The sequence below is a fragment of the Pinus tabuliformis genome, chromosome 7, assembly GCF_031772625.1.
Source record: "Pinus tabuliformis cultivar Carrire ecotype Pingquan chromosome 7, CPIR1, whole genome shotgun sequence".
Classification (NCBI taxonomy): Eukaryota; Viridiplantae; Streptophyta; class Pinopsida; order Pinales; family Pinaceae; genus Pinus; species Pinus tabuliformis.
In genome coordinates, this window is record NC_142293.1 from 715,678,208 (window position 1) to 715,822,386 (window position 144,179).

Here is a 144,179-nt window from a genome sequence, read left to right on the forward strand (position 1 = left end):
AGGGGAGGTCAGACACTCGTGGGAGGGAAGGGGACCAACTAGGCTACCTATGCTGGGAAACTTTCTCACCCCACTTACTTCATTGGTCAGGTTTTTGTTTCATTTCCTTCGTTCTTCCATATTATTAGTCGTTGCCTTCAGCATAGCAGGGACTATAGCGATCGATAGGTGCTGACGTAGTATTAAGTGACTTTCACCCAGTTATACATTCCATGCTTTAACCAATGTTTACAAAAAATACTCTGTCAAACTAACTTTTATCCAAACTTTCAGTTTGTACCTCTTATTGCCAAGGAGATAGTATAATTTTGATAAAACTTAGGATAACGAGTTTGAAATTTAAAAAATGCATTACTTTCGAAGCCTTATTGTGAGGTTGTCAACTTTCCACACCCAAAACTAACTTTTATCCATAGTATGAAAAATCACATGTACCTATTTTTCCCTTTTTATCCAAAGTTCCTTCGGCATAGCAGGGACTATAGCGATCGATAGGTGTTGACGTAGTATTAAATGAGTTTCATCCAGTTATACATTCCATGCTTTAACCAATGTTTAAAAAAAATACTCTGCCAAACTAACTTTTATCCAAACTTTTAGTTTGTACCTCTTATTGCCGGGGAGATAGTATAATTTTGATAAAACTTAGGATAACGAGTTTGAAATTTAAAAAATGCATTACTTTCGAAGCCTTATTGTGAGGTTGTCAACTTTCCACACCCAAAATGAACTTTTATCCAAAGTATGAAAAATCGCATGTACCTTTTTTTCCCTTTTTTATCCAAAGTTTGAAAATTTTGAAACTGCAACATACAAATACACTGAAAAAACTTTTATGGGAAGTTTGAAAAGTTCGAAAAAACTAGATTCACCTTTTACCCAAAGTATGAAAAGGCATACATATACATTGAAATAACTATACCACTTGTGCCATTTGTGTCTGACATAACTATACCAATTTTTTCCACTTGCCACCATTATAGGCCACCGCTTCACTTTTGTCCACCTGCCATGGCTATAGACCATCACTTCACCACCTCTCTTGATAGCTTATTATCTAGGCCACCACTTCACTTTTGTCCACCTGCCACGGCTATAGACCATCACTTCACTGCCTCTCTCGACCGCTTACATAATAATTACAGTCGCATCATAATTTTCGATGAGATTTGGACTGTGTTAGAGAGAATGAGGGAATAAATCAATGGCACTAAGAAAAATATATGCATACAAACATTTAAACATCTATACTAAAGAGATGTTCTCAGCAATTAAGGGTACTTTTTGGAGTTTGGAAGATTATATAATTCTCTGGAAATTAAGATTGTGAGGGCACGAAGAGATATTGAGATAATGGAGGGACAAGTTGTTGAAGCTATAAGATTTGTATGGTGGAAGCCTCGAAAAATACAAAAGCATTTGGAATCACAAGGAATAAGAAGCCCTCCCTACAAACCATTCCTTGGAAATGCCAAAGAGATGGTGAAAATGGCACATGAAGCGAGTTTTGAAAATATGGGCTTATCTCACGATATTCTCGCTCGAGTTCTCCCATTCTACCATCATTGGACGAAGTCCTACGGTGAAGTATTGTTGCTTCATATATTGCTTATTTTCTAATATATTAGAAGATTGAAATTATAGTTGGGAAGGGTCATCTTTAGTGGGTTTTTATTGTTTTTGTATATATAGGTAGCACTTTTCTTATCTGGTTTGGCCCTACAACAAGACCACTATTGCATAATAGACACAATATTACTTTTACTTTTCCTAGCTCGGGCTTTTTATCATGGTTTTAGTTTTTCAAGCTTTTTGTTATGTTGGAATCCATTTCAATATTAAAGCAATACAGACCGAGAAAGGGAAAAATGGGTGCAGGCATATTAATCTAGCTGATGTAAAGCTTGGAACATTGTATATAGAGAATTCCTGAACTATAGTGCATACTTATTGTATGTTTTAAAATGACGTAGTTTCCCTACAGATAAAATCTTTACCTGCAAGTTAGGGCATGGGTTCAACTTTCTAGCCCATATATGGCCAATTTGAAACCAAAACCAACTCTTGATTTGGTTTCTTCGGCTTCTTTGACAATGCTTCTTTGTCATAGCTAAAACCCAATATTGCTTGGATTTGTGTATCTATAACATACACCATTTTTGGTTTTCAAAAAATTGAAATTCAGAACTATCTGGATGGAATTTGACCTTGGGTATCAAAAGAATTGAAATTCATAACTATCTGAATGGAATTTGAAAATATAACAATATTTCTATTAAGGTGTAATGCATTTTACCTTCAGCAAAGCCAATGAGTACATATATCAGTAAATTAGTACATGAATTAGAGTCACCTTCACTGGAAGATTATGACAATTGCTCTTATTTGTTGAATCATTACTCTGCAACTTCATGTTGTGGTTGGTTAATCAAGTTTATCATATTTGATTGATAAGATATATTGCTAAATTGAATCAAAGTTTTCCAAATCTTGAAAATTCTCAAAGAAAATACTTAAAGTGCCTTCGACCCTTGCTTAAACCTACCTTCCTGATATCGCCCAACTTACAGCTTCAACCCTTGCTTAAACCTACCTTCTTGATATCGCCCAACTTACAGCTTCAACCCTTGCTTAAACCTACCTTCCTGATATCGCCCAACTTACAGCTTCAACCCTTGCCACCTGCCTGATATCGCCTTGCTGACTACTTTGATCTCTCTTGTTGCCTTCAAATTGATATCTACTAGGTTCTGGCAGGGATTGTTGTAGATTGATTCCTCGAGTCGGCGAGTCCCTGGATCACTTGAGTTGCATCCCAGTAGTTTGTCCGCCCAGGGATAGGAGGACATAACCAAATAATGAGTGTTAGATGCACTCAGTTAGGAAGGAGACCATCTGGCTATCCGTTATTTTAAGGGATGGCGCAACAAAACATAAATAGAAATAGAGGTGGGTTGGCTGGTCTGAAGATCTTATGCTTGAGAGAGTGATTTTATCAAGTGATAAGAGTGAGAGACTCAGTGACTGAAAGAGAATGAGAGATTGCAGCAAGGAGAGGGCCAAGAGTATCTTCTGGAGAAGCGTCTCAAGAGGCCGAGATAGCCTCAGCCTAGTGCGTGAAGGAGGCGGATTTACCAGCCATAAGACAACCTCAGTGCGTGAAGGAGGCGGTTGTACCAACCATAAGACAACCTCAAGCGTTAGGTGATATCATAGTGCGATTCGTCTCAAGCATTAGGTGATATCATAGTGCGATTTGTGTAGTGACGATTTTGCCCAAGATCATACTCATAACCTAACTTATATGCATAACCCTTCATGCACAGAGGATCCAACAATCGATAAGAGAGGGCACATTTGCAGAGGGGGCACGTGGGCTTCATGCAAGCCCCACATGCTTACCCAACATGTTTTTGGTTGATTGACGCCACATGTTTATTTTAATATTTTAGGTAAGTTAAGTGGTTAAATATTTAACTATGAACTTTACACTCTGTTAGGGCCTTGACGTGCAGGTTCAAGTGGATTGCCAATGTATTTGTCTTTGGTTGCGTGCATATGAGTGTATTTTAACTGCATCCATTACTCTGCAATTCAAATCAATATATGATCACAATGGGGAAGGATGATTGTTCTTTAGATTCTCGGCGCAATATTTATTTATGAGAGAAAACATAGAACAGGACAAGATCGATCATAATTGGATATTCTTTCGAAAATAAAACATCACCTCCCTTTCTGTGAAAAATAACACAAATTGCTCAGACAACAATATAAAAACGATGGAGTTGGCATTGAGATATTCACTGCGCATGCCAGAAACAACTAAAGGCACAAATCTTGTCTACTTAAACTCTTCAGACATGGGTTTACATATATTTTTTCTTCTGAAATTCGTACAGTAATTTTAAAAATGATGACTTCAAAAGCTGTTAAAGTGAGTTAATTTGAATCTCTGATTACAATGTATACACATCATACAAATTTGTCTATTCGAGCATCATCACTCAGAGCCAAAGTCAAATCAGCACTCTGTCTGTCATGAACTTATTACTATTGTAGATTTTGGGATATGACAGAAATTGACCTTTCTACTATGTATCGGATTTTGAGAATGTCCTTTTGCCTGAGTTGGGGAGGAGCACTCGAAATCTGAAGTGGCTAACATAGATAAAACCTGGTGTAAGTCTTGAAAATGACCAAACCCTACAGTTTTGTCATTATTTCTACATGTTGTATGATAAACTGGTCATGTGTACGAAGTAACAATTTCCCTATAGATTATTGCAATAATATACTACAAAAGAATATGCAAATTGTTGATTTGGGGTAGCATTAGATGTGCTCTAGCCACGAAATTTGGTGGAGAGGTTGGGGCACATGAGATCTCCAATACCCAAAAATGGTTTGGGCAGATTCTAAACAGTTCAGGAGATATTAAAATAATTAATATTTTTAATGGAGTCCCTAAGTCTAAACTTAGGGAAAATAAAATATTAATGGGAATTAATATGAAACTGTGTTGGAATGGTCCAAAAGACATGGATCAAGCCAGATCTAATCTTAGCCGTTGATTATGCACTTAATCTCGACCATTGATATGTCAACAGGAAAAGTATAAGAGGAGGCTTGAGGGTCACTTGGAGAACACACCAGTGTGATCAATCATTCTATTCTCTAAGAGAGATAGAATTAGTGATCGAGAGTTGTAGCTGAGGGGCATTGAGTACAGAGAGACAGAGAGGCAGATATAATGTCGAGAGAGAAGCACAGTAGCCGGGGAGAGTGACGCAAAGCCATCCAAGGGCCACACAGAGGCAGTTAGGAACTGCACAGAGCCTCAGAGACGCCAGTGTTGCTGACACAGAGGGCCAGAGGGTTGACACAGGGCCTCCTAACACTGACGCAGACCATCCGGGGTGACGCAGGGCCAACGTTGGGTAGAGTGGGGCTGACGTAGTCCAGAGAGAGGCTGACGATGGGGTTTCTAGGGCAGATTGGTGTTGAGGAGCTGCCAGAAGGATTATCCAGGGTTTCAGCCAGGAGATTTGTCAGAAACTGAGAGTTATTACTGCCAAGGAAATTCTTTATTGGGTAGGCCAGTTTCGGCACCCAGATTGTACTCTAATATTGCTTAATAAGAAAACCCTCAGATAGCTGCACTAGTTTTCCCACATTGGGTTTTTCCGAGGACATTGGTCCAAAAATAATGGTGTCATATGGTGTGATTGTTTCTGTTTCCTTTAGTTGTTGATCTGTAATATGTTGAGCATGCACTAGTGTTTATTTTCAGTATTTACATTGTAAATAACTTGTTAAGTAAAATAACAAGTAGGTAAGAATAAATAAGATAAAGTGCATGGAGGGTTTCTACGTGTCAAACTTAGAAATTCCAACATGGTATCGGAACGTGATTGCAAATCACAGGAGGACTATGGACATCAGTTGAGTGGAGCAATAGCAGTAGAAAACAACTGTCCCAAGGTGACAGAAGCTGTTTCTAACAGAGCAACAATAATGGAAGGGTGATGCAGTGCTTGCGTCATCAAGGGTGAGCCGGGAAGAGGCAGCGCAGAGGCTAAGGAAGGCAAAGGGAGCCTCATGCAGAGCCACGCAGAAGCTAGGAGGGCTGACGCAGTTGGCTGAGGAGGTCGGGTTGCTGGTGCCGGGATTGCGCAGAGCCTAGGAGCTCTCACCTTCAGGTTGTTGGGGTTTAGAAGGTTGTGGGAATATTGCAGAGTGGAGCTGGTGAGGTACTGTAGTCAGAACAGTACCTGACAGAGCAAGGCCAAGAGGAGGGAGTTGCTACTGAGGGTTTCTAGCCAAGGAACCCAGATCAGTGGTGCGGTTGCACAAGACGATCAGAGTAGGGGGCATCTCGACAGCGGCAGAAGGATTTCCAGGAGGGAAATTGGGACTCAGAGGGAGTTTAGAAGAGAACTTCTAGGCGGGAAGTAGAGACTCAGAGGAGTCGAACATAAAACTTCCAGGAGGAAAGTAGAAGAGCATCATGGCACTACACGGAGTAAGAGACCAGGATAGACTGGACGGAGCGTCGAAGTTCGCAGTCTGGAAGGCCAAAATCTTATCCGTACTTTACATAAATCGTGTTAAGAACTTTGCCTTGAAGGTTATAGCTATCCTAGTCGACCCCAATGATAACGACAAGTACAAGGAGGCAATGGCGAGGGCCAAGAGAATCATCCTTGACGAGGTCAAGGACCATGTAGTACCACACATTGCCGAGAAGGAAACGACATATGAGATGTGGGAGGACCTCAAGAAATTGTACCAGCATACTTCTGTGTAGAGAAGAATGTTACTTGAGAATCAATTGAGGTCGTATTAGATGAAGAAGGGAGAACCAATTGACACCTTCCTCGGAGGACTGAACGAGATTCGAGATCAGTTGACTGCTATAAAAGCCACGCCGGATCAAGAATTGATGGTGAGGACGACCCTGAATGCAGTCTCAGAAGATTGGGAGGTATTTGTCCAAAGTATATTGGGCAGAGGGACACTTCCACCGTGGGATGAGATGTGGGCTCCTCTTCGCAAAGAAGAGATTAGACGACAATCAAAGACGGGTAGCAATAACAAGTGGATCAAAGTCAAGCGGGAGGAGGAAGATGTTGCCCTAGCATCTGAGGGAAAGCAGGAAAAGTGGAAGAAGAAGGATCTCTCTAAGATCAAGTGCTTCCAATGTGGGGAATTGGGTCATTAGGCGACCCATTGTCCAAGGAAGAAGAGTAAGGGAGAGTCTTCCAAGACTAAGGCAGCGCCAGCAAAGGCAGAGAAGGAAGTTTTGACAGACGATGACTGTGCCATGAGTGCACACTCAACACTTGAGCGGAAGTGGGGAGACATCGAGTTGTATTCAGGAGGACTATAGGCGATGAGGGGTAGGATCCTCGAGGTACACAGCCTCTTGGATTAGACCTTGCTACGGGAGCCCCGAAGAGGAGTAGTAAGACTAGATGATGTGGGTAGAGATGGATGCGGATGGAGCGGCAGAGAGAGCTACAGTGCAGGAGTCCCGAGACAATGCGAGGCTAGCAGGCTACAGTAGTGCAAGAGGCACAAGAGTGTTGCACCAATGCAGGATGGAAAAGAGAGGTGTGCAATGGTGCGAGATGCAGGGAGTTGTTGCAGCAACACATAGGTCAGAGAGGGAGCACTTGTCAGCGGCAGAGGGAGCTTCAACATCAGTGGGTGTCTCTAGCCTAATAGGGAGGTTAGATTGGGAGATCAGTTACTTACTTGTCAGTAACTGAGTTGCAGTGCAGCAGTGGGCAACATGATGCAGCATGATGAGAAAAGGTGTAGTGCTGGGAGAAAGGACCAGCATCAACACAGATGCAGAGGGAGCTGTCGTACAGATGCAGCAGTGGCAGTGGCAGAACCATGGGCAGCAGTACAAGATGTAGCAATTCAGAGGATGTTGGGCAAGAAGGCCTAGCATCAGCACAAGTGCTGATGCCGGATGATTAGAGTAATACCCAGTGAGGAGTATTGCTAGAACACAGTCCTCGCTAAGAGGGAGTGTTGATTTGGGGTAGCATCGAATGTGCTCTAGCCTCGAAATTTGGTGGAGAGGTTGGGGCACATGAGATCTCCAATACCCAGAAAGGGTTTGGGTGGATTCTAAACAGTTCAAGAGATATTAAAATAATTAATATTTTTAATGGAGTCCCTAAGTCTAAACTTAGGGAAAATAAAATATTAATGGGAATTAATATGAAACTATGTTATAATGGTCCACAAGACATGGATTAAGTAAGATCTAATCTTAGCCGTTGATTAGGGACTTAATCTTTGTTGTTGATATGTCAACAGGAAAAGTATAAGAGGAGGCTTGAGGGTCACTTGGAGAACACACCAGAGTGATTAGTCATTCTATTCTCTAGAGTGGGGTTCGCTAAGAGAGATAGAATTAGTGATCGGGAGTTGCAGCTGAGGGGCATTGAGTATAGAGAGACAAAGAGGTAGAGATAGTGTCGAGAGAGCAACGCAGTAGCTGGGGAGAGTGACGTAGAGCCAGCTAGGGCTCACACAGGGCCACGCAGAGGTAGCCGGGAGCTGCGCAGAGCCTCAGAGAGGCCAGCGTTGCTGACGCAGAGGGCTAGAGGGCTGACACAGGGCCTCCTAAGGCTGACGCAGACCCATCCGGGGTGACGTAGGGCCAATGTTGGGTAGAGAAGGGTTGACGCAGTCCAGAGAGAGGCTAACACTTGGGTTTCTAGGGCAGATTGGTGTTGAGGAGCTACCAGAAGGATTATCCAGGGTTTCAACCAAGAGATTTGTCAGAAACTGAGAGGTATTACTGCCAAGGAAATTCTCTATTGGGTAGGCCAGTTTCGGCGCCTATATTGTACTATGATATTGCTTAATAAGAAAACCTTCAGATAGCTACACTAGTTTTCCCACATTGGGTTTTTTCGGGGACATTGGTCCAAAAATAATGGTGTCATATGGTGTGATTGTTTCTGTTTCCTTTAGTTGTTGATCTATAATATGTTAAGCATGCACTAGTGTTTATTTTCAATATTTACATTATAAATAACTTGTTAAGTAAAATAACAAGTAGGTAGGAATAAATCAGATAAAGTGCACGGAGGGTTTCTAATGTGTCAGACTTAGAAATTCCAACACAAATATGTGAAGTGACATGAAAGATTACTTGCAAAAGGAAACATCGCTTCTCTCTGTGCTCTGGTCCCTATGAAAAAGAGCTGCGAGCGCATTGTGCAAATCATATTGTCTACTTGAAGCTTTGAAGAGGTGGATCTACTAGTCCTTCTCCAATCGCGATGATGTCTCATACACTGAATCTGATTGTTTTTTCTTTTCAAAGTTGTGGCAAAATGATAACAATAGATTTTAAAAGAACTAAAGTTGATATCAGGTTGGTTCTATTATCTAAGTCTGAATTTGTTTCAACGATTAACTGATTAACATGGAATTTAATCTTCATCATCATTGAATCAAATTTTGTGAATTATTTTAATGTATCAATATTCTTGGAATTAAAAAAAAAAAAACAAACAAACACACAATAAAATATAAAATATTCATGGGTGGAAAGAAGAAATTTTCTCTCGATTATTGCAATCATCTACTGAAATAGAATATGGCAAACATGTGAAATGACATCCACTAAATACATATTCTCTCTTGGGGTATTCACATAGAGAAAAATTGTCAGTATTTGTGTGCTTTAATCCATGTTAAAAGCAACACCTGGGGCAGTATGTACTCAAAGTGTCTAGTTAGAGCTTCGCAGATGTGGATCTACTCATCCTTCTCCAATGGCAATGATGTGTCATCGGTTGTATGGGAAACTCTTGTATTTTCAGAATTCCCTTGTTAACTTTAGAACGATAACGATAATTTTGAAAACAATAAAATTGATACCCGGTTGGTTTTGTTATCTCACTCTGAATTTGATTTAATTTGAAATTTAGTTCTTCTTGCCACATGGATTTAAATATTATGATGGCAAAAAAATACACTCTAAATCTAATTTAAGAATATACCCATATCACACAAATTTAACGGCAAGGTTTCTCCTTTAACATGGCCGGCAGGGACTACCATTGCCTCTGAAACTTGTTAATATATGCCACAAACCAATTTAAATTGTTAGAACGACACAATGGAGCGACTGTCAATGGATCCAACTAGTCTTCATTCTGATAGTTTATACCTTTTATGAGTATGAAGGGGATTAAAACCTTGGGAATTATTTGGGAATAACTACTTGAGTAAGGCAATCGAATGTCAATGTAATTTCGAGAAACATTGTCACAGATTGAGGTATGGACACAATGAAATTAAGGATGAATATTAACCATCGATGGAATCTTTTTTATGCAATTCATGAATTTTTGTATTTCGTTCTTGAGAGATTGTATTTCTTCCTTGTTTCCCTCAATCTTTTGTTCCATACTTTACTAATCCTTGCACTTGTGATAGCCAACTTTCCAACTTGGATACTTGATATTGAACATCTTCTATTTCTTCATGAGTCATGGATGAGCTTCCTAAAGGTTGGAGGTTTAAGTGATGAAGTAACTTTTGAAGAACACTTAGGAACCACATGTGTAAATAAGAATACTCCTCTTTTTCCTCTTTACCACAAATTTTGAATCACTATAAATAGATCTTCCAATCAAAAGTTATGCCCATTGTAGGTTATACACCTTTCAAAACCCTAATTTGTAGATTATTTAGATGACTATATTTAGATGACTAACCTTTGACTTGGTTTTTCTTTGAAATTTGAGCCCTTCTAAATCTAAAATTTTGTACCATAATACTTTGATATGTCCTCTTAGTAATTATATAGGTTTGACCAAAATTTGGTTTTTCGAGTGAAAGCTATGGGAGCTTTCCCAAAACTTTTTGATTTTTTGCCTCTTCCCAAAAACAAACTTGTATAACATGCTATGTGTATAATTTTTTAAATATGATTTTGAAATTTTTATTTGAGATGCCTTAGTATGTCTTCTTATATCAATATAAATTTCATTATCTAATTTTTTTTGGGAGAAAGTTATAGTAAAAATTCGAAGATCACTCATTTGAAACTGATTTCAAGACTATTCACAAACTTTAACTTCCAGAGGGCATGTCTCCAAAATTGTAATGAACCAAAATCTAAATTTTCTACCAAAGATACCCCAATATATCTTCTCTCTATGTTAAAAATTTCATGGTTTCCCAGAATATGTATATCCAAGATGACTCATTTAAAATGGGTTTCAAGGCCATTCACAAATCCTAACTTCCATATTATGGTATTGTTGAAAAATGTGCAACAAGAAATGCTAAATTTAGAATGTGCTAAAAATAGAAGTCCTAAAAATAGCATGTCTAAAAATAACAGTTTGGCCAGGGAGGTCATTGGCCACCTTGGGTGAGAGGTGAAACTGCTAAAAATAGAAAGTTCTAAAAATAGCATTTATGGGTCCCTTCCTATTTTTAGCAGTCCCTGGTCTAACTATAGGAAGTAAAAACGAATTTGGTCTTACAAACAGTTTAAAATATTAATTAATTAATCTCCATGAGTTAATTAGTTAAGGAAAAACAAACTTGAAGTCTATGTGAGGACATACAACAATTTATCTATTAATTGATGAATTTATCCATCAGTCAAAGAGATGAGGATGAGTTGTAATTAGTTGGTTCAGTTAACTGAGTCAAGTCCAGTTAGATTAATTTAACAAGTTGTTAAATTAATGAGATTCAGTTTGTTAATGCTTGCATGCATGTAACAACTGGTATTTTCAGATAACTGAATATTATGGCTTAAATAACTCATGCATGTCAGTTCAGACAGAGACCCAGTTGAGATCAGAGAAGGGACAATGTACTATCAATTGGATGAATATTTTTCCTATAAAGGAAGCTCATCCATGATGAGGATTTATCTCCTTCAGGTTTGTGCAGTTATTTCAGAGGTCAGTGTTGTGTGTGAGGTGAGAATCACAAAGGTTGCAGCTGGAGGACCCAGGAAAAACTGTGCATAGAAATAGGAGGCTTGGAGGGCATCGGAGAAGGTTTTTGAGAAGCCTTTGACTGTCTATGAGCAGTAGAGGGATTGTACTGAGAGATGGATAGCTTCTGAGCTAAGGCTTTGTGTAATATGGACTATATTTCCACTTGTATGATAATACAGAGATGGGGTTTTAGGCAGGTGCTTTCCCCGGGTAAATTCTTCTGTGTTATGTATCAGTTATATTTGTTCTTATTGATGTTGCTCATGGTTGATTAAGCTTCCGCTAAATTGTTTGTAGAAGTAGATCAAGTGTTTTGCTTTAGTACATTGCATTACCAGGTTGAGTGGGAAATTTCTACATGGTATTAGAGCTAGCTGATTTGTAGAAAAAGTTCTACATGGTATTAGAGCTAGCTGATTTGTAGAAAAATTCTATAAAATTCTATAGGTATATCTTCGAAAATATAGCTAACTAGAATATACAAATTTTACTTGATGTACTTCGAGACCTCTTCTCAATTATCCCAAAATTTCACTATATGAATTTTCCCAAAAACATTTATAGCAAAAATGGTACAATAACTTGTTTGATGTAGCAAAACCATAGGTTTGTATGCTATGATACCAAATATTATGAACTATGTGCCTAAAAAATGATAGGAAGCTAATAATTACAATCCACTTCAAGGGGAAACCTCTTTTTCCAATGAATATAGTGTATAAGACAAGATGATATGATCCTAAGACTAGGTCTCCCTAGTAAATATATAGGAGACAAAGGGTACAATTATAATGAAAACTATATTTTTTTTGTCAATTTTGTTCGAAATCTAGTAAAATTTTGTTGTAATCGCAAGTTTAAGTTATGGTGTGTTGCTCAAAATGAAGGAGATGTTGATTCCTTCCCTACTTGGCATGAAGTTGTTATAAGATGTGTGTGTGTGTGTTGTGTGTCTGTATAGTTGTGTTGCTCAAATGAAGAAGATGTGTAATTCCTTCCATGCTAAATGTGAAATTGAGACAGTGTGTATGTGCAAATCTTTTCTCAAAATTTTCATTTTAAAAGAGGTTTACACCTCAAGAAATTCGACCCCTCTTGACCCTTGATGAATATGGGTTTAAGATAAATCTACACTGGCCTTAAAGACAACCTCCTCCTCTGAAATAACAATTAGACCACCTCCATTTATCAATATTACCACCACCACTCTTAATACCTAAAACCTAACCTCCTCACAATCAGCGACATAATTAATAAAAATACCTTCTTATATTCGCATACTCACCATCTATCTAACCTCTATATGCCTATTTGGATAATTGAATTTAGGATATCTGAAATTTGTAATTAAATATATGATGTGCTGTCCCATGTAAACGTACCACTGCAATGATACCATCTAAAAATACCCCAATGTTCCAAAACCAGGGAATCACTCTATGGCCCATAATTTGCATTAAGTTATAAAGCTATACGTTTGTGAAAGTAGTTGACCCCACACTGAAGGAAATTTATCCTGTGGAGTATCGTGAAATGGAGTTGGCTCCACATGGGAAGTAAAGATATCCAATGGATTATAGTTTATCTTGTCTGCCCACATCACTATTGCGGCACTCCTACGCGGATCACGTGATTAACAGGCGTCCGTCTCTATTAAACAGTGTTGTTCTTTCGTTTTCATTCCTCCGATAGTCGTTAGTTGTATCTGAGAATTCGGAATTCAGGATGTCGAATTCGATGAGGGCTACGGATCTCCCTGTGGTGGTAGTGGGATCTGCCAATGCAGACATATATGTTGAAATTGACAGGGTTCCCAAGGAAGGCGAGACGATCGCTGCGAGGGGAGGTCAGACACTCGCGGGAGGGAAGGGGGCCAACCAGGCTGCCTGTGCTGGAAAACTTTCTCACCCCACTTACTTCATTGGTCAGGTATTCGTTTCCTTTCATTTCCTTCGTTCTTCCATATTATTGATATGTTCCACAGACCAGTTTAAATTGTTAGAACGGCACAATGGTGTAACAGTCAACGAACCCAACTAGTCTTGATTCTGATAGTTTATACTTTTTACGAGTATGAAGGGGCTTGAAACCTTGGGAATCTTTTGGAAATAACTATTCGAGTAAAGCATCAGAAGGTCCATGTACTTCGAGTTTTCGAGAAACATTGTCACAGAATGAAGTGTGTACAGAATGGAATTAAGGACGAATATTAACCAGCGATTTAGCATTGTAAAATGAAGTATATTAACTCAATTAAGGATGCATATTAACCAGCGATTGAGGATTGTAAAATGAAGTCTATCAAGTTACTAACATCCATCTTAATCCCCGGTTCCTTTTCATCAAGTTGATAGGGACTCGAAAAATGAGTTGTTAGGAAAAAAACAAAAAAGAAAGAAAGACCAGCGATTGAGGATTGTAAAATGAAGTCTATCAAGTTACTAACATCCATCTTAATCCCTGGTTCCTTTTCATCAAGTTGATAGGGACTCGAAAAATGAGTTGTTAGGAAAAAAACAAAAAAGAAAGAACGAAAATTATTCTAACGTTGACGAGGCTAAAATAGTCTATGGGATGGATTGTTTCTTCATTTGATTGATGTATTTGGCCCTTTTCCTATGAAGCCTCACAATAAACGCTCTTAGCTTCTCGACAAACCCCTCGCTAAATAGATTATCCCAAGAGCTAGCTGCCAGAGTATTTGCATAACTTTCCCTGTTGTTTTTGAAGGCCTCACATTCTAAAATGAAATGCTTTTCTGTTTCCACTTTCCTGAAAGAACAAAAAATACATACTCTTTCTTCCCACGCTTCTTTTGGCCTTTTCTAGCGCCCTGTTTTACAACGGAGTTGATGAGAATTAGTCCTTAACTGAGCAATAAGAATTTTGGCTCTCCAAGAAATATTGGCCTCTATGTACGCTTTTTGTTGATGACTATGAGTGGGATTAAACACTTCAATATAGTACTTTTTCTTTCTCTGTAGCTCCTTATCCCAAGTACGCTTGTGAAACTTATCCATAACAAGGACTTTTATCTCTTTACTGTTTATGGGACATGCGTTCAAGCAAATACCCCATTTACTAAACCATTTGTTATTTTGCTGCATCCAAGTCTTTTTACTTTTGCACAATATGTCATTAAAGACAATCTTAGGCCATCTGCCCTCTTCCATTCAATCATTAAAGTCAATGATTGAATTTGTAAGAAGAAAAAACATGTGTGACATTTTTTTATCTCTATAAAAGATTCAACTAATAGTTTTTTTTTTTTTTAACTGATTAGCCAAGTATGTTACACTGACATCTCTCCCCCACCCTGGCTGTAAAGCACCACCCTGGCTGTAAAGCACCTAACTTCTTGATTGTTTGGAACCCCATAGCAAATTGCTGGTGGCTAGGGTGTGAGACTTAGTTGTGGGCTAGCTTTGGGAATGGATTCCGCAAACTATGAAGGGCTCCGAACGATTGGATATTAACTTTTTTATGCTTGTTCGAGGCTGATTCAAGGTACAAGTTTGCCATCCCAGAAGATAAACATTGTTTTAGTAGATTTATACGTGATTTTTCTTTATTCTATCGATTCTTAGAACATTCCGACTGCCCATCCCACTGAGATTGGAGGAGGAATAAGTAAATAGCAATTCCACCTTAACGGTACCTAAAAATTTAAGAGAAAATGTAAAGCAACTTTGTGATAGTAAAATGGAGTTCATGGTGCAGAGTGGAAGCCCACATGGAGCACTCAATAAGGATGGGAAGTTGAGAATACAAATATAAATACACTGTCGAATAAAATCATAATTAATAATCAGTTCTGAATTTCTTCAGGGGAAGGTTTAGATGGGCTTGTTGGAGGACAATTCTCCCAAATTGTTTTGTATAACCTCAAGGAAAGTCATGGGAACAAATCAAACTTTCCTCATAGATTTTGCTCCAAGCACCAAGTGACAAGATTTGAAGCCATTCTATTTTTTTTAAAGCCTCTATGGATTAAATCTTCCGTCTTTGAGGAATTTCATGGCCACATTTGCACGATTTCCATATGCTCAGAAGATTGGCCCAAACACATTATCTGTCGTAGACCTAGCTTCGAAATTACTACATGAGCACAAATTATGTGTCAATTTGAATAACTATACATTTGTATTGATAGAAGGATAAAGCGTGGTTAACGTTTTGGCGAAGGACAGCGTTCAAGTGGATGAAAAGAAGTCATTGTCGTGAAATGGCCCATAAGACAACAAACTCCGCAAAACCTCAATCCAGTTTGGGAATCGGGACTAGCCTCTTACCCTACAACTTTATCATAATGTATTGCCTTTTACTAAAAAAAATTAAAATTGAACGATCTTGTTAAGGAAAATGCCTTGGCCCTTTATACAGAGTAAAAGAGCATGACAAAACATTCATTGAAAGAGGTACTCCCAGCCCCATGGATTTTGATAGTTCCATATCATATAGTTCTTTTGTGATTGTTATGGATGTTAGCAATATGAGGTTGTGGTCACTTTCATGCATGATGAGAAATGAGAAAATAATTATTTAGAACGGTAACAAGTTTAGTGATGGACAAAGGAGCTAATATATTTATGATAAGGAATTTTCATACATATTGTTAAAAAGTGGTGACTACTTTTCTAGGAGCCTGTCAATTGTCTAGAAAAGTCACGAGAGTGCAGTATTATATAGTTTGAATTTTTAGTTTTATATCATATACTCCATTATCTCTACTTATATGAACACCACTCACTCATTTGCAACACCTCTCTTATTTTTCACTACTCCTTGATGATGGGTGAAGTGTTCATTTGAAACACATTGCAACAAAAGAATTCATTACAACAAATCGTAGGAGCCTCTACTGTATAATGAATGTAAAGACATTGGATGTTATGCAAAGGTGATATGTGCAAATGTTGTTGGGATATGATATATTAAAGACATTGGATGTTATGCAAAGGTGATACGTGCAAATGTTGTTGGGATATGATATATTCATAGACCATATTGAAGAGAAAACCAGTAAGGTACTAAATGTGCTCTCGTTTTTCATGTGCAATTAGATACAAAAGGGGTATGATGGAGACAAGAAAATTAAGTGGCTGTTGTTGGCCATGCAAATTGACATCAACAATTTTTAGTTCAGTTGTTAACTTGTTGCTTGGAACCAATTCTCCATCTACTGCAGTGAGTTTGCAAGAGAGTGTTTAGCTTGTGTTGGAGAGAGGGCACATGCGTGGGATAAAGTCTTAATGAGGGCGAGTTTATCTTATTGGTCTCTTCAAATGTTTTTTGGCACTTAGGGTTACATTGGACTATGAGGGTGCACTACTTCATTGTTAGCATAGAGAAGCTTGCTAGGCATGTAGAGAAGTGTGCTTGGCATGTGCCTACTTATTCTTGGCACGTGCGGTGCACTACTTGAGTAGTTGCAAATAGAAGCATGCTAGGCATGTGGAGGAGTGTGCTTGGCATGTGCTTACCTATTCTCAGCAAGTGGGGCTTAGTACTTGAGTACTTAGTTCCGTGGAGTGTTCTTGGCACTAGTTGACATGTATCTATCTATTCTTAGCATGTGATGGGTGCACTATTTAGGGAGATTCTCCTACACACGAGGAACATTAATTACAGGTGGTTACTCTTCATATGAGGTGCATTCTCTTAGGTTTAGGGTTTGACCTTGTCAAGGTGGAGCACTCCACTCTAGAGGCTAGGCTTTTAACGTTCATTTGTAAATCTCCCTTTTTCTTATTCTATAAAAGGGAAGGAGGTGCATTGCTGAACATGATACTGGGGTAGATGTGATAGCTAGTGTGTTCTAGTTAGAGTGCTTTGCAGTGTGAGCTTGTGAGAAGCTGTGTAGATCCATGTAATATGATAGCTAGTTTGCTCTAGTTGGAGTGCTTTTCAGTGTGAGCTTGTGAGAATAGGATCTTGGAACATGAACTACAGGTAAACTGTCATTCGATTAAGCAGTGGGACAGATATGTCCACATCGTTTAGCACAACTACAATAGGTAGTTGCATGGCTCTATGGATTATTCACCTTCCAAGGTTTGCTATTCAACCCCTTGGTCCTATATGAGCTTCTCAGTCACCCTTCTGCTCTTTCCACCTCCCATGAGCTAAAGGAACAGGATAATTTCATTACTTTTGTACAACATTTAGCACACATGTAGGCCTAGTTAATACTCCTTTGATTCTCTAGCAAAATATAAAACTCTAAAAAATAAAAATAGGATTTAGTGTCAACTTTGGGTGGGGGACAATGCTTACTACAGATAAACAGATTTAAAACCCAACAATACCACGATTCAAACCCATTCGATATTGTCGTCACCCCATTTTTGCAAGCCATTGGACCAAATGCCTGTTCATCTTGACCTTCTAGCCCATCCAGTCATTCATCATGTAGTTAGTCTCAACGACCTAAAAAATCTATGAGCCACCAAATTTAGAGGAGAGAGTGCAAGATGTACACCCAAAATAAATCTTTCTAGATTTCCAGCCTCTGCTGCACATTAATAGACCCTTTGGTAAGAACTGCCAGCTACAAGTAGACAACCACATACGTGGTCAGCAAAATAGTGAGGTTTCCTTCACAAGTGAAGTGGATATCCCAGTCCACTTTTAAGCAGCAGTTTCTCGATCTAAAGTAAAATCGGGGAAGATTTTATCTTGAGCAGGGAGGAATTGATTAACACTTTCATGTTATATATTTAGTCATGTTTATCAGGTGTATATCACTATTGTATCATACGAAATTGTGTGCTCTTTGTTGCTGTTGTACTCTCTATGAATGTTCTTTTCTAGCACTTGGTTCAAAGGTCAGTAACAATATTCTATGTAACTGACTTGAAGATATAATATAAATGTTGTAAGTGTTAAATGTTCCTTTGCAGTTTTGTAAGGTGGCATTCAGCTATGATCAGTCCATTCTCTATAAAGGACATATTAATCCTTTTATACACCTTTAATCTTGTAATACTAGCTGAATCCTTTTCTGATAAGGCTCCTGTATTTTGTCCTAGTTGGGTCTCTTCTGTTACATAAACCTTCCCCCATTTGAACTGTATTAATATACTAGCTAGTGAACGGTGTTAATATAGCCCTATCGATTGTGCAATGACTTGAGCACATTTCATAGAAGCACCAAAAACAAAGAAATATGTGTTATTAACTTACTTCCTAGAGATTACAAATTTGAATAAAGAATACTGGTGTCTTTTTATTTTGGTAATGTGCTGATTAAATTTATTAGTAGTACAACATGTTACAAGGCGTTGAAGTAATCTGGAAATACTTTAAGGACCAAGAATGCACGATTTTAACAATTTTCAGCAAAATGGATGACAAAGAAATGCCTAAACACACAGAGCATTAGCGAAGTAAAAGTTGAAACAAAAAAGTATAGGACTAGATTACAATTTCTAGCCTTGATTGTCTAAGAACGAAACAAGTATGATGGTGCAACTGTAGATTATGAAAAAACTTTGTTGACCGGTGAGAAAAGTCCAAAGAAACAAGAAAATGATTAAAGAGAAAATGCCAATGCAGTTGAAGTGAGTTACTGTAATTCTATTTTTAATTAACATGTTGGTTGTGCTGTGAAATGGTAGGTATACTTGTTAAAATTTCAATTCATGGTAACTGGACCTGCAAACTAAAACTCTCAAAACTGCTACAAACAATAAAATGACTAAAAATCGAATGCCAATGCTGTGAAATGAGCTTTGGTAATTCCAATTTTAATTGACATGTTAGATGTGCTATGAAATAGTGGGCATGTTTGGTTAAAATTTCAATTTATGGTAATCAGACCTGCAAACTAAAACCCTAGATAGCTAAAAACTTAAACAACTCTTAAAACCGATGTGGCTATGCTAGATCTACCAAGTTCAAGCACATCGCTAACTGGAAATTGTAACAGCAGGTATAATAAGAATCAGCAGCCTCAAATCACATCTGTTTTCCTTATTAACTGAAAAAGAAACCTAAAACAATCACCACAAACTCACTGTGTCATTCAAAACTGGGATGAATGCTAACACCCCTTCCCTGCATTTCTGTATAGATGAGAGCCTGTGGTCAAGATAGACTTAACCAACCTAAAAATGAGTTTATAAAATGAGCAGGCGAGCAGCAGTTCATTCAGATGAGGAGAGTTGAGGTTATGAGACAGTGGAGAGTGGAGCCTATGAGGTGATTGGGAGTTAAGGAGATGAAGTGATGGGGAGTTGAGCCCATGAAACAATGCAGTGTAAGGCATTGATGGAAGTTTCGGAAGCATGGAGCTATGGTAATGTATTTGTTAAAATTGGAAATCTAGGGCCAAATTCCACTTTGGACAGCTCATTTGATGGAGATAATTATTGCATTGAATTCCTCTTTTTGAGAGGACCAAAATCGACCTGAAGATCACCCAAATCGGACAAGGAGAAATGTGTTTTTGAAGTGAACCCCACACGTGTAAATTGTCAATGTCAGCGATACCATCATGTAGGTTCATGAAGCCCAAGCGACATGTCTCTTGACTCTCAACGACTTGTATAAATAAGGATGACCTCAAACCTCATTTGGCACCTCATCAACTCACATATTCTTCTCTCATCATCTGATTGGTTCGTACACCTCATTGGGCAGCTGATCTTCTCACATGTGTGGCAGAAAGGAGGACGAATTTCAGATCTGTTGCAGGGTTTGACCAACGTTGACCAAGGGCTGTTTGACCTCATTTGAGTGCGATTTTTGTGCGAGAATCTCTGTTTCAGCAGGCTGCATTTATTGGCAAAGAAATCAAGATTTTTTGGGCTGTTTGACCTGCGTTGACTGCATGCCTGTTTGACTGTAGGGTAGACTTTAGGTTGACTGAGTTTGACTGCTGATTTATTGACTGTTTTGGGCTGACTTTGACCAGCAAGAGAGGCCAAGTTTCTCTCTCCTTTGATCAAGCTCTTTTGGAGAAGTTTGACCAGACTTTGACTATTGTTGACTTTCTGGTTAGGGCTGATTTGACTGCTGTTGACTGAGGGCAGAATTGTAGATTTGACAGGGCTGTTTTGGACAGTGATTTGGCAAGTCAATTTTGACTTTATTGTACTCTCTCTCTCTGCTGAACATTTGATATAATAATAAGAAGAATTGACCAAAAGGGTTTACCCCATCTTGGGGTTTTTCCCTGGCATTCGCCAAATTCTAGTGTTCTCTTTGTCTTGGCTTGTCTTCTGCCTTTATTGTTTATGTTCTATCTACAATTACTGTCAATGTGATTAATGGTTTATGTAATTGCTATTGGAAATTAATTGAAAATTGTCATTGGGCCGATAAAAGGACATTGAAGTAATTGTTGCAACCATAGAACATACCATTGTTATCTAAAATTAACATGGTATTAGAGCTCAGGTGAAGACAAAGCCCAAGCAAGAGAGAAAAGCAATCACTAAGAGATCTGTTGGACAAAGATTATTGGACAAGTCTCAATGACCTCTACATTTTATTTCAAGACTGAGGACAGGCTCAATGATAAATCTAACTATAATGCATGGAAGATGACTTTGGACTTGACTTTGGAGGAGCATGAAGTACTGGACTACGTGCAGGGAAAAGTGGTGGAGCCTCCTTCAAATGCACCGGCCGCTGCTAAGACAAAGTATAGAAAATGTGAAGTCAAAGCAAAGAAAATTTTGATTGACTCCATTCAAAAGCATTTGGGTGTCTATATTTTTGATTTGTGAACTTCTAAGGAAATATATGATAAGTTGGTTGGGATGTGCAGAGTGAACAATGAAAATCAAATCCTCTTTCTCAAAAACAAGTTGAAGGATATCAAAATGGATAAAGGGGAGTCTAGCCAATCCTACTTCATGAGAATAACACAAATCAAGAATGACCTACTATCTATTGGAGAATTTATTGTTGACAGGGAGCTCACTCTCATTGCACTTAGAGGTCTTTCAAAACCATGGGATGTATTTACCACCACCATTCTCAACAAAGACAAAATACCTGGTTTCGATGAGTTATTGGCTAGATGCACTCAAGAGGAGACTAGGATGATGGAGACAGATAAGTCCTCAAATGGAAATGAACCTACTGCCTTCTTCGCTCATGCAAAAAGGAAGAATAATGTTGGTCCAAGGAGACAGGGTCAAGGATCCAAGAAAGGATTCAAAGGAGGAAAAAAAGGAAGGTGCTACAATTGCAACAGGTTCGGCTACTATGCTAGAGAGTGTCCTCAAAAGAAGAATCCTCCAAGGGACGACGACAACAACAACAACAATTTCAAAGGCAATGGCAATCAAAGGAACAACAAGTTCAGCAACAAAGGAAAGAGAAATGCTCTAATTGCTCGAAATGGAAGTGGCTAACCTCCGAAAATGACAAGAAATTCCAGGTCTGATGAAAGTAATGTTGTAGAAAAATAAGATGAGCTTTATCTTATTTCTGCTCTATCCACTGTCTCTCCTTCGGATACTTTGGATCATTGGTTGATTGATAGTGGAACCTTAAGGCACTTCACTGGATACAAGGAGGCCCTCCCAAATTTGGTTGAGAAGAAAACTAATCTAAAGATTATACTTGGAGATAATGCCACCTACCCTGTGAAAGGGATAGGAACTATCACTCTTCACTTGAATCAAGGTCAAACCATACATCTACAAGAAGTATTGTATGTGCTCGATTTGAAGAAGAAGCTGGTGCCTATTTCTGTTGGAAGATAAAGGCTTCAAGGTAGCATTCATTGATGGAAAGGTACATATTTGACATAGAAACCCTAAAGATGCATTTACTTTTGGATTTAGGGTTGATGGTCTCTATCAAGTTGGTGGCAGTCCTTTGAAAGCTTTGGCGAGTGATACTTTTCTTCAATGTGAATTATGGCACCAGAGATTTGTCCACTTACATTACAAAGCCTTACCTGGGGGTAAGAAAGATGGTCACAGGTATGCCGGAGTTTAACATGAATCATGAAGGAGTTTGTTAGGGTTGTGTAGCTGGGAAACATACAAAGGGACCATTCCCTTCTAGTGAAAGCAAGACTACCATTATTCTTCAATTGGTCCATTTTGACCTGTCTGGTATCTTGCCTGTAACGTCATTAGGAGGATACTCAGATTATGCAATCTTTGTGGATCACTGTGCATGCAAAACATGGATCTATTTCTTGAAGAGGAAGGATGAAGTGTTCAAGTGGTTCCATTCTTTGAAAGCATTGGTGGAGAATCAAACAGGTAAGAAGATCAAGACGTTGAGGACTGACAATGGAATCGAATATGAATTAAATAAACTCAATGAGTTTTGTAGAGAGGTTGGCATTAAGAGGGAGACAACTGTTCCATACGCTCATGAGCAGAATGACGTTGCTGAAAGGAAGAATCAAACCATTATGGAAGCCACCTGTGCCATGATCTATGATCAAGGTCTATCGAAGTCCTTATGGGGAGAAGCTGCCAACATTGTCGTATATGTTCAAAATAGGAGCCCACATCAAGCTTTGGGTTTCAAGACACTCGAGCAAGTCTTCATTGGTAAGAAACCTGATGTTTCTCATTTTAGAATATTTGGCTGTTTGGTATACTTTCATGTGCCTAAATAGAAAAGGAATAAATTGGAAGCTTTTGGAAGAAAGGTATATTTGTCAGCTACAACGAAATTTCAAAGGCATATAGGATCTATGTACTTGGTCAAAGAGATGTAGAAGTAAGCCGTGATGTTACCTTTGATGAAGACACTACCCTTGGGAAAGCCAGAGATCTCCCTATTCCAAGGAAGGACGATGATGATGCTGCCGAAAAACAAGATGAACCTCCGATGGATGAGCCTATGCCCGATGTTGATGGTCCGATGGATCCTATTGATCCACCTTCGAGTGATCCCTCTACCTCAAGGAAAAAGACCACTACGGCTCAAAGATACTCTCGAAGATGCTAAAAGACATGTTGCTTCAAGAGGGACATTTCGTGAAAGTAAGAAGCTTAACAGGTATCAAGGGTACTTGGCTGCCATGAGTACTATTGTTTAAGCTGAACCATGCATGTTCGAAGAAACTGTAAAACACTAGGTATGGAAATATGCGATGAATGAGGAATATGAATCGATCATGAAGAATGATGTTTGGGACGTGGTGCTTAGACCTAAGGACAAGTCCGTGGTCACCTCAAAATGGCTTTACAAAATTAAACATGGAGCTGATGGAAGTGCTAAAAAATACAAGGCCAGGTTCATTGCTCATGGCTTCTCTCAAAAGGAAGGAGTGGACTATGATGAAATATTTGCACCAGTTGTTCAATAGACCACTATCCGATTTGTTATTGCTCTCCCTGCCAATCAAGGATGGAGCCTACATCAAATTTACGTCAAGACTGCTTTCCTGCATGGCTCACTTAAGGAGGAAGTCTACTTGGAACAACCTCAGGGGTTTGAAGTACAAGATCGAAGGACACATGTATGCAGGTTGAAGAAATCCCTCTATGGGTTGAAGCAAGCCCCTAGGGCTTGGTACGAAAGGATTGACAGTTATCTTATGAAGCTGGGATTTACAAGGAGCTATGCTGATCCTAACCTATACTTCAAGGTTGAAAAGGACATGCCTCTTATTTTGGTCCTTTATGTTGATGATCTCTTTCTGACTAGTGCAGACCCTCTCATTTATCAATGCAAGAGGGAGTTGACTTCCGAATTCGAGATGAAGGACCTAGGTCTGATGCATTACTTCCTAGGCCTGGAGGTCTAGCAAAAGCCAGGCGAGATTTTCCTTTCTCAAGGAAAATACATTGTGAAGCTATTAGAAAGATGTGGGATGGTGGAATACAAGTCCGTGTCTACTCCGATGGAACTCAACTTTAAAAAGCTATGTGGAAGTGCTGCTGGGCCCGAATTGTCAAACCCTTCTGAATATAGACAACTTGTGGGGGCCCTGATGTTCTTGGTAAACTCCCAATCGGACATATGCTTCATTGTAAATAATTTGAGTCAATTTATGGTTGAGCCTCATCACATACATTGTATTGCTGCTAAGAATCTCTTGAGATATCTTCGTGGCATAATCAATTATGGGCTGAGATACACTACCGAAAATTTGAGGCTACATGGATATTCTGATGCTGACTGGGCTGGAAGTGTGGTGGATTGAAAGAGCACGCCAGGAGGTTGCTTCTCGTTGGGATCTGATTCGATTTCTTGGATGACCGAGAAGTAGAAATCAGTTGCACTAAGCACTGCCGAGGCCAAATATATTGCAACTAGTATGGCTTGTTGTGAAGCTATTTGGTTGAGGAAGCTTTTCAGTGAGCTTTTTGAGCATGTGCTGGATACCACTATTATCTATTGCGATAACCAGAGTGGGATTTTCCTTTCAGAGAATCCCGTGTTCCACGACCGCTCTAAGCACATTGATATCAAGTACCACTTTATCCGAGATATGATACAACGGGGAGCAATAAGGATCTAACACATCAGGATTGATGAGAAGTTTGCCGACATCCTCACGAAGCCCTTGGGGAAGTTCAAGTTCTTAACCTTCCGAGAGAGACTTGAAGTCGTGGAAGGACCCTCCCAAGAAGGTCCCGCTTGAGTTGGACATTGAGCTCTGGGAGCTCCTGAGGGCTTGGTGTACTTCTTGGAGCTATGTGAGACCATAGGGTGAGTGGTTCACCTTCCCCTATAGGTACGCTGTGTATAGGGTGAGTGGTTCAGCTTCCTCTATGATACCCCATGATGATATATGAGAGCATAGGGTTAGTGGTTCACCTTCCCCTATAGTTGATGATATATGCATAGGATGAGTGGTTGACCTTCTCCTATGGCATATGAGCAGGATGAGTGGTTCGCCTCTTGCGGATGCCCCAACATACATTCTACCCCTGTAGTCCGGGACTCTTGGGAAGTACCTTTCATCTGGCCAATGAGTTGGGAAAAGAGGATAGGGACCATAACACTATAGATGGACGCATCATGTACTGTCGTTCTCCCTATGTCTAGGATGCATGATGTTCAGATTGGGGTTCTACCCCTGGTTATGTGGACTGACTTTAGTATGTGGAGAGTGGCAAGGTCTTGTGACTCACTCTCGATCAATTCTTCTTCATTATCTATATCAGTGCTTAGCAAAGTTGAGACGAGATGCAAAGATGGTACATGATGACAAGATGGTATGATGATCGATGGTCAGATATTGGCAGTGGAATTCTCCCTAGTTGAGAGGGGGTGTTAAAATTGGCAACTAAGGCCAAATTCCACTTTGGAAAACTCATTTGATGGAGATAATTATTGCATTGAATTCCTCTTTTTGAGAGGACCAAAATTGACCTAAAGATCATCCAAATCGGACAAGGAGAAATGTGTTTTTGAAGTGAAGCCCACACATGTGCAAATTGTCAAGGTCGGCCACACCATCATGTAGGCTCATGAAGCCCAAGCGACATGTCTCTTGACCCTCAACGACTTGTATAAATAAGGATGACCTCAAACCTCATTTGGCACCTCATCAACTCACACATTCTTCTCTCTCCTCATCTGATTGGTTCGTACACCTCATTGGGCAGCTGATCTTCTCACACGTGTGGCAGAAAGGAGGACAAATTTCAGGAGGTCGAATTTAAGATCTGTTGCAGGGTTTGACCAATGTTGACCAAGGGATGTTTGACCTCATTTGATTGTGATTTTTGTGGGAGAATCTTTGTTTCAGCAAGCCGCATTTATTGGCACATAAATTGTGATTTTCTGCGCTGTTTGACCTACGTTGACTGCAGGGTAGACTTTAGGTTGACTGAGTTTGATTTTTGATTTATTGACTGTTTTGGGTTGACTTTGACCAACAAGAGAGGCCAAGTTTCTCTCTCCTTTGATCAAACTCTTTTGGATAAGTTTGACCATACTTTGACTACTGTTGACTTTCTGGTTAGGGTTGATTTGACTACTGTTGACTGAGGGCAAAATTGCAGATTTGACAAGGCTGTTTTGGACAGTGATTTGGCAAGTCAATTTTGACTTTATTATACTCTCTCTACTGAACATTTGATATAATAATAATAAGAATTGATCAAAGGGTTTCCCCCATCTTGGGGTTTTCCCAGACATTCGCCAAATTTTGGTGTTCCCTTGTCTTGGCTTGTCTTCTGCATTTATTGTTTATGTTCTATCTACAGTTACTGTCAATGTGATTAATGGTTTATGTGATTGTTATTGGAAATTAATTGGAAATCGTCATTGGGCTGATAAAAGGACATTGAAGTAATTGTTGCAAGCATAGAACATACCATTGTTATCTGAAATTAACAGTATAGATTGGAGATGGGAGCTCTAGTTGAATGGTGGAGATTTATTCTGGTGTCTATGACTTTGGAGAAAGGAAGCGAAGACCACTTTGAGAGTATAACTGGGTCAGATAACTTAAGGAGGAATATGGCTGAGTTAGATAACTTATTCCGACACTACCTGCGGAGCCGACACTACCTGCGGAGGAGGACTGCGGCAAAAATAGGAGTGGCAGTGTCGGAGTGGTCCCCATAAAAGGGACCACAATATCCAAAAGGAGTCATTTTTGCATATGCTAGGGAGTGGCGTGCAAATCTTTGTGAAGGAGGAGGAGGAGCATAGCACAACATTCCATTGTAGAGGACACAGGTTATAATCTTGATAGTCCACTTGAGTGCCAAAGTAGTTACTACTTGCAGGAAAATGATCAATCCTCTATTTTGGATGTTGAATTGTTCGGGTTGTAGAAAGATGAGGTTAATTCATTAAAAGGAAAGGCTTTTAGAAACAATGGAGATAGGAGAAGGGCTGAGTGGCTCAGGACGAGCCACAAATGTGTGTTCGAACTTGGGGGTTCGTTGGAGGCAAAGCTTTGGAGTTTTGGTTGCGCGCACGGACAACGGAGACAAAATCAGTGTGCGGGAGGTTTGCGCAGACATGACAGAGCATGCAACAACAATGCATAAGCAAAGGATTATGCAGTTGGCAACAACATGATCGTGGAGTAGTGAGGAAGGAAAACACTAGATTTAAACAAAATATCTTGTCGGTTTTGAAAAAATGTCTTTTGCCCACAATTGTGGGTCTTGGTAAATTTTGGTAATTCGGGATTTTAATGGGCTGTGGCCCATGTTAAATGCATGAATGTGAATTATGTATACAACTGATAGAAGCTGATTGGGTAAGGATAGTAGTAGTTGTTGGTGGTTATTGTGATTCGGCTGAGGACTGTTGGTAGGGTTTTTGGTAGGGTTCTTGTTGTTTTCCAACCTAAGTCATGGTAGAGGCATTACTTTGTACCTCAGAAGGTCTGTAAATCTATAAATTTGTATGCCTGATAGGCTGGTGAGTCGAGGAAGCCTTTTTGTTAAGCAGTGATGTACTGTGCGAGGCATTTTTCTTAATAATGGAAAGGAAAGGGAGAAGTTTTGCACATTCTGTTTGTTCTTACATATATCCGATGTTTCCCTTTTAATAGCTATGGTTATCTGGGTTGTGTATGGATGAATATGATAAGAATCTCGTATGAATAGTTGGTGCATCCTTTCTTTTTAATTTTCTGTTGATGATAATGTGTTGGAATTACCTCCATTTCCATGAATGTGTTTAACGTATAATTGGGAGGTTTAAGTATTGAGGAAAATGGCGCAGATTGAATTCCCATCCCCTTCCCAGCTGCAGAAACCTGGTTCTCGCAACCCCCCTTAGTTGCCTCAGGTGAGACCTTGCCTGCCCCATAGGTGTTGCCGCAAGGGCCAATACCAACAAGGATTTTGTTCGACGTACCACACACAACAACCCAGGTCAGAAACCAATACTAGTACCTAACAAGTACAAGCACACAAAAAGATGTAAAAAAACTAGAGAGTTGAAAGAAGTGGGCAACCAATGCTAAAATTGGTATTGATTGAGAGGAGATGATTGATTTTTCTACAATAAACACATTAGAAACCAATTTTTTGATTTGATAATTACTTATAATGATCCTCTATTAATTCTTCTTATGCCACTAATACCATTAAACAATTATACACAAAAAATCTCAACAATAATGCAACGAAAACGATAAAAACAAATAAGATCATAAAGAGACAACCATGCACAATAGAGACAACAAAACAACTCTTCTTCTAGGAGAAATTCTTCTTCAGTAAGGTTTATAATAAAATGTTTAGAAATCTATGCCAAAAACCAAGTCCAAACTTTAGCCATTTCATCTTTTTTTCTACTCCCACGAGTGTCTTCTATATAAGAGAGATGATGGGTGAGTGAGTCAAATGAAGTGTTATATCATGTGTATATATAAAAGTCGAATGGGTGCATTTACCCCAAGGGGCACACCCTTTCATGGTGGGGCTGACTTGTCCCTTTAAGCCTACATGAAATCCATAAATAAAATTTATTGTATTTTAATTTCCATAATTTTTTTAGGCCATCTTAGGAGGCCTCTTGGCATGCGGGAATACCTCTCAATGCTACATAAAATTCAACAATGATGTCACTAAGCATTGTGAGCCCATTGTTAAGGACAAGTGGAAGCCCATCTCACCTTCAAAACAATGTTATTGGAACCAAACTGGTGATTGAATAGAAAAACCCTCTAAATTGGAAATTGATAGGAATCAAACGAAACCGGTAAAAAGGCTGGACCAAAAAACCGGTTGACCAAAAACACAAAATATTCAAATTTTAAAGAAAAACATATATATTCATTTGCATCCATATGCATAGGGAAACTTCAAAGTAAGAAGTGATCCACCTAAAAGTCTTCGATTGCGGTGGGGTGTAGAGTCCCCGAGATCTATTCCTAAGTACTTATTTCAATTAGAGAGGAAGGAAATATTGATTAGGGTAGCGAAAGAAGGTGCAAAGAGAGCCTTCCTGAGTTTTAGAATAAGTAGTTAAATGTCCTGTGTACCTTATAGTAGTGGGGCATTGGAAGATAAAATGATCCTTTGTCTTTGGCTCTAGTAGGTGACAAAGTTGGTTGATCCTATTTGATTGCAGGATGTGGTGGTTGTCCTCAAAACTTGATTTGGAGTCTGTGAGAACCCATGGTCAGTCTTGATCCAGAGTCTATGAGAACTGAGTTGGCATTGCCCGAGGGGGACCCATAGGGCTTACATCTAGTGTCTACATGTATACTAAGGTCGGATGATCAAGCCCTCTCTCATCTTTAACTATTGAGCTTAAAAGGCAGGATGGAAGAAAAACCAACTTTTGCTCTAGTACAAACTATGGTATTGATCGATTAATTATTTGAAATAGTAACAAAGTCAACCACTAAAACAACTCGTTAGGAAGTGCCAGTAAAAGTAGCTTTATGCATGCTAGCACTAAATCTGTCCAAATGTGCGTGAAGTCTAGCTGGGCTCCTTTATCGATTGGATCTGTGACAACCCCAACCCAAGTTCCCTCATGAAAATGCAATGTGAATATTTTCACATGATGTATTAAAAATTGGTTGAGTCAAGGGACATAGATTCCAGAGATGAGGAGGTTGCTTGCTTGGGACAATCAAGGTTTCCTTGTGCAGGAAGTTTGAACTGTTTTGACATTCATTAAAGGTTGGTTGGTGTGCCTTAATGAATTGTTTTCTTGAAGTTAATGGGACTGCAAGAGAAGTATGCAAACCACGCTGCCTTGGAGAACACTAACAAGGCAGGGAGGACAAAAATTAATGGGATTGACTGCGCTCGTAGCTAGGATAGTGACAGTCAAATCTTGCGCATGAGAAGGAGAAGAAGGTAGTTCAACCTCATTGGGGGGGGCTTCACTTAGACACTCATTCATTCAGGCATAGGGGGATCCTAACATCCATGCGATCATTCATACAACACCAGAGCAAGGGAGAAGGGGAGTTGGTCTCTCACGCGGAAGATCAGGATGGGAAATCCGAAAAAGGATTGATTGATTCATTCATTGTCTTCAACAATGGAGGAGTAGATTTCTTTCTGGTTGGTAGGGGTCTGGAAGAAAACACTTTAGGTGAAGAGGATTTGCCTCTCGAGCCCCCATGATCCAGAGGGTGGACATGGTTTTTCTCAGAAATTCTTGAGGACTGGGGTGGAGGAAATACTCCTGGTGGATTTCCTTGAAGTTTTCTGAAGGACCACCGCTGCTTATTGATTGGTTTTGGGTTCTGGAGTTCCTATATTGTGGGTGGAACCTCAGTGTTTATGTGCACTAATTGTGCTACAACTTGGTTGTGGAGAGAGGTGACAGAATCTTTGGTTCCTGGTTCATCTGTGAGCTGTGTTTGCTTCCCAAGCAACACCCCCTCAGGCTCTGGAATCTGGCTCGGGGGTGACAGCTGCAAGTGAGCTTCGTTGTAATTGTCTATGGTTGGGTGGAGAGTCCTTGTCCCAGACTCAGTTGCCCAAGATAATAAGATAAGTTTTCTCGTTTTATATCTGTTATATTAATGAATGTGCATGTGTGTGCTCTAACTGATAAAACTAAATCTGCATGGGTTGCTTGAATAATGCATGGTTTACTGTTATAGACTAAAGAGAATAAGATTCTATTAACTAGTCTTTGAGACTGTGATTTTGCTTAAAAGGCCTGTATGCAGGGATCTCTCTCTCTCTCTCTCTCTCTCTATATATATATATATTGTCAACAATGCTGTAAGGCACTGAGTGTTTATAACCATGTAAGCAGTGCGAGTAAAGCACCGGTAAAGGCATCACAATCCTCGTGACTTGATTAAAACACTTAAGCCATTGTTAAACTGAGATGATGGAGGCATTGACTGCAGTGGGTCTATGGGAGAACAACTTGTATAATTTTGCTGAAACTAGTCCTTCTGCATTCATATTGCTTTGGTCTTGAGTTTATATCTATATCTATATCTATATATATATATATATACAAGTCTTATGGTGGTGGGGTGCTGTGAGCATATATATTTATATATATGTATTTATATATGCACATTATATTGGCGAGACTGGGATGGCATGTCCCGGAGAATTAGTCACCGGAAGCCAGAGAAACGCATGCTATAGGAGCGCTGTGAATGATGGGGCCGGGATGACATGTCCCGGAGGTCCCACCCTGGAGGCACAAAGGGGAATAAGTGTGGAAGTGTTGAGGTGACGTGGAATGTTGCCATGGCACGGTGGAGTCAATAGGGAGGGCCCTGTGTGTCGATCAATAGTGAGGGATTATTGTCGAATATCGATGTTGTGCGCACCCCCCCGGGCTGACGTTAGTGGGGAGGGGACCCCCTGTGCACACCGTTGATCTAGCTATTGGGATCAATGTCGAGATCTTGGCGGAACACCCCCTCCCCCCTTGTGATGTCAGCAAAGCGGGGCAGCACGGCCAAATTCTATTGGCGCCAGAGACTAGTGGACAGTGGGACCGTTGAGGCGCCAAAGCGGAGCAATGTGGCCGACTTCTATTGGACAAGGGAGGAGGTTGGGAGAATGGGCCCCATTTTTGTCTTTATGCATCACTAGAGGTTTCACCAGAATTGGAAACCTCTTCCAGTGGGTACCTATGGCGGATTTGGGAAAAGGGGCTTGACTTGTCGGAATAATTGTGAGTTGTTGATTTGGCGATCAACAATTTCCTCTTACTGCCATTCCGGGGGGTGACCTCCCTCGTAAACTTCTCGCGCGTTACATTGCCGGAATCAACGTGCCATGGCTCCATTGTTGAATGTGTGGGGATCTGCCCAAAAACTTGCACGCATTTTACGTGAGCAAGTGGTGTGGCATACAGTTTTTTTTGTAAGCTTGGTAGGACTACATCTTCATCATGTCCAAATTTTCACCTCGATGGGGGGGGGAATAGCACAAGATTTGAACCCAAGACTTCCGGTTTGGTGAGACTTCATTTCCACGGCCATTGCCAATTGAGCTACCCCAAGCGAACGACGTGGCATACAGTTATAGACGCGAGGTAATTAATTAATTGTGGGGCCTAGCCCATGTGGGCAACATAGCATGGGATAGGTCAATTTAACGTAGGTATTCAATAACCTAATTATACGGAGAGGTAACGTGCCGAAACCAGGGTAGGGGGTCAACGAGCATTATATGTGTGTGTGTGTGTGTGAGTGCAAAAAGGGGGAAGCCAAGGCTTAAGTTATAATTCAAACCCATTGAAGAGTAATCGGTAAGGAAATATGGTCATAAGTAAAAATAGACAAAATACAAAATTATAGTAAATCCCATTCTTTTGATAGTACAAGAGGAGTTGGATTAATAGTAGCTATCACCCCCATGGGGTAAATTAGGTGTGTTTGTTACAGGTGGTATCAGAATATCGAGGTTCAACACTTGGACTGGATGGGCTCTATCATGGGCAAGTAGCAGCAGGTTCCTGAGTAAGGGGGGTTTCATAACGATTTTTAGAAAATTAATAAAACAAATGTTTAGGTGTTAAAAAAGCCAATTGTAAATGATTATGGCATGCATGATTGATGCATTTACATGGTACCCTAGTTATGTGGCATGGTTGAGTATATGATTGCTTTAGTGTATCATCATTGTTGGTCATATGGCGAGCCTTTGCATGCTTGGGAGAATATGTGTGTGACTATTAAGATGATGCAAGGAAGCTTGGGGAAAACTCCCTGTGTTGCTTGCATTATGTATATTTATGAAAATTATGTATTTATGTGTATGCTAGCTGATTGGGATGTGGGAATTCCATGGCCTAGTTGGCATATGGCAAGGACCCTGGTGGAGGTTGACTTTTTCTATATGATGAAATAGTTATTATGTTATTTAGGGGTGTTTGGTCATCAGGGGTTAATGCCTTTCTTGTCATACTGGAGCTGGATGAACTCAAAGGTAGAGGTCTTGTGTGGACCTTGTGGATGCATGATCTGTAGTTTGCTAGAGAGTGATGTGCTTGATGATTGTCTGCTTATGTTGGTTGCTTACTTGTGCAAGTGAATGCAAGGTGTAACATTATGATGTATGGATTATGTGAATGCTTGCATGATCCTGTGATTGCTTGTGTTGCATAGCATGGTTGCTAGTATTGACTTTATATATATGCTAATTGGATGTGAACATCCAATGGCCCGTATATGACATAATGCCTCAAGAGATTAGAGGTATGGTGTTGCACAACTTTTAGGGAGTCAAGTGATTGATACATACTTGGGTGCAGGTATTTGTGATAACAACAAAGATCATGGTTAGTTATTAAATAGTTGCAGGAGCAGAGTGCATGCTGATTGGGACAACATTACAAAATGTGCTAACTTGAGTTGTATGCAGGCCCTATAATGCATCTGTGTGAATATGATAATATAAGTATGATAAGTGTTAAGATAACATGAGATTTTTCTCACTGACCCTTTGAAGTTGCAGATGCCATGGCTGTTGTTGACCTTGATAAGAGGGCCGAATTCTTCTTGTTTCCAAAAAGTTGATGAAAACAGTAGGGTGGCCTCAGAAGAGAGGATGATATTAAATAGTGTTGTTAGTATGGGTTAAAGATTGAACTTTAACTTTTGCTTTGGCATGATGATGATTGTGAATAATATTAATACACATGCATTGCTAAATTTTGAAAACAAGCACATGTATGTGATTGTTGGTGCCCTAGTTTATGATACGTGGTTGATGATGATCTTACATATGTGCGACAGTTGTAGGATTACATATTTGGCCTAACATGGTAAAGATGACAACTGGCATATGTGTTGTTTATTTATTCTATGAACTAATCGCTGAGTGTATGTGGCAGCACATAGCAAGACTCGGTGGCAGTGAAAGGAAACTATCGTGGTATTGTGCAACAAGATATAGACAAAGTTCATCAAGAACGAGAAAGAGGGATATCCCTCCAAAGGAAAAGGACCTTCAGGTATTTGGATGTTGAGCTCAAAGTCTTAGAGGATGAGCTAAAGATCTGCAGAGCAGAATTTAGAAAGCTCACCAAGAGAGAGTGACAATTAGTTGAATGGCATGATGAGCTGCAAAAGCAATTACAGGAGATGACATACCAAGCTAAATCCTCAAAAAGGAAGAATTTCAGTGGCAGGAAGAGGCCTCGTGAGGCTAAAACGGAGAAGGGGATAATCTCCTGTTGGTGCTGTGGAGAAGAGCATTAGAAAATGGGCTGTCCCCACAGAAAGAAAAAGAAAGCAGATAGCCCCTACGAGCCACAGGGACATGCAACAACAATGCAAGATGCCAAGAAGGAGGAGGGAACACTCCCTCAAGCTCCTTGACACACACACATATATGCGTTGAAAGATCCTTGGTGAACTTTTGAGGTGCATAAAACTTCAAGGTTGCTGCTAACCTTGTAAAGAATCCTTGAATTGATTTATAATTGTGCATATACACGCTTTTATGATGGCTGAAAGTGCCATGAATGCTAGACTCATGGAGATTGAGTTGATTTTTGGGTATTGTTTATTCAATATTGTATGCTTATGTGTTGTGGCTTTAATTTATTGGCTTCATGGATTGATATCATTTTGGTTTTAGACTTGTCATGTTGGTTTTTGATTTTGGTTATCATGTTGTTTTTGGTCTTGTTTACGATGCTATTTTATTGCGGATTTATGTATGTCTGTTGTTGTGACTTTCATGTCCTTTTGCAATGCTTGCCCTTGATCTTCCTCTTGCATTGGCCTTCGATTTTGAATTTCGAATTGCATGATTAAATAATAAAACAGCCTAATGGGATGGTTGAGTCCATAAGAATAATGGACAGAGATATGCGGAGCCAGGAAAATGGCAAGAAGGGAGTTCTCTTAACCCTTGACTATACTTGCATGTGTATTTATATATTGCACATATGATTATGCTGATGAGTACTTATATCTTACACACATGATTATGTTGACGGATATTGTATGATGCATCCATGATTATGCTAATGGACGGTGGTATATTGCATGCATGATCATGCTGATTGATGTATATGTTTATACCTATGAGAATGGCATTTTGTCTGATAGGATTTTCTCAGGTACTCTTCTTGTGGAAGAGGGACTATTTAAACTTATTTAATGTGAACATGGATGGCACAAAAAGATTCCCGTTGTGATGAGGAATTTATTGGGCAGAAAAGAAATTCTGCTAAGTTATAATTATGTGAACATGACTCTTACATTGTGCCCGTGTGAAGCTTAAGAACACGGGAAAGACAAATGAGGCAATATGGCCCAGTTCACCTGCATTGAGACAAGGTGGCCTCTGGATTAATGGCAACATGGTGATATGTCATGAGAGACAAGGTGGTCTCTAGAATTATTGTGATATTGTGTAACGTGACTTGTTATGTGTGTACGTGTTTTTGTTGTACATGTGCATGGGAATAGGGTAAAGCTGTATTACGTGTGTTGTGCCGTACCATGTGTATAAGTGTGTGTTGTGCAAAGTGTTCAAGACAGACATGTATGGGACTGTCTAGGCCTGTGTGTTGTGTATGTGTAAAGTGTTTATGTGTGGGCCGATGTAGCGTTGTGTTTGGGCCAAGCAGATATGGGACTGTTTGTGCCTGTTTAGGTGGAAAGGAACCTATGAATGGTAATGAGTACACCTCTTGTTGATAGGATACTACCTGGATGGTAGTGCCCGTATTCACAAGGTAGTGAAAGGGCTTATCTATATATATATATATATATATATCCCATGTCCACCTTGGAGTGGAAATCAAAGAGAAGTGAAGAGAAGGCATTGGGTGCTTGCTAGATTGGCAACCAATCCGGTGTGTGTACATGGTTAAAGTGAAGAGAAGGCACTGGGTGCTTGCCAGATTGGCAACCACTCTGGTGTGTGTACGAGGTCAAAGTGAAGAGAAGGCACTGGGTGCTTACGAGATTAGCAACCAATCTGGTGTGTGTACGTGGTCAAAGTGAAAAGAAGGCACTGGGTGCTTGCCAGATTGGCAACCAATTTGGTGTGTGTATGTGGTCAAAGCAAAGAGAAGGCATTGGGTGCTAGCCAGATGGGTTACCGATCCAGTATGTGTAAAGGAAGTAGCAAGGGCCAAATCAAGATAAGTATCAATATTTCATGGATTTTGAAATTTTTGCTTTATAAATCTAAATTCAATATTCTAATTTATGATGGCTTGGGTTATGAGCTAACCTGGTTTGGCTATGATAGGAATTAAAGGAGAATTCCAATCCACCTCATGAATAAGGTGCTATTCAGGAAGGTATGATATTGCCCAGTTTGTGTGGATGGACTTAGACGCAAAGATAAATAATTGCAGTTGAAAGATATTAGAGTGTGCAATGGCACTTTGATTAAATATTTCAAGAATGGGGCCATTGTGATACACTAACACGAATGATGTCAATTGATTACCATGAAGCATGCTATGAACCGTATAATTGTGAAAACGTGAGACTGCCTTGGTTGTGGACTCTTCCACTGTGAGGAAGCCTTGCCAAAGGATGGATCACCCGAGGGACTGAGAAGCAAAGAAGGGGATGCCTGAACTTGGAAGGTGAGTGACTGCATGGAGAGGGGGTAACCGGATTGCTTGGGGGACTGAGAAGCAGAGAAGGGAAGGCCAGAAAATAAATTGGGTTTCCCGGTCATGAGAATAGCTAATTGGAATTAGAAGCACATTTGGATTGTATTGGGAAGCAATGAGCTGGGAACTGTTCGCTGATGGAACAGGAGTGCAAGGAAAAGTAGTGCTGGACATTGGAGGCATACTTCCCTCTAGAACCAAGGAAAGGATCCAAGCTAGATTTGGTGCAATAAGACACGGGGCAATTGCAAAAGAGCCACATGATCTAATTAAAACTTCTCTCTTAAAATTGTTGAGTTGCTGGGCAAGCAACTGTGAATGTGTGACATGGAAATAAATGTAAATACTGTATGGAGCTCTACATATAAAGCTCCATGAAAACAATATGTGTTTATTTTGTTTATTGTGGTTTCATATGAGTAGAAGAACACCGAGGGCGGTGTTCCCTCAAGGGGGAGGGGTTCGCAACAACCCCAACCCGAGTTCCTCAAGAAAATGCAATGTGAATATTTTCACATGAAGTATTAAAAATGGGCTGAGTCAAGGGACACAAATTCTAGAGCTGAGGAGGTTGCTTGCTTGGGACAATCAAGGTTTCCTTGTGCAGGAAGTTTGAACTGTTTTGACAGTCACTAAAGGCTGGTTGGTGTGCCTTAATGGACTGGTTTCCTGAAGTTAATGGGACTGCAAGAGAAGCATGCAGACCATGTTACCTTGGAGAACACTCACAAGGCAGGGAGGATAGAAATTAATGGGATTGGCTGCATTGACAGCTATGACAGTGGCAGTCAAACCTTGCATAGGAGAAGGAGAAGAAGGCAGTTCGACCTCATTGGGGGGGGGGGACTTCACTTAGACACTCATTCATTCAACCATAGGGGATCCTAACATTCATGCTATCATTTATACAACACTAGAGCAAGGGAGAAGGAGAGTTGGTCTCTCACGCAGAAGATCAGGATGGGAAAAGGATTGGTTCATTCATTCATTGTCTTCAGCAATAGAGGAGTGGATTTCTTTCTGGTTGGAAGGGGTCTGGAAGAAAACACTTCAGGGGAGGAGGATTTTCCTCTCGAGCCCCCATGATCCAGAGGGTGGAGATGGTTTTTATTAGAAATTTCTGAGGACTGTGGTGGAGGAAACACTCCTGGTGGATTTCCTTGAAGTTTTTAAAAGGACCACTGTTGCTTATTGATTGGTTTTGGGTTCCAGAGTTCCTGTATTGTGGGTGGAACCTCAGTGTCTACGTGCACTAGTTGTGCTACAACTCAGTTGTGGAGAGAGGTGGTAGAATCTCTGGTTCCTGGTTCATCTGTGAGCTGTGTTTGATTCCTAAGTAGTACACCCTTAGAGTCTGGAATCTGGCTCGAGGGTGAGAGTTGCACGTGAGCTTGGATGCAACTGTCTATGGTTGGGTGGAGAGTCCTTGTCCCTATCTCAGTTGCCTAGGATATTAAGATAAGTTCTCTCCTTGTATATTTGTGATATTAATGAATGTACATGTGTGTGCTTTGATTGATAAAACTAAATCTGCATGGATTGCTTGAATAATGTGTGGTTTACTGTTGCAGACTAAAGAGAATAAGATTCTATTAACTAGCCTCTAAGACTGTGATTTTGCTTTAAAGGCTTGTATATATATATATATATATATATATATATATATATATATATATGTATATATGTATATATATATATATATATATGTATATATATATATATATATATATATATATATAGTCAACAATGCTATAAGGCATTGAGTGTTTATAACCATGCAAGTAGTGTGAGTAAAGCATTGGTAAAGGCATCATAATCCTCGTGATTTGATTAAAACACTTAAGTTATTATCAAACTGAGATTATAGAGGCGCTGACCGCAACGGGTTTGTGGGAGAACAACCTCCATAATTTTGTGAAACCCGTCCTTTTGCATTCGTATCACTTTGGTCTTGAGTTTAAACACACACACACATAGACATATATATGTGTGTGTGTGTGTGTGTGTATTCATACATGTTTATTATGGTGGGGCATTGTGAGCATATATATATTTAAAGATATATAATATATATGTATTTATATATACACATCATAGTGGCGGGACCGAGATGACATGTCATGGAGGATTAGTCCTTGGAAGCCAGAGAAGCACATGCTATAGGAGCATTGGGAATGATGACGCTGAGATAACGTGTCCCGGAGGCCCCATTTTGAAGGTGCAAGCGGAGCATGCTGGTGAATTGCCAGGAATGATGGGGTTGGGATGATGTGTCCTGGAGGTCCCACTCCGAGGGCACGAAGAGGAATAGGCGTGAAAGTGTGGGGATGAAGCGCCGGGGTGACGTGGGGAATCGATGCGATGTGGAATGGCGCCATGGCATGGTGGAGTCAATTGGGAGGGTCCTATGCACTGATTAATTATGGGGGATCATCGCCGAAGATTGACGGTTTTCTTACCCCCCTGGGGTGATGTCAGCGGAGAGGGGAGCCTTTGTGCACACCATTGATCTAGTTGTTGGGATCAATGGCCGAGATCTTGGCGGACCCCTCCACCCCCCCTTGTGATGTCAGCGCAGGGGCAACCCCCCTCGCAAACCGTCAATCTCCCTGATCGACAATGGACATCAGACCTGAGGAGTGCTTGGTGGGGTCCATAGAGTAGGGCAACGTGGCAAATTCTATTGGTGCCAGAGACTAGTGGATGGTAGGACCACTGATGTGCCAAAGCGGAGCAACGTGGCCGACTTATATCGGCCGAGGGATGAGGTTGGGAGAATGGGTCCCATTTTCATTGTTATGCACCACTAGAGGTTTCGCCGGAACCGGAAATCACCTTCGAGGGGTGCCTATGGCGGATTTGGGAAATGGGGTTTGACCCGCCGAAATAACCGTGCGCTGTTGATTTGTCGATCGGTGGTTTCCTCTTACTGCCATTCTGTGGGGTGACCTCCCTTGTAAACTTCTTGCATGTTACCTTGCTAGAATCAACGTGTGATGGCTCCATCGTTGAATGTGCGGGGATCCGCTTGAAAACTTGCATGCCTTTTACGTGAGCAAGACCTCCAGAGCAAGTGACATGGCATACAATTATAGGCACTAGGTAATTAAAATTTAATTGTGGGGCCTAGCCCATGTGGGTGCCATAGCATCGGATAGGTCAATTTAACATAGGTATTCAGTAACATATATATGTAAACCAGAGGTGCCGAAACTAGGGTAAGGGGTCAACAAGCATTATATATATGTGTGTGTGTGCAAAAAGGGGGAAGCCAAGACTTAATTTATAACTCAAACCCATACTCGGTAAGGGAATATGGTCATAAGTAAAAATAGCAAAAGACAAAAAATTATAACGAATCCCATTCTTCTGACAGCACAAGAGGAGTTGACTGTTGGATTAATAGTAGTAGTCACCCCCATGGGGTAAATTGGGTGTGGTTGTTACAGGATCAAATGCACCATATGCCCCTCTCCAAAGATGTTTGCATGAGATTGATGTCCGACATGCCAAGGACTGACTTACAATGTGTTCAAGCATGCTTTTCTGGAGATCCAAGAGTATTAACATGCCTGCCAAGACACCCGGCAACATGATCACCATCCCACTCCACCATATTAATGTCTACATTTAAAATCCAATCAGTAGTTAGGAGGATTAGATATCCATTTCCATAATTGGATTATGCTACCAGAGTCATCAGGGGCATAAACTGAACTCAACTCCCATATAGTCTGTCCCAGCAATAATGTGATCCAGAAAGTGAAGACAGAAACCAGTAATCTTAACCTCCCGCAAAAACAAAACATTAGGCATTAAAGTTGAGATGAAGCTATGGATATGACTACGCTGTTTATCTCCCATATTGACTTGCAAATTCCATGATACGAGTGAAATTCATGGACATACTGTATCAAGTCCCTCCTCAAGGACTTGAAAATTGTTGGTATCCACATTGCTTATCCTAAGAAATTCACCAGGGTCCAGGAGGGGTGCTGGGTGTAAGTTTAGAAGGTTGATGACAGCATTCCTGTCCCGTCAGAGAATGTTTAGTCAATTCAGTCATTTCCAAGAGTCAAGACCATGGGTACCTATTCAAGATTGGAGGAAGGAGAAACCCTTAGTTTATTTTGGTCAGGTCCGGAAACAATAGAATCAACCTATGTATTAGTGTCTTGGCTGTGGACACTAGGTGAGTTGCTACCCACCTGATGTTGTGTAACTGTGGTACTCAGTTTGTGTCTTTTAATGGATGACTCTACTTGCCGTTCGTTTGCCAACAGTGGTTTGTCCATCCTCTTCATTCCTGGGGTCATGAAAGTCAGAACTTACTAACAGATCAAATCCTGCTTCTCAAGTCTACACACCTTTCCACTTGTCGGGCTTCTGAGCTGCTTTAAAAGGACAGTCTTTAATCAAATGGGCAGGGGAAATGTTTCTGGAGCCTTCATATTGTATTACTTCTAATTATTGAAATAATAAGCACAATTCCGCCCTAAAAGCATGGTTGTGCTTATCTGTTCAGTAATTTAAAACGAATAAGCATAATGCATGCATTTTCCAAGAAAATCAAATTGAAAATATAAAAGGTCTCTTTAATTTTGGTTGACTGGATATCAATAAATTGTGTTTTCCTTTTCTTGAAGAAAAATGTATGAGTGGATTCTTATGGTCCCTTATGTCTCAAATAAGAAGATAAAACAAGCATACGAAAAAGGAACAGACAAGAGCTTCACTTCTTGAGTTGATACTAGTTTAATTTCTTGATTCTTACTAATATTTTGTCTCCACCCAAGCAGGTAGGAAAAGACGCACATGGATCACTTGTGAAGGATGCATTAAGCTCTTGTGGTGTCCGGATTGACTACTTAAACACGGTTTCAGATCCTACAGGCCATGCTGTTGTCCTGCTGCAACCTGGTGGAAAAAACTCTATTATTGTTGTTGGAGGTGCTAATGTTTCATGGCCAATTTTAGAAGATGGTATGAATTGTCTCTCCGCCAATGCTCAGCAAATAATCCGTGAAGCAGGCATTGTGCTTTTGCAAAGGGAAGTTCCGGACAGTTTGAATCTTGAAGTTGCAAAGGTGAGGGTTTGGAATCTTCATTTTCAATGACATTAGAGGCACTGTTTGCCTTAATGCTATTTGAAGTTGTTGCCTATTAATTGAAAAGGTAAAATTCATATATTTTATTAGTTGCAAAAGAGGAAAGTGATATTTAAAAAGTTTCTCATGTTCAATATTTAGAAAAGGAAATTAAATTATAAATAAAGTGTAATGTGTATTTCCTGCGAAGAAAGTTCATGGCTGTGAGGCAGTGCAACCATTGAGTACACGGGCTCAAACTTGACAACGGAAGAGATAATGTCATCGTGTATCGATGACGCCATAATTCCTGAGGGATGCAGACAATTCGCGGATGAGTAGTTGAAGCTTCTGGAATCCTGCAAAGAGCATTTCAAGTTAGCTAGCTTGTAGACAGAAGCTCACGATCTGCATAATGGGATTAAAAATGTTGTGAATGGTTTAGAAATGGATGCCCAATAGAGACGTCGATTAGGGCAATATGTGATAAGTAATGTAGTGACAAACCCCTGCCAAGAGAGTGATTTGCACCAGACAAAACATTGAAGACATGTTAACAGCAGTGATGCTGAATAACACCTGATAAAGAGACGAAGCAAAAAACAAATATTCGACGTTCTCTCACAGTAGCACTGGCATGACGAGATCTGGTGGGGTAGAACTGAATCTGTTTTGAAGATTGATGCCTGATATTTATTAGAACATAAATGCCTAAAATGGATTGACGCCTGCCCGATACCTGTAATTTATAAACAACGAATCTGAGGAGGAGATTAATGCCTTGCCATTGCAGACATGTGGAAAGAAGACACCCACACTGGAGAATCCTGTACATAATTTGCAGATTAAAGAAATGCAGTTGGTGTATAGGAGAGTTCAATATAAAAGTTGAAATAGTAAGCTTTATTTATGCTGGCCAAGTTAAATATATTTGTAAAGAAAAATTCTGTTGTATATTGAAATGTTTGTCACAAATTTTCAAGGTTGAATAGTTAGACAAACTTTATCCATGTAAAAGGGAATCACAAAATCTCATCCAAAATCTCATCAAATTTGTCTTAGAATACCTGTAAAAGCTTTTTAGTTTAAACCGTATCATGTTTTGTTCAGGGAAAGTCAGATACAGAGGAAAATGGAGGTTGCAACCAAGGCTGTTGGGAGCAAAAGCGAAGCAGGAGGACGACTGGAATGTGCCAATTTTCAAAAGCTTGTGGGAGTAGAGCATTCCAGGGGTATTTGTTTTTATATTTAATATATATATATATTAATATTTTGATGCACAAAAAAAAAACATTCAGAATATAGAATTAGCTGCAGAAAATATGAAAACCTACTACTAACTATTGGATTAATGATGATCATTAAAACATCAACCATTTAATACACATATGACATCAACAGTCTTGCAGTTATAACATCGTCATCCAATGATTAACCATAACATCAATGTTCAAGTTTCAACAGATAACATTTGTTATCAACAACCTGTAACAGATAACACCAACCATGAAATGAAACAGAGCATCATATTCACAACCAAAGAGTTGTAATATGAAGTTAACAGTTCAAAGTTCAAACTTAAACTGCTATATAATGTTTAGAAAATAGGCCATAATAAAGACAAAGGATTCTAAATTCTAGAAACTAGATTCTAAAATGAAAAATACAGAATTATACTATCTGCTTTTCCTGCGATCCAGGAACAAGGACTAGGAGTAGGTGGAAGTGGTCGTGGAACACAAACAGGAGCTACATGGGCCCCATGCAGCGTTGGAGGTTGTACATCTGGAAACCTTCTAGTGCTGACAATGGTGGTGGATAAGATGGCATCTCTATAGTCCCATTAGCCCATCTCTATAGGGCTGCGTGATCAACATCATGAGTCCCATTAGCCAAAGGTTCAGCCTCGAAATTCTCTAAAGCTATGGCTGCATCCTCCAAATTTGTCTTTGTATTCTCATCCCAAATCATAGATTTGACTGAGATAGAGAGGGAAATGAAGGTTGCAACCAAGATTGTTGGCAGCAAAAGCAAAGTGGGAGTAGGAAGTGCCAATTTTCAAAAGCTTCTTGGAACAGAGCAATTTTTTTGGTTTTTTTTTTTAATGATATATATATATATATATATATATATATATTTTGATGCATATATATTAAAAAAAAGCACACAAAATGTGCAATTGGTGGAAAAAAACTACGAAAACATAGATTTAACTACTGGGTTAATGATAATCCTTAAAGCACCAACCATTCTATACACATATAATATCAATCATCTAGTAGTTAGTGTTGATTTTTCATGATCTTCTAATTTGATAATTACTTTCCTATGATTTCTTAATCCATTAATCTTAAGTCATTAAGCAATTACACATAGATGTCAGGCCAAGAGGTAACTCCTCAATGCAAATTGTGTTTCTTCATTAAGATTGCTCATGGTTATATACAAGGAGGGAGAAACTCTTGGGCTTCACCTCCCCGTGTCTCTTCATTTTCCTATTCTCCATTATTTACAAATGTTCACCCAATCCCAGTGATTAGGTGTCAACATTCCAACCCTTAATCTGAAGTGTTGTTGGTGAGTCCAAGCATCGTTTTGAATCTTTCAAACTTTTCTCCTCCAAGCGCTTTGGTGAAGATGTCTGCAATCTGCTCATTAGTGGAACAATGGTGTAGATGGATTGTCTTGGCCTCAACATGATGTCGAATCAGATGGTATTTGTATTGATGTGCTTCGTTCGATCATGGAACTTTGGGTTCTTGGCCAACTTTATTGCAGAGGTGTTGTCAATCATGAGTGGAGTTGAATGTACTTGTTTTACCTGCAAATCTTCCAGAATTTTCTTGAGCCACACAATTTCTTTTGTTGCCTCAACTGCTGCCACATATTCTGCCTCTGTTGTGGAATCTGCTGGAACTGATTGTTTGCGTGATCTCCAGGAGACAACTCTTGATCCAAGACTCATAGCATAACCTGAAGTAGATACCCCAGTTTCTTTGTCTCCATCGAAGTCTGAATCGGAGTATCCAATCAAGCTGAAGTCACCCACCTGCGTATACTTGAGTCCAAAGTCTTGGGTTCCCTTAAAGTACTTTAGAACTCTTTTTGCGCAGACCGATGTCCCTCACAAAGCTTTTGCATAAACCTGGAGAGGATTCCAACAACAAATGAAATATCCGATCTGGTATTAGTTAGGTAGTTGAGACTTCCTACAAGCTATCTATACCTTGTTGCATCCTCAAATTCTTTTCTTTCAATGGATGTGAGCTTTAAGTTCTCTACCATTGAAGTAGTCAAAGGATTGCACTCAACCATGCCAAACTTGTTTAACAGATCTCCAATGTACTTCTTTTGAGAGAGAAATATATACTTCGGATGTTGAGTTACTTCAATACCAAGATAGTAGTGAACATAGCCCAAGTCAGTCATTTCAAAACCTTTCCTCAATTCCTTCTTTATGGATGCAATGTAGCTCTCATTGTTCCTTGTCATCAAAAGATCATCTACATATACCCCAAGATATAGAACCGTTTTGCCAACTTTCTTGACAAACAAAGTTGCATCATCAAAATCATAATTTTTGAAGTTGAGTTTCAGAAGATGCTCAGTTAACTTTTCATACCAGGCTCGCGGTGCTTGCTTGAGGCCATACAAGGATTTCACAAGTTTACATACTTTATGTTCATGTCCCTTCACAACAAATCCTTCTGGCTGGGACACAAAAACACATTCGTTCAGATCTCCATTCAAGAAAGCTGTTTTTACCAGTGTTGCGAAAATCGCGATAATATCGGAAAATCGCGATTTTTTGAGTTTGGCGATATTATCGCCCGATTTTTACCTTAATTTTTTTGTTTTGTTTTTCTTTATTTTAAATTCTCTCGATTTTTTGATGAGGAGGATCAACAAGAGGAGGAGGTGACACAACCTACCCAGGCTACCCCTGTCACTAGTAGAGGATGTGGTCTATCTCCTGTAGCTCCTAGTTCTTTAGCTTCTAGAGCATAACAGAGTCCATTGCCAACTCCACCGACATCTACATCTAGAGGGAAAGGGAAAGCTATTGCATTTTCTCGCAAGAGGGGCAGAGGAAATCAATAGTATTAGACTTTACTTATTTGGTTCATTTCATTGTATATGACATTATGACTCATGATATGAGATACATTATTATATTTTTTGTTGATATTTTGAGGCTGAGTTGGGACTCAGGAGTCAGGACTTACTATTCAGGACATGATTCGCTGTTATGTGTGATGTAGCACTAGAAATGATATTACACATCTTAGATATTAGTTCTTTTATCATATTTATGTGTCAACGTATTTATTTTATGTCGTAGATGCTTTAGATATTAAAAAAATTGGGAAAAAATGAATATTTTTGTATTTTACGATTTTTTCCCGATTTTTTCCCTTGTCGATAATATCCCGATAACGATAACTGCAAGATTGGTTTTTACATCCATTTGATTGATTTTCCAATCGTTCTGAGCTGCTAAGGCAAAGAGTGTCCGAATGGTAGTCCATTTTGTTGTGGGGGCAAAAGTCTCCTCATAATCGACCCCTTCCTTCTGTGAAAAACCTTTTGCCACAAGCCTAGCTTTGTGCTTGTCAAGTGAGCCATCAGCTTTATACTTGTTCTTGTAGACCCACTTGCAGCCAATTGGTCTAGTTTCCAATGGAGGATCAACCAGCTTCCAAGTGCCATTCTTTATCAAGGCATCATACTCTTGCATCGCCTCTTTCCATTCATCATGAGAAGCAACTTCTTTGAAGGAAGTTGGTTCAAAATTTGTAGACAAAGTCGGTTCACAATCATAAGAAACATCCATATCAATAGGTGAATCAGAATCATCTACATCACCTCCATTTTGCCTGGTTGAATTTCTTGTTCCTGTCTTTCCAACCTCATCAGGATGAACACTTTCAAGTGTCTTTTTCAGCCATTTTGGGGGACCTTTCTCAGATGGTCCAGGCTGCTCAGTTGACTGAGTTGGGATTGAATCAAGATTGAGTCTCCCACTTTTGTCAATCGCATCACTCAAGGTATCATCAGTGGTTGGAGCTTCATGGGGGGGAGAGAGTGCTTCAAAAGAAGATTCCATAGATTGATCCAGTATAGGAATCCCCCCTTCAAGATTTAGAATTTGATTATCAAATTCTTGAAACGATTTTGCATGTTCAAATCTATCCAAGCGATCAAGCTACTGCTCAACAACATTGTCAACTTTGGAAGATTCAAGAAAGATTACATCTCTAGATACAACAAACTTTTTATTAACTTCATCATAGAGACGGTATGCTTTGGAGGTATTTGAATACCCCAAGAAGATACACTTACGACTCCTTGTGCCAAGTTTGTTTCTTTGTACCTTTGGTATCAAGGCATAATAGGTGGAACCAAAGAACCTGAGATGCTTTTCCGAAGGAATGTGGCCATACCACATTTCATAAGGACTCTTGTTTCTAACAACATTAGATGGATATCTATTCTTTACATATACAACACAGAACTGCATTAGCCCAAAACATCAATTTTACATTCTTGAAAAACATCATGGAACGTACCATATTTAAGATTGTTCTATTCATTCTTTCAGCTACTCCGTTCTGTGGGGGATTATAAGGCACAGTTGTTTGATGTTTGATCCCATGCTAGCGAAGATAGTTTTCAAATTCATTTGAACTTTATTCTTTTCCATTATCAGTGCAAATAGAGCCAATATGAGATTGTGCATCATTTTCAATCCATGTATGAAAGTTCTTGAATGTTCGAAAAGCATCAGATTTGTTCTTCAATAAATAAACCCAACACATTCTAGTGTAGTCATCAATAAATGTCATCATATTTTTATTTCCATTTGCAGAAGGAATTGGCATTGGACCACATAAATATGAATGAATGAGTTCAAGTTTTCTATGTGCTCTGGAATGTGAATCATGAAAAGACCGTTTGCTATGCTTTCCTAGAATACAAGCATCACATTGCTTAAGTTTCCTAGGAATTGTAGGCAAACTAGTAACACCATTTTTCTTCAACAAGCGAAGGCTGTCATAGTTCAAGTGTCCAAATATAGCATGCCATAAAAGAATTGATGGAAATGTACCTTCATCATAATGAGAATTGTATGAGAAATTTAGTGCACAAGCAAAGGTACTTTGCAGCTTTAGAAGTCTTTCTTCTTCTATCCCCGTCATGAAAAGTGAGTGATCTGATGCTTTTCTGACCTCAACCTTGCCATCAAACATATGAATGGAGTGTCCTTGCTGGCGGATGTGGACCAAGGACAAGAAGTTTCTCCTCAGTTGTGGGAGATATAAAACATCATGCAAAAGAAAGTCTGGAAGACCAGGCAATTTGAGCCTGATTGTGCCAAGCCTTGATGGCTTGAGTTTTGATTTGTCTGCAAAGTATACTGCTCCATCAACATTATCAGTGAATTCTTCAAAAAAATCTCTTCTAAAAGTCATGTGGCAAGTTGCTCCTGAATCAAGCAACCAATCATTTTTCCAAGAAGCAAGTGAAACATTAAACAAGTCTTCATTTACTCCAATATTACAATGTGCCACAACATAATGAGCAGATTCGGGTGCTTTATCTTTCTCTTTGTCATTGGTTTTACCTTTGCCTTGATTTCTTTCCTGCTCAATTCTGTCCCAAGGCAACTTGCATGTGGATGCATCATGTGATCCATCTCTATTGCAACATATGCAATGAAGATCAAACTTTTCTTCTTGAGAGTGTCTGCCCCCCTGCCTTTGAAATTTCTTCTTCCTCTTCATCTTCCACCACCTCTTCATCTAGAAGAATCTTGAGCATGATCCTTCTCCCTATGAGCAAGACACACAACTTCTTCAGAAGACTAAGGAGCTGTCTTTTTCCCAAAAGCCTTCTCTCTCTCAGCAAACTTTTTCACAAGGGAGTCAACAGTAATCTCTGAGGTATCCATTTGCTTGCAATGACTCAAGGTAATTTGAATAAGTGGGATAAAGCGACTTGACAAAAGCTATAAGAGGAACGTCTAGTTGAACATTAGTGACTTCGATATCATGCATAATAGATCTTACTTTTGATGCTAAAGCAAGAGGATCATCATTTTTCAATCCCAGACTGAACAATTTAATCATCAATTGGACAACTTCAAGTTCAGAGTGTGAGCCATAGAGTTCCTTCAACTTCTGTAAGGCTTCAAAAGCATTTGAAAATGGTGAAATATGACGACTCACCTCTTCATTTACATACGCTGCAATCAATGCATAGGCCTTGCTGTTCTTGTTTTCCCAAATGGGGAATTCCTTGTCTGAGGTAGGCTTTGCAGGTTCATTATCTCCTTCTCCGACACAAACTCCTTTCCACAACTCATTGAAAATGAGAGTGTGTTTTATCTTTCTTGACCATTCGGGATAGTTCTCTTTTCCCGAGAGAACTACTCCAAAAATAGATATCAATGAATGCATTTTAAATGTGTGTACTGTAAAAAAATGTACTTCTACTGGCAAAAATGCACTTCTGGTGGTAATATGTGTAAAAAAATACAATTCTGGTTTACATTTATGACAAAAGTATTATTTGGGGAAGATGTTATATGGGGAGGGGGTAAATGGGGGGCGGTGTATATGTTGATTTATGGTAGCATCAGACGTGCTCTAAGCCTCAAAATTTGCAGGGAGGCTAGGACACGTGTATTCTAGAATACCCATAAATCGTTTTGGGAAATTCTACCTGGAGAAGGTTTTATTAAAAGAATTAACTATTTTTAATGGAGGCCTAAGTCTAAACTTAGGAAATTAAAATAATTAAAGGGTATTAATTAAACTGGGGGTCTAACTTCTAGAAGAAGACAAAGATCATGCCAAAATGATCTGAACCATTGATTAGAATATAATCTGGGCTGTTGATTGATCAACGAGAGGATTATAAGAAGAGGTTTGATGGTCATCTGGAAAACACATCGAGTAAGAGATCAAGACATCGATTTCTAAAGAGAGCAACACAATAGTTGCCGGAGAAGTGATCAAGGTGATTTCTTGTAGTGAGCAGCGAAGATAGTTTCTGGTTGGAGAGTTTCCTAATTCGGGGATACATTGCAGAGAAGGCAGAGAGAGATCCAGAAGAGGCAGTGCAGAGCCATGCTGAGCAACGTAGGGCCACGCACAGGCAGCGTAGAGCCTGAGAGGAGATCCAAAATTTGCTGGAGAATCGAGTTCCAGAGCCAGAAGTCGGGGCGTGAGACTGGGAGGGCAGAGAGTCGAAGTTCCAGAGGTAAATCGATCAGCCAAAGGAGTGACGCAGTGCCCAGAAGCTGTGACGCAGAGCAGCACAGTGATTGCGCAGAAACTGCACAGAGGCAGCTAGGGGCTAGCTGTTCAGTGGCTAGATCAGTGCTGGATCACTAGTGATAGTGTGAAGTATATCTCACTCATCTCTCTGTCAGTCAGATTCTCTGTATTTGATAGCCAGTGAGGCATCCAAAGATTGTATTAAAAAATTACTGCGTAATAATACAAACCCTCAGTTGTTGCACCGGTTTTCCCACATTGGGTTTTTTCTGGGGACATTGGTCCAAAAATAATGGTGTCACTTGTGTGTTATTTATTTCTTGCTCAGATTCTTGTTTCCGCATACTATTTAAAATTGTGAAGGCTGCAGTTGTATTTACTTCGATATTTACCATAGAACACAGTAAATAACGTGCATGGATTAATAAGTAGAAGAAGTAATATCAGTTTGTTGCAGTAGTGATTTGGGCATTCTTGATTTTTCACATGGTATCATAGCACAGGTGAAGCAAGGGAGCAGACTGGAATAGCCCAACATTGAAGAGAAGAAGGGAGATTGAAGTGCTGCGTAGGCAACAGATCGAATCCCCATAGGGATTGCGCAATCCAAGCTAGGAGGGCAAGATTCTCAAGGAAGATCTCTCTCTGAGTGAGTCGACGGAGAGATAAGATTTTCAGATCAAGATTTGTCAATGGCAAAAGGAGCAACACAGCAAAAGCTTCAACGCAAAGCAATTTCTGGTGAGACGCAGTTTTCTGCAGCAGTTGCTGGGGCAGAAAAACGTTCGAAGAAGGAAGGAAACACAATTTGAGGGAATTTCTTCCTCCGAGAATTCCTAGTCAGGGAGTCAGGGAATTCGATTTCTCATTTGCGGAGCAGCAATAGAAAGGAGCAGATCTACTAACTCCAGCAGGGAGTGCGTAGGCCAACCTAGTAGCTGCGCAGAGGAGAAGAGGAGGAATTCGAAAATTTTGCAGAGATGGCCATGGATGGGCAGGATCCATGGCAGAGCAACAAATTAGATCCAGTTGCTGAAAATTTCTCACATGGATCAATATCCTTGCTACGGGAGCCCAACAGAATCAGTAGCAGGAGGATCACAATGTTAGCAGACATAGCTAGTCCTTCAAATGATAGTTGCATAACTAGTTGTAGTCAGTTTTCGGAAGACAGTTGCAGAACTAGTTGCAGTGACACTGGCAATGTGAATTGCCCAGTTGCAGTATGCATTGCAGGTGCAGTTCCAACTTCCCAGCGCAGAGCTTCGTAGTCCAGTTTCAAATGCACGAGGATTGTGTGAGTTGCTAGGAGGGAGTAGAGAGATTTCATATAGGGAGATAGAGACTCAGAGAGAGTCTAGCTTCAAAGGGAGTAGCCCTATGGAGGCTAGTACTTATGGATCTGGAGAGATCAGACTCATTATTGCAGTAGTTGCAGCAGCAGTGCAGAAGCATCAACAGAGCAGTAGCATCCACAATATGAGTATATCATATTTTGCCATGTTGGGAGCCATATCTCCAGGGGAGAGGTGGGGTGATCTAGTACTGTAGTTTGAAAGAACTACAGATGGGTAGGATCCTTGAGGAGTCCACCTCTTGGATCAACACCTTGCTATGGGATCCCATATTAGAAGTAGCAAGATGGACTGGGTCAGTTGATGCAGAGGACTGTCAGAGTGACAGTTGCAGTGGCTAGGAGCGCCAGAGTCTGAACATCGCAAAGCTAGTGTTGGAAGCAGTGCAGTTGGTACAGAGAAGAGTTAGCAACAACACAGTGGCTTCAGTGACAACGTAGAGACTAGCAGTAGTCAGAACTCTAGCAACAGAACACCTTTGGTTCAGTATTTTGGATGCTTTTCCATTGTTGTTGAAGCAACAACAACAATTGGAGAGGGTTGCAGTGCAGATGTAGAGTTGGCAGTGGCAGGGTCAGCAACAGCACAAATGCAACATTTGTGCAGTAGTTGGTGGGCAGTGATGTCAGACATCAGCAGTGCAAAGGGAGATGTTACAAAGCAGAGTGATGCTTCAACAGATTGCATTACTAGAGCACATTCCTCGCTAAGAGTGAGTGTTGATTTCTGGTAGCATCGAATGTGCTCTAAGCCTCAAAATTTGCAGGGAGGCTAGGACACATGCATTCTAGAATACCTAGAAATTGTTTTGGGAAATTCCACCCAGAGAAGGTTTTATTAAAATAATTAATTATTTTTAATGGAGGTCTAAGTCTAAACTTGGGAAATTAAAATAATTAAAGGGTTTTAATTAAACTGGGGGTGTAACTTCTAGAAGAAGACGAGGATCAAGCCAAAATGATCTGAGTCATTGATTAGAATCTAATTTGAGCCGTTGATTGATCAACGAGAGAATTATAAGAAGAGGCTTGATGGGCATTTGGAAAACACATCGAGTAAGAGATCAAGAGATCGATTTCTGAAGAGAGCAGCGCAATAGTTGCCGGAGAAGTGATCGAGGTGATTTCTAGAGGGGCAGAGATAGTTTTTGGTTGGAGAGTTTCCTGATCTGGGGATACATCACAGAGAAGGCAGAGAGAGATCCAGGAGAGGCAGCGCAGAGCCACGTTGGGCAGCGTAGGGCCATGCAGAGCCAGCGCAGAGCCTGAGAGGAGATCCAAAATTTGCAGGAAAATTGAGTTCCAGAGCCAGAAGCCGGGGTGTGAGACTGGGAGGGCAAAAAGTCGAAGCAAGGTTTTGTGGGAGTGGGAGTGAAAACGGGGAGCGGGAGCAGGAGCGACATTTTCAGAAGCTCCTGGTTTGGGAGCGATTACGAGAGTGTTTTTTATATATAATATATATATATATATATATATATATATATATATATATATATATATATATATTATTTTGATGCATATATGTCAACAAAAGCATGTAGAATGATGAATTTGATATAAAAAACATAAAAACACATAGATTGAACCATATAACAACGATCATCTAGAAGCTGTGTTGCATGGGTACCCGCACTCGGGGGTGGGGTTCTCGAACCCGTCCCGAGTTCCCGCACCCAAGTACCGGATTCGGGTACAGGTTCTTCCTAGACGAACCCAGAAGAACCGGGTTCTTCAAAAAAAAAAAATTGGGTTCTTTTCCTTTAATGGGTTCTTGGGTTCTTCGGGTGCTTGGGTTCTTCGGGTTGGGTTCTTTGGGTTCTTCGGGTTCTTTGGGTTCTTCATAAAAAAAACTATATTAAAAATTTAATTTTCAAATAATTTTTTTTTATTGAAATTTAAAAAATAACTTATAACAAAGGTAAAACTTATAACAAAACCTAAAAAACCCTAAATCAATTCTTGTAAATCAATTTGGAATGAAACATTCTTCCACGGTCCTTACCATCAAACCTTGTGTTGCACGGGTACCCGCACTCGGTTTTTTAAGTTTTTTACAAGTCTTGTTTTTTAAGAATTCTTGTAAATCAATTTGGAATGAAACATTCATTCCCGAGCCAAATAACCATCAAATTATAAACTGTAAATGCACACATACAGGTTCAGACATTTTCGGTCAAATAGAAAGTAGGATTGAGACCAGCCATAAGCTGTAATCAGCTGATGTTGTTAAATGGCGAAGGGCTATTTGGGATAATGGCTAAATTAAGTATCAAAATCTGCCAATTTCTCACAGCATTCTGATAACATCATGTTAAGATTAAAACTAGGAAAATATGCCTAAATCATATATGGTCTCTACAGACTTGTACACCAAGTAATCTCTAAAAACTGCGAAGATGTTTTATTTTTAGATAATTATTATTCAGGCAGAGCTTCGCACTCAAAGACAAACTATCCCTCAAGCCATCAGATGGCTGCTGTGCATTTTATTTGGAAACAAAGACTGATAAGCGTGTTTTGTGGAAGGGTAAGGCTGCCACTGTTTTTTGGATTGCTTTACCACAGAGCACACCATGCATGGGGCAGGTGGATGATTAGACATCAAGAAAATTCTAGACCACTATCAGGTTGAGAAGAATCTCCTATGAAAAAATTGTGTTTTTATATGGGAGAGACTAAACATTCAAAGCAAAGTTACAAGCTCAAGCTCCAGCCAGAATGAGCAATTTCAATAAGGAGAGAAGCTGTCTTGAAATTAGAGCAGGAGGCAGAAATGCTAACACTCCTTGGCTGTGTAGGAGGAAGGGTCTGTACGACCACAACCTGATTCATTGATAGGCATCCTTGCAAATGAACCTAAGCTGCATAGTTATTTTAAAACCTGTGTGTGACAAAATCTGTCCCAAGTTTCACCAAAATAGCTGAGTCTAGCATTTATCCTAGTATGTATTTTGAATTTTCAGTTTTAGTAGTAGCCTTGAGCTCTCTCACATAGCTGTCACAGTGTCATGGTTACATGGAAAAGATTCAAAAGAACAGTGTTTTGGTGATAAATTTTGAAATTTCAATGTCAATGTTGAATGTTCAATGATGTGCACGTTTAAATGATTATTATTAAAGTTTTCTTGTTTAAAGTTGAAAAAATATACAAATTCAAATTTCATATATATTATTAATTATAAATTTATAATTTATAAAATATAATTATTAAAATTTAATATTATTATATTACCCGACGAACCCACGCACCCTGTTTCCAAAAATGCCGTCCCCGTCCCCGTCCCCGCACCCACGTTTCCTGGCAACATAGTCTAGAAGCTATAATCTTCATCAACCACGTCCACAAGTTAGTAACATAGTAACATACAACATATTGAGTCTCATGATTCATCAATCTTAAAGTTTCAAGCTTTCAAAATTCAATATATAACATCTATCATCATTGATCACCAAAGTTGTACTTGTAAGCTAAGTGTAACCATTACAACAAATAATATCTAACATGAAATGAAATGTTATAAAATGAAATGAAATGAAACAACTTCCAACTTTCACGAAGCATCATATCCATAATTCATTACTAATGAGTTATAATTGCCAACTTCAAATTTCAAACTTATTGTCATATATTGTTTAAAAAAAATATCATAATAAATATGAAAGAGCCAATAGTTATAAAAACTACTAGAAACTAGAAAAGACAAGTAAATCTATTATCTATTGCTAATGCTTGGGCCTCTTGCTGCCACGAGAAATGTCTAATTTTTTAGTCTTGTTGGAAAATTAGGATCTTTGTCATTAATATCACCCTATAAGCATTAATATCCAGAGGTATGTTTGTCATTACCTCTGGATCTGTATAGGGATCTTTGTCATTAATATCACCCTCTAAGCATTAACATAAGATAGAAAAAGCATATCATGTCAAGTCAAGATTTTGTTTGAGTGATGCGTACATTTTTAGGAGGGTCATGATAGAGGAGCTCAACAACCAATGTCACTAACATCAAGGTACATAGAGGGATTGGTGCTCTTGATTAAATACAAGTTCCATACCCTAATACATGTCAAAATCCAATGGAAACATTGCAATCCTCCCAATCCTGAAATCTTGAAAAACTGATAAGTCTGTTGGATTTTGAATGAAATCTAAAATTCTACTTTCTCCATATGAAATCTAATGAGGTCGGAACCACTCTCAAACATCCTGAGTCATTCATGGTAATATTAAAAATTTAAGTAAAAGGATGAAAATGAAGATTAAGGAGAATGTCACTTTTACTTTAAGAATTTAACATTACCATGAATCACATATAAATACTAGGGCCATAGGCTTGATCATTAGGCTGCCCCACTCAAAACTTATTTGTTTCTTTGAAAAAAATTGCATTTGGAATATTATTGCAATTTTTTTTTTTTTGCAAAAAAGACCAAACGCTCCCGAAAAACCACGGAGCTTTTTTTTTTGCCGGGAGCGCGCTCTTGAAATCGCTCCCAAAGAGGGAGAGATTTCGGGATTCAAGAGCGATTTTGGGAGCTCACTCCCGACTAGCTCCTTAGTCGCTCTCGCTTGGAGCATGAATTGGGAGCAACGGCATGGGGGGGGTGCTCCCCTGCAACCCTGAGTCGAAGTTCAAGAGGCATAATTGATCAGCTAAAGGAGTGAGGCAGTCCCCAAACGCTGTGACGCAGAGCAGCGCAGTGATTGCACAAAAACTGCACGGAGGCAGCTAGGGGCTAGCCATTTAGTGGCTGGATTAGTGCTGGATCACCAGTGATAGTGTGAAGTATATCTCACTCATCTCTCTGTCAATCAGATTCTCTGTATTGGATAGCCAGCAAGGCATCCAAAGATTGTATTCAGAAATTACTGCTTAATAATACAAACCCTCAATTGCTGCACCGATTTTCCCACATTGGGTTTTTCCTGGGACATTGGTCCAAAAATAATGGTGTCACTTGTGTGTTATTTATTTCTTGCTCACATTCTTGTTTCCGCATACCATTTAAAATTGTGAAGGCTGCAGTTGTATTACTTCAATATTTACAGTAGAACACAATAAATAACTTGCATGGATTGATAAGTAGGAGAAGTAATATCAGTTTGTTGCAGTAGTGATTCAGGGATTCTTGAATTTTCATAGTATATGGGGGAGGGGTTTTATATGGACAAGTCAACGTATATGGGGGACAGTATTAACCCATGTAGACAGCGTATGTATTAACGGTGGGACGGTATTAACCAGTGTAGACAACGTATGTATTAATGGTGGGATGATATTAACCTGTGTAGACAGTGTATGTATTAATGGTGGGATGTTATTAACCCGTGTAGACAATGTATGTATTAATGGTGGGACGTATTGACCGGGGGGTGTTATTGTAATGATCGGGGTAGAGGAGTGTAGCCGGAGAGGTGGGAGTGGTATGCAGTGGACAAGAGCGAGTTCCACTGTCGGAAGCTTAAGCTATCTGTGCATCAATCGAGTAACAATTTGGTCAGTGACCCCTTTGGGAAGATGAATTGCAAACCGAGCGACTGGAATTGTTCCTCGTGATACCAAGCTGAGTGGTATGGAGAGCGATATTCAGAGGCGTTCAACCGGGAGTATTTAATTGTGAAATGTAACTGTGTGATATAACTATGGTAATATTGTTGTGTGGAGACACCAACGAGGACAACGACCATGCTATGTATTACAACAAAGGCATGCAAGGAGATGGTGGTATGGTGGCAATGTTATGGAGGAGTCAGTAGGTATGCAGTGGGTGCCAGGGATACCAAATCGATATAGAAAAAATATTACAACAGAAGTAAATAAAAATATTGAGATGCATGGGGGGACCAGTCCGCTACTACCTGCAATATGAATATGCACCTCCATTCGACTGTTCTCACCGCACGACTTCAATTCACCACAACACCTCCAGTCGATGCAGATTTGTTTACAAAAATTCTTCAACAAAGAATGCAAGGGACAAAGGATAATTACACAACAGTGATTAAAATGACTATAGGGACAGTATAGCCGAGAGCGACAAAGAATAGAGGGACATAATATGGCAGAAAATTGACAGGAGTTACAACATAAAAGCTAATTTTGGGAGCTGGCTTTGATACCATGTCAGGCCAGGAGTAACTCCTTAATGCAAATTGTGTTTCTTCATTAAGATTGCTCATGGTTATATACAAGGAGGGAGAGACTCTTTGGCTTCACCTCCTAGTGTCTCTTCATTTTCTATTCTCCATTATTTACTATTTACATTATTTACAAATGTTCACCCAATCCCAATGATTAGGTGTCAACAATAGAAGATCTCAACAATAATACAATAATGACAATATGATCATAAAGAGACAACCAAACACAAGAGATACAAAATTTTACCCTGGGAAAACCCTAACTAGGGAAAAACCCAACAATCTTTTCTTAGGAGAAATTGGTCAATTCAACAAAGTACAATTTGAGTCTTGCAAAATACATACAGAACAACAACTCTTTGGCTAGCCTTTCTGGCCTTTTCTCAACCCTAAGATAATTCGGTCTTTCTCCCAGGCTTCAAAGGTCTCTAGGTCCTTCCCTTTCTGGCTTGTGACCTACATCTTGAGGCCTTGGTTGGTCTCCTTAATATCTTAGTCCTGAACATCAACCTAAGGCCTTATGACCTCTTTCTAGGGCGTCGGCTTCGTAGAATAGACCTGATGGATCTATAACTCAGTTAGATAGAACAAAGCTTCGGTCTTCTCTTCTTCAATTGTAGATTGAGAATATCTTCATGTTTTTCCCTTTCCTCGTCCAACAGAGAAGTACACACAACTTCCTTTTATGCATAGAAATATAACTCGTTCCTTCAACCTGATCTGCGGCTTTCTTTCCTTGTGATTCCTCCCGAAGATTATGTCTCAAATGAGAAGGGCTAATGCCCTTTTTATAGTGTTCTAAGGTGCCCCAAGAGGTGGGTCATAAAGTTACGCTGACTTGACTTTTGGGGGCAATATTAAAATTCAAAAAAAATAATTTTCCCTCCAATTTTTTGTGCCGACTTGAGATTTAAATTTGAATTTCCTTTCCTTTTATTTTGTGGGCTAATGTAGCTGGGGAATACCTCCAGCAACTACCCAAAATTCAACACTCCCTCTTAGCTAGGGAGGTATTCTCCTTGACTTCCTCAAATGTATATTTTGTTGATTTTTTTTGCATCCCGATTCCCAAGAAAAGATTGAATGAGCCAACTATGTTGATGATGTATCCATCCACTTCATGTGGAAAGCATCTTGCATCAACATCATGCAAAGAGATCTAGTCGCCCACTAGCCACATACACTTTGCAAATGGATCTAGTCACTCACTAGCCAAAACCCTTTGGAAATATGGTTAGAACCTTCTAATAGGGATCAACAAGACTAGTCCTGGGTCACTAGCTCAACAAGTCGTCACTTGGAGCCATGTCAGAAACCCCCAAGCAATGGTGAAACCTTGTGCCCATTTACAATTCCCACATGTCATCACATTCTATTGAATGGAAAAACACTTGCCTAATGCTATAAGGCACTCACTCAATCCACTAGCGAAATAACCCTTGGCAATATGGTCACGTAACCCCTAATTGAGGGAGCACTCCTAGTCTTGATGCTCACTGGGCCAATCTCCCTAGCCACATTACATGGCTCTTGGTCAATACCATTAACCTAGGGAGAATCTCCACCCCTTGATGCCACAACATCGACACTCCCTTTAACCAAGGGAAGCATTCTCAACCACTCCAAGCTTGTCCCTGAAGTATACAAACTTTAGCCTAAAATAGAGGCTTTGTGAGAATGTCAACAACCTGCTCGTCCATAGAAATGCATTGGAGGCTCACTACTCCCTTCTGTACAGAGGTACCATGTGGTTCAACCTGTCATCACAATCGTCTCCTGCGTCGGATCAAACAATTCTGCGAGTAGCTTCCAAAGCCATACTACTTCACAACTCACTAAACTAGCTGCAATATACTCTGCCTCTGCAGTGTTGAGTGCAACAAATGTCTGCTTCCTGCTCATCTAGGATATCATAGCAGAACCCAAACTAAAACAACATCCTGATTATTGAATGGTGTTGTCATTGATGTCAACCCTGAAATTTGACTTTGACTAAAAACCTGTCATTGATGTCAAACTTTTAATGAACACTCTTATATTTGTTTGAATTACATCAAGTTGGAAGCTCCACTGTTGGACGGTTGAAAACCCTAGTTCTAGGGTTTGGGTTCTCTGGACTAAGGATGTACACTGAACTTGTTTAAGGTTTTTGAAGAAGCAAATCACTGAGTTTTCCTTGACAACCCTCGTCAATGGATTTTCCTTGTCGAGTTGATTCCAGTGGTATGTGGCACGCCCCGAGAGGCCTCCCGGTTTGAGAGATATTCACGTTTGAAGTTGAAGACCCCAGTTTTGGGGCAAAAACCCCACAGGGTGTCCATAGGGTGGTGATGTGTCAATACTCCATTGGCTAGCACATTAATTTACATCAAGGGTGTTGGGCCTTCCCTAAATTTAAGGATTAACTTATCTCTTGAAGGCCTTAAAGATTATTTTACATTTCTTTCAAGAGGTCTTGGTCTTTAAGAAAACTATAATCTAATCCAAAAGGGTTGTGGGATTACTCTAAAAAATAAAAAATAAATTGAAAATTAATACATTTACCTTCCTAAGTCTCTCCAATGGTAGTCTATTAGAAGCCCCCTCACTCATGGAAATCTATAAAAGGACACCCGAATTATCACCCATTGTATGAACTAGAATGGATATCTTTTGATTCGATTTCAATCTAAAATAGAAACTTGACCCTGTGATGACATTGCAAATTTAACGGGTGGATAGAAATTTTCTGAACAATGAAGGTGCATTTGGGTTCAGGGTCTTATCATTTTGTTTTTTGTTTTGGATTTGGGGATTCGCTCTTATTGCAGGTTGAAGACAGAAAGTTTTTTGTTTGCACCTTTTGATGGCTTGTTAATTCTATTACAGAAAGGTGTTTCGGCCCTCATTAGGGCAACCTTCTCTGAGATTCGGTTGGGATTAGATACCTGGAATAATCCTAAGAAACTCGATAACTGTAGATAAGACAAGAAGGTCTGCTTATGTTTGGTTTTGGGTCATCATTTCAATAATAAATCATTATAGCACTTGGCTCTTCTAGGATATCCTTCAGTGCAAGAAAATTAGCGAGATTTTGTTGAGGTCTGTCTCTAGACCTTGAAAGGACCGAGCTCCAAAATCATGTTGGGTTGAACTATAGGCCAACAATTACACTTAGGTCTAGGGCATCGAACTTAAGGTCTGTTCATATGGCGTAATCTGAAATTGCAGTATAAAACTCTCCATCTCTGTGACACCTGTGACCTATCAAAACTACTCTTGTGACTTGTGAAAGCCATACTTCTCTGAATTTTGTCCATACATATACTCTACCATTGTGGACTTGTTAGTTCTTGGTCTCTGGTATATAGGCTGCAGATTTCCCATATAAAGATCTAAGCCACACTTCTCTGAATTCTGTCCATACATATAAACACATATGCCCTCATCAACAGTTCTATACAGTGGTTTGATATCACAACCTGAAGTCTCTTGAAAAAACATCCTGTATGTGAAGAAGTCTGTAGTTGGGGGCAGCTCATATCTTCAAAAATTACTGGAAGGATCAAATGCACAAAGCCAATGATTGATTTCTAATTTTGTTGTTGTATGACAACTTGACTTGACAGTATAACAGTAATAACAGTATGTGCTTGATATAGTAGCGTGTGTGAACATGACTATGACTTAGCAAAAATAATGACTTAACAACAACAGTGATCTTATATATATATACAACAGTGACCTTTGTTATGTAGCCAGTGACCTTTAGATCTGGAAGTGACCTTAACTTGATATACACAATAGTGACTCTTTGACTATAGGATGGTTCAAGTCTTAAACATCTCGAAGCTTTCTTGCTGTACAAATTCCGAGCATCAGAAGTAACAAGTTCCAGAATTATATATATTATATATACATATTCTTTAGTGATTGCCAACAATGCCCTTGTTGAGAAGTTTGTTTGCAACATGGTCTTGTAATTGATGCATCTATAACACAAGAAGAAATATGATGATTTGAAGTTACATGGCATTGACTTTAAAGTGAAGCTTGTTGTACATCAGTAATTTTAATGAAAGATATTGGCAGTCCTCTTGTAACATTGACTTGGTTGTTTTGAGATAGTATGTATCAATGATATATCATAGACATTGAAAATAATGCCATGTGAGACAATAGTCTATGACTTGTTACAGTAATTGAGATCTTGTTGCAACAAGAAATGATATTCATGTTGATTTTGTAATGCATATTGAGAACTGTGACAGTGCCTACGGTTTAAGACAACAAGGAGTTTGCATGCTTTTGTTGCAACAATTGGAGTTTGGGCATAGGATAGATTGGAGACATCTAGGACTGAGTCTCAATACCAGCGGCATATTGATTGACACAACTTCCGTCACCGGAACATTGACCATTGCAGGGCTGACTGATAAAGAGATCAGATTGATTACTTATCGCAAAGCAGTGAACTTGTTGAAGTTTTGGTACAACTAGGGTTTGATATGCAGTTTGTGCAGTGGCTTGATTTGGCATTGTGATTTGAGCAGAGTCAGGTTTGGTGAATAAGTGTTTGAAGTAAAGCGGTTAGGCTGAGTAGTGAGGTTGCTGGCACTTGACACAATGATATACATACCAAGTAGAGTAGTAGAACCTTCATTTTGAGCGTAGGCGGATCCAGTGTGAAAATTGTGAAATATGGTCCGCTTGCTGATTAGGGTGGCAAAGTGGTGCAAGGAAGGTGATTGGAGTCACCTTCAGGTTGGAGCCTAAGAACACTTCAGGGTGGTAGGGTGGTGTTAGGGCAGGTTGGAGCCTACATAGGGCATTGAGTGTTCATCTAGTTGCAGCTGGTACACAGGGTGTTAGAGCATCCGTCAGGTTGGAGATTGAGATCTAGGGTGTTGGAGCGTTCTCCTAGTTGTAGTGGATAAACAGGCTGTTGGAGCATCTTATAGGTTGGAGCCTCCTTTAGTTGAAGTTGAAAATTTGATGTAATTATTTTTTAAGACAAATATTAAGAAGTGTTCGGTGGTTTTTGACCCGAAGGGGGTTTTCCACCTAAAAATCTCTGTCTATTGTCGTGATTATTGTGCATTATTGAATGGTGTTGCTTATTGTTTATGTTGATGAAATGTTAAAGATAATTAATGCTCTGAAAGATTAAAAATACTAATTGATAAGAAATACTGATTCACCCCCTCTCAGTGTTTCCAACACCGATGTGCTCTTCCTTTCTTCAATACTTTTTGCCCAATCGAAATCTGTGATCCTTGTAGCTGTACTTCATTATTTGATACATATCTCAATCCATATCCAATTGTACCATGTCGATACTAATGTTTTAAAACTTCGATTTGGGTTCGGAACCGACCAAGGGTCAACTCCAACTCCGACTCGGTATCAACTCCGCCAGTTTGATTTCAATGACTCGGTTGTTGTAAAAGATACATTAAATATTTATTTTTTTATGAAAAAACATAATTTTAAAGATTTTCATTCATGTTTTCAAACACAATGCATTAGAATATAGAGAGAAGACAACATATGATCAAAGTAAGTTCATGATATAGAGATCAAAACACATACATGATATAGAGATCAAAACAAAAACACATAACCAAGGAGTCTCTAAATGGCCTCTACAACAAAAGTAAATTGTAAAACATAATTAGGCACCAGTACTAATGGCTACTGCTAACCTCCCCAGTGAAGCCTCTGCCTTCAGAGCTTTATAATTATACCTGTTGACCTTACCGCCTACACCTACCTACAAGTCAGTGAGAAAAGCCTTCAACCCCACAAGGTGTGGTTGGTTGCAGGGAACTCAAAGAAGGGGCTGTCAAACTAATCCCGACTCTCTCCATTTGAGCTATCTCCTAGGTTAGCTAAGGGGGGTGGTCCCTAATAAAAAGTTAAGTTAAAAAAGATGTGAGTTTCTAGGAGAATTGTTAGAGTTAAATAGATTATCTCTTTAAGATTTATAGGCAAAAATTGATATGAGAAATAACCATAATAAGATAAGCATGAAATACATAAACAATCAGTGTCTTCCAAGTATTTGCTCTTTAAGAAATGAAATTGTATTTTGCTTAAAATGAAGTGAAATGCTTTCAAATGGAAAGCCAAAATAACCTTGAAAAGTGAAACAATAAATTGTTAGCACAAGATATTATAAATGCTTTCAAGATGAATAAGTCTATGATTCAAAGCATGGAAACTATCTTGCTCAAAAGGATACAAAAAGAACTCAAATGTTAGACCAAGATAACAAAATGCAATTAAGTTTGCAACCCAAAATAATAGTACTTGAAAGTGAAATCAACCATTCATGACAATATGCAATTAAACCAAAAGATAAGCCAATTTCCAAGTACAAGAAAATTAAACTTGTTGCAAAATTAAAAGGGATTACAATGCTTGCATCCAAAGTGCCTCTTGAAATAAGATTTGCATGTGAGACTTTAAACCATCAAGATAGCAAGAAATTTAAGAACTTTGCAAACAAAGCAAATGTGATGGAATGAGTTTTTGGTTTATTTTATTAATTCATGCTAAGGAAAAGTTACAATTGAACTCTAGTCCTCAAACCTCATCCTCGCCCAAATATTTGGATCTTATAATGAGGAGTCAATAGAGGTAGAGGGCCCCTAAAAGTCTATTCAACCAACATAAGTTGGAGGTAAGTTTTAGTGTGGCTTGGGGCCTTTCTATACTAAAATGCCTTGATGAAGTTCAAATTGTGTTAATTCCCCAAACTAAAATAATATTTCATGCAAATGCTTCAAAGAGAAATACTTTGCAAAACTTGAGAGTGTATGCATGTGGGAATTTAAATACAAGATTAGTAAAATTTACATGCGAAGTGAAATGTGTTGATTTTAAGCATGCACAATATGAAATTAAAAGCTAGAAAGCTAAGAAAAACTAAAAGCAAGATTAGGCCACCCACAAGAATCCCTCCTTTAAATGAGGAAGGGGGATGCCATGGGAAAAATAAAAAATCCCAAGCTTCCTCCAACAATTTTTTTTAATCTTTTATTAGCGCTTAAAGCGGTTAAAAATGCCTCTAAGAGGGCAGCCCGCAATACGAGAGAGATCTTTACAAAGATGGGACTCTAACAAAGCTAGACTCTCTCCCCGAAAAATATAACAACAAACTTGAAGATAGAAAAAACTCTCCAAAAGAGATTCACAAGGCTTAAAAGGCCCACAATCTAGATGAGTTTGCAAGTCTCTCCCAAGTGCTTATGGCCTCCCTAGAAATCAATCTTTGGATAGCGTGAGGGGGTCCTGCATACACACGAGTGAGTAATTTTCCAAAGCTTCTCCTCAAGCTCCTTGCTGCCCAATGCTCAAGCCTATGGGCTGCAAAACACAAAAAAATACCAATCGTCAGTGTGAAATTAGGAAAAAGAAACCAAAACTAAACTTAGAATTTAATATATAAAATATTAGCTCAAGTAATGGGAGTGAACCCCATACTTGCATAGCTTTGGAAATGACTCTTGAATAGGAGATATAACTTTGAAAGAATTAGAATCAAAGAAGTATTTTGAGTTTTAAATGGATGATCAAGTAGCTATAGAATAAGAAAACTCCCTTTTGCTCTTCGTTGGATGAAAAACCATTGTACCTGTACTGCTGAGAGGCAGATGAACACCTGCGATACCTGGATACATGGCAACACTCATGGCAAACAATATGTTAGTCGAAAACCAAAATGAACTTGAGAACTGACTTGCAACATACTTGTGTGACTGATCATGAAGGTTGCGCAATTTCGGCCAGTAGGTCATGAGACTGACTGCCAACACTGCGAAAGGCACAGTCTGAGCTGCTGGGAGACTGACTGACTGCTGGAACTGCGTAATGCACTGTCTAGCCTGACTGCTGGCTGCTGGAAGTGCGCAATGCGCAATTTCAGCTAGCAATGACTGCAAGCTCAGTGACTGCATTGTGCAATTTTCTAGGCCAACAATCACTGTCCCCTGGGATTGCGCAAAGCAGGCCCTGGGAACAGCTGCTGGGCGGAAATGCACATTTTTGGAGAGGAAGGCAGAGCTTGGATTGCGCAATGCTGTCTTGGCGAGGCTCTTGGTGAGGTAGAGTCCGGGCCAAGGCTGCCCAGACTCGCTGACAGGCAACTGAACGCGAATGTGAGTGCGAATGCGTTGCGATACCGAGTGTAAGCATAAGTGAATGATCATGCATGCAAATGGTGAATGATAGATTCAGAAAACGGAACAACATACATGTGGGTGAGGCGAGTCGCCGAATCGGCGGCCGTTTGTGAAAATAGCTTCATGCATGCGACAACAGTGAGATGCTGACGAAAACTGAAATAGTGCTAGGACAAGCTAGTATACATGTAAACGACAACAAGCGTTCAAAGAAATCAAGCAAACAACACTCATACAAACGAAAACACAAAAAGCGACAGAAATGCAACACAAAGCATGGGAAGCGGGCTTACCCCAAAACCATTGAGTTGAATGTGCCGACTGCTCCTAGATGTGATGTGGGATGTTAGATTTGCGAGGTTGATGTGAGGAATGGGCTCTGCAGCGTCTGGTTGATGAGTTTCGATAACATCGAGGTTGTGGCGCGCATGCCACAAATCTAGGGAAAGCGACACTTGGTGGGAGGTTTCTGAAATGATCCTTGCACGTAACTTCCACTTGCTAAACATAGATCCCTAAAACAAGGGATGCCTGTGCACGCTACCTTTTGCTATCCCGGGAAGAACCAGTGATGCATGCATGCAAGTCAAATTTCCTCGGTCCCAGGTGGAACTGGTCAATCAGACTGCTCATGTATGTAGCTGCTCAACTGCTTTAGAAAAATGTGCATTCCTGGCTGGGAGCTGGGCTGACTACCCAGGAGGTTTGCGCAATTTCTGGGCAGAGCAGTTGACTGCTGCCTAGATTTGCGCAAATTTTGGGCTGAACATCCCTACTGGGGAAATTTGCGCAAATCCTGCTGGGTGTGTTGACTGGCAAGATTGCGCAATCCTGGAGCCTAGCAAGCTGCCAGAGAGGATTGCACAATTTTTGGAGGGAAGGCTGGTTACCCTCCAGAAATGCGCAATTTTCTAGGGGAAGCTGCTCACCCTGCGGCTGGACCAAGTCCGGGTGAACAGCCTGTGAGGGAAATGGATCAAGCTGTGATCGACAGGTTGCCTTTGTGCATGAAAAATGCTGAAGCTTGTTTACTTGACGAAGCAAGACAAAGTGATGTGGAAGGTTGGTAGGGAGGCTCCAAAACGAGCTAAGGAAAAATTTTGGAGGGTGGTTGTAGCTGCTACAACAAGTCCCAATATCGTAGGCTTGTTACAGACTCATATCTCATCATACTAGTATCACTTATTACAATTGCCCGCAAGGTGTGGAATCTTGGTAGAAAGAAATATGATGAGAAGATAGAAGTAGAGGTAAAAAACTCTGTTGACTGATAATATCTGATGGTACAAGTGTTCTCTAGATCATCCTTGGGCATGGAGTCTTCATATAATCATCAGGTGCTACTCTAGTGGTCAACAATACCTTGGGTTCATAAAAAACCTTGTTGCATGTATAGGGCGATGGAGTTGATTGTTCCATCTTTGATCAATGATTTCCTGAATGGACCCATACTTAGCTACTCTATCCTTGTATGCTGCCTTTATTTGCTCATTTTCTTGATCCATAGCCTCATAAATGAAGCCCATAACCAATCTTTCCCCATCCACCAACCGCAACACCTTAACAAACCGGCCAGCGGTCTAGCTCGGTCGGCTCGGTCAGTTCGGTAACAAACCGACCACTGAACCGATTTTTCTACTGAGCCGGTCCGGCCAAGGGTCCGACTCGGTCGGCTTGGCCAAATCCGATTCGGTCCGGCCGAATTTTAAAACACTAGACGATATCTCATCACATGTTGTGTCACATGCCTCAGCTCAACCATAAACCACAATTGCTTTCCCATTACCTTGACTAGGTGCTTCATTTAATACTTAGCTTCTTCAAATTGGTTCCATGGGAGCGACCATGGAATTGTAGTCCATCGTCCCAAATCTGTGAAGAATCGTAATAATATACTTCCTTTGACCAAGGAAGATCTCACCCGACTTCTGCCACACTTCTAGTCCCAAGAAGTAATGTATCTAACCAAGATCCTTCATCTCGAACTTAGAGGTCAACTCCCTCTGACATTGAAGCAGGGCTTGACTGCTCCCTTTATCATGGAAGCAAATCATCCTACCACTGCTACTCCCTTTGTCACATGAGTCCTTCTGCTTCCACAAGAAACAAGTCATATAGTAACAACATCAACCAATACTCATCAGATATCCATCAATTTGAGAATACCATACCTGAGGTCCGTACAAAGCTTTCTTCGGTTTGCAGACATGAGGTTTCCACTCATGTACCTCAAAGCCCTATGGTAGCTCTATGTACACTTCTTCCGTGATTACTCCATCGAGGAACGCAGTCTTTGCATCCATTTGATGTACCCTTCAACAAAAGCAATAGAAATAATAGTTCTAACAGAAGTGTACCTAACAATTGGAGTAAACATTTCCTCATAGTCCTCTCCCTCTTTTTGGGAGGACATTCTTCTCACTTTGTACCTCTCTATGACGCCATCTGTTGCATACTTGATCTTGTAGATCCTCTAAGAAGTCACCATTGACTTCTCTTGAGGGCTCGACACATAATTCTTCAAGATGAATTGATATTCCTCCATCATTGCATCCTTTCAAACTTCCTGATTATCTATTCCCTCTGAACTAGGAGCTTCTTTAGGTCATCTGGCATGGTTCTAGATATCTGTACAACTTCTCCGTCTTAAACACAAATCACTCTAGCTGAGTTTATGCTCGATCCTAGGAGAATCCTCTTGTGACAAACTTTGCTTCATTCTTCCCAATGCTTTCATCTGCTTGCCAAAGCCTTGGCAAACTTCACGATGTACTTGCAACCCTCATTAGGAGGTCATGGAAGAAACAATTATAACCAAGCAAAAGTTACAAAGGCAAGAGGCTGACCAATAAAGCAATAATCATGGAAGAAATATATAAAGTAGTTATCTTTTGATTTGAGGATTGCAGGGAATTTGTCAACTCCTTCTTGATGCTTGCCTTCTTACTAAACTCCATCTTCAAGTCTTCTCATTCTTGTATTACACAAGCATGAAAAGAACTCCTCAACTCCCTGTGGCTCTGGAGTAACTTCCTTCTTAAGATTTGTAACACTGTCAAACCCCTTTGGCTGCATCCGATTCTGAGCCCTGAACACCCAACTTCTTCTGGATTTGGATTTGGATCAATAATGACTCTAGAACATTAAAATAAACACATGCTACTATATCATAAATTAAATATTCTACAAAGAGAACATTTCCGGGTGCCCTTCAAAAATCTCACTGGATGGTGTAAATGATGCGACAAAATAACATCCATGAAATAAAATAATGGAACAAACGAACATGCAATTTGATGTATACACATGCCTTAATAATTCATCTTTCCAATTTCAATTGTATTATTGTATAACACAAATTCTTTTATGGTAATGACAATGCCTCCAATTCATCCATACCCACGGGATTACAGGTTGATCCACGTGGCTGTCTTATATGATCGATCTTTTGGACTTGACATAAACGACGTGGGTATTCAAATTTTTAGACTCGACGCAATTGACACGACAAGCTGATTAGAGATTTGGTACAAACTTAGTGACTATAAACTTTCGGACTTCTAGTTCCTTCGCACTCCACAGAAACCATGTGGTAATTCAAACCTCTGGACTCGGCATGCATGATACAGACCCATGATAATGGACATATACATGTGTCAGCACGTAAAAAAAGGCACAAATCCTCGCTTTATGTTAAAAGTATAAGGGTTTTCCATATAAGGTTTTCACCAAGAGTATTTGTTGTTTTGACTTATGAGTATAAAGTGGTCAGTCTCTAATTACGTGGCCGATCCTTGTATCAATAATAACCAATTTTAGCCTGTCACCATCGCATATCTCCATTATATATATCAATTTTGTTATTGGTCCCGGGAAACTTCCACCAAAGCTTTGTCACCACCAAATTATTGGGCCTAGTCCAATCTTGCCAAGGCTGCTGATGAATTGTTATAAACATTGATCCATCAAAGAATCATAAGCGATACTCTCAATCACACTTCTGCCATACCAACTTGATATCATATCCAAACTAGAATAGATAGATCAACACGAACCAAAGACATATCATTACGTATTCATTCAAACTATATACCTTCGTTGACGATCAATCAAAAAGTTTTTGTCTGCAATTGAGCTGGAAACAAGATTAGAACCGTTAATCATGTGAACTCAACTAGGATTAAAACATTTCCGATTGCACTTGAACCACATCATGTGACCAACAAATTGTTGGATCGGAAACAAAATATTACCATCAAATTTGAATGAAACTAGAACGATGAAAAGTTCAGAAGTTTGGTGGAGTCCATGGTTCGTAGGCAATTTTCTTAACTCGGATGCTACTTCGCCTTCCTGAATAGTGATTGTTCAAACTCGGGTGACCTACCTCAAGCCTACAGTTGGTCTCCAAATTTTGGACAAAACCTTTATCTCGGCATTCCAGATAAATTTTAGATAAACAAAAAACTTGTCTTTTCTGGAACAAATCCTTCCTCGCTTTGATACCATGTTGATTTTTCATGATCTTGTAATCCAATAATTACTTTCCTATGATATCTTAATCCATTCATCTTATATCATTAAGCAATTACACATAGAACATCTCAATAGTAATACAATAATGATAATAGGATCATAAGTGTTGATTTTTAGGGATTTTCTAGACTGGTAATTACTGCCAATAATTCCATCATTAGTCTATCTTGCATCACGATCATTATTAAGCAATTACACATAGAAAATCTTCGACAATAGAACAATAATGCCAGTAAGAATAAGAAGAGACAACCAAACACAAGAGACACAAAATTACCTTGGGAAAACCCCAAACCAGGGGAAAAACCCAACAACCTTCTCTTACAGAAATTGTCCATTCAACAAGGAACACATGTTCTTTCTAGTCAAATAAGAAGTAAGAATAGTCAGAACCAAGTCCAGGTCAAACCAGCATAGTCTCAGAAATTTTGTCCTTTTTTTTTCTGCCTCAGATTAGATCGAAATTCTTCCTTAGATAGGTTCGAAAAATAGCCTCAGATGTGATCCAAAATCTTGCCTCAGATGACCCGAATTGGATGCTCAAAAGTGGAGGATGAATAACTCTATTTGTAGTGAACAATAGAGCCTAAGTGGTGTGACTTTAGGGGTGATTTGACATGAGTTGAAGGAGGAGCCGACCTGTCATTTTGGAGGCAAAATTCATACTTTGAAAAATTCAAATTTTCTTCTTTCAAGGCTGACTTTAATATTTGTCATTTCTCTTTATTTTGGAGGGCTAGGATCAATTTTGAAGACCGACCGTAGCTACAAAACTTCAATACTCCCTCTTAGCTAGGGAGGTATTCATAATGACTTCCACATATGTTCTCTTGTTGAAAATTTCTCTATTCCAAGAAAAGGTTGAATGAATCCATCCACCACATGTTCAACACCAAAACCACGTGGAAAGCATCCTGCATCAACATCATGCAAAAAAAGGCACAAGCTCAACCCACTAGCCAAACCGCATAGCAATATGGTCAAAACCCATGACCTGGGGAGCATTCTATGTGCTCATGAGGCCAATTTCTCCAACCATAAATAATGGTTACCTGGTCAAACTCCATGGCCTAAGAGACTAATCAAAGTCAATCTCCCCAACCATAACCAATGCTCTTCCGGTCAAACCCCATGACCTAAGGGAGTAATCAAGATCTATCTCTCCGACCATAACAATGGTCTCCCAATCAAACCTCATGACCTAAGAGAGTACTCAGGGTCAATCTCCCCGATCATAAACAATGGTCTCTCGGTCAAACTCCACGACTTAAGGGAGGAATCCCAATCACAAAGTCGATCTCCCTGACCATATGGTCTCTTGGTCAAACCCCATTACCTAAGGGAGGAATCCTGATCTCGATGTCAATAGAGTCATTCTCCCCTACCTTAACCAATGGTCTCCTGGTCAAGCTCCATGGTCTAAGGGAGTACTCCAGGGTTCAATACTCATTGAGCCAATCCCCCAGCCAAACTCCATGGCTTCTAGGTCAAACCCCATGACCAAAAGAGCAATCCACGCTAAAGATGCTATATAGGGCTAATCTCCCCGACCAATAAATATGGTCTCCTGGTCAGACTTCATGATATAAGGGAGCAATTCAAGTCCATAGTTGCTGCAACATCAACACTTCCTTTCACCAAGGAAGGCATTCTCAATTTCTCCATGCTTGTCCAAAAAGTACACCTACTTCATCCAGGGATAGAGGCTTTAAACATCTCGACCATAGAAATACATAGGAGCCTTACTGCTCCTTTTGTACCATGTGTTATGACCTGTCATCCCACACTTGATCAAACAATCCTGAAGCTACCCTGATTCACAATTTGCTAAATAAACTGCAATACATTTTGACCATTCTGAATTTGTATATTCCAGCAACTGTATTTTATCATATGAAACATATATGGTATCTCAATACCTGTTGTGCCACATGCCTTGGCTCAACCATAAACTTACTAGCTTGCATTCATCACCACAATTGTTTTCCAGTCATTCTAATGTTGAAACAAATCTTGTTGAGACAATCCAAGCTGCTCCCTTTGCCACTCTGGCTTCATCAAAGTGAATATCATGGGAATGGCCATGGACTTGCTGTTTACCATCCCAAGTATACCATCCTTTTGACCAAGGAAGATCTCATTTGTTTTCCACCACACTTGTAGTCCCAAGAAGTAATATGTCCAATCGTGATACTTCTTCTCAATCTTAGAGATTGATGATTGCTTCCTCTATCATTGAAGCAAATTTTTCTGCCACTGCTGCTCCCTCTGTCATGTGAATCCTTCAAATCTATTAGCTTGCCTGAACAAGGAGCCCTTCTGACATGATTCCAGATATCAGTGCAATTTCTCCCTCTTAAACACAAATCATTCTAGTGAGAATCCTCTTGTCATACGTGTTAGTTTTTGATGGTTTGGAGTAGCATCAGACATGTATTCTAGTCTCAGATGATGCTAAGAGGCTAAGGAACACAAGATCTCCAAAACCCAGAAGAGGTATCGCGAGATAAGTTTGGGAAACACCTTAATTAAATTAATTTGACATAATTAAAATATTTCCTAAGTCTAACTTAGGAAAAGTGGTAAATCAAAGTGAATTAATTAAGGTTGTTCGAGATTGCTCTAGAGACTTCTATTGAAGAAGTTTAACTGATCTTAGCCATCGATAGAGATTAAATCGTGGCCACTGAAGACTCAATGAGAGATTATAAGAGCAGGTTAAAGGGGCTCGGAGAGATAGATCGAGCATCAGTGTGATCATGTGTGAGAGGTAGTGCAAATTACCCAGTGCGCAATATTCAGCGATAGTAGAGTTCGAGCCAGGGAAGGAGAGCAGGAGGGGTTTGCAGCAGGGAGAATTTCTAGAGAAATTCTCAACGGGTTTTCCAATTTCCAGATCTAGGAAAAGGAGGCCGAATTATCCAGCAAGGAGGTCGAATGTCTGCAGTGCGAGTTGCCCAGTTGCCTAGAAAGTGCGAGTGCAAGATCTAGAGCGAAGTGCAGGATTCCAGATCTACATCTCGAATTCAGAGTGAATTGGATCTAGGGGCAGAGAAGGGCAGGACAACTCAACTGGAAGTGATCCAGAGGCAGATTAATTTTTTTCTCGAGCAGATAGTGCGCATTTCCAGTCCAATTGTGCGAATAAGCTGGGAAGTGCAAATTTCCCAAAGAGGGCTAGATCCAATTGCTAAGAGGGGAAAATGTTTCCCAAATTGTTTTCCATTTGAGATATATTGCCGGAGGATAGCCAATTAGGCATCCATATTGTAATTCTCCATATTTGCTGCATAATAAAATAAACCCTCATTTGTTGCGCTGGTTTTCCCTTCGAGGCTTTTCTGGGGACGTTAGTACAAAATAATTGTGTTGATATTTGTGTGTGTTCATCTATTTCTCAGTTCGTGTTTTATTTTTGCAGTGTATTTTTATTTGGTGAAGATTGCAGTGGTGAACTATTCATTATTTGCTATTAAATTAATTAACAAAAGACAAATAAACTGCATCAACTAGAAGAATAGTTTCCAGTTTATTGCATTCGTGGATTTTTCACAACATGCTTTGCTTCGTTCTTCCAATGCTTCCATCTGCTATTAGAGCCTTGCCAACCTACACAATGTACCTGCAATCCTTACTAGGAGGCCATGGAAGAACAATTAGAACCCAATAAAAGAAATAAAGACAAGAGGCTAACTAATAATAAAACACCAAAAATATTAATCAAAGGAAGAGAGATATAAGATACTTATCTATTGAGGATAGAGGGGAATTTGTCAGCTCCCTCTTGATCCTTTCCATCTTGTAGAAATCACCCATTTGCAAAACTCTTCATCCTTTTCATCTTCAATATGTTGCTTTCCTTTCTTTACAAGGGTTCTTCATGTAGTAGAAACATCAATCTAGGTCTAGCTCTAGGGGTTTATCCATAAACCGTAGGGTTGCTCATCAAATGATCATCGACAACAATATAATAATGCTTATAACAATAGCAACAATATAGCAAGAACAATTAGCAACAGTCCTGGGAGATCAGTGTTCAAGTGTCATTTAAAACAATGCTCAACATGATAGCAAGCAATGTAGTCTAACCCCTAACTCAACAAAAGCTCCAAACAATCTTGCTATGATAAGGATTTTTCAAACCCTAAGCAACAATGTTAATCATTTTCTTGAATGATCCTTGTAAGAGCCTTCCTGTTATCAGTGTAGTATCATCATTCACAAATTCTTTATCAAACCTTGATCAACCTCAACAATGACATTAAGAGCATATTCTGTCATTGCTCTCATATCGACACCACTTCAACTCATTTAGATATAAACGCAAGACTGAAATATTAATGCCTTCACAGTATGCTTGAAAATTCTATTCTTTGACATGGATCAGACTTGATATATATTTCACAGGTAATAGACATTCCCAGCCATAAAGCGCATAGAATCATTAATCAAAAGAAGTTAGATTTGTCGCCATATCACATCGCCAGTTAACAGAGTAGGCTTGGCAAGGTCATGTTGTGTTCTCTGTATTTCCTTTATCTCCAACCATTTTTTCCTTTTAATCAGGTATTCAGTTGCTTTGGACTCTCAATCTTGCGACCAATATATCCCTGATTTAGAGTCCTAAAGCATACTTATTTTGGCTCTTTTCTTGAGACCTTGTAGGCCTCTTTCCTGCAGCCTTTTAGGTCTTTCTTCTACGGTCTTAACCAGAACTAAATAGGTGCGAAATCTTGCCAAGACTTACCTTCTTTTGTGGCGCAAATATGCGTCCCTTCTATGGCTCAACACACCTAAACTCTGCCTTAGTTCAACGACTCTCACATGACTCCTATGCCCCACAAACAAACCTCAAACATTGGTCTTTGTCCAGCAAAATATCACGGTGAGATAAACTGCCACCACAAACTTCAACAAGCTCAAGTTAGAATTGAACAGGGATCTAACAAACATGCCGAAGTCAGTCACAAGAAGGCAAACGAAGTCACTCACAGGAAGGCCGAGATGGGCTTCAGAAGCCATGTCTGTGAGGGCCAAAATTAGGCCTTAGAGGTAGCCTAACACCCTTAGCGAAGTGCGTTAAAAGGACCTCAAAAAAATCCGCAGATTGCCTCAGAAAAACGAAGAAAATCATGATAAACAATTCATCCCTTGAGCCCAAACGATCTCAGTTCCAATGAAAAGCCTCCACAAAAAATGACTCAGAAATGCCTAAAATGATCCTATATACTTCAACCTCAATCTCTTAGATCAACATTATAAATGTCTCAAATTCGGCCTTAAGACATCCTTCAAAACAAGTCAGCAGAGGTTCCTCATGGCTAAATTTGCTTTAGATCGAGGCCTCAGATAGACCTAAACTGTGGCTCAGAAGATGGTCTCGGTCAAGCCTTAGGAGGGTCGAAGTGTCCTTCAAAACACAATTGAAATGATGCCTCATTTTTTCACATTGGATATGGCTTACTTAGTTGTTGCTTGACCTTATTTGGGTGTTTGCATGACGATCTTCCTTAGGGCATTAGTGAAATTTAGACAACTTGGCATTGTTAGACATGCTGCCCACATGGAGGAGGTTGCTTGCTTGAAGATTGCTTGGCATTGGAGGAGGAGCATTTGGCATCCTAGAGGAGGACATTGGGACCTAGAAACACGAGGTAACTTAGATGCTTGCATGGATGCCTAGAGTTGACATGGGGACGCTGAAGTTGCAACCATGTTTATATAGGGGGAATGGACCCAGTGAGTACATGGCTTAGGAGGTTTGTTAAGAGTCATTGGAGGGTTTTAGGAGGAGCATTGGACACATCTTATGGAGTGCCATTGCATTTGAAGCCTTGCTTGTGGATAATATCACCTTTGACCCTTACATGTGTACCCTTAGAGGTGTAGTGCTCCACATGTGTGAGCCTACACAGTACATGTGTATTTGTAGGTTTCTTATAATGGAATAGGCCAACATATGTATTGTTGGCTTGCCTTGTCTCTCACATATGTAGAGGAAGGACAAAGTCATTTCTTTATCATCACTGTACTCTTTGCCTTGTACTTGTCTTCTTGGAGTAAGGCAGTGGGGATCATGACGAAACCCTGGAAGAAGTTATGAAGTCTAGGGAGGACATCTTTGTTGGGAATTTACTCTTGTGAGATGCTTGGGTTTGTTCTTGTGAGCTAGATGTTGAAGATGACGATCACCTCATCACTTCATTATCTTGTGTTAGAGATGTGGGGAGAAGAGTTCACTAGTCTGTCTTCGCATAGTTCTTTGTACTTTATCTCTCCTATCTTGGAGGTGCTAGGGCTTCTTGGATCATTTCAAACATTTTGAATACTAGGGTTAGGGTTTCATCCCTTGGAGACATTGGAATTAGGGTTTTCTGATTAAACCATAGATTGTATTTGTAGATGAGTGGAGAAGAAGAGACATCTTTCTTTGGAGGATTGGCTGTGTAATGCTTGCTTGTTGGAGCTCCTTGGTGTTGGCTTGTGTTTTCTTGGTTTTGCTTGGCAAGGGTTTTGGAGAGCTAGAGGATTGTGCGAGCCTTGGGATGAGGCTATGGTATGTACATGAACTTCATATATATATATATGTATATATATATGAAGTTTTCAGCTATACAAAATTGTTTTATTGCAGATTTGATTTTCAGCTATCTATTTCTTTATCATTTGGTAATTTCCAGCACTAGTATGTCTTATGCATTTGGCATAACAAAAGGTTGAAATCGTTAAGTGACTTGACAGTGTGACACTAATCTTGAAGAAAAGAGGGCAGATTTACTGCTTTAATTAGCACTGCCATAAAATGAATTTCAGATCTGATTTATGCATGATAAGATTGTCCCAAAGGGATGAAACTTGTTGGCACACATTTGATATCTTTTATCTTGGATGCCTTGTTGATTGGGGTTGTTTAAAGTTGAAATATTATCTGCTATTGCTATTGTTAAATTTGTATTTTATAAACATCCCTAAGGCTGAAAATTCATAGGGTTATGATCCTTGACACCTCTAGGAAGGAAGTGAAATTTATGTTTTGCTCTAAATGTCCAAGAATCTAGAAATTTCTACGACCCTACTATTTCTTCCTCCTTTCCGTTCTATGGGCCACTACCATAGTCTACTTCTTCCTTGTCATCGTTGGTGTTTTGATTTCTCATCTACGTAATCATAATAAAAAATGGAAGCATAACAATAAGCTACATACTACATACTCATCATGCATCTCGAGGATAACTTGCTGCCAACAATAGAATGAGGAAGAAGAAAGAATGGCAGAGAGCAGGAGAAGAGAACATTCAACATTGAAAATATACTAGTTTGCAACACATAAATTAAAAAAAAGAAGAATGGGCTTAGACCCTACCTCTCTAGTTCTCTCCAGTAGTGGTTGAATGTAACTATGGTATCCTTCAATCTCCCTTCCAAGCCTTCACAAATCTACTCCTCAATAGCCAACAAGAAGCCCTCTCAAAGCCCTAGCAAAGATGAGTGAAACGAGTGATAGAATGACAACAAATGGAGTGAAAATGTGTTTTAATACATCAAGAAACACTAATCAATGTGTTCTTTTCCTTTGCCATTAGTCCCACAAGTTAAAAAAATATAAAAATTCCCATCATCTGCGAGTGGTCTTTCCTTTGGGAGCATCTTAGGAGCACCTCAAGAGTGTCTTTTGGAGCATAGTTTGGGATTCAAGCGAAAAGCGGGGGGTGCTCCCATGCAATGTAGGTTGCAACCAATAAAGACTACTTGTCTTTTAGTAGCTTCTATTTTGTATAAGAAAAAGGGTACATTAGTTGGAATGCTTCACTTGTAAATGTGAATTCAACTATATTTGCCTTTAATCTAAGGAGATGACAAGCTATTGAGTTGGAATATTGATTAACTGCCTTTGGTGGGATTTCAAATTAATAAATGAAGGATATGGAGATTGATGGATGTAACACACCCAACCCCTAATGCTTGATTAGGGCCGAGGGGTGTATAGGTTCGACCTCCAAGGTGAATTTATGGAGATGGGGTTATGAAAACCTATTCCTTCAACCATGTCAAAACTCATTTCTGACATCACCATAGTCTTCTTCTCATTGAGGGCTTTCCAATGATATAAATTTTGTCCAAATCTGAGCTCCAGATGTGAAGTTATGCCCATTTGAAGATTGTCTTTCAGATGCCACGTGGCATTCGTACCATGGGCACGTGACATCCCTTGCCTATGTGTCAGCGTGTAACACCACGTCACTGGCACATGGTAGCCTTGGCCCCTCTCCTCTTCATCGATTGCTTGGCATGCTACATCAAGGTTCTTATCAAGTTGGGCAGTTTTGTGATGAAAACCTCGATAAGCTTGTTATAGCTTCCCAACATCGATACCCCAAAAGGTTGACCTTTGTACAACACTGTCATCTAACAGGAAAAAATGTCTCTAGTAGCAGACCAATTTTTAGGTTCTGTTATTATGGAGGGGTAAGCCCTGTGTGAGGGTCTCAGCCTCCCAATAGCCTAACCCCCAACAGCCGACTGGCGACCTATTTACTGTCATATCTTTGCTCCTCCCATTAATTGAATCTCTCTCTTGGTTACTAGACCACTGGCCCACTAGCAATACATGGGAACTCTGCTCGTCGCACTTTCCCAAACTCGATCAACGAACTTCAATTGACTGAGTTATTCCCATCGATCGATGGACTTGTTGGGATTCGTTAGAATTGGGGAGTTTATGCGGATCCAATATCGGCTGACACATGATACCTAACATTTTGACATCTGATATCCAAGTCAACTCCATCTCGGCTATCACTTGGTCGCCACATCAATGCCACTATGCCCTTTGATCCATGTCATCCTACTACATCATCTTGTCACATGGACATGCCATGTCAGGATGCCACTATTGATGTGAATGGCATTGGAAGGTCTTCTACAATTGCTTGGTATCTTAGCATGTGGAAGACATTATTTGCCTCTTCTAGTGATTTATGTCTTCTTTCCTAAGTTAGGAAAAGTACAATAATTAAAGTCAATTAATTGTTGTGGACTATTGGGTTATTTTCTAAGGATAAATAGCTATGTTGCCAGGAAACGTGGGTGCGGGGATGGGGACGGGGACGCGTTTTTTGAAACAGGGTGCGTGGGTTCGTCAGGTAATATAATAATATTAAATTTTAATAATTATATTTTATAAATTATAAATTTGTAATTAATAATATATATGAAATTTGAATTTGTATATTTTTTCAAATTTAAACAAGAAAACTTTAATGATAATCATTTAAACATGCACATCATTGAACATTCAACATTGACATTGAAATTTCAAAATTTATCACCAAAAAACTATTCTTTTGAATCTTTTCCGTGTAACCATGACACTGTGACAGCTATGTGAGAGAGCTCAAAATTTATCACCAAAAAACTGTTCTTTTGAATCTTTTCCGTGTAACCATGACACTTTGACAGGTATGTGAGAGAGCTCAAGGCTACTACTAAAACTGAAAATTCAAAATACATACTAGGATAAATGCTAGACTCAGCTATTTTGGTGAAACTTGGGACAGATTTTGTCACACACAGGCTTTAAAATAACTATGCAGCTTAGGTTCATTTGCAAGGATGCCTATCAATGAATCAGGCTGTGGTTGTACAGACCCTTCCTCCTACACAGCCAAGGAGTGTTAGCATTTCTGCCTCCTACTCTAATTTCAAGACAGCTTCTCTCCTTATTGAAATTGCTCATTCTGGCTGGAGCTTGAGCTTGTAACTTTGCTTTGAATGTTTAGTCTCTCCCATATAAAAACACAATTTTTTCATAGGAGATTCTTCTCAACCTGATAGTGGTTTAGAATTTTCTTGATGTCTAATCATCCACCTGCCCCATGCATGGTGTGCTCTGTGGTAAAGCAATCCCAAAAACAGTGGCAGCCTTACCCTTCCACAAAACACGCTTATTAGTCTTTGTTTCCCAATAAAATGCACAACAACCATCTGATGGCTTGAGGGATAGTTTGTCTTTGAGTGCGAAGCTCTGCCTGAATATTAATTATCTAAACATAAAACATCTTCGCAGTTTTTAGAGATTACTTGGTGTACAAGTCTGTAGAGACCATATATGATTTAGGCATATTTTCCTAGTTTTAATCTTAACATGATGTTATCAGAATGCTGTGAGAAATTGGCAGATTTTGATACTTAATTTAGCCATTGTCCAAAATAGCCCTTCGCCATTTAACAGCATCAGCTGATTACAGCTTATGGCTGGTCTCAATCCTACTTTCTATTTGACCGAAAATGTCTGAACCTGTATGTGTGCATTTACAGTTTATAATTTGATGGTTATTTGGCTCGGGAATGAATGTTTCATTCCAAATTGATTTACAAGAATTCTTAAAAAATAAGACTTGTAAAAAACTTAAAAAACCGGGTGCGGGTACTTGTGCAACACAGGTTTTGATGGTAAGGACCGTGGAAGAATGTTTCATTCCAAATTGATTTACAAGAATTGATTTAGGGTTTTTTAGGTTTTGTTATAAGTTATTTTTTAAATTTCAATAAAAAAAATTATTTGAAAATTAAAATTTTAATATAGTTTTTTAATGAATAACCCAAAGAACCCGAAGAACCCAAAGAACCCAACCCGAAGAACCCGAAGAACCCAAGAACCCAAGCACCCGAAGAACCCAAGAACCCAAGCACCCAAAGAACCCAAGAACCCAAGAACCCGTTAAAGGAAAAGAACCCAATTTTTTTTTTTGAAGAACCCGGTTCTTCATGGAAGAACCCGGTTCTTCTGGGTTCGTCTGGGAAGAACCCGTACTCGAATCCGATACTTGGGTGCGGGAACCCGGGACGGGTTCGAGAACCCCACCCCCGGGTGCGGGGACCCATGCAACACAGATAACACTGTCATCTAACAGGAAAAAATGTCTCTAGTAGCAGACCAGTTTTTAGGTTCTGTTATTATGGAGGGGTAAGCCCTGTGTGAGGGTCTCAGCCTCCCAATAGCCTAACCCCCGACAGCCGGCTGGCGACTTGTTTACTGTCATATCTTTGCTCCTCCCATTAATTGAATCTCTCTCTTGGTTACTAGACCACTGGCCCACTAGCAATACATGGGAACTCTGCTCGTCGCACTTTCCCAAACTCGATCAACGAACATCAATTGACTGAGTTATTCCCATCGATCGATGGACTTGTTGGGATTCGTTAGAATCAGGGAGTTTATGCGGATCCAATATCGGCTGACACATGATACCTAACATTTTGACATCTGATATCCAAGTCAACTCCATCTCGGCTATCACTTGGTCGCCACATCAATGCCACTATGCCCTTTGATCCATGTCATCCTACTACATCATCTTGTCACATGGACATGCCATGTCAGGATGCCACTATTGATGTGAATGGCATTGGAAGGTCTTCTACAATTGCTTGGCATCTTAGCATGTGGAAGACATTATTTGCCTCTTCTAGTGATTTATGTCTTCTTTCCTAAGTTAGGAAAAGTACAATAATTAAAGTCAATTAATTGTTGTGGACTATTGGGTTATTTTCTAAGGATAAATAGCTATGTTGCCAGGAAACATGGGTGCGGGGATGGGGACAGGGACGCCTTTTTTGAAACAGGGTGCGTGGGTTCGTCAGGTAATATAATAATATTAAATTTTAATAATTATATTTTATAAATTATAAATTTGTAATTAATAATATATATGAAATTTGAATTTGTATATTTTTTCAAATTTAAACAAGAAAACTTTAATGATAATCATTTAAACATGCACATCATTGAACATTCAACATTGACATTGAAATTTCAAAATTTATCACCAAAAAACTGTTCTTTTGAATCTTTTCCGTGTAACCATGACACTGTGACAGCTATGTGAGAGAGCTCAAGGCTACTACTAAAACTGAAAATTCAAAATACATACTAGGATAAATGGTAGACTCAGCTATTTTGGTGAAACTTGGGACAGATTTTGTCACACACAGGCTTTAAAATAACTATGCAGCTTAGGTTCATTTGCAAGGATGCCTATCAATGAATCAGGCTGTGGTTGTACAGACCCTTCCTCCTACACAGCCAAGGAGTGTTAGCATTTCTGCCTCCTGCTCTAATTTCAAGACAGCTTCTCTCCTTATTGAAATTGCTCATTCTGGCTGGAGCTTGAGCTTGTAACTTTGCTTTGAATGTTTAGTCTCTCTCATATAAAAACACAATTTTTTCATAGGAGATTCTTCTCAACCTGATAGTGGTCTAGAATTTTCTTGATGTCTAATCATCCACCTGCCCCATGCATGGTGTGCTCTGTGGTAAAGCAATCCCAAAAACAGTGGCAGCCTTACCCTTCCACAAAACACGCTTATTAGTCTTTGTTTCCCAATAAAATGCACAGCAGCCATCTGATGGCTTGAGGGATAGTTTGTCTTTGAGTGCGAAGCTCTGCCTGAATATTAATTATCTAAACATAAAACATCTTCGCAGTTTTTAGAGATTACTTGGTGTACAAGTCTGTAGAGACCATATATGATTTAGGCATATTTTCCTAGTTTTAATCTTAACATGATGTTATCAGAATGCTGTGAGAAATTGGCAGATTTTGATACTTAATTTAGCCATTGTCCAAAACAATGTTGTTAAAAGCGCGATCGGGATTAAATCGGCGCCGGGAATAAAGCGGAAAAAATCGGCAAAAGCGGGAAAAAAGTGGGAAAAAAGCGTTTGGCACAAAAATATTCATTTTTTTTCATTTTTTTTTAATATCTAAACCATCTACAACATAAAATAAATACATTGACACATAAATATGATAAAAAAACTAATATATAAGATGTTTAATATCATTTCTAGCGCTAAAATCACACATAACATTGAATCATGTCCTGAATAGTAAGTCCTGAGTCCCAACTCAGCCTCAAAATATCAACAAAAAATATGATAATGTATCTCATCATGTCATAATGTCATATACAATAAAATGAAAGTCTAATCCTATTGATTTCCTCTGCCCCTCTTGCGAGAAAATGGCACAACTTTCTCTTTCCCTCTAGATGTAGAAGCTGGTGCCTGTGGTGGTGGAAATGGCAGTGGAGTCTGACGTGCTCTAGAAGCTGAAGAACTAGTAGTAGCAGCTACAGGAGGCTGAGGTAGACGGAGACCACGTCCTCTACTGGTGGTAGTGGTAGCCCGGGTAGGCGGTGTCACCTCCTCCTCCTGCTCCTCCTCCTCCACCTGCTCCTCCTCCTGCTCCTGCTCCTGCTCCTCCTCCTCCCCCTCCTCCTCCCCCTCATCCTGCACTAACCAATCATCAGTGGGATCCATGAGAGGCCTCTCGGTCTCAACCCTCCATTCAGCAGTGGTGTCAATCCCATCCAATGAGATGGCTTCTGTATCAGGTGTCCTCTCTAGTTGCCTCACCCACAATCGAAGATTGTAGTAGACATAGACCATGTCATTAAGTCTATGGGACTCCAACCTGTACAAAGTTCATGAAATAATAATTAATAATTAATATTATAAAAAAAATATTGTTTAAAACTTTAATGAATTCAAAAATTTATTTGGAAATTTGCAATATTTTAAATGTTTAAGTTGTAACCTATTGCGCTTCTTGTTGTGTATTTTTTCAAATACACTCCAATTGCGCTCACATCCTGAGGAGCTGCATGTTTGGCTGAGGATGCGTACGGCAAGCTTTTGCAAAAGGGGTACTCTGCCACCATACATCTTCCACCATGCGTCTACAACAAAATTACAAATAAAATTTTAAATAAACATAAGAAAAAAATGGAATTTGAAGAGACAATGAAATTTGAAACAAAGTTACAAAGTACAAACTAAAAAATACCTGGCATTTTAATCGTCCTATCAGTGACAGCCATCTCAAAGCCAAATGTGCCACCTGACATCTTATATGTCTCAATTTGTCTAGAGATCTCTATACGTTGTTTTGGAGATCTCACCATCTTCTGGACACAGGTTAATAATCCTTCCACAACCTCAGCATCAAAATCAAACCCACATGCATAAGAAAATGCAGGGTTCAGGAAAAGCCCAACAGCATGAATGGGACGATGGAGTGTGTTGTTCCATCGCTCATCAATCACTGCCCATAGAAGGAGTTGTCTCTGAAACCCATCATCTCCCTTATCATCATAGTAGGACCGAATGGCTTCTTTGGCCCTGTCCATGGCTTCATACAAATAGCCCATTGCGGGCTTCTCACCATCAACCAACCGAAGAACCTTTACCAAAGGTTCAGTAACAGCGCACACCTCCTGCACTCCCGCCCAGAAGTCTTCCTGGTATGAAACTAGTCTGCACACGGCCTCTCCTTCTGGTTTGCGGCTCATTGACGAAGCACGCCACTCCTCTGAAAGAAACATTCTCTTCAAATCCCACATAGAATTCAAGAGGGATTGAAGAGATATGAAACTCGTCGCAAACCGTGTAATGGCGGGGCGCACCAACTCTTTGTTGTTGGTGCATTTTCTCATCAAGCTAAGCACAGATGTGTGATTGTAAATAAATTTTGTGATGCTTTTTGATGAGTCAACAATATCTTTGACGAAGGGAATTTTCCCTATGTCCTCTAACATCAAATAAATACAATGGGCAGCACAAGGTGTCCAAAATAAAGTAGGATGCCTGTCCATAAGCATTCTACCAGCAGCAACATAATTTGCAGCATTGTCCGTTATGACTTGGACAACATTTTCTGCACCCACCTCCAAAATAAACACATCCAGCAAATCACATAAAGTTATTGCATCTTTGATTTGATGAGTTGCATCAATAGATTTGATAAACATAGTCCCCTTGGGACAACTAACCAAGAAGTTTATAAGGGTTCTCCCCTTTTGGTCAGTCCAACCATCTGACATAACAGTGCATCCTGTTTGTGCCCATGATGCCCTAAAATCCTCCAATCTTTGGGTGTAGTCACGCTTTTCCTCTTGAAGAATCCGGCCTCTGAAATCATGAAGAGAAGGGATTTTGTACCCCGGGCCAACACTGGCAATAGCATCAACAGTAGGTTGGAAAAATGGATTATTCCTTACAATGCTGAAAGGAATATCACTCCAGAGGAGAAATTTTGCCATCAACCTATCAGCTTGTTCTTTTTCAGTTCTTTTTAGCATTGAACCGATAGTTGGTTGTGAACCAGGTGTGGTTCGAGGAACAAAAAATGATGATGCAGCTACCGGATTGACTGACGCTGCAGTAGAACTAGTGCCACTTGGCCCACTTCCTTCAGCTGACCTTTTTAGTTGCCTTTTGAGTTCTTCTTTGGCCTCTCTAGTGTGCTCTAATTCTCCCAATGCTCTCATGGCTCTTTGGATAATTTCAGGATTTGTATTTATACAGGGCCCCACATCACGTCCAGGGATTTGTGCAAGGTGGAACTTCAACCTGTACACCCCCCCGCTTATCTCCTTTCCACACAACTTGCAAAACAAGTTTTGTCTATCATTCGGAGCTTTAGGTTCACCATATTCCCAGAAAGGATCCAATTTCCTTGGCATGTTTGTTTTTGAATTTTGAATTTGCAAACCTATGGAAAAATAAGGATTAGGAAATAGGAATTTAGGATTACAAATTACAATTTAGCATTTACAAAATTACAAGTTACAAATTTACAAAATCCCAAGTTACCCAACCAAATGGCAAATGCCAAAAAACAATGAAAATCAAAAAACATAAACAATGTTTAAAAAAAATGAAAAAAAAAATAAAAAATTGGTTCCCATAGTCATACCAAGTTACCCATCCCAAATCAATGAAAAATTACAAAAAAATCTTTAAAAACAATGAACATTGAAAACAAATGGTGCCCATATGAAATTTCTCAACCAAAAACAATGAAAAACAAAGTTTATAACAAGGAAAACAAGAAAAATTTAATCTACATACCGTTTTTATGGACAAATTGGTGATCTTGTCTTGGATTTCTCCTAAAACCACTTGGATTCGCTCCCAAACCCTTCAGCTCTCCTCCACAAGGCGTCTCCTCCTCCTCCGCGCGGCGACAGTCAGAAATGACTAAATAAAAATCGATTTTCATAAGTTATAAGCCCGCTGCCCCGCGCCTCGGCGATTTTTTCCATAAAAATCGCGATTTTTTCGGAAAAAATCGTTATAAAAAAAAGCCCGCGATTTTTTGGGATAAAAATCGCGATTTATGCGGGATAGTGATAAAATCGTAATTTTTTGAAAAAATCGCGATTTTATCGCGATTTTAACAACACTGGTCCAAAATAGCCCTTCGCCATTTAATAGCATCAGCTGATTACAGCTTATGGCTGGTCTCAATCCTACTTTCTATTTGACCAAAAATGTCTGAACCTGTATGTGTGCATTTACAGTTTATAATTTGATGGTTATTTGGCTCGGGAATGAATGTTTCATTCCAAATTGATTTACAAGAATTCTTAAAAAATAAGACTTGTAAAAAACTTAAAAAACCGGGTGCGGGTACTTGTGCAACACAGGTTTTGATGGTAAGGACCGTGGAAGAATGTTTCATTCGAAATTGATTTACAAGAATTGATTTAGGGTTTTTTAGGTTTTGTTATAAGTTTTACCTTTGTTATAAGTTATTTTTTAAATTTCAATAAAAAAAAATTATTTGAAAATTAAATTTTTAATATAGTTTTTTAATGAAGAACCCAAAGAACCCGAAGAACCCAAAGAACCCAACCCGAAGAACCCGAAGAACCCAAGAACCCAAGCACCCGAAGAACCCAAGAACCCAAGAACCCGTTAAAGGAAAAGAACCCAATTTTTTTTTTTGAAGAACCCGGTTCTTCTGGGTTCGTCTGGGAAGAACCCGTACCCGAATCCGATACTTGGGTGCGGGAACCCGGGACGGGTTCGAGAACCCCACCCCCGGGTGCGGGGACCCATGCAACACAGATAACACTGTCATCTAACAGGAAAAAATGTCTCTAGTAGCAGACCAGTTTTTAGGTTCTGTTATTATGGAGGGGTAAGCCCTGTGTGAGGGTCTCAGCCTCCCAATAGCCTAACCCCCGACAGCTGGCTGGCGACCTGTTTACTGTCATATCTTTGCTCCTCCCATTAATTGAATCTCTCTCTTGGTTACTAGACCACTGGCCCACTAGCAATACATGGGAACTCTGCTCGTCGCACTTTCCCAAACTCGATCAACGAACATCAATTGACTGAGTTATTCCCATCGATCGATGGACTTGTTGGGATTCGTTAGAATCGGGGAGTTTATGCGGATCCAATATCGGCTGACACATGATACCTAACATTTTGACATCTGATATCCAAGTCAACTCCATCTCGGCTATCACTTGGTCGCCACATCAATGCCACTATGCCCTTTGATCCATGTCATCCTACTACATCATCTTGTCACATGGACATGCCATGTCAGGATGCCACTATTGATGTGAATGGCATTGGAAGGTCTTCTACAATTGCTTGGTATCTTAGCATGTGGAAGACATTATTTGCCTCTTCTAGTGATTTATGTCTTCTTTCCTAAGTTAGGAAAAGTACAATAATTAAAGTCAATTAATTGTTGTGGACTATTGGGTTATTTTCTAAGGATAAATAGCTATGTTGCTAGGAAACGTGGGTGCGGGGATGGGGACGGGGACGCGTTTTTTGAAACAGGGTGCGTGGGTTCGTCAGGTAATATAATAATATTAAATTTTAATAATTTAATTTTATAAATTATAAATTTGTAATTAATAATATATATGAAATTTGAATTTATATATTTTTTCAAATTTAAACAAGAAAACTTTAATGATAATCATTTAAACATGCACATCATTGAACATTCAACATTGACATTGAAATTTCAAAATTTATCACCAAAAAACTGTTCTTTTGAATCTTTTCCGTGTAACCATGACACTGTGACAGCTATGTGAGAGAGCTCAAGGCTACTACTAAAACTGAAAATTCAAAATACATACTAGGATAAATGGTAGACTCAGCTATTTTGGTGAAACTTGGGACAGATTTTGTCACACACAGGCTTTAAAATAACTATGCAACTTAGGTTCATTTGCAAGGATGCCTATCAATGAATCAGGCTGTGGTTGTACAGACCCTTCCTCCTACACAGCCAAGGAGTGTTAGCATTTCTGCCTCCTGCTCTAATTTCAAGACAGCTTCTCTCCTTATTGAAATTGCTCATTCTGGCTGGAGCTTGAGCTTGTAACTTTGCTTTGAATGTTTAGTCTCTCCCATATAAAAACACAATTTTTTCATAGGAGATTCTTCTCAACCTGATAGTGGTCTAGAATTTTCTTGATGTCTAATCATCCACCTGCCCCATGCATGGTGTGCTCTGTGGTAAAGCAATCCCAAAAACAGTGGCAGCCTTACCCTTCCACAAAACACGCTTATTAGTCTTTGTTTCCCAATAAAATGCACAGCAGCCATCTGATGGCTTGAGGGATAGTTTGTCTTTGAGTGCGAAGCTCTGCCTGAATATTAATTATCTAAACATAAACCATCTTCGCAGTTTTTAGAGATTACTTGGTGTACAAGTCTGTAGAGACCATATATGATTTAGGCATATTTTCCTAGTTTTAATCTTAACATGATGTTATCAGAATGCTGTGAGAAATTGGCAGATTTTGATACTTAATTTAGCCATTGTCCAAAATAGCCCTTCGCCATTTAACAACATCAGCTGATTACAACTTATGGCTGGTCTCAATCCTACTTTCTATTTGACTGAAAATGTCTGAACCTGTATGTGTGCATTTACAGTTTATAATTTGATGGTTATTTGGCTCGGGAATGAATGTTTCATTCCAAATTGATTTACAAGAATTCTTAAAAAATAAGACTTGTAAAAAACTTAAAAAACTGGGTGCGGGTACTTGTGCAACACAGGTTTTGATGGTAAGGACCGTGGAAGAATGTTTCATTCCAAATTGATTTACAAGAATTGATTTAGGGTTTTTTAGGTTTTGTTATAAGTCTTACCTTTGTTATAAGTTATTTTTTAAATTTCAATAAAAAAAATTATTTGAAAATTAAATTTTTAATATAGTTTTTTAATGAAGAACCCAAAGAACCCGACCCGAAGAACCCGAAGAACCCAAGAACCCAAGCACCCGAAGAACCCAAGAACCCAAGAACCCGTTAAAGGAAAAGAACCCGAATTTTTTTTTTGAAGAACCCGGTTCTTCTGGGTTTGTCTGGGAAGAACCCGTACCTGAATCCGATACTTGGGTGCGGGAACCCGGGACGGGTTCGAGAACCCCACCCCCGGGTGCGGGGACCCATGCAACACAGATAACACTGTCATCTAACAGGAAAAAATGTCTCTAGTAGCAGACCAGTTTTTAGGTTCTGTTATTATGGAGGGGTAAGCCCTGTGTGAGGGTCTCAGCCTCCCAATAGCCTAACCCCCGACAGCCGGCTGGCGACCTGTTTACTGTCATATCTTTGCTCCTCCCATTAATTGAATCTCTCTCTTGGTTACTAGACCACTGGCCCACTAGCAATACATGGGAACTCTCCTCGTCGCACTTTCCCAAACTCGATCAACAAACATCAATTGACTGAGTTATTCCCATCGATCGATGGACTTGTTGGGATTCGTTAGAATCGGGGAGTTTATGCGGATCCAATATCGGCTGACACATGATACCTAACATTTTGACATTTGATATCCAAGTCAACTCCATCTCGGCTATCACTTGGTCGCCACATCAATGCCACTATGCGCTTTGATCCATGTCATCCTACTACATCATCTTGTCACATGGACATGCCATGTCAGGATGCCACTATTGATGTGAATGGCATTGGAAGGTCTTCTACAATTGCTTGGTATCTTAGCATGTGGAAGACATTATTTGCCTCATCTAGTGATTTATGTCTTCTTTCCTAAGTTAGGAAAAGTACAATAATTAAAGTCAATTAATTGTTGTGGACTATTGGGTTATTTTCTAAGGATAAATAGCTATGTTGCTAGGAAACGTGGGTGCGGGGATGGGGACGGGGACACGTTTTTTGAAACAGGGTGCGTGGGTTCGTCAGGTAATATAATAATATTAAATTTTAATAATTAAATTTTATAAATTATAAATTTGTAATTAATAATATATATGAAATTTGAATTTGTATATTTTTTCAAATTTAAACAAGAAAACTTTAATGATAATCATTTAAACATGCACATCATTGAACATTCAACATTGACATTGAAATTTCAAAATTTATCACCAAAAAACTGTTCTTTTGAATCTTTTCCGTGTAACCATGACACTGTGACAGCTATGTGAGAGAGCTCAAGGCTACTACTAAAACTGAAAATTCAAAATACATACTAGGATAAATGCTAGACTCAGCTATTTTGGTGAAACTTGGGACAGATTTTGTCACACACAGGCTTTAAAATAACTATTCATTTGCAAGGATGCCTATCAATGAATCAGGCTGTGGTTGTACAGACCCTTCCTCCTACACAGCCAAGGAGTGTTAGCATTTCTGCCTCCTGCTCTAATTTCAAGACAACTTCTCTCCTTATTGAAATTGCTCATTCTGGCTGGAGCTTGAGCTTGTAACTTTGCTTTGAATGTTTAGTCTCTCCCATATAAAAACACAATTTTTTCATAGGAGATTCTTCTCAACCTGATAGTGGTCTAGAATTTTCTTGATGTCTAATCATCGACCTGCCCCATGCATGGTGTGCCCTGTGGTAAAGCAATCCCAAAAACAGTGGCAGCCTTACCCTTCCACAAAACACGCTTATTAGTCTTTGTTTCCCAATAAAATGCACAGCAGCCATCTGATAGCTTGAGGGATAGTTTGTCTTTGAGTGCGAAGCTTTGCCTGAATATTAATTATCTAAACATAAAACATCTTCGCAGTTTTTAGAGATTACTTGGTGTACAAATCTGTAGAGACCATATATGATTTAGGCATATTTTCCTAGTTTTAATCTTAACATGATGTTATCAGAATGCTGTGAGAAATTGGCAGATTTTGATACTTAATTTAGCCATTGTCCAAAATAGCCCTTCGCCATTTAAAAGCATCAGCTGATTACAGCTTATGGCTGGTCTCAATCCTACTTTCTATTTGACCGAAAATGTCTGAACCTGTATGTGTGCATTTACAGTTTATAATTTGATGGTTATTTGGCTCGGGAATGAATGTTTCATTCCAAATTGATTTACAAGAATTCTTAAAAAATAAGACTTGTAAAAAACTTAAAAAACCGGGTGCGGGTACTTGTGCAACACAGGTTTTGATGGTAAGGACCGTGGAAGAATGTTTCATTCCAAATTGATTTACAAGAATTGATTTAGGGTTTTTTAGGTTTTGTTATAAGTTTTACCTTTGTTATAAGTTATTTTTTAAATTTCAATAAAAAAAAATTATTTGAAAATTAAATTTTTAATATAGTTTTTTAATGAAGAACCCAAAGAACCCGAAGAACCCAAAGAACCCGACCCGAAGAACCCGAAGAACCCAAGAACCCAAGCACCCGAAGAACCCAAGAACCCAAGAACCCGTTAAAGGAAAAGAACCCAAATTTTTTTTTTGAAGAACCCGGTTCTTCTGGGTTCGTTTGGGAAGAACCCGTACCCGAATCCGATACTTGGGTGCGGGAACCCGGGACGGGTTCGAGAACCCCACCCCCTGGTGCGGGGACCCATGCAACACAGATAACACTGTCATCTAACAGGAAAAAATGTCTCTAGTAGCAGACCAGTTTTTAGGTTCTGTTATTATGGAGGGGTAAGCCCTGTGTGAGGGTCTCAGCCTCCCAATAGCCTAACCCCGACAGCCGGCTGGCGACCTGTTTACTGTCATATCTTTGCTCCTCCCATTAATTGAATCTCTCTCTTGGTTACTAGACCACTGGTCCACTAGCAATACATGGGAACTCTGCTCGTCACACTTTCCCAAACTCGATCAACGAACATCAATTGACTGAGTTATTCCCATCGATCGATGGACTTGTTGGGATTCGCTAGAATCGGGGAGTTTATGCGGATCCAATATCGACTGACACATGATACCTAACATTTTGACATCTGATATCCAAGTCAACTCCATCTCGGCTATCACTTGGTCGCCACATCAATGCCACTACGCCCTTTGATCCATGTCATCCTACTACATCATCTTTTCACATGGACATGCCATGTCAGGATGCCACTATTGATGTGAATGGCATTGGAAGGTCTTCTACAATTGCTTGGTATCTTAGCATGTGGAAGACATTATTTGCCTCTTCTAGTGATTTATGTCTTCTTTCCTAAGTTAGGAAAAGTACAATAATTAAAGTCAATTAATTGTTGTGGACTATTGGGTTATTTTCTAAGGATAAATAGCTATGTTGCTAGGAAACGTGGGTGCGGGGATGGGGACGGGGACGCCTTTTTTGAAACAGGGTGCGTGGGTTCGTCAGGTAATATAATAATATTAAATTTTAATAATTATATTTTATAAATTATAAATTTGTAATTAATAATATATATGAAATTTGAATTTGTATATTTTTTCAAATTTAAACAAGAAAACTTTAATGATAATCATTTAAACATGCACATCATTGAACATTCAACATTGACATTGAAATTTCAAAATTTATCACCAAAAAACTGTTCTTTTGAATCTTTTCCGTGTAACCATGACACTGTGACAGCTATGTGAGAGAGCTCAAGGCTACTACTAAAACTGAAAATTCAAAATACATACTAGGATAAATGCTAGACTCAGCGATTTTGGTGAAACTTGGGACAGATTTTGTCACACATAGGCTTTAAAATAACTATGCAGCTTAGGTTCATTTGCAAGGATGCCTATCAATGAATCAGGCTGTAGTTGTACAGACCCTTCCTCCTACACAGCCAAGGAGTGTTAGCATTTCTGCCTCCTGCTCTAATTTCAAGACAGCTTCTCTCCTTATTGAAATTGCTCATTCTGGCTGGAGCTTGAGCTTGTAACTTTGCTTTGAATGTTTAGTCTCTCCCATATAAAAACACAATTTTTTCATAGGAGATTCTTCTCAACTTGATAGTGGTCTAGAATTTTCTTGATGTCTAATCATCCACCTGCCCCATGCATGGTGTGCTCTGTGGTAAATCAATCCCAAAAACAGTGGCAGCCTTACCCTTCCACAAAACACGCTTATTAGTCTTTGTTTCCCAATAAAATGCACAACAGCCATCTGATGGCTTGAGGGATAGTTTGTCTTTGAGTGCGAAGCTCTGCCTGAATATTAATTATCTAAACATAAAACATCTTCGCAGTTTTTAGAGATTACTTGGTGTACAAGTCTGTAGAGACCATATATGATTTAGGCATATTTTTCTAGTTTTAATCTTAACATGATGTTATCAGAATGCTGTGAGAAATTGGCAGATTTTGATACTTAATTTAGCCATTGTCCAAAATAGCCCTTCGCCATTTAACAACATCAGTTGATTACAGCTTATGGCTGGTCTCAATCCTACTTTCTATTTGACCGAAAATGTCTGAACCTGTATGTGTGCATTTACAGTTTATAATTTGATGGTTATTTGGCTCGGGAATGAATGTTTCATTCCAAATTGATTTACAAGAATTCTTAAAAAATAAGACTTGTAAAAAACTTAAAAAACCGGGTGCGGGTACTTGTGCAACATAGGTTTTGATGGTAAGGACCGTGGAAGAATGTTTCATTCCAAATTGATTTACAAGAATTGATTTAGGGTTTTTTAGGTTTTGTTATAAGTTTTACCTTTGTTATAAGTTATTTTTTAAATTTCAATAAAAAAAAATTATTTGAAAATTAAATTTTTAATATAGTTTTTTAATGAAGAACCCAAAGAACCCAACCCGAAGAACCCAAAGAACCCAAGAACCCGAAGAACCCAAGAACCCAAGAACCCGTTAAAGGAAAAGAACCCAATTTTTTTTTTTGAAGAACCCGGTTCTTCTGGGTTCGTCTGGGAAGAACCCGTACCCGAATCCGATACTTGGGTGCGGGAACCCAGGACGGGTTCGAGAACCCCACCCCCGGGTGCGGGGACCCATGCAACACAGATAACACTGTCATCTAACAGGAAAAAATGTCTCTAGTAGCAGACCAGTTTTTAGGTTCTGTTATTATGGAGGGGTAAGCCCTGTGTGAGGGTCTCAGCCTCCCAATAGCCTAACCCCCGACAGCCGGCTGGCGACCTGTTTACTGTCATATCTTTGCTCCTCCCATTAATTGAATCTCTCTCTTGGTTACTAGACCACTGGCCCACTAGCAATACATGGGAACTCTGCTTGTCGCACTTTCCCAAACTCGATCAACGAACATCAATTGACTGAGTTATTCCCATCGATCGATGGACTTGTTGGGATTCGTTAGAATCGGGGAGTTTATGCGGATCCAATATCGGCTGACACATGATACCTAACATTTTGACATCTGATATCCAAGTCAACTCCATCTCGGCTATCACTTGGTCGCCACATCAATGCCACTATGCCCTTTGATCCATGTCATCCTACTACATCATCTTGTCACATGGACATGCCATGTCAGGATGCCACTATTGATGTGAATGGCATTGGAAGGTCTTCTACAATTGCTTGGTATCTTAGCATGTGGAAGACATTATTTGCCTCTTCTAGTGATTTATGTCTTCTTTCCTAAGTTAGGAAAAGTACAATAATTAAAGTCAATTAATTGTTGTGGACTATTGGGTTATTTTCTAAGGATAAATAGCTATGTTGCCAGGAAACGTGGGTGCGGGGATGGGGACGGGGACGCCTTTTTTGAAATAGGGTGCGTGGGTTCGTCAGGTAATATAATAATATTAAATTTTAATAATTATATTTTATAAATTATAAATTTGTAATTAATAATATATATGAAATTTGAATTTGTATATTTTTTCAAATTTAAACAAGAAAACTTTAATGATAATCATTTAAACATGCACATCATTGAACATTCAACATTGACATTGAAATTTCAAAATTTATCACCAAAAAACTGTTCTTTTGAATCTTTTCCGTGTAACCATGACACTGTGACAGCTATGTGAGAGAGCTCAAGGCTACTACTAAAACTGAAAATTCAAAATACATACTAGGATAAATGCTAGACTCAGCTATTTTGGTGAAACGTGGGACAGATTTTGTCACACACAGGCTTTAAAATAACTATGCAGCTTAGGTTCATTTGCAAGGATGCCTATCAATGAATCAGGCTGTGGTTGTACAGACCCTTCCTCCTACACAGCCAAGGAGTGTTAGCATTTCTGCCCACTGCTCTAATTTCAAGACAGCTTCTCTCCTTATTGAAATTGCTCATTCTGGCTGGAGCTTGAGCTTGTAACTTTGCTTTGAATGTTTAGTCTCTCCCATATAAAAACACAATTTTTTCATAGGAGATTCTTCTCAACCTGATAGTGGTCTAGAATTTTCTTGATGTCTAATCATCCACCTGCCCCATGCATGGTGTGCTCTGTGGTAAAGCAATCCCAAAAACAGTGGCAGCCTTACCCTTCCACAAAACACGCTTATTAGTCTTTGTTTCCCAATAAAATGCACAGCAGCCATCTGATGGCTTGAGGGATAGTTTGTCTTTAAGTGCGAAGCTCTGCCTGAATATTAATTATCTAAACATAAAACATCTTCGCAGTTTTTAGAGATTACTTGGTGTACAAGTCTGTAGAGACCATATATGATTTAGGCATATTTTCCTAGTTTTAATCTTAACATGATGTTATCAGAATGCTGTGAGAAATTGGCAGATTTTGATACTTAATTTAGCCATTGTCCAAAATAGCCCTTCGCCATTTAACAACATCAACTGATTACAGTTTATGGCTGGTCTCAATCCTACTTTCTATTTGACCGAAAATGTCTGAACCTGTATGTGTGAATTTACAGTTTATAATTTGATGGTTATTTGGCTCGGGAATGAATGTTTCATTCCAAATTGATTTACAAGAATTCTTAAAAAATAAGACTTGTAAAAAACTTTAAAAACCGGGTGCGGGTACTTGTGCAACACAGGTTTTGATGGTAAGGACCGTGGAAGAATGTTTCATTCCAAATTGATTTACAAGAATTGATTTAGGGTTTTTTAGGTTTTGTTATAAGTTTTACCTTTGTTATAAGTTATTTTTTAAATTTCAATAAAAAAAATTTATTTGAAAATTAAATTTTTAATATAGTTTTTTAATGAAGAACCCGAAGAACCCAAGCACCCGAAGAACCCAAGAACCCAAGAACCCGTTAAAGGAAAAGAACCCAATTTTTTTTTTGAAGAACCTGGTTCTTCATGGTTCGTCTGGGAAGAACCGGTACCCGAATCCGATATTTGGGTGCGGGAACCCGGGACGGGTTCGAGAACCCCACCCCCGAGTGCGGGTACCCATGCAACACAGATAAATAGTTTAATTATTTAAGTGACTTAGAAATAATCTCAACTGTTGATCTCATAGTTGCGGGGGAGCGCCCCCCCGGAACCCGCTCCCGAATCGCGCTCCGGGCAGGAGCGGCTCCGGAGCGCGCTCCCAAAAAAAAAATTTGCGCTCCCTGCCTTTTTCGGGAGCGTTGCAGGGAGCGATCGCTCTGTCGCTCCCGAAGCGATTTTTAACGCCGGGAGCGATTGGGGAGGCGATCGAGGAGAGCGATTGCTCGTCGATCGCTCCCGGGTGTTAAAAATCGCTCCGAGAGCGTTTCGACGGGCGCCGGGAGCGATCAGGCGGAAAAAATTTCCGCGGACGCCAAAAAAATCGAATTTTAATTTTTTTTTTTTTTGGTTTTAAAAGCCCAATGGGCCTAAAAAAATTTCATTGTCACTTCATTGAGCAAGAGTTTGGAGCAAGAGCAAGTGCAAAGGAGCGAGGAGGAAGTGCTGAGGAGCGAGGAGCACGTGTCGAGGAGCGAGGAGCAAGCCTGCAGAGGCAAGTAACTTAGTAATTTAGTTAGTTAGTAATTTAGTTAATTTAATTTAGTTTATTGAGTTTAAAAATCATGAATTTAAATTAAATTAATAAATTAAATTAATTAATCCCAATAAATTGAATTAATTTGCAGATTTAAGAATCAAAACCCTACAAACATCAAACACCATGGACCTGGCTATATTTCTTGGCATTTTCTTCTTCCTGGTCCCTTTTATGGTTGTTATGGTGCTGGAGAGTAGGAAATGGAGGGGCCAAACTGAAGAGGGGGATGAAGAAGCTGGAGAAAGTCAAATTGGTGAAAACCCCGGTGAGGAGGAGCTGGAGGAGGGTGAACATGACCCTCAAAAAACTAAACAAGACCAAACTCCATTGTGGAAATATGTTAACAAGGCTGAAACAGGGAGAGGGGGTGGAACCACTAAATTTCATTGCCCCCATTGCAACACTGATTACACAGGTTCATACACCCGTGCTAGAAGACACCTCTGCGGGAAAAGGCCATGGGATGGAGACAAACAAATAGGGATTAAAACTTGTACAGCGGTGTCAGCAGCGGATAGAGCCAAATACATAAGGGAAGAGGAGGAAGCCCAATACAGATCAAAAAAATCAAGGGGTTTCTTTGAACCAAGCTCACAATCACAAAGAACTCCTTCAGCGTCCTCCCAAGGCAGTGGATATGGAGGCATAGGGTCATCATCTTTAAGGCGTAGAACCATATCAGATTTCCTTGATGAGGGGTGTAGGAATGATGTGGATTCAAAGGTTTACAGGTTTCTCTATGCATGTGGGATACCATTCAATGTTCTTCGCTCACCTTATTGGCACGAAATGGTTTCTGCCATAAATGATGCCCCTAAAGGATACAAGAGCCCTGGGCATGACAAGGCAAGAACCGTTGGCCTTGATCATGAAAAAGCAAAAATATCACATTCTTTGAATAGAATGACAAGTTCTTGGACTGACCATGGGGTGTCCATTGTATCTGATGGATGGACAAATGTAAAAGGCAAGCCATTGATAAGTGTTCTTGCTGTGTCTGTTAGTGGTCCCATCTTTCTAACTGCACATGATTACTCAGACAAGTTCAAGACCGCCATCAACATTGCAGAAGCATTACTTGAAACAATTGAGCGTATTGGCCCATACAATGTCATCCAAGTCATCACTGATAATGCTCCTAATTGTAAGGCAGCGGGAGCAATTATTGAGGATAAATACCCCAACATATTTTGGTCTGGATGTTTGATTCACACATTGAACCTTCTGTTGCATGATATTGTCAAGAACAAAAATGAACAATACCAATGGATTGGTGATTTGTACAAGAAAGGCAAACAAATGATAAAATTTATTACAAATCATAGCAATACCCATGGCCTTTTCCGCAGTCACTCGAGATTGGAGTTGTTGAAGATTGCGAAGACCAGATTTGGTAGCTATTACCTCACCTTCAGGCGCCTTTTGAAGGTAAGAGAGGCATTAGCTAGCATGGTATCAAGTCCACATTGGCAGATATTAAAGGAAAGGGCTACAAATGTAGCTGACATGGCAGGTTTTGAAATGGTGGAAGAGGCCGCTCTTGATGGGCAGTTTTGGACAAGTGTGAGGCAGGTATTGGATTTCACCAAGCCAATTTATCACATGATTCGGTTTGCAGATACAGACAAACCAGTGATTGGCGAGGTGTATGAGCAAATGGATACCATGTTGGGGGAAATAAAAGACATTGTTCATAATAGAGATCCCAACTTGTACAAACTGATTCATGATTGTGTGTGTGAACAGTGGAATAGGCTTAATCTTCCACTACATTGCTTGGCGTATATCCTTACGCCAAAATACCACTCTACATCTTGGTTGGGCCAACCTGCAGCAGGGGGTGGGGTTAGGACCAAACCCCATTTAGATCCAGAGGTAAGTAAAGGATATTTGGAAGCATTAGAAAAGTTGGTACCTGACAGGGAGGAATGTGCTGCTGTGCACTTTGAAATAGGCAGATACTTCAGTGGCACTGGTTTGTATGGTAACTTCCATGCAATGGATGCCAAAGATAGATTTGATACTCTCACATGGTGGGAAACATATGGCGGGCATGGACTTTTGCCAAAATTGGCAAAAAAAGTTCTTTCACAGGTTGTAAATACTTCTTCTGCAGAGAGGTGTTGGAGCACCTACAACTACATACATAATGTGAAAAGAAACAGACTCAATGAAAACCGAGCAGAAAGCTTGGTTTATGTGCACTACAACTTGAGGTTGTTGAGTCATTACTGTGATCGGGCTTATGAGGATCCCACATATAAAATTTGGGACAATCACCCAGAGGATGACAATTTGGAGGATGGCATTGTACATATTGAAGAACTGGAAGAGGAACTTGTAAGGGATGAAGATGAAGCAACCATGCCACCTCCACCTCCACCTCCACCATCCAGTAGCAGTGCTTGAGGTCCGAGTCTTGTTCCTTTGCTGTCGCCACCTCCATCTACACCCTCACGTGGAGGTTCTAGTTCTGGTCGTCGGTCTGTGCGGGAGACTCCTAGAAGACCACCACGACCTGCTTATACTCCTGGAGACTCTCGTGGAGACAGTTTACTTGTCTTTTTTAGTTTCTATTAGACTTTAGTTTTCATAACTGTTGAGTTTTGAGTCCTTGACTCTTGACTCTTTCATATCATAACGATATTTTTTGTAAACAATATATTACTGTGACAATGAAAATTTGAAGTTTGAAGTTGGGCCTTGGCAATTATAACTCATTGGTAATGATTGTGAATTATGAATATGATGCTTCGTGAAAGACTAAAGTTGTTTCATTTCATTTCATTATTCATGTTTCATTTTATAAATTTATAACATTTCATATCATGTTAACAGTTAGAAGTTAGGACTTAGAAATATCTTAGATATTACTTCTTGTAATGGTTAAACTTAGCTTACAACTTACAAGTACAACTTTGGTGATCAATGATGATAAATGTTATTGAATTTTCAATTTTGAAAGCTTGAAGTTGAAACTTTAAGATTGAATTTGATGAATCATGATTCATGAGACTCAATATGTTGCAGTTGTAATATGTATTTTACTAACTTGTGGACATGGTTGATGACGATTATAATTTCTAGATGATTGATGTGATATGGTTCAATGATCAATCTATGTTTTTTTATGTCTAATTCATCATTCTTCATGTTTTTGTTGACATATCTGTATCAAAAATTAAAAAATATAAAAAATATATATATTTTAAAAAATCGCTCTTGGATTCGCTCCCAAACCGGGAGCTTCTGAAAATGGTCGCTCCCGCTCCCGTTTTCGCTCCCGCTCCCGCTCCCAAGCAACATGGGTTGATCTTCAAGATGTTTCTAGAAGTAAGATTCAAGATGTTTCTAGAAGGAAGATTCAGGATGCTTCTAGAGAGGAGATTGGGGTTTGGGATTTGGACTCAATGAAGATTATAAATGGAGGCTAGCGATGGAGGTGAAGATACAATGAAGAGCGCAAGTTGTTGGAAATAATACTGAGAGGGGGGTGAACCAATATTTCTCTTTAATTAGTATTTTTAACTTCACACTGTCACAGAGCGTTAATTATCATTAACATTAAATTAACATAAATCACCATCACATGAACAATAAACAACACCATTCAACAAGGTACAAACATCAAGACAATAGACAACAGATTTTTAGGCAGAAACCCTTCCGGGAGAAGAACCACCGAACGCTTCTTAATATTTGTCTTCAAAAGATTTACAACAATTAGGAAGTTCCAACTTCGAAGATTCTCAACTCCAACTGAAGGAAGCTCCAACCCCTTGGGTTACAGGCTCCAACCTGAAGGACTCTCCACTGCCCTGCGCAGGTTCCAACTTGCCTTTGCACCACCCTGCCACCCTAATCAGCCAGCAGACCACATTTCACTATTTTCAGACTGGATCCACTTGTGCTCAATATCAACCAAAAATTTTCTGTTGACTCTATCAATCTCCAATACAAGGTCATCAAAAGCTATATCAACTTTTCTTGCTCAAATGATCAAATCCTATTTCAGCAACATACTTTCTTTGCCAAACATTACATAAATAATTCTGCTGACAACCCTGTCTTGACTCTCAACATATACGTGTCTCTGTCAAAACAACATCAACCAAATCAACTCTGTCTCTATCATCAATGAGAGAACCCTATCATCTTTGCACTGCTTCTTTTCAAAGATCAAACCCTAAAATCTGTCAAGATCATTGTCACTGCACCAACTGCCACACAACCTGAAATCACTATACTGTGCTACAGCCTGCAACTACCCTATGAATGCATCCATCTCTGAGCCCTGATAGCTTAGCTTCTTCCGGATCTCGATTTGGACAAACAACAACTTTAGAAACTCAAAATTAGCACACTGGATTATACATGAGATTAATTGTTCTACACTTCGCTCCTTTTTGAACCAACTTTAATAGATTGTCAGATTCTTGTATGGTCGCTGGAAACTACTAAATGTACGACAAAATGGACCAATTAGTCAAAATAAAATAATCCGACTCAATTTCTGTTGGGGATCGAACCTGACAGCCAAAACAAATGATAAACGTGTGTCCATTACATAACGACTCTCCAATTTTAATGTTGCTTACCAAGACACGGATTCACCTTATCAACAGATGCCTATTGTGCATAAAGCTTAACTCAGAACTGCTGATCCGAGCTTTAATTAACTTCTTTCAACATCGTTGATTTTGTTATGTTAAATGATCATACAACTCAGCACACAAAGGATCATTCACAAGGAAATGTTCAAACATGGCACAGTATGTCATTGCGACCAAACTACTGTCACTACAGTATCTGTGAATCTCCAATGCTGCATGTCCATCTCTATGCTTATGTCAGCACGTTGCCAGGCTTCCTGTGCATTATCTTCATAGTTCCATCCATCACAAAAACAACGATTTAGAGAAGGCTTCTTTCTTCAGAGGAGCGTTAGTGTATTCCTTCAGATCTGTGACAAGGAGATGTCATAAGCCTTATCAGAACTGCTCAGAGATGCTTCATGTCTATAGTGATTCTATATGCCTTAACCAGCCCAAAGCTGCTCCTGCATTACTAACTCACTCCCTGCCATTAATTTTTCAGAACGCTGGTACGTCATTCAACAATGAGGAGAATATTATGTGTCCAATTTATTTTGATTCTATCTTCGCATGGTACCTCATGTACTTGAGGTAAGCTCAGAGACAAGAAAACAATTGTCAATGCATGTCCAAACAGGTGAAATTACTATCATGCCTTTGCTGTCACTCAGAAATCTTCAGATTAGGGATCAAATAGTCACATCAAGCAGCCTTAAGATATGCCTCAAGTTTTGTTTCAGAACAGAAAGTAAATTCGCCTTAGATACTTTCAGATGAAATCACAGTCTTCTTAATTTGTATGGACAGGCCCTTAACAGAGATCGCAAAGAATTTGCAGAAAGATGCTATCGATGAAGACTGAAACAATATCTTTGAGCAGCCCAACAACAACTCAAAATATCATAGTACTGGCGACCTTATTCATGCACAGAATTTACTCTGTGGAAATCTTCAACAATGTCCAAAAATCATTAGGCAAGTCTCTCAAATAATGTTATGACAATATGGTTTGGTTTGTCACACCAAACCATATTGTCATAAGGCCGCAGATACCTTCTTCAAGACCAGCTCAGGTCAACTAGAAAAACCACACCAGGTCAATAAGCTTCAGATCAAGTCTTTAAGCGCAATCCAAGACACTACTTTCTACCGGTACCTCTTAAGAAGCAAAACATAAGGGTGGTCAATGGCTAGAGCTTTCCAACCTTAATAAGAAAGACAAGGAGATAATATCATAATCATGGGCCCAATCCTTAACTTCTCTTAGCTGAATAAGCTTCTCCTTGGTCGCTTAGGACTGCAACTCCACCCTTCATAATTCTAACAATTACAAACACAGAGAGGCCTATATACTGGCTTATCTCTGGAGGGACCAATTCCTCTTAAGTAGAGAAGAACCTTGAAGTCTTCTTATCAAAACAATGAGACAATTACAGCCGCTCTTGTCCCATACTTGGCCCAAGAAGGCCCATTCACATTGATAGAATATAAGAAGAGCCTTAGACTTGGATCAACATGTGCCTTGCCTTCACAGATTCAAGTCTCTTTTCTGTTCTTTCATCATGTAGACATAATCTGCCAATAAAGATTGCTACATCCTTTTTCTTTTGTTAGCATAAAACCTGAGGAAAATAAATATTTTGGAGAGTGGGAATTAGTTATCCATCCATGGGTGATTGAATTTAGTGGTGAAAAATTTATATTAATAACATTTTCTGGAGCCTTGAACTCATCCTACCCTTGTGTAGCAAGATCAAAATCTTTGTTTCAAAATTTGAACTTCAGTATATTAGATTAAATTCTATTCTGGACAAAATTGGTATCCTTCACTTTGAAAAATCTCTTGGGCTCTTTCTTCTTGTAGGTTTAAACTATGCTTTAGAGGCTTGGTGAAATTCGCAATCAATTTTAACAATCATGACTTTTCTTTCCCTTTTATTTGACACTCAAGCTCAGTACTCCAAATTCAAAATCTTATCATATAATGGAATTTACGTATGTCTCTAACTTCTCAGATTGCAAGAAGTGCAAATGTTCCAGTGATTCTAGATGCTGGAGGCATGGAAGGGCCAATTCCCGAGAACCTGCTTAAATGCATTGACATTTTTAGTCCAAATGAAACTGAGCTGGAACGCTTGACAGGAGCTTCTACCAATACAATTGATCAAGTTATCGAAGCTGCAGCCACATGTCATGAAATGGTATGTTATAGCTTCCATTTTCATTTGATTTTAATGAGTTTAGGGGATCGTGTCAATTCAATCATGTAGCGGGACTCAGGTCCTCGTTGCCAGACTGTGTACATTCACCAAGGGTGTTGGGGGATACATACTGTTAGATGTGGAAGTTACGTGACTTTGGGCATTCAATTAATGACCATGGAATGGTGAAAACAATCCAGGGCAACAAGATCAAACTGACTTTGTCTATGCTTTGAATTTTTTTTGTAAGGATGTATCTGAATATTTTAGTGTGATTCATACAAAGTTATGTACCTGTGTAATCCGCATAGGGTGTCAAACAAGTTCTGGTAAAATTGGGAGAAAAAGGATCAGTTTTAGTGACGGAAGGTCTTCCTCCAATCCTACAGCCTGCTATTCTTGCTCCCATGGTACTGGACACAACAGGAGCAGGTGATACTTTCACAGCTGCATTTGCTGTGGCCCTTGTGGAAAGAAATTCAGTGGCAGAGAGCCTGAAGTTTGCAGGTTTGAATTTTTCCTTTTGATCTTTTTTGACTATATGATCTAGGAATTCTAACCTGTATGCTCAGACTCAGATTAGTTTCAGCTATATGAGCGGGCTTTTGCTATCCCGAAGAATGATATTACCCATCTGAAGTGCGTAGTTGGCTGTCAATAGGGAGATATGGATTTGTGTCGAGTGCGTTGCAAAAAAAACTTGTGCACTGTAGGGAGTAAACTTTTTGTCAAATTTGCATAAAGCTTATGGACTCTTTGTTCCATTATCTAGTTCAGTATTTTCTCTAAGCTATCAGTTTCTACCTATTCTCCTTCTGTATTCTTTCACTTCAAAATAGGCTACAATTTTGCAATGTTGAGTTTATAGTTCTCTTGCGTCTCTAATTATGTCCTCATTGTACTAAACTAGAAAGGCAACTATTTGAAGTCCCTGTCATTATTTCTTTCTTTCACTAATGTTTTGTGTGTTGCACATATTGACAGCTGCAGCGGCATCGTTATGCATTCAAGTTAAAGGTGCCATTCCAAGTATGCCTGATAGAAATGCAGTTTTGCAACTTCTGAAATCTGCGTGTTCTTCTGCAGACTAAGGCGATTTACAATAGATTTAGTGTATCACATTAAACTGCTTAAATATATAAGCTCCAGAGTCCAAACTGACTCATCAAGGGCTGCTTTTAGGAGTAAATTTACTTTACTGACGAGCTTTGTAAAGAACCTTTATGAGTTTATGAGTTACAGTAGACACTCTCTAGGTTGCTTTAGTTAAGCACTTTTATTTACAACTTATCAGCAAAGTGCTGTATGACACTCGTTGTACATGCTGTCATTTCTTCATCGTGATTCCAGTCTGTTTCTCTTCTTCCCGATAATGGATATTTTTATGTTATTTGCTAAGGCAATAGCTGAACGCTGCTTGTGGTGTAATATCCCTTGCTTGTGGAGAGGACTTAACTAGAGTACGTTCAAGATGTAAATGTGGATGTCATTGAAACATTTAACATCTCTGTCTATGGATATTACTGGCTGATGATTGAGCTAGTTTTGTCTAGATGAGACACACAGTAATAGGGATGAATAATAAACATGATGACCAAGGTTTGGACATTTTTGACTCTCAATCAGGCACACCTCACGACACTACAAAAATAATCAGGTCCGTATTCTCTGCTAATTGATCTGTTTTCCATCGAATCCCACTCTCGTGTGCTTGTCCCCTGATACTGTGTATTTGGCATATAATCTGACACTTAAACAAGTGCAATTCAAAGGTAATGCTTGCCATGCTTTTGCAATATATGTGTGGCAAGGCATTTAATAAGAAGAAGAATAGAGAATTTAGTTCCAGTTCTATAGCAATGATACTTATGCGGATTGTTGGACACCTAATCCTCAATGGGTTAGTGTGGAAGCCGAATAGACAAAAGGAGTCCAAGAGACTTTGGGATGTGGAACCCAACAGTCAAACCATGTACTATAAATGTATATCACTTGTTAATAAAAATGTATTCTCATGTTTTATTTTTCAGATTATGTTGCTGCCCATGTGTGTTTAACATGGTATCAGCGTAGGCGTATTCTTGCCCTGCATAATTACTTTGAGTCATTTTGTTTTATGACTTTTATGTGCAGGTCATTTCTGCCATCACTTATGCATTTCATGAATATTTACTCAGCTAAATTCTAACTGCAACCTCTGTGATTTCTCCAGCCCTATTTTTAGCGTTCTTAAAATTCTTTGTAACTCCCTATTCTGGCTATTTTCTGCCTTGCATACAGAGCGCTGCCCCTCTGCTCTTCTTTGACCGGTTTTTTATAATTACCTGCATATAATGCTGCGCTGCCCTGACATATAACCTTGATTCATATATAATGTGTTGCCTTGACATGATATAATCCACTGTTTCATATAATGCGCTGCCCTGACATGGTTTCACTGTTCCGCCCATATTGCAGAAATTGACATCACTGACAGCTAGAGCGCAAGTTTTGAAATTTAGGTTTCTGCATCGAACTCCACTGCCATTATTCTCTGTCCTCTACCTCTTTCCCTTGATAGAAAATCTGTCTTGATTCTTTGTCTGCCATTTTGTTTCAGACTCGTCCTTCCTTTCTACCGCTGCTTGATGGTTAATCGATCTCTTACCCTGACGAAACTTGGAGCTGCGAAGAAGAAACAAACTTCTACCAAGAAGAACGGATGTGTTCCTTGATCTCTATGATTTTCGTTTTGATTTTAGTTTATATTTGATTCTAGGAGAAAGCATCAAGATTGATTTTGCAACAATGCTTCGAGCATCTGCCACGAGAGTGGCTGAGTTGAGCCTCAATTTGGTTGCTGGCTTTCTAGTATTGATGTGCATACACAGGTTTCTAATTAGCAGTTTTAGGAATCTTTCTTAGCAGTAGTCATAGACCCCACAAGAACTGTATCTGCTGGAAAAGTTGAGATTGGTGCTTTTCGAACATACCCTGATGGATACAAACCTCCTGATGAGCCTGCCTCTGAGTATCAAACAATCCCTCTGAATAAAATTGAGGATTTTGGTGTTCACTGCAAGCGGTATTATGCTCTGGATATTACATACTTCAAGTCATCCCTTGATTCTCACCTCTTGGACCTCTTATGGAATAAATATTGGGTAAATACTCTTTCATCTTCGCCAATCTTAGGGAACTGAGATTATGTTGCAGGTCAAATTTCAGATCTTGCGAAGAAGCTAGAGCAAGCAGAAAGTCAATTGGCACATTCACGTGTAAGTTCATTTCTGGCGCCTCCACAAAGGAAGAAAGGAGGAGGAATCACAACTTGCAAAGATTACGAACGACAGCTCAAAAATTACTGTTGAGCAAGTGCATGGACTGATGTCACATGTTATCAAGGACATCTTGTTTAATTCAATTCACCAGTCAAAAAAAAAACCGAAATTTCTTTTGGCAAGGGATCAGGACCTGAGCCCATGGTTGAGACCTGATGCTTGACTGAAAAGGCCTAGCTAATTGTGCAAAGTCATTTGCCAATTGATGTCTCATTTTTATCTTTCATTGATCTGCTATTTTGCCATCCCATCAGTCTCTTGTTTTGAATGTGTAAATCATTGCCATGATTTGCTAGGCGGTGGTAAAATACCATTAGCCAGGCAACATTTGATATTTCTGTTCCCATAAATGTTGCTATGCTTTTGGTGGAAGACCGTGGATGATGTGGGAGTGTTGATCACTAGTGGAACATTGAACGACCCTACATTAAATCATTTTTATTAAGAACATGTGTTGACTAGGAATTGGAGTTATATTCTGGTCGATATATATTTTGAAGATCAACCATATGAAAGAGGCCGTGTGTGAAAATTTGTGTTTAACAAATTGAATATATTTTCTGTCTTATCTTACAAATGCCTCAACATGATCAATATGATCAAATAGCTATAGACGTGAAAGTGTGGAGAATCAGAAGCACCGCAGAACAACTTTGCAGTGGCATGGAGAGCAGAGAGACTCACACAAGAGAAGCTGTGTGTTAAAGCAACGAGCTGGTCGGTTCATCTCTGTGCGTTCATACATGCATGAACATGTGGAATAATCCTTTCATTGGTGCGTAGCTCCTACAAGTGGGTCACTGTTGTGCTCATCATTCTTATTGGAACACTAGAGGTATCGTTGACTCTCTATATATTGCATTCTGGCATATGCGTTGTTAGCTCTCCATAAATTCTATGTGATATATGAGGGTAGAGTGTTTTATTTGAAGAAGTGGCAAGATCAGAGAATATTTGTTCGTACCCTCGTCAAGGCATTTATATATGAGCATTCAAGTCTTGTCTATGACATGGTGCTATAGTTGTTGAAGTTTTGATAGCCATCATTTCCACTTTGAAAGTGAAGGAGTATTTGAAGGATCCAAGCAAGTTTGTAGTTGCTGCTGCCCCAGTGTGGCATTGTATTTAAAACTCATTATAGTTTTTGTCTACATATATATGCATTGATTCCTTGATTCAACTGCTGCATAAGAGTTTGGTGGGCTGTGTAAAGGCAATGATTGTTTTGACAAATAAAAGTAATCTTTTGTGGAGAAAATTTTAGTTGGTTGTATTGTCAGAACATAGTGCTGGTCATGAGTAAATTCTTATTTTTATGTAATGGATTGTAATTGGTTCTTGCTGGTTGCACACTGATCATTTGCTGCACATTTATAAAGGATATTGTTGTGTACTGTGAGTGGGTATTACTTTTCTGCATTGAGTAGTAGTTGTGATTAGTTTTTAAGGTGTAATTCTGACATTAAAGAAAAAATGGCCAGAATCAATGAAGTATTAGAGTTCCTCAAAACTTTGATATTGTCTACTACTCATGATACATTAAAAATCAACAAAGTTTATCTCACAGACATTCAGGTCTATCTACAAAATGCACAAGAGAAAATTGATTTTTTGCAGCTCGAATCTCAGCTACAGCAAGAAGAATTAAAACTGAGGAGTCATTCTGAACCTGTTTCTGTTTAGAAGATTGAAATAGACTCCCATAAAGCAGCAAGGTTACATACAGATGCAGAAGTTTAGCTTGCACTTCCCAAGCCCATCATCAGACCTTGGGAAGAGCTTGTCCACAACAAACATAGAACTGGACTCGGATATGAGAAGGACTTGTCTTTTCATATTCCAGACTACTCAAAGCCCATTCAGTTTCAGAGTGTTGGATTCCTTAATGACAGTTCACCTCCAGCTGTATCAGGTTCTGCTCCTCTTCTACAACAACAACAACAGATTTTGAAATGCCAACACTGTGACCGAGTTGGCCATCTGAAAGATCACTGTTTTGATCTTCATCCATGTAAGAACTGTCATAAAACCAGTCATTCTTCAAACAGATGCTTCAGAAACAAACGTCCTGCAAGAACAAAGATTCATCTTGAATGGATTGCTTCTTGGCAATGGGCATCAACAACCAAGAAGATATTCCAATCACATGTCAGAATTTGTTCCAGAGTATTGAATAGTCTTGCAGTTGAGTATTCTCCATCATCTCACCTTGTATCTGACAGGGGGGGGAAATGATGGTCATCTACAAGCTTCAAAGCCACATCAAGAGAGCCTGAGCCACAACCTGCCACACCAGTTTCAAAGTTGTAGCCAGAAACAAAGATGACCCTGAACATGCCTTCAGTTGGTAATTTGGGACACTTCCTCTAGTAGAAGACTTCAGCTTCTTGCCAGTTTCGGAAGAATTCCAAGAACAAAATTGAGAACACTTCCTCTAGCAGAAGACTTCATCTTCTTGCCAGTTTTGGAAGAGTTCGAGGAATTGCATTAAGCATTCCAGAGTTGTTGGTCATCCTTAAACCATCACAGATTGAGACTTCCCTTTTCAAGTTGAAGTTCTCCCTTTTATGCGGGGTGAGACCTCCCTTTCATGGTTGAAGGTTTCCCTCTTCAAAACAATAGGAGCACTTCCTCTAGCAGAAGACTTCAACTTCTTGCCAGTTTTGGAAGAGTTCTGGGAACTGCACTAAGCGTTCTTGTGTTGGTGGTCATCCTTAAACCACTGCCCTTTATACCAACATTTCAGAGAGCACATTCAGCCTAGTGCTGCCATGCATTTTTGCATATTTTGTATTACAGCTCTCTTCTTGGACTCATACATAACCCTTCGGATTAAGGGGGGGAATGTTGGACACCTAATCTTCAATGGGTTAGTGTGGAAGCCGAATAGACAAAAGGAGTCCAAGAGACCTTGGGATGTGGAACCCAACGGTCAAACCATGTAGTATAAATGTATATCACTTGTTAATAAAAATGTATTCTCATGTTTTATCTTTCAGATTATGTTTTTGCCCATGTGTGTTTAACAGGATAAATTGGAGTCGTTTTGAATATGATTGTTACGACTTGCTTGACCGAAATTTCTTTGTACGATTTCCATAAGAGCACAATTGAAATGAAACACATAATAAGTGCAAATGGTACATGGATATCAATGCAAATGGTACATGGATATCAATTAGATAATTAACTACTTACCTTTTGATTCTATAACGAAATGAAATGATATTTGAATGTCTATGAAACTAAAAATAGTGTATGGGACCATCAGTTTCTTTCTTTTTGCCTTTTGTAATTCAATCATTTTCTTACTCAAATTGATGATGAGCTGGCCCAACCTTCCAACAATCCCCTCGCTGAAAAGACAATGCCAAGAAACCCATGCTAACATACTCCCATAACTTTCTTTGATGTCTTCGAATGCATCACATTCCAAAATGAAATGTTTTTCTGATTCCACTGCCCCAGATGCGCAAAATGTACACACCCATTCTTCCCAAGCTTCTTTAGGCCTTTTCAACCGTCCTGTTTCACACCGAAGTTGATGCAAGTTGGTTCTTAATTGAACAATAAGAACCTTTGCCCTCCATGGAATGCTAGCTCCAATGAACTCTTTTTGTTGTATATCACACGTAGGGTTGAATTCCTCAATGTAGTACTTCTTTCTACCCAACTCTTTTCTCCATAACAAAATTCTTTAGTTCCTTGCCATTTGTGGGATAGACATTGAGGTAGATATTCCATTTTTGCATCCATGTGTAGTTTTGTCTCATCCATGTTTTCTTTCTTTCACTCGTGCCTTCATTGAAGATAACATTAGGCCATCTACTTACTCCCATTTGCTCAAATCTTTTTAGATATCTTATGAGCCATACCATAGCAATTGCTTCGATGGGAGTTGCTTCTTTTTCACTCAACATTATCTCATAAAGTACCAAACTTTTTATTTTGAACTTGCTCATGATCAAACGTTTTTGAATTTTCTCAACTTGTTTCCATTTTGAGACGGGGGTGCTGCTAGCCCACAATTCACACCCATATAGCATCACTGGACAAACTAGGAGTCCAAAAAGCACTTTAATCGTTTTCCAATCCCATAACTCTGCCTTTCTACATCTGTTTTGAAAAGCATGCAATGCTTTTCACCCACCTAAAGTTCTCTTCTTTCTATAGTCCTCCCAATTAAGTTTGTTGTTGAAATCAATCTCGAGGTACTTGTACTCATTTACTTCTTTAAGAATGCTGTCTTCAAAGAACGTACACTGGCTTTGCTTCATTTTATTAGAGAAAATCATTATTTTGGTCTTGCTAGTATTGACTTGCATCCCCACTGCTCTACAAAAATGCTCAAGGGCATATAGGTGCATCTACAATCCATGGGCCTATTTAGAAATCAATACAAGATCATCAACATATAGAAGAAAATTTATCACAGACTCCCCCAACCAAACACCATCTAGACCTTGCATATTTAGCCACTCTTCCAATTTATCAATATATAAACCAAAAAGAGTAGGAGATAGAGGGAAAACTTGCTTGAATCTAATGTCACTTCTAAAGCTTTCTGAAATACCTGCTGAGGTTTTAATTTTGACTTTCACCTCTTCATAAAGTGTATGGACAACGACTCTATAATGCAAAGGAATTTCAATTTCTTCCATTCTACGCCACAACTTATCTCTAGGCACTGTGTTAAATGCTTTTTTGAAGTCAACAAAACAACTATACTTCTTCTTTGTTCTCCCAAACCTTTTCAATAATGTGTCTCAACGTGATACCATGATCCACTGTAGAATGTTTCGGCCTAAAACCTGCTTGTCCTTTTGTCCTCTTTTCTCTTACTTCTGCTCACTGATTCTATTTTCTACCATGCTGTCGAAAAGCTTTGCAAACAAATGATTGATCATAATGGTTCTACAATTGGAAGGATTATTAATGTCTCCACTTTTAAAAAGGGGTATTCCTAGGCTAGTTGTCTAGTCTCTTTGGAATCCTTGCTGAATGATGTTGTTGAATATTTCCATGATGTGCAGTGCAAGAGTGTTCATGCCCCATTTTGGATACTTCGCTTGAAGTTCAACCAAGTCCTTTGCCTTTCCTGTTTTCAGCTTCTTAATTCCAATCTCCACCTCTTGTAACATGAAGAGATTTGTAGTTGTGTTGATCATGGGGGGAGGCTCTGCCTCTGATTCTTTCTCATAGAGTTGTCTTGCATATTCAAACCATTGATTGGTTGTAATATTGTTTTTGATTTGCTTCTTCCTTGGTTGGAGTTCCTCCCAGAAAAGCTTTGGGTTATTCTTGCCTAGATATATTAACTCGTCTCGCCTTGTTTGCATGAACTCATCTTTTTTCCTTTTTGGTATTTTCTTATATAACTTTATGTTCATCTTCTCCTTGCCTGCCTTTTTCAAGGTTCTCCTTGCCATTTTACATTCCTTATCAAACCAAGCATTTATAGAAATGCCATTTTGCTTATTATGTTCCATTATATGTGTACATATATCAAGAGAACTCATATGGTGGCAACATTTGTGTACTCGATTACATGCCTCTGCATTCTTGCATCACATGGGAGTGCGGTGCGAGCAATTCAAGAACTAGTCTAAGTGCTGATTATTAGATGTTACGTCTGATTGTTGTTGGATAAATAAAGTATATTTACATATATCGAACATTTTACGCTAATTATTTACACAAACAAATCAAAAATTGATATATCAAGGTTAACATTTTCAAAGAGGGACAACATAACTACTTGAGAGATAATTATATTAATGTTCTAATCAACACAACTATCTAACACAATATATTAATGTAAAAGGGAAATAATTTTCATATGAGTTTTTCACAATTGGTTATCAAAAAATGATCCTCTGTGCTCTTTAAATAGACATCATGGGCCAATAGACTACTAAGCCACAATTCCAGATCACTTTATGTGTAGAACATAATCATAATTGTCAAATTACAACGCACACTAAAGAAACACATTTTATTTGAAGACATATTAGACCAGGTTGATCTTAACTAAATTGTAATTGTTGATATACTATAACGACCCTCATAAGAAAACTTAAAATATGATTGAAGGATTTATAAAGGTGATATAGTAGGAGAATAAATGAGGATTAGAGCATATCCTTGCTTAATGACAACTTCTTAAACTCCTAACATAGATTGAAGTTTGAAAAACTTCACTTTTATTATAAACTTTGTGAAAATCTTTGCAACTTGATCATTTGTAAGGCAATAGAGTACTTCGATAATGTAATCTTGAATAAGCTTTTCGATGAAGTGCATGTGTAGCTCAATGTGTTTGATGTGTTGATGTTGCATTATAGCTTTACTATGTTGAATGGATTTCTAAGCAGTGCACTAGAATATGGTTAGATGTTGCTACTAGAATCCAAACTTTAAGATGATTTAACATAGCCACAAAACTTCTTGACTCGCACAAAGTTTTTGCTTGATGCTCTACTTCTGCTGAAGAAAGAGAAAGGACATATTTTTTCCTACAAGCTCGAGTGACAAGGTCAGAACCAAGAGTGAAAACATAACCCGCAATAAACTTTTGGTCATAAGGGTTGTCAACCAAATAAAGATTAGTGAAACTAGCCAACAAAGGTGTCCCCTTTGAATTGTGATCTATCCCAAACTAAATTGTACCATAGACATACCGAAATATCATTTTCATTGCTTTCCAACAACTCTCATTGTGTGTTTACATGTATTAGGAAACAAAACCAAGAAAAAAGGAAATATCAGGGTGGGTATTGTTGAGAAACCAATAGGCTAGCAAATTAGGGTTGATTTCTCTTACTCGATAATTGTTTGTGAATGTTTATTGGCCTCTTCTTTTATTATGTTCTCTTCACCAAACAATTATCAAAACGTAAAAACATGAAGATCACAAGAAACAAAGAACACAAAGATGTAGGCTCCAAGCCAAGGAAAAACCCCACAAGGGGGAAAACCTAACCAACTTCTCTTCTTATAGAATCAAATCAAAGTGAGAAATCCAATACCCAAAAACCAAGACCAAGACTTCTCACAAGACCTAAGTCAACCGTCCTCCAATCCTTCCTCAAGCTAATCAAATTCAACAAATTCAATGCTGCTCAACGCCCTTCAAATCTGATCAAACTCGGAATTCTCGACCCTTGTAGTAGATCTGAAGTTTTTGGGCCCCTGCAACAGTCCTAAAATTTCGCACATGTGAAAAAATTAGCTCAGAATAGTGCAAGTTTCTCTCTCCTTTGACCTTTGTTCCTCCTCTATTTTTTCTCTCTCCTTTGACTTTCGCTAGTCTTCTTGCTCTTTCTTGCACATAAATCGATGTGAGTGTTGTGTGTCCAAATGAGGTCGAATAGGTGCCTTTCAGGGCCGACTTAGTCTTGTGGGTGACAAATTGACTCTTTTAACTCAAAATAAAATATTTTCTTTTCTTACAAATAGTCCAAATGGGACTTTGACTTATGACAAATTTTCTTATTAATCAATAAACCCTAAAAGCATGAAGAACATGCTTTGACGAATGAAAATAATAATTTTTTTTTCTTCTTTTGCTTTTACATGAAATATATAATGACACAAGTACAATGATAATTATGAAGACCAAACCTAGTTACATTTCCAACACTCCCTCTCAACTAGGGAAGTATTCATAATGACTCAACAAGATACAAGGATACTCTCTCAAATTGAAATATTCTCATAAGAAGAGTTCAGATTGATAACCATCATCAAGCATAATCAAAACCAACTTTTTTAATTACAAAATTGTAAGGCCTTGACTGATGAGCTCTATCTCTTCACTAGATCAGAGAACAATGATGGGAGACATACATTTGGACACCACCACCACCTCTCAAGGTACATACCCCATCCGGATGTGCACCAGGTATGTCCTTATAGGACAATTCTTATCTTGGATATCACTCCATCCTCAAAGAATATTGGTCGTCAGGACTACTCTTATCTTGGATTCCAATCCTCAAAGAGTAAGAGTCCTCGAGACTACTCCTACCTTGGATATCATTCCTCAAGGAGTATCGGTTCCAGATGCTTATCCAAATCTCCATTGTCCCTACTAGTGTCTTCACTAGGATTACCACTATTAGTCCTGGCCATAGTGCATTACACATGGAGAATACGGTGTCCATCCTCACTCCCTCTCAACCAGGGAGGAAATCCTTACTCCCACTCAAACAGGGAGGAACAACGACAAGTTGGAGCTATCTCAAACTTCATGTAGCTCCAACATGTCATCAAGTATTTTTTCAAACATCTTATAGAGCCAAACTTCTTTATCATTGATCAAACAAGCCTTCAAATACTCTCTCTTTGTGACAGGGTTTTACCTTCATGCCTTTTTCAAGAATTTATATCATCTTTCACTAATCATTAGTACTATCTCTGTCAACAATAGTCCCGGCGAAATCAATCAATGTAGAGCCAATTATAGCTCCCTCTTTCCAACTGAGGAGAGTGAACTTCTACTAGATTAGTATCGAACCCATCATATCATCAAGTGGTCAACAAACTAAGTCATGACTTCTTGTATCAATTTTCCTTTATATTCTTCCTGGAAGTCATATCATATCCAAAACATTATGATGTCATTCCTCATTATCAGAGTTTCCAAAACAAGTGATGTTACTCCAAATTTCAAGCTGTAAGATCCTTCAAGTCACTTTGTGCTTCTAGCTCCCTTTGAAGTTGACATAACTTCCTTCCACATATCTGTTATGCCAATTTGTTATGCTGCTATATATCAAACAACCATATGGAAGAGCCCTTCACTTTCTTATCTGACTAAGACATATCCGAAGTATATATCTGACCTATATGCATCCTACTCTTCCTTCAACTTTCTCTGAAGATATGAGTCTCTTTCTAGATAACTAATAAAGAACCTTTTCCAAGATAGGCATACTTCTTCCTTTTATGCTACCATTTAATTAACTTCTTTTGAATGAATCAATACTTTAACCTTCTTTGAAGATGATGTCTATGAATGGTGAGGTTCCTTCTTTATGAAAATAAATGCTTCCTTTCATGCTTCTTCTAGACTATCTCCACACCTTCATACTCTTAGACTGCTTTAATGCTACTTCCATGTTCTTTTAGTGGAATATACTTATGTCATGTTACTTTGATTCTTCCATTCATATGTTTGAAACAAGATATCATGTTGTAGAAACTTCTATAATGCTGCATAATGACATTGATTCTGCTAATGGTTCTGCTTCTATAGTAGATCAGTGTAGTCCCTTTTCTGCTAGGTAACTGCTTCTAGATCATCATGATAGAATTGTAATTGCTGCGATAAGTGTAAAGTGCTTGATAGCCCAAATCCTTCTATTCTTGCTTGCTAGATGATTAGATGATTGCTTCCAACCTTTTGTGATAAGATGCAACTGACTAAGTAGACTCTAATTCTTCCAATGCTATATGCTTCTTTACATAATTTGCAAATCCCAAGACTCGTCTACAAATGTAATTGCACTTACTACTCGATCTGCAATCTTCCAATAAAATAGAAAACAAATTGTTTGTAAACCTGGTAATAGTGAAATCCTTCAATAATATAGGTTCTTATGATCTTCAGTCTTCGGTTTCTTCTTAGGTTCTTCATCTTCTTCTGCAATGCGAGCTCCACTTCTTTCTTTCCTCTTCTTGTTCTTAGGATCCTTTTATAGTGTCTATATTCATTGCAACCAAAGCATTGTAGTTTGTACATGTCTCGATCTCCACATGGCTAATTGTTGTTGTTATTTTATTTTCGACTAGGTTCAAATCTTCCAAACTTCTTCTTTGACCTAACAACAAAATCTTGAGACTATTCATTGTTGGGTTTGGTGTCATCCTTGGCTTTCAATCTTGTTTCTTCTAGAACACATAAAGCCCATAGTTCATCGAACATTGGAGTATCTTTTCTTGAATAAATGTTGGTCACAAAACTACTCCAATCTGGAGGTAGAGCATTGAGTATGCAAGTAGTTAATTTAAAATCATATATGACTTCTCCAATTCCTTGAAGTTGATCTTTCAATTTCGATATTTTCACAAGGTATGAGGCCAAGTCTTCATCTTTTGATAACCTTGTTTTGTAAAGTTGATTCCTTAAAGATATTTTCTGACTTGTAGTATTGACAACGTATAATTTTACCAATTTGTCATAGACTTCTTTTGATGTGCCCAAATATGCAACAAAGGGGATAAGGTGATCTTTGATGGACTCAATGAGAATTCTTTGAGCCCTTATTTCTCCCTTATTGTACTTGGCCACTTCTTGAGTCTTGTCCTTTTATGAAACTTTTCCTAGAACGTGATCCATTACTTCATTTTCTATGAGAACCAAATCAATTTTCTTCTTCCAAGCTTTGAAGTTTGATGCTCCATCAAGTTTGTTGCCTTCCTTACAAAAATATGCCATTTTATTTGAAGATTGAGACATGGAATATGGTAAAGTACTTACTTGTCAAAGGAGTGGAGTGCTTGAATGATGATGATGCTTCAAGGAATTTTGATGCTTCCAAGAGTCTTCAAAGGTGTTCTTGAATGATGGCTACAATAGAGATGTCTTCTAGGATGGTAGGTAAAATAATATATTCAAGCTTCTTTGATGGCTCCTTCAATGATGGATGATGAGTAAATAAGAGCCTTTAATATGTGCGAGAAAGAGAGAGTTGCTATAATAGTTTACTACAAGAGTGAATGATGGTCTTTGAGTATTCTTCCTTGTGCCCTTTGCAAATGATGCCCTCCAAAATAACTAATGTAAATATCTAGAGATGCCTTCCAACAACAGTGATCTTCACGCTGCATTTTCCTCACCTTAGCTCTGATTCCTTGTTGAGAAACCATTAGGTTAGAAAATTAGGGTTGATTTCTCTTACTTGATAATTGCTTGTGAATGTTTGTTGGCTTCTTACTTCTTTTATTATGTTCGCTTCATCAAACAATTATCAAAAAAAAAAATAGAAACATGAAGATCACAAGAGACAAAGAACACAAAGATGTATGCTCCAAGTTAGGGCAAAACCCCACAAGGGGGAAAACCCAACCAACTTCTCTTCTTATATAATCATATCAAAGTTAGAAATCCAAGACCCAGAAACCAAGACCAAGACTTCCCACACGACCCAAGTCAACCCTCCTTCAACCCTTCCTCAAGCAAATCAAAGGAGTGGAGTGCTTGAATGATGATGATGCTTAAAGGAATTTTGATGCTTCCAAGAGTCTTCAAAGGTGTTCTTGAATGATGGCTACAATATAGATGTCTTCTAGGATGGTAGGTAAAATAATATATTCAAGCTTCTTTGATGGCTTCTTCAATGATGGATGATGAGTAAATAAGAGCCTTTAATGTGTGCGAGAGAGAGAGAGAGTTGCTACAATAGTTTACTACAAGAGTGAATGATGGTCTTTGAGTATTCTTCCTTGTGCCCTTTGCAAATGATGCCCTCCAAAATAACTAATGTAAAAATCTAGAGATGCCTTCCAACAACAGTGATCTTCACACTGCGTTTTCCTCACCTTAGCTCTGATTTCATGTTGAGAAACCATTAGGTTAGAAAATTAGGGTTGATTTCTCTTACTTGATAATTGCTTGTGAATGTTTGTTGGCTTCTTACTTCTTTTATTATGTTCGCTTCATCAAACAATTATCAAAACATAGAAACATGAAGATCACAAGAGACAAAGAACACAAAGATGTATGATCCAAGTTAGGGCAAAACCCCACAAGGGGGAAAACCCAACCAACTTCTCTTCTTATATAATCATATCAAAGTGAGAAATACAAGACCCAGAAACCAAGACCAAGACTTCCCACACGACCCAAGTCAACCCTCCTTCAACCCTTCCTCAAGCAAATCAAATTCAACAAAGTCGACATTAGTCAACACCCTTCAAATTTGATCAAACTCTAAATTTTTGGCCCTTGCAGTAGATTTGAAATTTCTGCCCCCTGCAATAGTCTTGAAATATCATATGTTTGACAAAGTTAGGGTGGAATAGTGGGAGTTTCTCTCTTCTTTGACCTCCATTCTTCCTTTGATTTTTGCTCTCTTTCCTTTGACTTTCGTTGGTCTTCTTGCTCTTTCTTGCACATAAATCATTGTGAGTGATGTGTGTCCAAATGTGGTTGAATTTCTCTCTCTATATACACATTCAGTAGGTCGAATAGGTGCCTTTCAGGTTCGACTTGGTCTTTTGGGTTACAAACTGACTCTTAACTAAAAATAAAATATTTTGTTTTCTTACAAATGGTCCAAATGAGACTTTGACTCATGACGCTTTTTCTTATGACTCAATAAACCCTAGAAGCATGAAGAACATGCTTTAACTAATGAAATAATAATAATAATTTCTTTTTCTTCTTTTGCTTTTACATGAAATATATAATGACACAAGTAGAATGATAATTATGAAGACAGAACCTAGTTACATTTCCAACAAGTATGAGTCAAATAAAAAAGGCTTTTAATTGATTGATGGTACTAACTAACATTTACTTTGGGTGAAGCATAGTTGGTAGCAAGTTTGAATCCAAATTAGAAGGAATATGGGGCTGGTTTACAATCTTGTATGTGAAAATGATGAAGGGCACATGCATACTTGCAATAGGAAAGGGAAATTCCTTCCTTGGTTTGTAAGACTCAGGGGCCAACAAAAATAATACAAATATCCTATGTTTTTCATTTCAAATTTCTTCTTAAGGCTATGTTTCACATGGGATAAAACTTGGGGTCACTATGGGTAAGTATAAGATCACTGAATGATAAAGAAAAAATTATGAGATGGCTATTTACTTTGTTAGTATAGGAATTGAGGCTAAAATGGCATCTAAAAAGGTTGATTTCAAGAAGAAACCTATCAATTTTAGCATGCTAAGCACAACTTGCTAAAGAAAAGATAAATTTCTTAAGGCGACAAACAACATTGGTGTCATTTTGAATACAATGAAGAGGTTGTTCCATGCAAATTGTTTCTTGTAAATTCCCATGCAAGAATACACATTTAGCACCCATTTGATGAACCTCCCATTTATATGAAGCAACAAGGGCTATAACTTGCACATATTGAGCCATACTCTCAGGTTGGCTTATGTGGAGTAAGGATTTTCATATCTAATGGAAAGTTACACCTCAAAAAACTATATAGGTGATGGAATTTAAATGTAGTTAAATTGGATGGGTGGTGTAATGTTTTGGAAATACCTATTTATGGGATCATGAAACATCCTACAAATGATGCCTAAAACAACATGGACTTGTCGAGAATGGCCAAGATTACTCATTGAAAAAGATAAAAGATCCATCACCCTTAATGCTCGTTTCAACCATTGAATCCTAGAGATGGATACAAGCCTTAAGGAAATTTACCTTGTTAGTTATATAACTAGTTAAAGAGGAGAGACAAGCACTCTCCAATTAATGCTAGAATCTTGAGGTCTTCTTGTGTTAATATCCAACATGCTAGGACAAGTGAAAAGGTTATAAGTCATTCGATTTGCTATTGAAGTGATATTTTGAGATATTCTAGACAATATGTAAAATGCTTGCAAGATACACAATTGAACACTCCATTGACTTGTGATATAGAGTTTTTTATTTTATTTTATTGAATGATATATGATTTCACGATTGAATAGTTGAAGAATCAAAAGGTTAAGTAGATTATAGAGCTTGTATTTCAAGAAGGAGGTGGTGTCTAAATACATAATTATAACACTTACGACCCCAGGAAGTTGACGTTCCAACTAACCCCAACAAGGCCCATAAGATTTTGGTGCTTCATTTACTAGGGTTAGGTTTTTGGATGTTTAGGGTTTCCCATTATTTCTTAATGATAAAAAGGCCTACGAGCCTCATTGTAACATAAGTCAAAAGGCATGTAGCTTCCACATCTCTTCTCAGAGATAAGCTACCATCGCTTGAACTAGTTTATTTCCATTTTGCATGTAATCATTTTCAGTACTTTGTTATTAATGAATGAAAGTTTTGTTTTCGTTGTAGCTCTATGTTTATGTTTATATATGTATTTCATTTTATTCCTACATAAATCCAGATTAGTTGTATCAGAGAGGTCTGCTCTTTCTTTGTTTTTCTGTGCATGTCCCCAATGAGGTTGTGGTATAAGGAGTTGGGACTTGAAATGGTTGAACCCTTGCAAGACCATCCCCGCCAACACCAAAAGACTCCCATGGCGGAAGAAAAGAAAGATGAGGGAGCAAGGGTACTATCAAATTGCTAGTCGAAGAAGTCCTCAAGCGGCAAGGGAATGAGATGATGGACAACTTTTCCCAGATCCTTTGGCGGATGCCCACCAATGACGCATCTTCATCTATCAGTCACTTCGGAGGCATGCCCCCTTCAAGGTACAAGTGAACTTAGATATCCCTATATTCAAAGGTCAAATAGATGCAGATGTTGTAGATAAATGGTTGAGTTTGTTAGAGGTTATTTTTCAGTCCGTAGTTTCTTCGATAGGGAGAAGATTACTTTTGCACAGCTTAAGACTGCTCCCCATATCAAGGTCTGATGGGAAACTTACTGTGAGAAAAGGGCTGAGGAATCCTCTCTGTTCATAGCCGCACCCACTTGGAATTATTTCTGAGACGCCGCCAAGGGAAAATATTACCCCGTGGGAAGCTATGAGGACAAATATACAATGAACCAGATTATGGTAGCAAAGGGACCGAGTTGTGCATGAGTTCACAAATATTTTTCATACTCTATGCACAAAGCTAGGTATCAAAGACTTTGAGCGACATCTGGTGGTCAAGTATGCGATTGTCTGCACAAATCCATTAAGGAAGAAATAGAGTTCCTGGATATCTCCTTGCTTGGTGCAACATATTGATATGCCGCCAAAATTGAACAAAAATTTAAACAGAGGAAACAAGAATTTGGATCTGCGAATTCAAAGCAGGGAAAAGGCGTCGCCAAACCACAAAATAAAGAACAAAGTCAATGATGGGTGACCCAGGACGAACCATCGAAGCCACAAGCAAAGAACAACACCACGAAGATAGAGAAGGACACATGGAAATGGTGTGAGTTCCACAAGGGCCCCACTCACAACACAAGTGAGTGTCGTGCCAAGTAGTCACTAGTGGCCGATTTGAAGGCTTCAGAGTCAGACCCTGGTAAGGAGAATGACAAAGGGAAGTAGATTATTGATGTAGATCCCAATGCCACCGCTGCCACCACCAAGGTCCATAAGATTGAGATCGAAGACCCAGAAGAAGGGGAGCATATGTTCCACTCACATATGTGTGTTAAAGGTTCTCCGTTGCAGTTCATTGTCAATAGCGGGAGTAAAAAAAAACTCATCTCAGCAAAATTCGTTAAGTGGTTGGGCTTGTCGAACGCACCACACCCTCAACCATACACCATCAGGTGGCTCCACCAAGGACGAGATCTCCACACAACAAAAGCAAGTGGATAATGTCATGGAAGAATACAGTAACATCTTCTCCTCACCCACATGGGTACCTTTTCATTGTCAGGTCAACATTCAAAATATCTGACTCCAGGACACCTCTACCCAATGGATCGATATACCACCACTCCATTTTGGAAAATGAAGAGATCAAGCAACAGATCCAGGAGTTGCTGCAAAAAGGGCACATATGACAAAGTTACTCACCTTGTGGGAGCCTGAATGTGCTTGTACAAAAGATGGACGAGACCTGGAGGCCCTGCATTGATTATCAAGCACTAAAAAAAATCGCTGTCAGAAACGTATACCAAATCGCATAGATTGATGAGGTTCCATACCAACTCAAGGGGGGAAAGTATTTCAATAAGATCGATTTGAAGTCTGGCTATCATTAGGTTCTAATAGATCCCACAGATGTACGGAAGATCGCCTTCAAAACCAAGGAAGGCCTTTTTGAATGGTTGGTCATGCCTTTTGGGTTGAAAAATGCCCTTGCTACTTTTATTAGGTTGTGGATGAAATCTTGCGGCCCTTCACCAACTCGTTATCTGGACGACATCCTTATCTTCAACAAGGGTTGGGAAGAACACTTGCAACACATTCGATAGGTCCTTCAAACCCTGCAACAACACAAACTGTGTGCCAACTTGGAGAAATGCACCTTTGGCATGAGCCAAGTCCAATATATGGTTACATCATAAATGAGAAAGGTGTGCATGTGGATACGGCTATGATCCAAGTCATTCGGGATTGGCCAACCCCGACCACTCTAATAGAGCTTCGCATCTTATTGGGCCTTGTAAATTTTTGTTGGAGGTTCATGTTGGGATTCTCCCATATCACTTGGCCTTTGAGTCAGATTACTGAGGGCGGAGTGAAAGCAAAGTTTTCCTGGTCCGAGTATCAATAAAAGGAACTTGTTGAGCTAAAGAATCTCCTCAGCTTTGCACCTGTACTCACATTTCCAGACCTGCATTAGCCATTTGAAATTGAGACATACACGTCCGACTATGCTATTGGTGCAGTCTTCACCCAACATAGGCATCCGATGGCCTATCACAGTGAGACACTTTCCGATACAATTTAGAAGTACCCCACCTATGATAAATAGATGTATTCTATTGTGCAGGCTTGTTGACAATGGAAACATTACATCTTGGGCAAGGAGAGGATCATCCACAAAGATCACCAACCTCTTCAGTTTATACAGGCACAAGAGAAGTTGCAGAACGATTTCCATCAGAAGTGGTCTACATATCTGCAACAATTCGACTTGAACATTAAATACAAAAAGGGCAGCACCAATCATGTTGCATATTGCCTCAGTCAGCCCCCAATTGCAGCACAGAATACTATTCTCAACTCTTGCGGCCACGAGACCTATGGATAGCTACAACTGTACAAAAATGATCAAGAGTTAACCACCACATTCTAGATGCTAGTGGATGGAAAGAAAGTTCCAATTTTCCACCTCAAGGTCACATTATTATGCTAGTGGGGCCACCTTTATGTTCCTTTAAGTGAGCGTGCCAAGATGATTTGGGAGGCGCACTATAGTCGGGTCGTAGGACACTGTTGTAGCAGCTGCAATACCCTCCAGAATTTTTTCCCACATCCAATTTCGGAGCCTCATTTGAGAGTTTTACTTGATGTCTACACGCACTCAGGTTCACCTCATGAGCTCGTGTGAGTCTTCACACCAAACTTGCTTGATTGTTCGACAGACAACTTTTGCAGGTTGATGTCAATGTCATACTTGCGACCATGTTTTGGTCATACACAAGGTCTTCGCTTCGTGTGTACATGCTGTGTTCGCTATGTAAACATCTATCGTGCTCACACACAGAGTCATATACACTGTTGCGCAAGCGTCGTCATGGTCATCCAATGATCAATCACAAATGTCACACTTGTTGCTCACATTATCGGTCAGTCATGTTGAAAATGTGTGTCTAGATGGTTTGAGTTGTCTCGTCGTCAAGTCATGTAAGCGTGTGTTTGCAAGTTCGCATCTGCACCTTTCACTTGCTCACACACTTAGTCGTTTTGATGAAGTTATAACGATTGGATTCCCCTCGGACAGTTGGACCTTCACCCCACCATAAAATCGATCAAATTTCACCCAGAACAATGCAGAGGCACCAAGAAAGCCATTTCAAGCTGCGCTACCCGCAGGCTGATCAATCAACCTTCCTGCTTGCTAACCAGAGAGTTTGACCCAGTATTCACCCCAGGATTGACTCCCCTCAAAAATTGTGTAGAGGCTGCAGACCTTGCCCATTCCGTTGACTGAGAAAATTGTGTAGATAGGCCGGACAGACACCCAGTGCCCGTCCCTGTCTCCCTCAGAAATTTGCGCATTTTTTCCAGCTAGCCCACTAGTCAACCGATCGAATGTTCACTAGGAAAACTGTGTAGATTTCATGAGCAAGCCCTCTGCTGCCCAGCAGTTCGCTCAACCCAGAAACTGCACATGGGTGATCACTAGGCCAGCCTCCTAGCATCAACGTTGTTTTCCCTGCCAATAGCTCCCAGCAACCCGCTGCCAGTTCCCTCCAGGAATTGCGCAGTTTTTATTGCCAAGCTCCCATTAGCCAACTGGCAGTTCCCTCCAGGAATTGCATAGTTTTTGCTGCCAAGGTCCTAGCAGCCAAATGCCAGTTCCCTCTAGGAATTGCGTAGTCTTTGATGCCAAGGTCCCAGCAGCCAGCTGCCAGTTCCCTCCAGGAATTGCGCAGATTTGGCTTCTAGCCTCTCGCTGCCTGCTCCTTCCAAAAATTGTGCAGACTTGTCTACTAGCTGAGCCAGACCCCGCGAACAATCACTGTTGATACAGATTTCCCGTCACCATCTAACCAGTGACTTCTGCGCAGTTTTCACCAGAAATTCTTAAAGCCTCCATCCCAGCTCGAAGCTCGAAACCTTGTCTTCTCTCCCGATCCCCTGCATATGAAACAATCATGCATCATGGTAGACTAGGAAGTTTATGGATTTGATGTCATCTTGTCATGAGTGACTGTAGATACAGGTACAAAAAAAACATGGCATTGCGATGGATGGGATGAACAAAGGGAGTACACGCAGAAGGACATGTTACCCAACGAACGAACAAACAATGCATGCAAATAGATGTGCTCGCGAACAGACGACCATGCAAAGATGTGTTCGTGGATGGACGGACGAGCGAACATGCGAGGATGTGTTCATGCACGGACGGACATACGAACATGAACTTCTCGTGAATGGACGAACCTGTCAAGCATGCCAACATACAAGCAAGGAGAAACGTACAAATGCAACATCAAGCAAACCCAATGACCATTGAAGACTCCGCACACTTTTCCATGCAGAGGTGAAGCTGTGACACACCATGAAGACATCTATCACCCAGGAACACTACAACTCAACATGCACATCATCAGCAACATGAATGTACCAGCATTGTCATGTCGAGTCTTGTCATGGGTCATGTTGTCCACATCTCTACTGTGGGCCATACTGTCAATCAATGTAATGTAATGTGGAAGTCCAAGAGACCCACTTGTCATATGAAGAGTCATGTGAAGTCAAAAGGTCATGTAAGTCAAACAGTCATGAGGGAAGTTGAACAACCACAAGGGTCAGTTTCAGCCTTGGCTATAAATACCCCCTCATTTGTACATGTGAAGGAGTTTTCACCTCGACTCCTCCCACATAGCCTTGAGAGTCTGTAATCTTTTCTTCAAGGAGGAAGTAATGGCTCCAACGCCCGACCCATGGGGTTAGTGATGTATGGTGTAGCGATGTGTCTTGAAACTTTCGCTTAATTCAAAAGCCTACTAACAGGCCAACACATTTTCACACATGTGTTGTAATTGTTGTAAGACTAATCTTGAACACTTGTAATACATGTTGCTTTAACCTATGTTTAACACTTGAACTCATTCAATTGTTGTAATACATATATATTAATGAAAATGTGTTGTATGAGCTGTTAGCGCTGTCCTACCCGTGTTGGTTACCTCCCCGGACATTAGACAGACCTTTCACGTAAACTTTCTATAACGACTGTCACACTCACGCAGACTCCTCCACTGTGTGTTGTACGTGTTATCTTTCCTTGTGTGTTGTGACTGCCGCATCCGTGTGGACTGCTCCTTCGAAAGTTGTGCACGTCCTGTTGTGTTGTGTGTTCCTAACAGAGTTGAGGCTTCTTCCCATGTGACTTGGGACTCACTCCCACCCTCTCCCCCTGCAGTGAAAGAACCATTGACACAAGTAACACTAGCAATCACCAGGCACGCGAACCTCACTACTCGAAGACAGAGCAAACCACTCTCATGTGTTCACAAGCAAGAGCTAAGGAAAACATTTAAGATAATGGAAATCAGACCATCATACCGGATGGGACTCCCACACCAAACGGTGTGAGGTCTAGTTGGGACTTCATACCGGGGTGATCCCCTGAATGTTGGTGGGTCCAACACCATCAACATTTATGGTGCTAGAAGGAGGGCCGCTAGTTGTTTATGGCTGAAAGTCCTCTCATACTCACTCGTCAACCATCTGGTCAAGGTAGTAACTCACACTCCCTCTCACCTATGCGCGACTCTGTAGTTGGTTACTTCTCACCTCCTAGGAATGAACACAGAATTCCATATCATCACATTCGCTTCGTCCCTCACATCACCTGCTAGTTCGTGAAAGCAGTCGGATTGATCCCAGGTATACAACATCTTCCATACACATCAAGGAAGCCAAAAACCACTCCCATAGGGGTTGTTGTATCATCAATGGAAGAAGCAGTTCTTGCCACACTTGAAGGTCTGGAAAAAGCTGTTGAAGATGGAGAGGAACCTCCGGTCTTCTGATAGGGGGAATGAGACACCCTCGTGATCTTGGGCTCAAACTTCAGTACAGAAGGTGGAGGGGAAGGTAGCGGAGGAGGCAGAGATGAACCAACAAACTCAGAGTCGGAACTGTCAGATTCTGAAGAAGAGGAGGAGGACGAACAAGAAGAAGAGATGGCTGACCAAAATCTGGAATGGATGTTTAAGCTTGAAGATGGTTTGAAAAGAAAAGGTAAAAGAATTCAACCAGAGGTTTACGTGCATATTGAACAAGTTTTTAGCGGACACCAAACCTCATGACTCCTTCACTGTTGATTACTACACGTCCGCATTGTCGACCAGCATTGTGTAGTTCATCAAGCGAGCTGCGAAACCAACACTACTTGAAAACTGCAAAGAGGATATTTCTGTTGAGAAAGACCTGCACGCGATTGGAGTCATCAACGATGATGAACCAACAAAGGACTCCAAAGATGCGAGTAAGAAGTCCTAGGTAGTGGCGAGCAAAGGTAAAGACAAGGAAACAAACGATATTGAAACCCTCACTTGCCTCATCAAGAACTTGACAAGAGAAGTGTCCGAGCTTAAACAAATGAAAACGAACACGTCTGCAAGTAACCATCCGCCCAGACATAAAAAAGGAAGCATGTCATCAAGAAGCAACCGGTACCCTACAAAAATTGCGCAGAGCTCTATGTTTTAGCTCGATCGGTGTGCAAATTCTGAACTCTGTTCATTCCATGAAGATCATCACCCAGAGAATTCTTGTTCAGATTGGAGGCGAGTCAGAGGCTCTATATGAAATTGTACATTTGACGTAGAAAACAGTATGCAGGAACAACCGAAAGAGAGGGATAATGACAAAGATGTTGCACCTGATGAGGCATCAAGTTCTGGGCATGTGGTGAACATGTATTAGTGCTCGCAAGAAGCACTGAAGACGAACACCGAGAAACAACACTCAAAGAAACATGATCGTTACAATATTAGGAGTAAAGGGGCTCCCCTTATAGTTGGGGAAGCGCAAGAAAATATGAGACTGCTGATGGGGAAGGTTGATTCACCAGCCGCCCCAAAGCAGAAAACACAAAGAAAGTATGGGAAGACAGCAGTAGACAAGAGTACGTCCATGAGAAACAAACTACTTAATACTCTGCCGGACAACACGAACATCAGTCTTATCCCGGACACCTCGGTGAGTCTACCCCCTTTGGACTACAAAATTGTGGATGACATGAAGAAAACTCACGCAAACATATGTTTGTTTGAGCTAGCTAAGATCCAAAGTCAGCGAGACATCCTGTTGCGCGCATTGGGACAGACAACAACGAACAACACAACCTCTACCAGCAATGGAGAAATCCCACCTCCCAGATCACTTTCGACTGTGCTAAACACACTTTGGATGGAAGAATAAATCTCAAGTTTCCCTCCATTCCTGCTCTCAATTGAAATTTTCAACTATAATGTTCACAACTTCTTGGTTGATTTGGGCGTGGTAGCTAACATCATGCCACTCTCCATTGCTAAAAAGATCAATGCATAATGGAGCAAGACATCCACACAAATCATCCAGCTTGATTGAACATCTATACCAACCATTGGTGAACTTCGAGATGTGATCATCCGACTATCTCACGACAGTCGATTCCACCAATGCATCAACATTGTTGTTGTGGACATACTGGAAACATACAGTTTAGTACTCAGCAGAGACTGGTCCAGCAAACTGAACATATATTTCGCTATGCACTGGTCGCACATGTGGCTTCCATACAAGGGCAAAAACAATCAAACCTTGGTGATATCCGAGAGGTATATGAAGCATAATGTCACTCCCATCAATGGCAAGAATGAGCCATTGGCCTTCGCAGAACTCATGTTTGGCAACTGTCTCCTGGAAACAACGTTGGGGTGTTATCCTGCATGGCCAACTCCAACCCCACCAGACACATAGTTGGGCCTCCTTCCTTGCCAAACTAATGGTAATCAAACATGTACAATACATTGTACCAATAATAGTAGTAGCAGTAGCAACAATAATGGTAGTAGTACAAGTGCGTTGAACGGTCCGTGTACAGACGAGTTGTGGACCATGTATTTCGACAGATCAAAGACACAGGATGGCTCTGGAGATGGGTGTAGCTCGGTCGACCCAAAAAATAGAAAACACATGATTTCAGGCCGCTTGGAGTTCGAGTGCACAAACAATGTTGCTGAGTACGAAGCACTCATGTTGGGCTTGCAAAAAGGCAGTAGCCTCAATGTGGTCGCACTCAAAGTGGTAGGTGATTCAGAAATAGTGGTACGACAGGTACGTAACACCATTCGCTGTTTTTCACCTCGTCCCAAAAGTTACCAGCTAGAGGTATGTCGTTTGATATCTAACTTCCAAGCATTTAATATCATTGTTGTGCCAAAGATGCATATTGCAGCTGCCAATGCCTTGTCAAACACAACTGCTAGCTTGTCACTGTTTAGGGATATATTTAATGTCGAAATTTTGTATAAGCCTTCTGTCTTTGATAACCTAACTAAGCTATGTGTTTTTGGTGATGGTTAACAAATACTACACTCCATGAACAATGTTGATGCTTTCAAGGACACAACAATTGATGAAGATGGGCAAGAACAACCCCTGCAAACTACAGTTGATGGTGAGAAAGACACCCTCATCCCCAAAGGTGCAATTTCTCTCAGTATGTCCTATGATTTGGAAAACAACTGTCAAGGGTCAAGAAACAGCAAAACCCACAGTCCCACCACGAGGAATGAATTGATTAACTTGGGAACAAAACAAGATCTGAAGTTTTTCAATCTCGACACATGTTGAACACAACAAGAGCGACAAGCCTTTTTCCACCTGTTCAAATAATACTGGGATGTGTTTGCGTGGACATACGATGATCTGAAAGCATACAACATGCGAATAATCCAACATGGGATTTCAAGCAAAGGAAAAGCCAATCCATTGTAGCGAAAATGGGGTAAAACACATCTGTCACTTGAACCCCTTACACAGAAAGAACTGACTAAGTTGTTGGATGTTCGAATCACCTACAAAATTTGTTATTTTACATGGGTTTCTATTTTAAGTTATGTATGTAAGAAATCTGGGGAAATCCACTTATGCATTGATTTCAGAAACTTGAACCGCTCCCAGAACAAAAACAACTACCCCGTGCCATCATCCGAACCTATGTTGCACATAGTATCTGAAGCAGTAGTGTCATCTTCACCTAAAGGTCTTTCAAGATACCACTAGGTTCTGGTAGCAGAACTGGATAGTCCGTGTACAGTCCATGAGAAGCTTGGCCCACACACATATTGTTTGCAATCACTTGACAGGAGGATTGACAACCTTCCTGTCAACGACCAAGATCTCAAGCACTACTTCCAGTAGGCTGGGCAACACGCCGCGCCATGTACATGGTCTGCTTGCTGCTTATTGCTTTCATTTTGTTTGCCTTGCTTACTATTTTTGTTTTTGTTTTGTTTGGTTTTCTTAATACCTTACTATTTTTGTTTTCTGGAAATAAGCGCTGCCATCTACTGCGTTCTGGCTTTTGAATGAGTATGTGGCTGAGATATGAAGAGACTTGTGACAATGCACCACTTGGCCAATCTTGTGTCCGTCTTCTTTGTGCTTGGTTATAACCTTCGACCGATGAAGTCTTGACAGAAAATACGAGTCGTCTGCGAGGGAAGTTTTGGTCCAACCATGAACTTGTTTCCACACCAGGAAGCCTCATGCATGTACTCAACTTTCTGCTCTGTGTGTTCAAGCTCATACAACTAGTAGAAACGGAGAAGAGGAAAATATAAACGAGCAAACCTATGTCAGAGGTCTTACATGATTCTCTGAAGGAACAAACTCTTCTGCTCTCAATAAGTCGGGATCCCTCTTCCGCCCGAAAAATAAATAAGTGCCTATGCACAGTCCTCTTAAAAAACACAAAGGAGAAAGAAGAGAAAGGCTTCCTACGCAGAGAGGTGAAGCATGCAACTCCACCGAGGTACTGACCATGATTGCTGGAAGTGGAGCAATGTGTGTGTTCCTGCATGAATCTGCTGAGGTACTGTCTAGGCCTGCTAGCAGCGGAGCAACACCAGAGATGAAAACTTATACTCTAAAAATATTCAACTTGCGAGCTAAACTACCCTTCCCGATTTCGAAAAACTGTGATCAAGTTGAAATTTTGTTGTGTTTGACTGAGTTAACAAAGGGTGAACCATGTCTGTCCATGGGGTAAGTGGGGAAGTCGAAGTAACCTGCACATCGATTCAATACTCCCCGAAAGACCAATGCCTTGTGTTGTAAATGAACCAAAACATAGACTCTGGAGTTCTACTAGTGTGTCACCAAGTGTTGTAGCGGCTGCAACACCCTCCAAAATTTTGGCCCGCATCCAATTTCGGAGCCTCCTTTGAGAGTTTTACTTGATGTCTGCATGCACTCGGGTTCACCCTGTGAGCTCGTGTGAGTCTTCGCACCCACCTTGCTTGATCGTTCGACAGACAACTTTTGCATGTTGATGTCAATGTCATGCTTGCGACCATGTTCTGGTCATACACAAGGTCTTCACTTCGTGTGTACATGTTGTGTTCGCTATGTAAACATCTGTCATGCTCACACACGTAGTCAGATACACTGTCGCGCAAGCGTCGTCGTAGTTGTCCAACGATCAATCACAAGCGTCGTGCTTGTCGCTCACACCGTCGGTCAATCATGTTGAGCATGTGTGTCTGGATGGTTTGAGTCATCTCGTCGTCAAGTCATGTAAGTTTGTGTTTGCAAGTTCGCGTATGCACCTTTCACTCACTCACACACTTAGTCGTTTTGCTGAAGTTCTAATGACCGGATTCCCATCAGACAACCGGACCTTCACCTTGCCATCGAATCGATCGACTGTCACCCATAACAACGTAGAGGCACCAACCAAGCCATTTCAAGCTGCCTTGCCCGCAAGCTGATCAATCAACCTTCCTGTTGACCAATCAGAGAGTTTGACCCAGCAATCACCCCGGGACTGACTCCCCTCAAAAATTGTGTAGGGGCTGCAGACCTTTCCCACTCCGTTGACTAAGAAAATTGCGAAGACATGCCGTTCAGACACCCAGTGCCCATCCCTGTCTCTCTCAGAAAATTGCGCAGTTTTTCTAGCTAGCCCACCAATCAACCGGTCGACTACTCACCTAGAAAATTGCGCAGATTTCATGAGAAAGCCCTCTGCTTCCCAACAGTTCCCTTAGCCCAAAAACTGCACCGAGGTGATCAGCAAGTCAACCTCCCAGCATCAACGCAAGTTTTCCCGCTAGCAACTCCCAGCAGCCCGCTGCCAGTTGCCTCTAGGAATTGCGCAGTTTTTGCGACCAAGCCCCCCACAATCAACTTCTAATTCCCTCCAGGAATTGCGTAGTTTTTGCTGCCAAGGTCCCAACAGCCAACTACCTGTTCCCTCCAGGGATTGCACAGTCTTTGCTGCCAAGGTCCCATCAGCCAGCTACTAGTTCCCTCCAGGAATTGCGCAGGTTTGGCTGCTAGCTTCTCGCTGCCCGCTCCTTCCAAAAATTGTGCAGATCCTATCTGTCCAAACTTCCTGCAGCCCAGATTTCTCCTGCCAGAAATTGCGCAGACTTGTCTGCCAGTCAAGCCAGACCCCGCTGACAGTCAATGTTGATCCGGATTTCCCATCACCATCTCCCAGTGACTTTTGTGCAGTTTTCACCAGCAGTGCTCAGAGCCTCCATCCTAGCTCAAAGCTGGTAACCTTGTCTTCTCTCCCGGTCACTTGCATTCAAAATGATCATGCATCATGGTAGACTAGGAAGTTTATGGATTTGATGTCATCTTTTCATGAGTGACTGTAGATACAGGTACACAAACAAACATGGCACGACGACGGATGGGATAAACAAAGGGAGTACATGTTCACCAACGGACGAACAAACGATGCATGCAAAGATATGTGCTCGCGAACGGACGATTATGCAAAGATGTGTTTGTGAACGGATGAAGGAGCAAACATGCGAGGATGTGTTCACGCACGGATGAACGAACGAACATGCGCTTCTCGCAAAATTACGAACCTGTCAAGCATGCCAACATACAAACACGGAGCAACGTGTGAATGCAACATCAAGCGAAGCCAACGACCATCGAAGACTTCATGCACTTTGCCATGCGGAGGTGAAGCTGTGACATACCATGAAGACATCCATCACCCAACAACACTACAACTCGACATGCACACCAGTAGCAACACGAATGTAACAACACTGTCATGTCAAGTCTTGTCATGAGTCATGTCATCCACATCTCTATTGTGGGCCATATTGTCAATCAATGTAATGTAACATGGAAGTCCAAGAGACCCACTTGTCATATGAAGAGTCATGTGAAGTCAAAAGGTCATGGAATTCAAATAGTCATGAGGGAAGTCGAACAACCAAAAGGGTCAGTTTCACCCTTGGCTATAAATACCACCTCATTTGTACATGCAAAGGACTTTTTACCTCGATTCCTCCCACATAACCTTGAGTCTCTGTAATATTTTCTTTGACGAGGAAGTAGTGGCTCCAACGCCCCACCCACGAGGTTAGTGATGTATGGTGTAACGATGTGTCTTGGAACTTTCGCTTAATTCAGAAGCTTGCTAACAGGGCAACACTTTTTCACACATGTTGTAATTGTTGTAAGGCTAATCTTGAACACTTGTAATACATGTTGCTTTAACCTATGTTTAACACTTGAACTCATTCAATTGTTGTAATACATATACATTAATGAAAATGTGTTGTATGAGTTGTTAACGCTGTCTTGTCCATGTTGGTTACCTCCCCCAGACATCAAACAGACCTTTAACATAAACTTGCTATAATGACTGTCTCACTCACGCGAACTCCTCCATTGTGTGTTCTACTTGTTATCTTTCCTTGTGCATTTTGACTGTCACATCCGTGTGGACTGCTCCTCTGGAAGTTGCGCACGTCTTGTTGTGTTGTTTGTTCCTAACAAAGTTGGGGCTTCTTCCCATTCGACTTGGGACTCACTCCCATCCTCTCCCCATGTGGTGAAAGAACCATTGACACAAGTAACACTAGCAATCACCAGGCACGTGAACCTCACTACTCAAAGACGAAGCATACCACTCTCTTGTGCTGACAAGCAAGAGCTGAGGCACACATTTAAGATAATGGCAACTAGGCCATCATACCAGATGGGACTCCCACACCAAACGGTGTGAGGTATAATTGGGACTTCATATCGGGGTGATCCCTTGAGTGTTGGCGGGTCCAACATTGTCAACAGACACTTTAGTGTGGATAAAACTTTGGTTGTACTACATAAGTATTTTTATTGGCCAAAATTTGACGAGATGTTGGAAAATATATCAGATCTTGCTTTTCTTGTGCCATCGCTAAGCCAGCCATCAAGAATAAAGGCTTGTACAATCCTCTGCCTACTACCAGCCAACCCTGAGAATCCATCTCCATGGACTATCTATTTGGCCTCCCTTCTACCAAGCACGGTAATGACTGTGTATTTTTGGTTGTGGACAAATGTTCCAAGATGGCTATATTGACGATTGGCAAGAAAAGTATCACAACAGAGGACATCGCCAAAATCTTCTTTGAAAAATGTGAGTGCATTTTGAGATCCCTCAGATCATTATATTAGACCATGATAAGAGGTTCTTGAGAAAATTCTGGTCAAGACTTTGGACACTATTAGATGACAAGCTCAACAAGTCCATTGCATTCCATCCCCAGACTGATGGCTAGACAAATCTCGTCAAGAGGATGATAGTGTACATACTCTGCATGTACAACTCTAAGCATACGCGAACCTGGGATGAGAGCTTTTCCTATGTGTGTCACAACTATAACAGAGCTTTCCATATCTCGAATGGTCATAGTCCCTTTTAAGTGGGTATCGGATTTCAACCATTGTGTCTGATTGTTGTTGCCATGCCTCATGCGACTACACAAGAAAATTCCACACATGTACAGTCTAAGGTTGATAAAGCAACCAATTTTATTGAACGCATCCAACACGCCTGCCAACAGGTTCATGGAATCTTGGAGAAGTCAAATGCTAAGTAAAAGCAATGTTATGATTAACATTGGATGCCACATAAGTTTTAGGTGGGCAACAAAGTTTGGTTGTATTTGTAGAAAGAACACCTTGCCGAAGCCCATCAGAAGATCTAACCACTCCGATATGGGATTTAAACCATCACCAAGGTTGTGGGTGATAATTATTTCAAGCTCAACATTCCCCTATTCCTTGGCCTGCACCCAGTGTTTAATGTGGACCGCCTTCGACCATACTTTCCACCATTGCTGGACACATCAGACATTGCAGAAGAGCTAACACCAACATAACTCAACCTAGACTGCATGGAACGAACCACAACTAATTGGATTATGGACACATAGATCAAGACCAATATGCGACATAAGATGCAACTATATTGAGTTGTCAAAGCTAGCCAACTCCTGCACCATGGCAAGTGGCTCACTAGGGACCAATTTCAACATAAATTTCCCCATATCATGGACGCACACAATGCAATGGGGACCATTTCTTCCTAAGGGTGAAGGACTAATCTAGGTGGATATTGGTGGCCACCTGCCTATTCCACATAGACCCCCATCAATGTTTCTTTCAATTTCCTTACTTGTATCACAACTTACTACTTTTGGCAATTTTCAGGTCCTAAACTCTGGGAGCTGTTTTGAGGGCCTAAAATAAGTTTTTTGGGAAAAAAGAGAGGCTAAAATAGTACAAGATAGATTCACTAGTCTCTTTTTGGCCTCCTATTGGCTATCTTCGAAACGAGGTATTGTGATTAGCAAAAAACGATCATATGCCAAAGTTACGACACTGGGAAGTTGACATTCCAACTAAGCCCAATAGGTCCCACAAGGTTTTGGCGCTTCAACTCTTAGGGTTAGGTTTTTGAATGTTTAGGGTTTCCCATTGTTTCTTAATGATAAAATGGCCCACGAGCCTCATTTTAACACAATTTAGAAGACATGTATCCACCACATCTATTCTCAGAGATAAGCTACCATCACCCGAACTAGTATATTTTCATTCTGCATATAACAATTTTCAGTACTTTGTTATTAATGGATTAAATTTTTGTTTTCATTGTAGCTTTGTGTTTCTATTTATATCTGTATTTCATTTTGTTCCTGCATAAATCCATATTAGTAGTATCAGAGCGGTTTGCTCTTTCTCTGTTTTTCTGTGCATGTCCCCAACAAGGTCGGGGTATAAGGAGTTAGGAGTTGAATTGGATGAACCCTTGCAAGAATATCCTTGCCAGCACTGACATACTCAAATGATTGAAGAAAATAAAGACGAAGGAGCAGGAGATCCTATCAAACTTTTGCTTGAAGAAGCCCTTGAGTGGAAAAGGCACAAGATGATGGAAAATTTTTCCCAGATCCTTCGGCAGATGTTCACCGACGACGCATCTTCATCCAAAAGTCACTTTGGAGGTGCTGCCCCCTTCGATCTACAAGTGAAATTTGATATCCTTATATTCAAAGGTCAAATAGATGCAGATGTTGTAGATAAATGGTTGAGTCTACTGAAGGGTTATTTTTCAGTCCATAGTTTCTAAAAAAGGGAGAAGATCACTTTTTAACTGCTTAAGGCCACTCCCCATGTCAAGGATTGGTAGGAAACTTACTGTGATAAAAGGGCGGAGGAACCCTCTCTATTCATAGCTGTATCCACTTGGAACTCTTTCCGAAACGTTGTCAAGGAACAATATTACCCTGTGGGAAACTATGAGGACAAATACATACAATGGACCACACTATGGCAACAAAGGGACCAAGATGTGCACGAGTTCAAAAATATTTTTCATACTCTACGCACAAAGCTGGGTATCAAATACCCTGAGCGACATCTGGTGTTTAAGTACCGCGATTTTCTATACAAATACATTCAAGAAGAAATGGAGTTCCTGGACATCTTCTTTCTTGGTGCAGCATACTGATATGCTGCCAAGATTGAACAAAAAATTAAACAGAAGAAGCGAGACTTTGGATCTGTGAATTCGAAGTAGAGAAAAGGCACCTTGAAACCACAGAACAATGTACAAAGCCAATGCGGGGTGACCTAGGGCAACCCATCAAAGCTGTAAGCAAATAACAACACCACAAAGATGAACACAGACACAAGGAAGTGGTGTGAGTTCCACAAGAACCCCACTCACAACACAAGTGAGTGTCATGCCAAGCAATCATTAGTGGTTGAGCTAAAGGCTTCAGAGTTAGATGCATTTTTCAGCCTAAAGTTAGACCACAACAAGGGGAATGACAAAGGGAAGCATATTATTGATGCAAAGCCCAACGCCACCGTTGAGACCACCAAGGTCCAAAAGATGTAGCTCGAAGACCCAGAGGAAGGGGAGTGTCTCTTCAACTCACAGATTTGGGTGAAGGGGTCTCCGTTGTAGTGCATTGTTGATAGTGGTATCCAAAATAACCTCATCTTATTAGAATTTTTTAAGCAGTTGGGTCTGCCGACCACACCATACCCGCAACCATACACCATCGTGTGGCTCCACCAAGGATGATATCTCCACGTCAACCAACAATTTTTCCTTCCCTACAACATTAAACCCTTCACGGATGAGGAACTGTGTGACGTTGCTCCTCCTGAATTTTGTGATGTATTATTAGGCCAACTGTACTTGTGGAAGCTTCATGCTATATATGAGTCCAAGCCTCGCACTATTATTATTACTTTGGACAATAAGTTATACATGATACCAGATGTAGCACCACCTACTATTATCTCTTTGATCTCTACTAAGTAATGCAGTAAGATCACCTCCCAGATTGGGAAATTTGTTTGTTTGTTTGTTTGTTTTTTTTTTTTTTTTTCTTTCTGATTTGCTCTCAAAGTAAGGGGAAGATCGTGGCCATATCCATGGTCCCCGGTGTTAGGTCCCTATAATACTAGTGATCCCCCGTTACAATTGTCATTGTAGCCCTTATTGTTATTTTTGTGCCCCTATTGTCCCCATATTGTTATTATTGTGCCCCATAAAATGTGTTGAAATTTGGTACCGGAGGACAGGTGGTTCCCTTAAGCTTTGATCTTTGGCCTAGGGAAAAGTGTCCAAAAGAATTTAATTTTTCTCCTAAAGTGACTTTATAATTTTATAAAGTTAAATCTAATTTAAAAGTGACTTTAAGTGATAAAGTTACTAAGTCTAATTTTAAAGTGACTTTTATAAAGTCAATGAAAAATTAGAAAGGAAAAGTGACTTTGGAAATAAATGACTAAGTGGGTCTTTATTAAAGTGGGGTGAATTAAAAAATAGAAAGTGAGATTTAAATGAAATTTTAATCTCAGCCATTGATCTAAATCTATTTCAGCCATTGGATTTAGAGATCACCCAAAAGTCACTTGGATCACCCAAAAGTCACTTGGAGTTATATTAAAGGAGGAAAATGAGGAAAAGGTCATTCATTCTTTCATGAGCAGATTGGGAGAAGGAGAGCAAGGGAGTAAGAGAGATTTCTGAGCAGGGAGGAGAAGGAGACAACAACTTGGTACACATTCCAAAGCAACAGTTGAGCAGATTTGTACAGCTGATTCAGCACATAGTGAAAGGCAGATTTTTGCACAAAAATCGAGGAGCAGTTTGCTGATTTTTCTGCACACAAAACGGAGGCTGTACAACATTTATTGCTGTCCTGTTTGCTGTAATTTTCAGATTGCTGTGAGGCACGGGAAAGGAGATAAGTTGTAAATTTGCTTGCTGATTTTTTGCTGAATAATTTTCACTGTAAAAAGGCAATTTTCAGAAATAAAGAAGAGCTCTCAAACTGGTTTTCCCCAAGAGTTGTAGGGGGTTTTTCCAGGGTCAAGTTGACCAAAAATATCAGTGTTTTAATGGCTGTTTTTGATTGGTGATTTTTAATTCTGCAATTTCCAGCATTCTGAAAAATTTCCAGAATTTGTGTTTTCAGCAATATTTATTTTTTTCAGTCTGTTAAATGTATGGTTATGGGAATGGACATTTAACTACATGGGAGAAATAAGGAGAAACTGAAAACCGGGGTGGGAAAACAGAAATTTCTACATGGTATCAGAGCTTGAGTGCTGAAGGGTAGTTTGGGACAGCAAAAGGAAAAATTACAGTTGCTGATTTTTCACTCAGAAAATTCCAGCAAGCTGATTTTTTCATAAACAACAGTTTTATCTTTACTACAGCAGTGCTATTCTTTCAGTTTTATGACAGCAGGATGTCATTGGGATTGAGGGTGGAGGATAGGTTGGATGAGCATACAAATTACAGTGTTTGGAAGGAGAGAATGCAAAGTATCTTTGAGGAGGCAGAAGTCTGGGATATCATGGTGCATACCGCACAGAACCCTGTTGTTGTGCCCACTGATGTTACTCAGTTGGCTGAGTATAAAAAGAAGAACAATAAGGGTAAGAGGCTGATTCTAGACGGAATCAAAGACCATTGCATTCCTCATGTGAGAGGAAAGAGCAATGCCCATGAGATGTGGAGAACATTGTCCAATCTCTACCAGAGTACCAATGAGAACCGGAAGATGGTCCTAAAGGAGAAGCTGAAGAACATTAAGATGGGGAATGATAGTGCAGCTGGATATCTCACAAAGATTACCAATGTGAGAGATGAGTTGGCAGCGATTGGAGAGGCCATTCCACCCACTGAGTTGGTGCGGATTGCAGTGAATGGCCTCCCCCGTTCATGGTTGAACTTTGCTGATGGGGTTTGTGCACGTGAGACCCTTCCCACATGGGAGAGGTTTTGGGATGATTGCATTTAGACAGAGATCAGGAAAGGTCAGCTTGGGGCAGCCAAGCCAGTTGAGCAGGATGAGGATGTAGCATTGGTGGCAGGAGGCAAGAAAGGCAAAGGGAAGAAGCAGGCTTCCACAAGCGGTGGTGGAGGCAAAGGCAAAGGTAAACAGAGTAACTCACAGAAGGACTATTCCAAAGTGAAGTGTTGGAATTGTCAAAAGATGGGACACTATGCAGTTGTGTGTCCGGAGAAGAAGAAGAAGAAGGGGAAGAACCAGGATGTGGCAGCTTCAGCAGAGATTGAGGACTTTGCTGGTCGTTTTGACTGAGAGTTTGCGTTCACTACGTGTGAGTCCTCTAGTGCAGGATCACCTGCCACACAGGTTCAGAGGGAGCATGCTTTTCCCTCGATTAGCGGAGCATCTACAGGTATCTGGTATGTGGACAGTGGGGCTTCACGTCACATGACAGGAGTCCGGGAGTACTTCTCAGAGCTTTTAGAGAGTGGCACTGATATTGAGGTAGTACTCGGTGATGACAGAGTTGTTAGAGCAGTCGGGGTGGGTACACTGGCATTTCAGAGGGAGTCCATACCTCTCTTGAAAGTGTCAGATGTTCTTTATGTGCCAGGGATGAGGAAGAACCTCATATCCGTCTCAGCTTTGGAGGACAGAGGATATGAGGTACTGTTCAGGGGAGGACAGGTGTTGATGTATCCCAGGGGCACTCCAGCTGATTCAGCTAGAGTGATAGGTGTACGCCATGCAAATGTGTACAAGTTTGCATTCCAACCCCTTTTGGCATTGAACAGTAGTACCGACAGCAGAGCTAGCAGTTCTGAGTTGTGTGAGATTTGGCACCGCAGGATGGGACATATGTATCATGGAGCCTTGAGGACATTGCGGGAGATCACTACAGGTGTGCCAGATTTCAGTACTGATCACTTTGATACTTGCAGAGGTTGTGCAATGGGCAAGTTTTCCAAATCCCCTTTTCCCAGTAGTGACAACAGAGCGACGAGGATACTTGATTTGATTCATTCCGATGTGAGCGGTCGGATGTCTCATGTTTCCTTGAGTGGATATGAGTACTATGTATTATTCATTGATGATCACTCCAGGAGGACCTGGATTTATTTTTTGAAGACCAAGAGTGAGGTCTTCAAGCGGTTTCAGGAGTTCAGAGCTCTTGTGGAGACTCAGATAGGTCGAAAGATCAAGTCCTTGAGGTCGGACAATGGAGGAGAGTACACCCTTGGAGAGTTTGTTGACTATTGTGCGGAGGCAGGCATTAGGAGGGAGTTCACTGTTCCTTACAACCCCCAGCAGAACAAGGTTGCAGAGAAGAAGAACAGATCCATCATAGGGGCTGCCAAAGCCATGTTACATGATCAGGGGTTGCCATTGTTCTTGTGGGCAGAGGCCTGCAACACAACTGTTTACTTGCAGAACAGGAGTCCGCATCGTGCCTTGGGGCACATGACTCCGGAGGAGGCTTTCTCTGGGAAGAAGCCTGATATTGGTCATCTTCATATCTTTGGATGCATAACATACTCCTATATACCCAAGGAGAAGAGGACCAAACTAGAGCCCACCGCAGAGAAGGGTATCTTTGTGGGCTACAGTGAGACCTCAAAGGCCTTTCGGATTTACATTCCTGCACAGAGGAGAGTTGTTGTCAGACGGGATGTGAAGTTCGAGGAGGACAGGGCCTTTAGGAGGTCACAAGAGTTAGAGTATCTGGATTAGCCAGACCCTCAGCAGCAGTTGAGTCAGTCGCAGGGATCCAGTGGGCAGGGATCAGAAGGATCAGGAGGTACATCTATGAGGATGTCAGGTCCGTCAGTGAGCAGTGGCTCATCGAGCCAGAGGGGTGGTGCTTCGGGCAGCATGCAGAGAAGTTCACAGAGCAGTTCACTAGGGAGTCCACTGATGGACAGTTCACACGGTACCTCAGCTTCTACAGGTTCAGGTGCAGGCAAGAGGACAGAAGACAGACAGTCAGGAGTTCAGGCTACTGATGATGATGAGAAGGAGGAGTTTCATTCTCCGGTGGGAGAAGTGCGCTCAGGGAAGAGGAAGCCCAAGTGGCTTCAGGACACCTTGAGAGATGCCACATCTGTTGCTGAGCCGAAGAGGCCGGTCAGAGAGAGTAGACCACCTGAGAGGTTTTGTAGCTATATGGCGATGGTTACCAGCATCCTTGACTCTGAGCCTTCTAGCTATGAGGAGGCAGCTAGCCAGCAGGTCTGGAGAGAGGCCATGCAGGAGGAGTATTCTTCTATCATGAAGAATGATGTTTGGGAGGTGGTGCCGAGGCCTGAGGGCAAATCCGTGGTTACTTCCAGATGACTTTACAAGGTAAAGCATGCTGCAGATGGCAGCATTGAGAAATTCAAAGCGAGGTTTGTGGCTAGAGAGTTCTCCCAGGTAGAGGGAGTTGATTATGAGGAGACCTTCGCTCCCGTGGCTCGATATACTTCGATCCGTTCCATTATATCGATAGCAGCAGAGATGGGTTGGAAGATCCACCAGATGGCTGTGAAGACCGCATTTCTCAATGGCTTCATACAGGAGGAGGTGTACATTGAGCAGCCACAGGGCTTTGAGGTGCATGGGAAGGAGTCCCATGTGTGCAGATTGAAGAAGGCCCTTTATGGCCTGAAGCAAGCTCCTAGAGCTTGGTACTCCAGGATAGATACATACTTGCAGGGGATGGGTTTCATAAAGAGTGAGGCAGATCCGAACCTTTACTTTATTGTGATTGGTGAGGAGCCTCTCATTCTGGTGCTGTATGTGGATGACTTGATCATTACAGGTGCAGAGAGACTCATATAGCACTGCAAGAGAGATCTTGCAGCGGAGTTTGAGATGGACATCGACTTGATGCATTACTTTTTGGGCTTGGAGGTGTGGCAGGAGGAGGGGCATTTCTTCCTGGGGTAGGGGAAGTATATTGTGAACATCCTTAGCAGATTCCACATGGAGGATTGTAGACCCATGTCGACACCGATGATCACCAACTGGAAGAAGCTTCATGCTTCGGATTCCGAGTTGGTGGATCCCACATTGTACATGCAGCTGATTGGTTCCTTGATGTATTTGGTCAACACTAGACCAGATATCTGTTTTGCAGTCAACACGATGAGTCAGTTTATGTGTGAGCCTAGGAAGGTTCACTGGGTGGCTGCAAAACACATTTTGCGGTACTTGCAGGGGACAGTGGATTATGGTCTGGACTACAGGCAGGGAGATGGAGTGAGATTGGCAGGATACACTGATTCTGATTGGGCAGGTTGTGCTTCTGATAGGAAGAGCACTTCAGGGTGTTGTTTTGGGTTGGGTTCAGCAATAGTGTCATGGTTCAGCCGGAAGCAGCAGTCAGTAGCACTGAGTTCAGCGGAAGCATAGTATATGGCAGCCAGTCTAGCTAGTTGTGAGGCCATCTGGCTTCGCAAGATGTTGTTTGGCTTATTTGGTCAGCTGTTGAGACCTTCAGT

At 39.9% G+C, this 144,179-nt stretch overlaps 1 protein-coding gene and 1 pseudogene across 2 annotated transcripts; both read left to right on the top strand.

Moving 5' to 3' along the window:
* The first annotated feature begins 13,027 nt into the window (after nt 1-13,027).
* On the top strand, nt 13,028-105,667 carry LOC149249527 (ribokinase-like). Of its 2 annotated transcripts, none has more exons than XM_089458736.1 (5): nt 13,028-13,430; nt 41,744-42,031; nt 104,079-104,264; nt 104,654-104,771; nt 105,249-105,667. In XM_089458736.1, the coding sequence occupies exons 1-5, from the start codon at nt 13,227-13,229 to the stop codon at nt 105,353-105,355; spliced, it is 903 nt and encodes a 300-aa protein (XP_089314862.1). In that variant the 5' UTR covers nt 13,028-13,226; the 3' UTR covers nt 105,356-105,667. The 2 variants fall into 2 exon arrangements, with proteins under 2 accessions (XP_089314862.1, XP_089314861.1); XM_089458735.1 differs by having other exon boundaries at nt 13,036-13,430; nt 104,576-104,771.
* A 1,224-nt stretch (nt 105,668-106,891) lies between these two features.
* LOC149249528 (COP9 signalosome complex subunit 5 pseudogene) lies at nt 106,892-107,756 on the top strand (annotated as a pseudogene).
* Nucleotides 107,757-144,179: the final 36,423 nt, after the last annotated feature.

Excerpts from the sequence above, each read along its gene's own strand:
- LOC149249527 (XM_089458735.1), top strand. The coding sequence starts at position 13,227 with ATGTCGAATTCGATGAGGGCTACGGATCTCCCTGTGGTGGTAGTGGGA. Across the intron at positions 104,265-104,575 it reads CAGCCACATGTCATGAAATG|GGTGTCAAACAAGTTCTGGT; the intron begins GTATGTTATAGC and ends TAATCCGCATAG. Across the intron at positions 104,772-105,248 it reads AGAGAGCCTGAAGTTTGCAG|CTGCAGCGGCATCGTTATGC; the intron begins GTTTGAATTTTT and ends ACATATTGACAG.